The 121,218-nt window shown below is 41.7% G+C and overlaps 1 protein-coding gene across 1 annotated transcript; it reads left to right on the top strand.

The window, feature by feature from the left end:
- Nucleotides 1-21,029: 21,029 nt before the first annotated feature.
- Nucleotides 21,030-119,262, top strand: LOC142493649 (CD109 antigen-like). Its single transcript, XM_075598013.1, has 33 exons — nt 21,030-21,238; nt 25,667-25,827; nt 29,955-29,983; nt 30,405-30,632; nt 31,434-31,559; nt 32,386-32,425; nt 33,553-33,640; nt 34,806-34,896; nt 46,002-46,143; nt 59,987-60,096; nt 61,231-61,485; nt 66,662-66,757; nt 66,887-66,949; nt 70,520-70,699; nt 71,917-72,069; nt 73,492-73,521; nt 84,926-84,986; nt 87,510-87,609; nt 87,766-87,883; nt 88,504-88,617; nt 91,707-91,928; nt 96,439-96,589; nt 96,987-97,163; nt 99,412-99,493; nt 101,122-101,353; nt 102,870-103,041; nt 104,758-104,945; nt 105,984-106,139; nt 106,239-106,304; nt 106,577-106,713; nt 107,163-107,307; nt 116,057-116,159; nt 118,661-119,262. Exons 1-33 carry the CDS (start codon nt 21,165-21,167, stop codon nt 118,855-118,857), a joined length of 4,287 nt encoding a protein of 1,428 aa, XP_075454128.1. The 5' UTR covers nt 21,030-21,164; the 3' UTR covers nt 118,858-119,262.
- The last annotated feature ends 1,956 nt before the right edge of the window (nt 119,263-121,218 follow it).

The following is a 121,218-nucleotide window of genomic DNA, read 5'->3' as shown; positions in this document are numbered from 1 at the left end:
AGAAGCAGGAAGAGAATGCTGGGTGAGAGTGCTGGCATCCCCAGTGTTCCACAGACTAACGAGGAAGAGTTTGGGATCCCCAAAGACCCCCTTGTCCTGACAAGAAAATTACTTGTTCAAGAGATTGATTTGGATTGTCGATCTCAGCCACGAGTACACACATGAATAACACCATTACCAGTTGTTATGAGTAAATATAATTTATGGTGTACTTAGCTTCGATATATTTCAGCATTCTATGGCACTCAGGATACCACTCATTTTTTCAACAACAACCAGGGGACTCACATCATCGGTTAAGATGAACTGCTTGGTCAATAGTTGCTATTCTGTGATCAATTTGTACTTGCGCAGTCCTGAGTATACTATCAGCTTTGCCACAGTTGAGAGTCTGGCCCATTTCTGTGCTGTACAAATGTAGCACAAAACACATCCAGGCATTCAGCCAACATACCAGTTAGGAATGTGAGGGAGTCCAGTCTCGCACTTTCGCATAACAAATATTTGTCATCTTAACCCTGTGACTCAAGCTACTGTGAGTCGGGGCCTAGCTGGGGCCTAATGGGGGTCTCTGGCCTAGTGCAGGGGCCTACTGACACCCTGTACCTACACCCTTACCCTCTAATGTCTCTGCTCTGACTGACTAGTGTGGTGCAAGCACGCCAAATGTATCCAGTTCTCGGCAGGGGAATACTGTAGCCCTATTGGCTGTGGAGTGCCATGTGTTTCCCAGCCCCTGGGGCTGCTGGGAGTTGTAGTTCCCCATGTGGAGCTATGTAGTAATGGCAGCTGGGCTCTTCTGTGCATGCGCACAATCTCGCGCATGCGTGATCACACTGTAGATGGCGGCGCCCTGCAACTCGGTCGCCTCCGCCGCTGGCACGCACCTCCCCGCACTCTCCCCATCCTTCTCTGCCAGTCGCAGCTGCAGCGGAAGGTAAGGGAATGAAGGGGGACCCCGGCCACACATATAAGCATACTCCACCTCCTCTTCTATTAGCTCGATCCTTCCAAAAAGGGAATGACACTCTAAATGACTGCCCAGTCATGAGTTTCATCCCGCCATGTTTCAGTAATGCCAATGATATCATACGGCTCCCTTCAGCTATTAATTCAAGCTCCCCCATTTTATCTGTCAGGCTTCTTCCCGAGAACACACAGTCACTGCTCAACCCATGCGCAATAGTTCCATTCCCCACCACACATGTGCAGACAGATGCCCAACTTCCCACAAGCGTAGACATGCGCTAATGCACCCAGCGATTCACCAATGCACACACATACCCCTCTTTGTACCATTTCCCCTGTACAAACTCTGCGCATGCTCAAACGTTAACTAATGTCATTCCCTCCAAAACCATGCCCCTGTTCATGTAACTCCAACACAACTCTCTAGCCACTCTGGACAGAGAGCGATACTCAACGGAGCACATCAGTACCATTGAATTACCCCACCTCCCATTGTGCGTTTATCATAATAGCAACTGCACTGCCAAAACACAATTTACCACCTTTATCCTACCTATATGACCCCAAACACACACAACCTCCTTAACATTTCCTCTTCTAAAACTAATTGCACTGTCATTCTTTCACTCTTCCATATTACACCACAGAGCACACATTAGGTAACATTATAATCAAACTTAAACTCAACCACATCCTGTCCTTGACTATTAACAGAAAGAACAAAAAAATCCTGTTATAAACAAAAACAAAAATTCAATCTAAAACAAAACTAAAAAAAAAAAAATGATGGCTAAAAGAAAGACAGCAAAAATATCGCTCCAAACTTACACAAAATAAAGGGGCAACAAAATCCCACGCACAGTGAAGAAGCATGTCCACTCATTATATTCTTGAAATTAACATTTCATTTAACCCTCAGCACCACTCCATCCATTGCAACTTCAACATCAGGTTCTAGCACTGATACTGTCTTCCAGCACCATTTAGATACGTTACAATACCAAATGTGTCTCTTATTTTAGTTCATAAATCTTTAATTTCATGTGTTAAAAATGATTCTATGTAACTGGCATACCAGTAAAACAGTAAATGTATTACATTTAAACCAGTCTGTAATTAATCCATCAGCATGCCTATGTACATTTTATTTAATTTACAAACCACTGTGAAGTTTCACTTGCATCGCGTGTGCTTGCCACATACCCCTTTTTTTTCAAGTCTGTACTACTATCTTATCTGCTCCTTCCTTTCTGCGCCAATTGGGTTTAGTCTTTAGAAATTTTCTAGTATTATCAGTATTTACTATGGGTGTCTCGCTGCTTGCCAAACTCGCAATTACCCCGATTCTACCCACATAACCCCTTGCTATTTCCCCATATATTCTATTTAGTTCATTATCTGTTTAATTTCCCTTCCCCTCCATTCTAGTTTAAAATCTCCTCCAACCTTTTTAGCATTCTCCCTCCTAGCACAGACGATCCCTCTTCATTGAGGTGCAATCCGTCCCTAGCATAAAGATGGCACCTCTCAGAAAAAGTGTCCCAGTGCTCTAAAAACTCAAAACCCTCCTTCCTACACCACTTTTGCTAGCTATGCATTAACCTCCCTAATCTCCGACTGTCTCCCTGGTGTAGCGCATGGCACTGGTAGCATTTCAGAAAATACTGTCTTGGAGATCCTTGCTTTAAGCTTTTGGTCTAGATCCCTGAAATCATTCTTTAGGACCCTCCATCTTTGTCTAACTTTGTCATTGGTGGCATCATGTACAAAGACCTGGGTCAATCCGATCCCGTCCCAAAAATCTGTCTACCCGATTCGCAATTTGCCGAACCCGAGCACCCGGGAGACAACAAACTGTTCGGTTCATGCGGTCATGGCAACAGATTGCCCTATCTACCATCCTAATAATGGAGTCCCCTAGCACCACAATCTTTCTTGGAATCTGTGCATGCTGAGACTTCTCTGTGCTGGTAGAACTATTCCACTGCCTGCTAGAGGAATCAGTCTCCCCCAGCCTTGCCATTTTTGCCCTGACACTCCCAATATCTTCACTCAATATGGCAAATCTATTGGGATGGGTCAGCTCAGAACTGGCCTGCCTCTTCCTCTTGCCCCTGCTTCAACTTCTAACTGTTACCAGCTACCTACCTGCTCTTCATTCACAGCGCCCCCATCTGCACCACAAGTCCCAGCAAGGGCCTGCTAAGTGAGCATTAAACTCCTTTCAAGATTGTCACTGTCCCTCAATATTGCAAGTTTCCTCTTCAGATCAGCAATCTCTGACTCTAAAGAGACCACCCGCTCACACTTCCCACAGCGGTATGCTCCTTGGAACAGCTGCTCCAAGAGCACATACATGTGGCAAGATGTGCATTAAGTGACATTCTCTATCCTGCTCATTATTGCAACTATGAAGTTATAAATACCAACAATAAACTGTGCTTCAATACCTTGTTTAACCCCTTTCCTTGTCCAAACTCCTTCTGGTTCTAATTGCACACTTAATATACAACCAGCACTTGAAATCAACCAGTCACACAGATTATGACACGCAAGCTTTGTATTCATTATTACTTTTATTTGACATTATTATCACTATATTAGGTGTGCATTTTTTGCACTTTTATCTTATCGCAACATCACTGATTACATTTTTAAACAGATGGTGCCACAGATGGCAGAGCACTGGATCCACACATTACATGCATTATGTCTGACACTGTTTTCTAGTTGGACGAAATAAGATTCAAAATGACACATCATGTTGAGGGACCACAATTGTCTCTGGTAGCTCCATTGAGGGTTTTCTGTGTGATAGCCTTATGCACAGGTAATACTTGTAAAATAAGAATATGGCAACTTCATTTGACATTTTCTTTAACCATTAAACCTATTACGGCATATGACTCTCTTTGACATTTTCTATTGCTCATTATAGATTATCTTTAAACTCTTTAAGTATTCCCATTAGGTCGATCAAGAGCATTAAGATTCTAAGCCTAAGCACTTCTAAGCACTAAGCCTCTACTCCATAACTGTATATTATCTTAAATGGTGTTCGTTCAGCATCACTTTCCTCCAACCTTAGCTTTAATATCTTAATTAAAACTATGTATTACTCACATTATGTTATTGTGCCTGACAGAGAATTTTGATGAATGTTCCCTCAAGTGCAATTGCATCAATGTAGCGTTTAGACTAGAAAAGTCCCATTAAAGGTTATTGGAATTTAGATGCAATAGGGACAAAATGGGACAATGACACAATATAACTGAAAATAAAAAAATATCCCGTTTATGATATTGTCTGTTCTCTGTGAAAGTGAGATTGCACTGATGTTGCCGGAATGGATGTACATAACCATTGTACTTTAAACACAGGCAAGACATAGAAATGCTATTTAGACCAACATTGCCTAATAATTATTTTTAAATGTTCATCTAGTGTTATAGCACTAACCTTCCTCCTCTTCGGACTCTATTGATCCAATGTCCTTATTCCTCCTCCCCAGCCCATAGATGGTATCTGGGTACAGGATACATAAGATAATTCCCAGCACTCAATAAAGGAAAAATGAACAATAACAGAAAACCTGTAATGAATATGCAACTAGATACAGGTAAACCCCGTTATAGCGCGACCCGTAATAACGCAAATCGGTTATAACGCGGTTTTCACGTGGCTCCCGTTTAAAAAAAAAATAATTAAAATTTTTTTTTTGCACACTGCACACACTGCTCACTGCACACATTGTTCACTGCACACACTGCTCACTGCACACACTGCTCACTGCAAACTGCACACACTCTCACTGCACACACTCTCACTGCACACACTGCACAGTGCACACTGCACACACTCTCACTGCACACTGCACACACTCTCACTGCACACACTCTCACTGCACACACTGCACACACTCTCACTGCACACACTCTCACTGCACACACTCTCACTGCACACACTCTCACTGCACACACTGCACACACTCCCTGCACACACTGCTCACACTGCTCACTGCACACACTCTCACTGCACACATTGCTCACAGCACACACTCACTGCACACACTGCTCACTGCACACTGTACACACTCTCACTGCACACACTCTTACTGCACACACTGCACACAGCACACTGCACACACTCCCTGCACACACTGCTCACTGCACACTGCACACACTCACACTGCACACACTCACACTGCACACACTCACACTGCACACACTCACACTGCACACACTCACTGCACACACTGCTCACTGCACACACTCTCACCCACACACATACACACACATTCATATACACCCACACCCACACCCACACCCACACCCATAAACACACACATACACACCCATATACACACACACACCCATATACACACACACACACACACACCAATATACACACACACACACACACACACATACCCACATACACACACCCTATACACACACACAGTTTCTCTCCCAAATATACATACACACACTCTCTCACTCTACACAGACGGTGGGGGGGGGGTCGGAACAGAGGAAAGGCCGCGACCAGCACCACCACCCGCTCCCCCCCTCCTCCCGCGCAGGCAGCGGGAGCGCCGGGGACAGCGGTGGGGAGAAGAAACCCCCCGCTACCACCTCCATGCAGGCAGCGGGAGCACCGGGCACGTGGGGGGGATCAGAGGTAAGCGGCAACCGGAGGGACATCCCTGCTCCCATCTCCTGCCCCGCGGGCTGTCACGCAGTGACAGGGGGAAGCGGGAACCGGAGGGACATCCCCGCTCCCATCTCCTGCCCCGCGGGCTGTCACGCGGTGACAGGGGGAAGCGGGAACCAGAGGGACATCCCCGCTCCCATCTCCTGCCCCGCGGGCTGTCACGCGGTGACAGGGGGAAGCGGGAACCGGAGGGACATCCCTGCTCCCATCTCCTGCCCCACGGGCTGTCACGCGGTGACAGGGGGAAGCGGGGACCGGAGGGACATCCCCGCTCCCATCTCCTGCCCTGCGGGCTGTCACGCGGTGACAGGGGGAAGCGGGAACCGGAGGGACATCCCCGCTCCCATCTCCTGCCTCACGGGCTGTCACGCGGTGACAGGAGGAAGTGGGAACAGGAGGGACATCCCCGCTCACATCTCCTGCCCCGCGGGGTGAAGGGTGCTGCGGGGGGGAGGGTGATGATGCGCCGATGCGGCGGCCATTTTGTTTTTGCGCGACCCCGTTACTAACGCGGTGGTCTCGGGGTGGACCCCGAGGACCGCGTTATAACAGGGTTTACCTGTATTTAATATGATAGACTATAATGCAATAGAACATAGAATGCACAATGTGCGAGTAAACTAGAACTCAAAGTCATAAATGGCACCCAAGGGACATGGTTAAAAAAAATGGAGGAAGTAGATGGGGGAGGAAAAGGTAAGGGAGGGGGAAAAAAGGGAGAAGATGGCGCGGATAAAAACAAGCAAAGGAGGTTAAACGAAAGGTACAAGGGGATGAACCCCTTATTCTAGCCCGTTCACAGTGGTTTAAAAAGACCATAGGTACTTCCCTCTCCCTAAAACCTAGCTTCCAAAAAGACCTTAAAAAACACCTAATACAGGGATAAGCCCCAACAGTGAAAAATCCAAAGCTGTCAGATAAACGCCTAATAAAGGGATAAGCCCCAACAGTGTAAGATACACAGCTGTCAGATGAGAAGCTTAAGCTCAAACAAGCATGTTAGTCAACTAGAAGTAAAGGGACAAAGCAAAAAATGGCTTAATGAAACGAGCTCACGCAATAACTGGAACACTGGACGACTGAAGTCAGCTGACTGTGTAGAGTCATAGGGAATGGGCCAGAAGAAGGGTTTATCCCCGAAACGTTGCCCCCCTCGTTGTACCTTTCATTTAATCTCCTTTGCTTGTTTTTACCCCCCCTTTCCTCCCCGCCCTCCCTTACCTTTTCCTCCCCATCTACTTCCTCCATTTTTTTACCCTTGTCCCTTGGGGGCCATTGTTGACTTTGAGTTCTAGTTTACTCGCACATTGTGCATTCTGTGTTCTATTGCATTATAGTCTATCATATTAAATATCTAGTTGCATATGCATTACAGGTTTTCTGTTATTATTCCTTTTTCCTTTATTGAGTGATGGGAATTATCTTATTTATTATTGTTATTTGGAGGGGTGAGGGTCCTCCACGGTTCCCATTGCACCACTACCTTATCTTAGCATTCTTTGTTTACTTTATTGAGTGCTGTCTGCTCTTTATATTATCTGGGTACAGGATAGTGCTCAGCTTATCCTCCATAGCCGTCACCCCCCACTCCTACTCTAGCTGCATGTCTGCTTGACTGAACCATGTTCTCCTTACACTTTATCTCTGAGAACCTTTTCTTGTACTGTACTTCCACACTTCTTCTTGCCACTCCCAGGCTGGAGACATGGGCACATATTTGTTCCCACAGGTGGCTCTTCTCCGAGATTTTGGTTCTTGCTACCATATGTCCGAACAATCTGTCATAATAATCTACTACATGCTCCATGTGCACCTCATTTTCCTCTACAGTAAATCTTACATTGTACTGTATACCTCTGCTACACTGACAACACTTCAGATGAAGACTGTAGCTCGGAGTGTCTGGCTTTCTAATATCTCCTCCCTGATCCCTGTAACTGCTCCTCATTTTCCAAACCCTTCCCAGGCACCTCTACCTCTGATCTTGCCTGAGCCCTTCCTCACCTCACCTCCTTGCCTAACCTCACTCACCCTCCACTTCTCACTCCATCACACATACTCCTCTATCTACCATAGTCACTCCACTCTCCACCATGCACAATACCACTCCTCTCACACACACTCCTCTCATGCCCACTTGTAATGCCTTTGGAGAGGTATAGAAAAGCCTAAATGCTGCTCTTGGAACCTGCAAAAAGCTACCACCGTGGGGTTCTATGGATGGCAGTTGGCAGCACAAAGGGACAGTTGGAACTTGAATGGGAAGATGGCAGTTGAAGAGTTATATAGAAACAGGACTCAGAGACATGTATACATTTACATGGATGTAAGGAGATGTAAATAAATAGTTCAAAGTGCCAAGTAGTGCTGAGTTTTCCTTCTGCCTCTCCCTGTGAATTGTGGTGAAGGTGTCCTGCCTGTATCTGGTGAAATATAAATAGATTTTTGAAACTGTGGAAGGGGATCCTATACACTTCACTCACACGCGCTGCCAGTCCTCGCCTCCTTCATCTTACTCACTACCGAAACACACACAGACAACACTTAGAAACTCCCCCAAGAAAATACAGTAACAAACAAAATACAAGAAATCTCTCACACTGACAAGGCAATAAAAATATAAAGTAAAATAGAAGACAAGTAGACAACACAATCAGAGCTCGCTAACAATTCACACCAATAAATTATTACCACCAAACTACAAAGCACAGTCTGTCTCTCCCTCTCTCTCAACAGCAGTGATACCTGCTGCGTACATTGGGTGCTTAATATAATGTGGCTAATGTGTGATCTCGCAAAGTTATGCTAAAAACAAAGTACAACTTGCGTGGATTGGCTGTTTAAAAAGTGTGAAATGTCACATTTTAATGGACCCAATGTAATATATGCAATTTGTGTTATAGAATAAGGAAGCATTTTTATTTTTATTCCAAGACTTATTGCCTTTTCAAACCAGGCGGTTTGTCAAGGAAAACATCGGAGCTACTACAATAGGCCTCTATGCATCTTAACAGCCCTGTTTGTCCTTAGTTGGGGAAGGCTGCAGGAAAATCAGAATATTAACCACTATATCATAGACTAGCACGTATTCCCAACTCCAGTCCTAAAGGATAACTGACAGCACAGGTTTTAAGGCCTCTCATTAGCACAGGAGGTGGTCTAAAAATGTTGACTGAACCAACAGTGCTCAAGCAGGGGTATACAGTACTTAAAGCCTGCACTGTCAGTAGTACTTGACGACTGAAGTTGGGGACCTATAAGGTTATATATGTAGCACCTATTCCCTCCTCCTACCGGAGATCTGGCTACTACATGGGTGTACTTTGGTGCTGTGAGCTCACCTGCGATCTTACAGGAGGTCCGAGGGCTCCACAGATGGTGCATGGCAGCAGCAACAGGACAGGCTTTTCCGCCTTAAAGTGAAGCGCCTCCAACCCATGAGGATCCTGGCAGAGGCAGGATGGTCCCCACAGGTAACTTACTTCTCCAAGTAATACACAGCATAATTGGTACAACATCTTTATTCTGCACACCGCTTGGCATCCTCCACAATCCCTGGAGCAGACACCAGAGTCCTCAGGAGTCCCTCCTAAACTCCATGTGACGGTTCAGGGGATTCCTTCCCCTCCATGTGTCCCTGGCGCTCCACTCCCTCCTGCCTCTCTTGTCCCTTCCTTGCCTCCCCGTTCTATTCTCCCTTCCTCCTCCCGAATCCGTCCATCTGCGGCAGCCCCTGACGCTCTCCCGGCGTCTGCGCGCATTCCCCGCAGGACACACGCGTCTTCTCAGTCTCCCGTTTCCCATTACAGTGCTCCCCGCTCACGGTCCCCCTCTGCTCCCGCTCCGGTCCCCTTACCTCCTGCAGACTCTCCTCCTGTTCTACCCTCACCCTCGGCGGGTAACCCCACGGTGCAGCGCTCCGCGCGCCTCTTGACACAGCCTGTGCGCGCGCACTCTAACCTTACAGAGGGTGCGCGCACACGCTCCTCTTGTAGGCTTTCCCAGACTCCTGGCTTCTCCTCTCATGCTGTACAGGCCATCTCCCTCTCTGGCTCACCTGTCTCCTCCTCCTCTCCTGCTCACCTATCCCTGCTGCCTCTCACTTCATCCTCTGCTCCTCCTCTCTCTTCCATTTGTGTTCCCTCCTTTATAACCCCTGTCTGTCCTCTAACTCATTGCTCTGCATAGTTCTTTGTAACCTCTGTGTGTGCAGTCCTATGCTTGGCTCTCCTGTGTTTTTCAGCTTGTTCCTGCTCCTGCTTACCCCTGGATCTCCCTGGCTTGATCTCTGCTTGTACTGAATTACCCTGCTCTCTCCTGCCCTTGAACCCTGCTTACGGACACGACTCTACTGACTTCTGTTATCCCTGGACATCACGATCCTGCTCTCTATTGCCCTAGACTCTGGCACACGGACATCACTAACCGAACTCTATATCCCAAGGCGTTGCAAGTATACTCTAACCATCTTCCTAAAGGCCCGGAAATGCACTACCACACTCCGGGCACGCCCTCACTGCTGTGGGTGCGTGTGTTAACCCTACCCACCTCAGTACTGGGGACTGGCCAGGTCTGCCGGCATACAGGCGTTACAGTCCATTAGCCCCTGGCGGGGCAAAGGGAATCAATCCCACTGCCCTGAGGAAGGGGAGGCACACACAAACAACCAACACACAATATAGTTGAGTGACAGCTTTTATAACTGAGATGGGGGGGGGCTTGTAACTATGATGGTGAAGGGGTAACCAGGTTCTTAATAAAGGTCAGGCCATGTTTTGGTTATCTCTGATCCGAGTATAAGGGTTTGGGAGTGTCAGCTCTTAAATGCATAACCGGTAATTTGCAACAATAAAGAATTGTTGTGTTTTTACCTTTCCAAGGATGCCAGTGAGCAGGGATTGCTAGGGCATGAGTTTCAAGGGGGGGTTGAGGATAAATTATTGTCAGAATGTGCTTAGTTATCGTTTCCACTAAAAATGTACCGGGTATCATGCCTGATTCTCAGATACATGTAGGCACATTGTCCCAGCAATATCTCCCCTTGAAAACGCTTGTGCGACTCACCGCTAGGGTTCCCTGCTTCAGCATAGCCCAGAAAGGTAAATGGGGCAAATGGATGTGAAGTGTCCCTGTAACTATAAGTGGTCCCTAGGTTAAGGGGGATACCCCAGTTAACCCAGAACCTATTGCGGTTCTTGGGTGCTCCAACCATATAAAAGGTTGTGAGGTGACTCAGAGTCCAGTCTAAGTCTAAAAAGAGAGTGTGGAGAATAAAGGCTAGTAGAAATAAAAGTGCAGCTTTTTATTCTATTCCCATACCCAGAGACTTAGGAAAGTATTAAAAGTGTATATTTTTATTAATACTGTAATAGTGCTGTTATGTACTGTTGTGCACTATATTTGAGCTGAGATTTTCTGAACCAATGTTCAGACAGGCTACCAAGTTGGTGCCAGTAAGTCTGCTGGACATCGGAGATGAAAGTCACCAGAGGATGCCTGAGGTGTGAAAGTCATTTGGGTAACAGGGAAAGGCTCAAGTACCCACACCCTGGGATCAATGGCAGTCATCCAGGCTGCTATTTGTCCTACCAGACCTGGAGGAGCCTGACCCATTGGGTGGCATTAGATAGCCACGAAAGGAGGTGGCAATCTTGCGCATGTCCCTTGGCAATCTCCGATTTCTCACAGACCCAGCTTTCCAGACCGGCTTCACTCTTTGCCTGCTGAGAAATTTCCCACGCTCTTATTGGCTTAAGTATTTTATGAATGAACTGCAAAATACTATAAGAAACCCCTGAGCCAATGAATGTTGCGATTTCCGGCAGTGGAAGTGCGGGCGGGCTTTTTAAAAGTGCTCTTGCGCGAATAGCAAGGCACCGGCTTCAGAAAAGTCTGCCCGGAAAATATTTCCACTTTTTTCGGCCAAGTTCTCAGAAAGGAACGTAGCAGTCGCGTTTGGGTTTTCAAGCTGATTTTAGTTCCAGAAAGCTTGGTACTAAGTCCCGGTCAAGAAAAAACAAGTCATCTGCAGAGAAGGGAGCGTTGGCGTGTGGAACTTCACACTGATTTGGGAACCAGAGGATTTTGGGCAAATTCCCGGCCAGGGTAAAACTCTTATTTAGTGTTCCCTGCACCTAGAACAGTCTAGTTTTCGACCCCCAGTAAGTGTGCTTTTCATCTGTAGTTTGTGTTCCATTGTGTGTATGCCCATTTCTGCGAAGAAATTTACAATTTATTCCACTTTCCTGTTTTGTTCAATGAATGATCCTGGTAAAAAGGTGTCAATGCATGGTCTCCTGTGACAGTAACCTGCCCCATAACAGTGCAGGTTCAGGTACTGACAGGCATCACACCATCTGCATGTGACCCAGTCAGTACCCTCAACAGGTATGACACTCCAACTGATGGTTAGGCTTGCCCTTTGATATAGCAACATTGTACCCATCCTGGCTGCAACTGCAGACTAGGCCCTGTGCAGCAGTTTAACCCCAACACAGCTTGTTCCTATCAGGATTTATAGTGTTGAGGCCAGTGGAAAGGCTATAGCCAAGGGCACCTGACTACATATACATATTCTTAACTATCTACATGTAAGTTCTAGACAGACTATAAAAGCATTGAAATAATTGATTCAAGCAGTGCCGCCAACAGAAATCTTGGGGCCCAGGACAAATGAAAGGAGCAGCCCCCCCCCCACGAACCCATAGTGCACATACTGTACCACGAAAAAAAAATTTTTTTAGCGTGCAACTTTTTCTTAACTGTTTTATACTTATTGTAATACAGATAAAAACATTACAATGCAATCTGTTTGTTTTTATATTTTCAACAAAAGACAGGTGACTGCCTGCCTTCGTGGGTGGGTGACTGACTTCCTGGGTGGCTGACTGACTTCCTTGGTGGGTGACTGACTGCCTGGGTGACTGGGTGGGTGACTGAGTGGGTGAGTGACTGAGTGGGTGGGTGACTGAGTGGGTGAGTGACTGAGTGGGTGAGTGACTGAGTGGGTGATTGACTGAGTGGGTGATTGACTGAGTGGGTGGGTGGATGACTGAGTAACTGGGTGGGTGAGTGACTGGGTGAGTGAGTGTGTGAGTGACTGGGAGCATGGGTGACTGAGTGACTGGGTGACTGACTGGGTGGGTGAGTGACATGACTGGGTGGGTGACTGGGTGGGTGACTGAGTTACTGGGTGGGTGGGTGACTGAGTGATTGGGTGACTGATTGGGTGAGTGACTGGGTGGGTGGGAGAGTTGGGTGGGTGACTGCCTTGGTGAGTGAGTGGGTGGGTGGGTGAGTGACTGGTTGGGTGAGTGCCTGGGTGGGTGACTGACCTTGACCGGGTGGGTGCTGCTTCCTGCTTCCTTGCCTGCCAGATGCTTCTCCTCCTGCCCCCAATATCCCCGCGGCTGCTGCACCATTTTAATTTTTTCCCTTTTTTTTAATATAACGGGAGGTCGGGCCTCCTGACTCACGGGGTCAGGACGCCAACCCGGCAGACCCCCCTGTTGGCAGCTCTGGATTCAATGCCATGCTAGAAACATTTTTTTAAAAACATGTATAACTTACACTAGAATGCACCTTTGCATCATTACCCCAGGATAACCTTGAAACTTAAATGTGAAGGAAATATTCATGCACAAAGTCCATGCTGTCAACCACTGATAAAGCAGGAAAGGCTTCCATATGGTTTAAATGGTTGCTGACATTCTATAATGTATTCCTGTCTCCCAGTCTTTACTTGGGCTGCTTCTTTCCTCTCTGAATACTTTCTGTACAACATACAACTGGACCATTCCTTGCTTCTAAGGCAGCATTTAAATCTTAATTCTTTAAGTTGTACTACAAGGTATATTGCAACATTTGTTTTTGCAATAGCTTTTCATGAAGTGAATTACCTGCTTTAATAAGTAAATTGCTTCATTTGCCCTGATGATTCGGTGTGAATGAATTAGGTACTTGTGTGCTGTAATCACAATTGAATGTTCTTTTCAATACTTTGCAGGAGTAGTGCAGGAGTAGTGTCAAATCAGTCAATTACATTTTAGTTGGCACTATGGGTGTGTATGTCACACGATGCCACAAAGTAACAGATTTACACAAATCCTTAGTGAAATTTGTTTTACAGTACAATGAAATACAGCTGCTCCACAAACCAATTCTTTCAAAATCTATGACGTTTTTAAATTCAAGTTTATAAAAAGTCTCCTTTGATGAATATGTTTTAAATAAGACTTTAGAGATTTAGACTTCCAGAGACTGTTTTTCTTTGATAATGCTGAATGATTTAGCAACATACCTGATAAACACAATTAAGTACTATCTAACCATACTATACAATTCCTTTTCTATCATCTTAAAGCAACAATCCCCCTTAACCACCTCATTTTTCTTTCAATAGTGGAACAGGGTGGGGGGTTCCTCACTATTTCCAGCTCCAAAGATACTTATTGGTGAAGTTGCCAGAATTACTTTCTGGTTTTAAATGGCTGTCCAATAAAAAAATTTAACTGATGATCTTGCAGATTCATATTGGCCTGAGATTTGATGGCCATTTTGTTTTCTCAGGAGGGAGATTTAAATTTGGTAACTTCACTGGTAATTTTCTTGGTTAAAGGGGTTTAATATTGTTTTGGGGGTTCAATATGAGCTTGTAGGTGTTCTGTATGTTTTAAAGGGGTTTACCCAGATCTGAAAATAGCACAATCCAGCCCCCGGGCACCCTCCGGTTCCAATCCTATATATAAAAAAAAAAAAACAAGTAGGAAGGATTACTGCTTTAATAAATGTATACTATCTCTAAATAACCCAAAACAAAGGAAAGATAAACCCGCTCTACCTAAATTGACCAAAGGTCAAAGATACAGATCGGTGCATAAGGGCAGGTAAATGAGAAACAAAAGAGAGAAACACCGGGTGGAGCAAAGGCACTACTACCCGGATAAGTCCCTATATGCTGTACTCAATAGCTGTGAAGGGAGGGTACCCTGACTACTGTAGGTAGGAATATATGTAGTCAGAAACAATAAACTGGTACTGTATGTAATGGAAAGTGGAAAACTTAAAACCCAATTTATTAGGTATACACTAAAATAGGTCGGAACCAGACTATTACAGTGTGAGTGCTATAAAATTGCTTAATTAATGATAAGTTATGCTATATCTATCAAAGGAGAATACATAACCGATGATGGTAACCAAATGGTCAGCACTACCGGCAAAGTGTCCTGTAGAAGCACAGGTAAGTGGATGCAGTCAAGTCTAGTAAGCGCTTGCTGGCAAATGCTTCTAATGACGTCACCTAAAAAGCTAACAACGAACCATGTGAATGGAATCTATTATGAACAGTGCCTAATAAACAAATCATAAGGGCTTGCATGTGCAAATTCAAACATACAGTATTGGTGGTGTGACCACCACTACTCTAAAAGTTCCCCGCGTTTCTACGTTAAAGAACACAAACGACAAAGGGGTCAGTAGAATATATGTACATGACCCAATATCTGGCTTACGTAAACGGCCCACAGGTTATGTGGGGCCCAATATTAAAGATGCAGAATGAACACAAACATGGAGTAGAAAGCTCCTTGAGGCTCCGCAAGAAGACCACAGCGGCACAAACACTTTAGGCGCACATGCCATATAAGCATACACCACAGCTAATTATCTCACTATGCATTCGAGCATAGTACTGCTGATGTGAATAAAAACATGAGTGTAAGCACTAACAAGCATGAATGAACTGTTGGCAATAATAACAGAGAACCCTGCATATAACTAGCCCTGGCTGATGTAACTGCACATCGGGAAGGGAGAGCAAGCGAGGGAAGTCCCTACACACCAAAATACTGTATACTGTCCCTGCAGGGTTAAATAGCAGTCTGCTAAGATCTACCATGCAGATCAGCTCCTACATCCTGTCTTTCAAAAACATACCCCTACATCACAAGGGGGGAGAGAAGGGTGGGGAGAGGAAAGAAGACCCTCTGCACTTATCTCAGCTATCCCTATGGGATCGTGATCCGCAATGTCTGTATGCCTGATGTCTGTGTGCATGCTGCTCAGAGCTGCTCCTTCAGTGAAACTATCTGGCCTGACTCAATCAGCAGGCTACCGTGTCGTGGTGTGTGACGTCATGACGCTTGCCCGCTGGTAGTGCCTTTGCTCCACCCGGTGTTTCTCTCTTTTGTTTTTCTATAAATAACCCAAGCAACAAATAAGCTGAAATATACAGTATATGCTGCTATTGTTAGGAGCAGTTCAGGAGCTCATATAGAAATGAGGCAGGACCGCTAGAACATGTGCAAAAATGTAGTGAATAAAGCCACATTTTACAATATTTGCTATGGCAGCCATTTTAAAAGAGTTCTCATATTTTACATCATTATTCCTCCAACATATGAGGCTATTGGAGGGTTTGTGAGTGATATACAGTGATGTACAGTCATAATAATAATAAAAGAAAGTTGTGTGTGCTGAGCACGCGTATTGTAAGTGAAACTTCTTTGTGTTTTGTCACAGAAATTGTATTTGCGATGGTAATGTTTTTAATTTAATATAAGAGTTTTGAGAGCATCATTTATTTTATGTATTTTTGTGTTGAAATTTCCATACTATCACTTGGAGTACATGATATTATTGACTTATGAAAACTAAAGTAAGAAACATACATTTTGGATTGCAAAGTATCGAAATGCTGTTACTCTCAAAAGTCTTTCATTCAATGTAAATCATAAAAATCAAAACACACTTTCAGTGACAGAACGCAAAGAATTTTGACTTAAAACGTGATTATTTTTTTTAAAATAATTATCATAACAGTTACTATTAATATTAATTTATCTACAATTTATGTGTTATATATGCACCTTTCATGTTTTCCACTTCTGCCTTTCTTATTATAAATGGTAAATTTCTAAAATGTTTGCTATTTGCACTTCTATATTTATAATCACTTGGAATTCTTCTGGTAACAGTGGTGTGTGTCCCCCCTTCTGTGGGTGTTTCCCCTTCAGCGCATGCGTGAATTGGGCCGTCCCTTCTGCGCATGCGTGGGTCAGACGGGGCCTTCTGCGCATGCGTGGAGTAAGGCGGCTACTTCTGCACATGTGCGGATTGCGGTGGTTGCTTCTGCACATGCGCAGAGTACCGCTGATGCTTCTGCACATGTGCGGCGTATGGCGGCTGCCTCTGCACGGAGTATTGCATCTGCGTCTGGATATGTGGATTACAGCGGCAGATTCTGCACATGCACAAAGTACAACGGCCGCTTCTGCGCATGCGCGAAGTACGGTGGCTGCTTCTGCACATGCGCGGCCATCTGCAGCCCATGATGTCACTTCCGTCACGGATTTTCGTTACCAGCCAAGAGATTTTTCCCATTAAAACTTTGTAGGTGCCAGCAAAGAAGTTTCACTTCAAAAGTGAAGGCAATTTGAAACAAACAAATAAAAAATACCGGTACCAACCACACAGTCCTTGCTCAAATGAGCTTTCAATCTGTTTTTGGTGCCCGAGGCACAAATGTTACTTTCCCCAGGTCACAAGAAGCTGACACCAGAAAGTAAATCAGATTCCTCTGATTCAAACTCAGAATCATTATGTACAGTCAGTGTTTTTACTCACTGGGCCACTCTTCCCAGTTGAGGGAACTTCCACTGGCAAAATAATAGGGTTTGTGTGCTTTGTTGAGCAGAACATTCAGTTTAATTAATTACAGAGTCCCCATTTGTATTATATGAATGTCAGAAAAAAGAATCCCTTACGACAATTTTGTTTGTGATCTACAAGCATGAGTTCGTGAAAATTATTTGAGGTGTGAGAAGGTTAAATAGTCTTCTTTCTAATATTCCACTCCCAGTTTCCAGTTGAATCATGTTCATTGTGTCTGAACCCTATGTGTTCATGTTTCTATGAATCTTGGTAGTATGAATAACCATAGGGTGGGGAATGTGGATGGTGGGTGTGTACCACAATAATAAATCAAACTAATTACAATTTGCATTCAAATATTTTCTGAGATCCGCCAAAATATAGGAGCAAATACAGTTAGTGCACTGTTGAATTAGTGTTTATACTAGTATCATAATTAGTATCATTTTCATAACACAAATTAGACTTGTTATAAACCAATGCATTTGAAAAAAAAATCCCTAGATTCAAGTATTTGAATATCCCTACAGCTGCTGTTAAAATGTTCCATGATGCCCAAAATGGTAAAATCCAAGGTTTTGTGAGTGGGAAGAACTGGCTCAATTTCATGGGCCTACTAGGTGCTCATTGCATGTCTGCAGCTTGACAGTATTGCATATGATAATGGGATAAATGTTGTAGTGTTGTGAACTTGTCTGTCACGATACTAGCATACAGTAAAAAGGTTACATTGTGTGCACAATACAGCAACCAAGGGCTTAAAAGAACATTATCCCACCCCCGCTGTTTCTCGTTATAGCATCTGCATTAACAGGCCCATAAAATAAGTTTTTTTTTTTTTAAAACAAACTTGTGACATTTATCCCTGTAATCTAGCCCCTGCCTGTTGTAATCAAAATCACATGACGTCAGCGCACGTGAGCTGGTTCAGCCAATGAGGGCGAACCAGCTTTGTAACGCCCCCACCACGCGTCTACACAAAAAGTATTTATAACACATTACATCACTTAAAAATAAATATTATGATATTTGTCTAATAGCGTCCCCATTTATGCGGTATTATTAATCTCTCTCTTCCCGCCACATCAGGACCTCTCTCCCTTCTTCCAGTCTCACACTCCTCTCCCAGTCTCTCCCTCTCTGAGTATTTCTCACTTCCCCTCCAGTGTCTCTCTATCTCTCCCCTCAGTGTCTCTCCCTCCCCCCACTCTCTCTTTCCCTCCCCCCAGTATGTGTCTCTTTCTTTCTCCCTCCCCCTAGTGTCTCTCCCCCTCCCCCAATGTCTCTCTCACTCTCCCTCCAGCCATTGTGTCTCTTCCTCCCACCAGTCTCTCTCAACCCTCCCACCAGTCTCTCTCTCCCTCCCGTGAGTCTTTCTCTCCCTCCTGACAGTGTCTCTCTCATCCCCATGTCTCTTTCACCCCCCCTCCCCATGTCATACTCTCACCTCCCCACACTCACCCTCCTCCCCATGTCACACTGTCACCCCTCCACACTCACCCCCCTCCCCATGTCACACTGTCACACTCACTCTCACCCCCCCTCCCCATGTCACACTCATCCCCCCACACTCTCAACCCCCCCCCCACACTCTCACGCCCCCTCCCCATGTCACACTGTAACACTCTTACCACCCCTCCCCATGCCACACTCACCCTCCACACTCTCAACCCCCCACACTCTCACCCCCTAACTCTCATGCCCCCTCCCCATGTCACACTGTCACACTCTCACCCTCCCTCCCCATGTCACACTCTGACGCTCTCATCACTCTGCATGCAACAAGGAAGAACTGCAGGAGCTGTGTAACACAGCGCCATTTAATGGCTGAAAGAGAAATTGCAGCTACCGAGTGCTTTTCTCTGCTCCTGGCAAAATCACCGCCTGCTGCTTGCGCCCCCCCATAAACAATCTTGGGCCCCCCAGTTTGCGCACCGCTGTGCTAGCCCATTCCAGCAACTAAACTCCAGCCCTGCAGATGCACCCTGAACACAGAATAATCAGGACCTTATGAAGCCCGCTGGAACAGAATGTGGCTCAGCAAGTGACTGCAATGACATGTTGCAATGACTGCAGGCCTATTGGGGCATGCACTTACTTGACTTGTTAACACAGAAACTCAGCTGAAGGAATTACATGCTAACCCTGCTACTCCCCCGATCCAAGACCAAGTTGGGCATATACATAGTCAGATAGGTCATGCAGTTGAGTTTCTGCATTAACAACGTGCTTCCCATCTAGATCTAGTCTTAATCACCCAGTCAGCATGCCGCCTGCCTCCTCCAGAGAAATTCAGCGGTGACATGCACCAGTTGAGAGAATTTTTAAATCAGTGTAAATTCCAATTCCAGATGCAGCCCTCCATCTATTCTACTGATGCTGGTAAAATAGGACTGATCATCTCCTTATTAAAGGAGGAGGCCCTCTTTTGGGTATCCATCTTTTGGAGCAAAATAGTCCTTTGTTAAGGAACCTGCAAGACTTTCTGGAAACGATGAACCTTGTTTCAGCATCACCCTAATCACTCTGCTATGGCTACGGCAATCCTGGTAAACCTCAGTCAGGAGTGGGGGAGGGGGGTTCAGCTGCTGAATATGCTGCGGAATTCCAAAGATGGGTAGCTGACACAACATGGAATGAATCAGCACAAAGGTTCAATTTTTGTAGAGGCCTGTTCAATCAGATAAAAGGAGGAACTGGCTTGAGTTGTTATCCTCAGTATCTAGATAGACCTAAGGAGATTAGAGACAAGGTTTCACCTCAGGTTCAAGTGCAAACTTTCTCAGGATGGGGTCACTAGAAGTCCCTATAAGTTGCACTCATAACATAACATAACATAACATAATATAATATAATATACATAAAGTACCAGTTTAATAACTAGTACCACTAGATTGAAAATATTACGGACCAAATGGGAAATTCCCACACAACCTAAACTATAGCACAACAGAAAAATATACAATTGTATTACACACTAAAATATGACGAAATGCATAAAATGACAACTAAATTACAGAAAACTAAAAAGATCCCCTAGTGGGCGAGACGGAAAATATATGGTGAATATAGGTGGTAGTTAGCTGTAGCTACACATTTCCCAAGGGGGTGGGGGGAAGTGTGTTACACCAGTAATGACAATCACATTTCTCTCTGGATTATTATCCCTCCCAAGTTAGTATTTCCCTGTATACCTTTCCTTTTTAGAAATAGTTCTGACCTTTTCAAGATATTTATTGTATCTGCAATCATAGTCTCCATGGGTAATAAACTCACATTTGAACTTTTGCCCTTACTGCACAGAACACTTTATTTTATACACACACATACATACTGTATAACTATATATTAAATACAGTATATACACTAGATACAACTATGGACTCCCTGTGCCTTACCTAATGCCAGTAATCACAATAAACATCTATACAGCAGGTTAACTATTATTTAAACTTTGTGTGTACTGTAGTTCACTGAAAAATAGAGATCTTTCAAGATCTCCACAAAACATTGAGCCTTTTCATAATAGTGTATCCTCCACTGGGACGGATCAAGATACTGTTCAGGATGTAAGGGTGACTAGTTCTGCCTCAGGCTCCAGGTAGTATTTAAGTAACCGTGACTTGATCACAATAGGGGTTTCCCCCAAATCTTTGTGTAGAATTGTTTACAAGGTGTGTTTCGTCAGTGTCAAATTCTGTAGGGTAGGGCTAACTAACCTGTGAAGATAAATAGGCTGCAATCCAGAGTATCTGATATCTTTGACTGGGTATTGAGACCATACAGTATCAAAGAATCTAAACGTCTTACTCTCTCAGAGGAAAACTAGGATGCACCTGCCATGGCCTCTGCTTCTGAGGCACACTGTTCTGATTCTTTTCTTCTTGCACATTTCTGTTGCTCGGTAAGTGTTTATCAATTTCCAAACCTCATTTGTATGATATTGTTTGAAACCACAGGAAGGTGAAGCCTTCTTACAAGTATTCAGCATTCTCATTTTATTTTATTTAAAGTAATTTCTTCTACTTCGTATAAAAGAAACTGGCAGTCATTCCATACACTGCCAAAAAAAAACCCTACCAAATACAAACAGATATCTCTTTACATGTTATAAAAAGGCTTGTTAGAAGCAACAGCAATAGAATATCACAAATTGCACTTTTAATATTAGTTATTTTTGTATAGCACTGCCATTATATATTATTTAACTTAATTTTGTCTGTTCAATTTTCTACACTCTACATGTAAGTAAGTACCTGAGGCACACAGAGAAAAAGCAACTTTCTCATATAGATAGAATTGATCTTGTACCCTTACTCCAAAGGCCAGTAATGTTCTCCAACTTTTGGGTTAGTTTAGGAAAATAACCTTTGGTTACTATTCTAGTAACAATATGAATTCCAGAAGCCTCAATCACATTTGGTTCTTTGTGTATTTTATAGATGTTTAGTTATCTGAACTGCCATACCTTTTTTAATACATAGTGTACAGTATTGCTTGCACTAGATTTTGCTTTCAATCAGTGTGTCTCATTTTGGTATGGATGCCTGTCCTTTTTATTTGACAAAGCCGTATAAATAAATAGAATAAATAGAATAAGCTTTGGAGTGTTAGTGAAAGTATAGTATTTCTGCTTTGAGGTAGTTCCTATTTTAACAAGTGAAAAAAATAACATGTTTTCACTTTTATTCGATTTGTGATCAGTTGATAAGAGATGCAATCTAATTTATAATCTACGATAAATTGTGCTCTAACAAGAATTTGCTCTCATATTTTTTTTAAATAGAATTGTTGTAAATTGTAATATTCTGCAAAAGATTTGGGCAAAAAATAAACACAGTATATTCTCTTAAACGTGATGTGATTACAGCCACAACATTTCTACTTTTAATTTACCATCCCTTCTTGCTATTAGGTTTTTTCTATAACCTCCAAAGAGAAGTTTCAAAGTTTAATAGAATAAGCCTGTGCATGCTAGCAGTGACAGGTTCCTTTGATCTTCTCAGGAAAAAGCCTACATGTATGATAAATGACATTAAATCCTGCCTCTGTTCACACACAGACAGAAAATATTCCTGTAGTGAAGGAATAACACACACACATTATGTTTGAGCTATGTAAATCACAATCTGTGAATACAGGTACAGTGATATCTAAGTAGTAGCAGAACTACAAGCTCAAGTGAAACAGAGATCCTCACGTGACAAAAAATTATGTGCATACTGTAGCACTTTATTCAGAATCTGTTTAGCTTAGAAAAGTCATTTTAAGAAAGTGGTTATTTTTATTTTTAAACTTTTTTCATAAGGGTGTATTGTTACATGTTTTATGCGATCATTGTGGTTTATGGAGATAAAGGTCCACACGTTTCTAAACATTTTTAAGACACCTTCTAGTGCTGGAAAAAACCTTGCACCTTGAAGTGCTGGTAGGTGCCTTGTAGCAGAAAACTAATTAGAGAATATGGTCCTAAATGTTAGCAACATGGTTGTTACAACTTACCACTGTTCATCCCTCTGTAAGAGTAATAAAAAGATGGTTACTGTTTATACAAGTTAATGTAATGATTAACTGGTGGTTTAAGTAGTTTTCGGTAAGCCCAATTTAATGGATGTCCATGGAATTGGGTGGGTCCAAAGATTCCTGTATGATACTGCATCCAGCAAAAGCATCCAACCACTATATGTACATGTTATATCCCCTTCTCATACTGTATATTTAAAAAGATCTTTGGACACAATTAAAGTTATCTTGAAATAGATTTTAAAAAAAGCTAACATTTGCAAAAAGACGTAATGGAGCTGGTATCTACCCATTTTAGTTTAATTATGCTGAGCACTTCTGTGCTTTTGGTGACAAGAATTTTATTTTGTAATGTAATTTGACAACTTGATTTTTATCGAATTAAGAATATTCAACAATTAAAACATTGTAAAATGTGACAATGGTTTAGCTTGTGTAAAAAAAAGGGCGCTCAATATCTCTAAACCATAATGTTGTTTCTTACACTAATGACTTTAAGTAGTATATATTTCTAAACTCCCTCCTTAGAATAGTTTAGCCATTTCCTGAATGCCGTTTAGTTTTATTATTAGTGACATGTACTGTAGACAAATGTTTAGCTAGGCATAATTAGGAATTTGCTAAGTAAACGCCTTTAGGAAAGTTAATTTTTTAAATTGCCTCCTCTGTAGCATTAAATACTGTAGGTCTTTTAGAATAAAGCAGCAGTTAATCTAATAGAAATATCCAAGCCAAGTAATTGCCTACAGTATGTAAAGTTTGATAGGATACCCTAGAGCCCAGAGTGAATAAGTAGTACAATTGTAATGCATCTGTAGACAACTGTGGTATTGTTTTCTAGGCCCCCGTCCTAGATAGACGTAGGCTGTTTCTTAAAAGGTTTTAGATTTTTTATTTCTGTATTGTATGTTGCAACTGTTAAGTATGAAATATTTTGGGATGGGTTAAATGTGGAAGCATTTAGTGAAGAATAAAGAAGTGTTATGCTAATAGAGGTATTCAAGTCATTGCCCATGACATAGACCAAGGCCCTGTATGTACTGTACACAAATCTAGTTGTTTGTAAAGTAGAGACACTTTCGTAATAAATCAATGGACTCAGCCATACAACTAAAAGAGGAAAGCAAGGTTTGCTGTTATCTTGTGTATTAATTAAACTCAATAATTTAATACGTAGTAACCGTTAAGCACTACAGACCTTATTAACTAAGCAATGCTAAACCATAAGAAACCTATGTCAGAAAACACCTTGCAGCCTATGTAATCTATATATTTTTTAAAGTTGTGCCCCCTAATATCTGCTTTGGAAATACCTACAAAAGGTCTATAGTGAGATAAAAGTAAACATCATAAAAGCTGTTATACCATGTTAGTGAGGTAGCTTTTGATACCTTTTAGCAGACGGACATTAGATGAAATAATAGTATACCGAGCTTTAAAAACTTCATAGGTTTCTTCTTCAATTGAACTTCATAGATGAAATACAGGTAAGTGTACCTATGAGGTTTAAAAAAAAAAAAGAAAAAAAGCTACCTACACTATTATTTCATATACTATATGAAGAATTCTAATTTCCATCTGCTAAAAAGTGTTACAACTAATGTATTGTCTTGTTTATGTCAAATTTGCCAATTTGTTTTCCATATGTTTGACTTAAAACAGATCTGGAAATATGATTAGTTGCCACCATTCTTGGAAATAACTAGTCAATGCCCGACTGACCATATTTTGAGTCAATTAGTAACCAATAAGTTACCAAGTTAGTGTCCTCATCCAGGTTTAAGTTGGCAGTCCGTGTCTGCAAACGGCTTATTTAATAAAACACTGTATTACAACGCTTTGGTATTTGTGTCCAACCTACAGCTACAGTTTCTAGAAAGAAGTCAAGGAGCTCATGTTATTTACCATACTTATTATGTTCTAGATTTTTCTTTCTTTAAAGCACCAAAAACACTAGGAGAATAAAATTAAATGTATGCTTATCTCACTCTTGTAGTATGTTTTCCATCACGTACAATATGTTCATAATTACTTTACTGTCTGGTATTTCTAGTTCTGTCAATATCCTAAAACCAGTTTTTTAACTTCTGAAATCATATATAATCCGTCAATCATATTTAAGATTAAACACCCAATATTCTCCTTTGTTCTTTTCAGTAGTGACTCATATGTGTCTGGGTAGAATATCTGTCCATTCCCTTATAAAACATTCAGAACCCCAATAAGCTCATATTGAACCCCCAAAATAACCACAATATATATATATATATATATATATATATATATATATATATATATACTGTATATATATATATATATATATATATATATATATATATATATATATATATATATATGCGTATAGGTGTCAAAGAGGAGTGCTACTGAACATGGCAATATATATTTAAAACCTGAGACAGAACATGAAACACAGACAGAGCTCAGTGCTACATCCATTAACACAGATACATGGTACATTCCCTTATAAAAACATAGATTTGCATATGTTTAGAGAAAACTGCTTTGCTAGACAATGCATTACTTAACATACCAGCAATTCATGTTTATAGGCATATTTATTTACTTATTTTACATTGTCAAGTTCTTTTTCAATCCAGTAGTGACATTTTTCAGAAAAATTTTAAATATACATTTGCCCTGTAGCTATTTGTGTATACCTTCTTTTTCCTTCAGAAAAAAGGAATAAGGTGAGGTTGAATAAAGCTCTGCTGTTTGGCAGGTACACATGGAAGACACAATGTTAACAATACCAAATGCATAAAATGAACATACGTTTTCCTTTTTACAGCCCGTCATATTACATCACAACACCCAATTATATAATCCCAGGTGTTAATACGACTCTTGCTGTTCACTGGTTTGGTGATAATCACTCTGAAATTATAGTGACTGCAGAAATTTACGAGCAACGCAAACTTTTAGTACATGCGAGCAATGTCTTCCGTAATGGTGAGTATATTTGTGTAATAATTTAGATTTCTTGCAGCTTGTATGATATATATATATACTGTAAATATTACTGTAAATATTACTGTATATTCATTTGCACATGAGCACACAGGTTGCAGACCTGTCTAAGACATGCAAATGAATATACAGTAATATTTACAGTTGCTATATGCTTTATTGTGTTGGTTTTTTGTCACTTTTTTTACCCACCATAACCTTAATAAGTGTGGTGATTACCTACTCTTAATCCCAAACCAGCAAATGCCAGCAACCAACCTCACACTGATGATACCCATCAAGGTTGAAACATGTCTGTGAGTGGGTTTACTGGCTTTGCATCTCCCAAGCCTTTGCTGTGAGCTTGAGATAAAAGGTGCCACTTTGTGCTCATTTGCATGTCATTTCCCAGAATCCCTTGCTGCAGTGGAAGTGCTGTGTGCTGGGCGATAATGGTGAAAGACAGGGTTGCAGACCTGTCTAAGACATGCAAATGAATATACAGTAATATTTACAGTTGGTATATGCTTTACTATGGAGGGTTTATGTCACTTTTTTCACCCACCATAACCTTAATAAATATATATTAAAAAAAAAAAAAAAATATATATATATATATATATATATATATATACCAAAAAAACAGAAAACAATGAAGTAGCGCCTCTAATATATCCTGAACAAAAGCTATTATATTGAAAAACTAATTAACCCTACCATGAATGAGTCTAGTGGGGCGGTGTGATCATGGCTAATACACAATGATAAGAACCTGTAATCTCAAAAGGCATTCAGGTGAAGTGTAAATTAATTAATTAAACACAGTACTATTTAATAAAGATGAAAAAAATAAAAAATATAAAATATGTGAAAATACACTAAATAAAAAATCTTTAAAAAATGAATAAATGAAAAAAGAGTCCTGCTCCAATGTCAATTGCATCCAGGTAATTGCAGCCCGTTTCAAAGGGATCACCAATCCCTGACCAAATCTGTGAAAAAGAAGAAAAAAAAAACCAGGCGCACACCTAGTGCATTAACGTAATAACATATAGTTTATGGAACATAAAGTCAGGGGGCATGGTCTGACTGAGGCCGTCATTTGCCCATGAACTCTGGTACTACTGGATGTGAGATGCTGGTTCCTGTGTCTCCAGCGATTTTGCTACCGGCATACAGACACTCTAGCTGCTGCTTCCCGGAGGGACTCCTTATACTGAACACCAAATAGGAGGGACTCTATTTCCGGCTATCCGGTCACACGAATGAGGGTCAAGGGAGAACGCTGCTGCCTCGAGCCGGACAGAGAGGACCGCGTTGCTGTCACATGAGAGCCAATCTCATACATGCTTTTTATTACAGTACTCTTGTGAGTGGGCATTTGCTTGATTTTATGTTCCATAAACTATATGTTATTACGTTAATGCACTAGGTGTGCGCCTGTTTTTTCTTCTTCTTTTTCATATATATATATATATATGTGTGTGGAAATATAAATATATATTTATATATTAAACAAAAAGGGACAGCGCAGGCTCCATAGTGTAAATAGTTAAGATTTACTAATCACAAGCTAAAATCAGTTCACTCACAGCAATGAGGTACAGTAGGACATGTGCATCGAACAAGAACACCCATCATCCGTGGTTTCTCTGTCGGTAAGGAGCTGTAGTCTCGTAGCTTCTTCTTTGTAGCCATTTGCAATCACTTCATTCCACTCACTTTGGGTGGGGTCAAAATCTTTTAATTAACTAATAGATCAATTTGGACTATACAAGGTGTGGGTATGTATCCTTACCCTCTGATGAAGTCGCCGTTACATTTGCGACAAAACGCGTAAGGGCGCTATTGGCAACACCAAGCATCCAGCACACTGAGCTTTTGTCAAATTGGAGAGGAACTGCTGTGCTACGGAACCAAGGAATTGTGTGCTGTTCAGCCGGGGGGGCTTTGAGTGGACGCACATCACGGAGGTACCCGGCTGTAGGAAGAGACTTAGACGCATGCAGCTACGAGACTACAGCTCCTGACCGACAGAGGAACTACAAATGACGGATGTTCTTGTTCGATGCGCATGTCCTACCTCATTGCTGTCAGTGTACTGATTTTAGCTTGTGATTAATAAAACCTTAACTATTTACACTATTGAACCCATGGCATATATATTTAGTAGCATTAATATTTGGTGATGCATACCTTTTTGTAAAGTTATACCAGTATAAACATTAAGGGTCTGAGTTGCTGATTCATTGCCTGCCAGTATGAGTTAGCCACTCATTCTGGCATTAACTCCCATTCAAATCAATTGGATCTGATGCCAGTTCGCGCGATCTTACCCATACTGGTGCTTGATGAATGTGCCTCCAAATGTTTTTCAATGTTACGTTGCTTCAGATGGTTTAGATGATAATGTGAAACTTGCTTTCTACAGTGTATGTCACTGCCATTACCATAGAGTAATCATCTTGAACTAAGATATGAAGAGGTATGAACAGGGCAGCTTTTTATGCATCATCATACAAAAAAAAACACAAACAGACTTTACTGCCAAATGCACATGTGGTTTAGAAATATTTGTAACTTTTGTTCAAGGCCATTGAATGCTACAGTACATGTCTTTACAAAACAAAACACAAAACAGCGCACAACGCTCATGGTGAAGTAAGAATGAACAATTTATATTAAAAAGTAATTCAAGGTTCTGCGTACATCAGATAAAGGTAAACCTGGCATGTAACTTTAACTATGACAGTTGTTACCACTCAGGTATCAGAACACAGGAGAAGGCTGCAGCGGATCACCCAATGTCAGGAATCTGCAGTCATATCAGCCTGTGCTTTCATCTGCTTGGCTCTTTTAGAAGCGGAGGGTTCCCTTTAGGCTTACATGTAATCCAGGTAGATAAGTCCCAAGCTCCGTTTAGGAGTAGCTGGTAGAGGGACAGTCTCACCGATCAGGGTCAGCTCAACCAGCAATGTGATAGAATACTAAGGGTACTAGTAGATCAATAAAAGTATCATTCCAACCAGTTTCGATGCAACTATAAAGACCACTTCATCAGGGAAACCGCTTCTAAAAGAGCCCAGCAGATGAAAGCACAGCCTGATATGACTGCAGATTCCTGACATTGGGTGATCTGCTGCAGCCTTCTCCTGTGTCCTGATACCTGAGTGGTAACAACTGTCATAGTTACAGTTACATGCCTGTTTTACCTTTATCTGATGTACGCAGAACCTTGAATTACGTTTTAATATAAATTGTTCATTCTTATTTCACCATGAGCGTTGTGCGCTGTTTTGTGTTTTGTTTTGTCTAGATTCGGGGTCTTGGACCACCCTATCACAGCAGCAGACACTCCTTATTGGTAACCTAGTTACTTATACTTACTTGGGTATAAAGTGGTTAATGCACTTTATTTCAATTCACTCTGTTTATTCATTATAGTTGCGCACTTGTACTGTGTTTATCTTTAGTACATGTCTTTGCCTGTTTTTTAAAAGAACTTTAAAGATTTTTTTAGATTATCTGGGAAATTGGAAGTAAGGAGTTGGTGTTATATTTAACCCGAATGACTATAACTCCAATCCTTAGTGGACTGTACACTTTGACACATAAAAATTAGACATTTATCTTGCAATGATTTATGATCTGGTTGCATCTTACCAGCAGAGATGTATATTTGTGAATTTGAAGTTTTATGGATATTGTACCCGTCTAAGGCCATAATCACTAAGCGGTGCGATTCCATAAAGGCAATGTACAGCACCGGAAGGCACATTGTTATGGTACAGTCACGTGAATAGCTGGAACAGCATCACTTAATGTTTATGGACCAAAATGTACCCATGAGTTGGACTGAACATTAATTTTATTTTATGTACAATATTTCTGAAACACCTGCTTGGAGCCATATTTGCCATCCACACAAATAATAACTGAGTATTTCTGGGAAGACAACGCAATATTATTTCATTTAACATGTCTTTACTAACCTTCTAATCCAGTATTATCTTACACTGTACCTACTGTAGATAATACCTTAACATATTCACTAATGTTTTAATATCAAACATCTATGACAAATGAATGCCTCTGTTGTAATGAACTGTTTGTTTGTTTGTTTGTTTCAGACTCTATTGGAATGCTCACTCTTCCAGCCGTAAGTACAATAGTAAGGTAGCTTCATACAGACTCCCAATTTTTCTGAGGTTGTGATTATTGGTAACACTGATCATCATTAGATGGGGAGCTTGTGACCTCTTCAAATCAATGGGAGTTGAAGTCATAACGGTTGCGATAACTCTTACCCATATTTGATGCATGCGTCCCATAGTCCCTCATGAATCCTCTAAAACTTAAATTGTACAATCTAAATCTGTTAATCAGAGGTCATGTGCAATGTGTACCCTAATGGTTTATGGTTTCTGATGTTAAGCAATTAGATAAGAAATATCTAACTTCCTGATAGTTTCATCTAAATATTGTTTTACTATATTCAATACTATACTGCTCCAGTGTGTGGTCTTTTAAAACCTACATGGGTTTTCTTCACTAATCTTCTCTACCTGTTTTGATTACAGCTTCCAATGAACTCTTCGTCAAGTTTGGAATTGGTTGTGAATGGATCAGCTCAAGATGAATTACTTTTCTCCCAACAAATGTTCCTGGGAATGCAAACAAAGAATGTATCTGTGTTCATACAAACAGATAAAGCTGTCTACAAACCTGGACAAACAGTTAAAATCAGAGTCATCTGTGTAAATCGTGATCTGAAACCACATAAAGGACTCATAAACCTTTACATACGAGTATGTGCTAGTAATTTCTCAGAACCATATTCAAATACTAGAAAGTATATTTTCACCTATGTTGTCAGTGCATTGTTCTCCAGCACATGGGAACATACAATGGGCACAAAATTGTGGGGGTATGTTATCGGGTGCTGCAATATTTTAAAATATAATTTCATCCAAATAAAGTGGCCAAACAGATGTCATAAAAGTTCCTTAATATTAACTTTACATATTTGTTTCAAGTCACAATATTTTTATTTCAAAACATTTAATCTGTAAACACTAAGCATAGTTCATATTTCATACTGCATTTATCATTATAGCGCTATCAAATAGGTATCAGCCATCTTTAAAGCTACCGTGCTCTCCATTACAATGAATGTGCTGCAATACAAAGTAATAATTATGACTGTAGAAAAGCAAATTCTTCTAACATTTAATGAACGAAGAGCCATACAATAATACTGCTACTTTCCAGAAAGGATAGTTACCAACTTACTGTTTAACCTCGGGTGGCATTTAACACTATAAAACCACAATAGAGATTCCCACAGTATGTGGAAGGACCCTAATATTGTTCATTTCTTTAGGTCTGAGGACAGCATTCCCCTCAAGCAGCAAATGGTTCAAATACATTGAAAAGGATTAAAAACAACAAACAATGATATGAAGCATTGATAGTACCGTCTGAAAATAAGTTTCATACATCTAAAAAAAAAAATTTTATCTGGCATTTTTTAGCACCTGATTATAATGGCAAATTTACTTTCATTTTTGTTGAGCATTTTATTAATAGTCATTTTATTCTACCTATAGGATCCTCAAAATAATATAATCCAGCAGTGGTTGAGACTGCAAACTGACTTGGGTGTTGTTTCTACTGAGTTGTTGCTGTCTGACATCTCCATGTATGGATTCTGGACTATACAGGCTGATACAGATGTAAGTAGAATATCCTAGTGTCTTCATGGTAAACTAGCAATAATTTTATTGGACATGAAATAATATAATACACAGTATCCTTAAATGAAGTTGAAGATTTATAGAAAGGAATGGTCTAGTTATGTTTTGAAACCCAGGATCAGCTCTTCCGCCCTTAGAATAGTTGCTATACCGTATCTTCCTGTCCCCACCTTCTCTGTTCAATATAGCGAGAAGCAAATAACACACATTTACTGATGTAGTGATTTTCATTTACTTGAAGGGAGTAAGTATATTGATAAATGTGCATCAATTACTTCTCACCACAGGGAATGGGGGCCTGTGACTCAGGCAATGCTAAATAGTAAGCTTAGCAGATGTTGGTACCTAAGCAATACATGTATTGTGCTGCATACAGTGCAGTGCCATTTAAGACACAGTATCAATATTATATGCAATAAGATACCGTAAATATTATTTAGGAAGATTTTTGTAACATTTAAATTATTTTTGTTCTCTGATGCATTTAAACACCATATTTGTAAACACCTCAGAAATGCTCTGATAAATTGATGGATTTTTTTAAAAATGAAAACAAGAATATCCAATTTTTGGATTACAATTCGGTTTTGTATCAATATTTCTTGACTGCCAAAAATGGGGCAAAAAAAGAACCGTATGTATTAACAAAATACATTTCACAGAATGCTGTTCTTTTTTCTATGATAAATCTAGTTTTCTTCATTGAACCATTCAAAAGATGAAATGTGTATTATTTTAGTTGTTTTAATGTTCCCCTCTTGGTTCCTGAGTATACATTATTTCATATAACTATTTTTGTTTTCAGAATTCTCCAGGCATCACATCATTCTCTGTCAATGAATATGGTATGTAACCTTAGTATATTGGTATTTTTTCTTTACCTAGAAGGTAGAAGAAAGTCCCGTCATAAAAACTTGAACAATGTTGAATAACTAGTACTGATGTATGGCAAAGATCAAATGATCAATATAAACACCACCCAAATTATTTTGCTTATTTCACTGAAATATTTGACTGCAGCACTAGTTCCGCAAAACCAAACGTGAATTGTAGTTATGTTACTGTGTGCGACCTCATGTATGTTTTCTGGTGGATTTGCGGCTTTAAAAAATAAAATAACCAACTGAAAATGTTCTGTAGTACTGCTCTTTATACACATTTGAAAGTGTTAAAAAGCACAGACTGCAGAGACCAATGTTTATAATTATTACAGGGTTGCAATTGGCCAGGAGTGCTGAAGCCATGATGCAAGATATCGCACCCGATCTGGTGGTAATTGTCATTCAAGTCAATGACAATTAGCAAGATCGGGCATGATGTCTAGTATTGCGGCTTCATAACTTCGGTAATTGAGATGCATACAGTAGTTATGTTCTGAAAAACATTTTTTTTGTAGTCAGAGTCGAACTATTACAGCACTATTGGCTAATATATTACTCACTGCAGCACTGAGTATTTTACTCCTGATTTACAGTACCTAGTCAGTCTGGGAGAAGGACGACTGACTACCTTTCAGATCATTATCTTACTCTCTCTCTCCTTCTCCCTCCACTTTTAAAGTTGTATTATTTTATTTGATTTAATTAAATGTTATGATTTATTCACATTCATTCCACTTGCACTAGTAATTGTTTACAGCTATTTGGTGGGCATACTATAAGAGATATCTTTGGGTTTCTTCCCATTTTGTTGTATTGTTTTGTATCTATATCTCAATAGTGTAGCACCTTACCAATCATTTAATATTATACCTTAGTCCTGAGCAGTCTCTTCTCTCTAGTGGTCTATTATGTTCAGAATACAGTATATTTATATTGTAGTAGTTAGCGGTGGATTTATGACATGCAACGTGAAAATAATTAAGAATGTGTGCTATTCCAATCCCAGTTTACAAATGCAGATGCCTCATTTTACTATAGTTAGCATCTTTACTTCTACTTCTGTACTTTTACAATGTTGTATTCCTTTTCAGTTTTACCCAAATTTGAGGTCACAGTGAAGGCTCCATCTGTCTACATTGAACCAAAGCATTTAAATCTCACTGGTACAGTCACAGCAAAGTAAGTGATATATTAATACAAATACAATGAGGCGCTTGTAGCACACATAGACGAGTAAGACCAGGATTCACTAGGACATGAAGTGAGTTATTACACACCGATTCAGTGTTTAATGCCATTGAATTGAATGCAGATAAAACTAGAACAGGATGCGATACCCCGCATCGGGACTTATTGAATCCTGGCCTGTGTGGTAAGGTGTTTTTTTTGTTGCTTGGCCTCTTTAATCAGATTGCAAATGTTGTTTAAGGGTAGCTCTAAAATATCTCTAATCCCAATTTTTACTAACACCAAATCTTACAGCGATATTGACTTTCTATTGCTTCATCTGACACCCAGGTATAATAATAATAATAATAATAATAATAATAATAATAATAATAATAATAATAATATAATAAAACATTATTATTAATAATAATAAATATATATTCAAACAAAAAGAAAAAAGCATCCCCAAAAGAGCACTCTGGTATATAAAAATAAGAATAATTATAATCACAATCACTATATACACAGATAAAACAGTCTCTCTGGTCCTACCTATATGTAAACGAATGGGCAACCTCTGTTACAACCTCTGTAAACCTAGGTATATAATAAGTGTGCCACATGAAAGCTAAAGAGGTGAAATTAGCTAGCATGAAGGTAATGAAGGTAAAGGGAGGAGAGAGGCAGCTATAGCCTCAAACCACCCGGACTGGCCGTCACAAACTAGATCATGCATGGAACAAAAAATCTCATAAAACAGCACAAAATACAATCTGCACAAAATAGGAGATATATATAGATATATAGAGAAGCACAAGATACAAATCCCACTTAGCTCGGACTGCATTAAGACAATTTATTATGAGTAAAAGGACATAAAATATAAAATATGTTGCGTATAAATAGAACTAAAGCTTATCTGCTTAAAACTGCAATCCTCTGTGGGTCTGTAGATGATAGCATGTTTCCTATCTCAAGTGCATTGGAGAAGTGCTGGCACAACTGCTTCCTGGAACACTACAGATCCTCGAATAGGACAAACTTACAGTAGATCCAAATAGTTTCCCAACTTGTGGTCACTTTGTCAGATAATAGTGTGTGTATGTATACATACTCAAGAGACAAAAGGCCACAATGCTACATTCACATCGATTTTTTTTGTATTTTATCCTAGGTATACATATGGGAAACCAGTGAAAGGGAATGTAACAATATCTCTGAGGCCATTATATGGTTATGAATATGTTATTAATAAAACATATGCGGTAAGTCTTTTTCTTGTCTTCCACAAATCTTTCTAATTCCCATGGTCGATAGATATAGATATATATATATATATATATATATATATACCATAATACTGAGTTAAGTTATGGTGAGTAAAAAAAGTGACAAAAACCCTCCACAGGAAAGCAAATATGCAAATACAACTGTATGCTCATCTGCATGTCTTAGGCAGGTCTGCCACCCCGCCTTTCCCCATTATCACCCAACATACAGCACTTCCACTGCAGCAAGGGATTCTGGGAAATGACATGCAAATGAGCACACAGTGTCACTTTTTGCCTCAAAAACCATTTTTAACATGGTTCACTATAGGCTTAAGCTTGCTGCATGGTCACAGCTTTGAGCACAGCCAGGGTTAAGGTGCATACCCAGAAAACCACCCACAGACAGCTTTTTTTGTTTTGAAAATTCTTTTATTATGCAGCGAATCTTTACAACAAGATTATAACAGTACATAAATCATTTTCCAAACGAAAAAAAAAAAACGCGACGTTAACAACGGCGCAGTGCATATCTCACACAACTCAATTACATTTTTATTAATGGTTTCCCCAAAAGTAAAAAAACTGTGACGAACACGGCGGTGCAGTGCATTTATACGTATGCACTGCACCACAGACAAGACATATCATACACACATTATCTCTAACTTTATTGCACAGAAAAACTTTTGGGGCGGGGGAGTAAGGGGGCGGGGGGGGTGGGGAGGGCGGTGTTTAGTCCTCCTCCTCAGGGCCGTCAAAGATGGAATAGTCCTTGAGCAGGCTGTGGAGCAGCCTGCGACAGTCCTGTACCGACATCCTCTTCTCCCCCTTGATCAAACGTTCCCTGGCGAATAGTAAAACGTCCTTGAAACAGCACATTAGACGCCAACCGGCTTCGATTGCGTCCTCTGTGTGTGTTCCTGTGAAAAGTCCGTGGAACACCGAGTAGTACGTGACGCACTTCCTCGGTATATAATCATTTAAGTCAGTGTCCAGCGCGCGCAGCAAGGCCTGCGCAAAGGGGCAGTTCCAGAAGAGGTCCCCCGTGTATGGCCTGCCAAGCAATGTCTTTGTGTTTGTTCATTAGTCTTTTCGATGCCACATTCCTCCACACCGTTCCAAAGGTGTTGGGGTGGAGACCTGGGACCGATTCCATGATGTCTTTAGCCCTGATCATTTTGTAGATGACCTTGGGCTTCCACAGGTCTGGTTTTACTCCCTCCAGATTGTTCTGCCTCACAAACTTCTTCACGTCCTTGTAGACCCAGGGCGTGCGCCAGCTGTAAGGGATGGAGCTGTCCCACTTGTCCCACCCCAGTGCTCTCCAGAGCGGCAGGAGTAGGAGGCGGGACATGGAGTAGCCAGAGGAGTCTTTGTCGCAGTCTCTCAGGGTGATCCGCACGCAGTTGCTTACAAAGAAGGCGCGCAGCATAGTGGGGATGTCGGGGATTCCTCTACCCCCCTTGTGCGGCTCTTTGTACATCACCTCGCGCTTTCCCCTCTCAAACTTGGCCCCCAAGACAAAGCGGAACACTGCCATGGAGATCTCCTGGCAGGTTCTGGTCGAAGGCGGGTATGCCTGGGCCACATACTGCAGGACAGGGAGGATCTCGTTCAGCAGTACCAGCTTTTTCCCCTCAATGGTGAGGGGTCTGAGGTGCCACAATCCGATCTTCTGCTTCACCTTGTTCAGCCTCTCGTTCCAGCTCTTCAGGGCAGCGGCCTCGCTCCCCACACCAAACCAGACTCCAAGGATTTGAATGAGGTCTGCTCTGATGGGGAAGGGGAGGGGGTCGGCAGTCAGGTTCCAAAGCCCAAATAGCTTGGTCTCTGACTTCCCGCAGTTGACTTTTGCTCCTGAAGCTTTCCCGAAATCCTCGCACGTCTGGACCAGCGTCCTCACCGACCGGCTATCTGCGCAGAAGATGGTGACGTCATCCATGTAGAGCGAGCACTTCACTTCGCGTCTCTGGGGTCCTGGCACGACGATCCCTCTGATCTCTGCGTCTCGTCTGATGCACTGGGCGAAGAGCTCTATACAACAGACAAAAAGGAGAGGTGAAAGAGGGCAGCCCTGCCTAACCCCTGAGAGGACAGGGAAGGGGTTAGTCTTCCATCTGTTCACGATCGCCACACTGCAAATGTCAAGGTACATCAGGTTAACATAAGAACAGAACATCTCCCCCATCCCATACTCACGCAGCACCCTGCCCATGAAATCATGGGAGACACGGTCAAAGGCCTTCTCCTGATCAAGGGTGACCAGGGCCGCGTGTACACGGCGGTCTTTGATGTAGTGGACTGCGTCTCTGATTAGGGCGAGGCTGTCTGCGATCCTGCGTCCGGGGATGCCGCACGTCTGGTCTGGGTGGATGATCTGGCTGATGACCTTCTTCAGTCTGTTCGCTAGGACTTTTGCTAGGATCTTGTAGTCCGCGTTCAGGAGGGAGATGGGACGCCAGTTCTTGAGGTCGCACCTCTCCCCCTTCCGTTTGTACAAGAGCGTCAGCATTCCTTCCCTCAGCGTTGGGGGCATCCTACCTTCTGCTTCCATTTCCCTGTAAAGCTCGAGCAGGTCCGGGCCGATCAGGTCCCACAGCTTTGTGTATAACTCAGCTGGGATACCATCTCCGCCCGGTGTCCTACCCTTCTTAAAGGATTTGGTTGCAGCGTGGAGCTCCTCCAGCGTTAGGGGGCGTTCATGGCTGCTTTTCTTGCCGGGTCGATGGTGTTTGTAATCCCTGACAGGAATTTGTCAGCCTGGTCTCGGTCTGATGCTTTTGGGGAGTAGAGGTCTTCATAGAAATCTTTCACGACTCCCATGACTTCCTCCTTCCCCTGCTGCACGTTGCCATCTTTGTCTCGCAGCTCCCTCAGGGGCATGTGGGCAGAGTGGAGTTTCTTGAAGAAGAAGGCATTGCATTTCTCCCCCCTCTCAAGGTTCTCCACCTTGGAACGGAAGATGATTCGTCTGGATTCCTCCTCAAAGTGCTTTTGCAGGCTCTCCTTGGTTTCCTCCAGGTCGTCATCCACGTTCCATCCGCAGCGTTTGAGGTCATGCAGGGACTGCAGCTTGCGCTGCAGGCCCTCGAACTCCCCCTTCCTCTCACACGCCAGGCGTCTGCCCTTTGCCTGCAGGAAGCAACGGATCCTTATCTTCGTGAATTCCCACCACTCTGTAGTGCTGGGGAAACAGGCCTTTTATTCTTTCCATGCTGTGTATGCTGTTCTCAGCTCCTCCATGATCTCCTTCCTTTCCAGCAGTGCGCAGTTCAGCTTCCAGGATCCTGGCCCTGGGGGGAAACCTCCTCCCAGGCGCCCCTGGAGATGAATGGCTCTGTGGTCAGAGAAATGTACTGCGACCATGGAGTGCTGTCTGTGCTGTACCTGCTTGGTGGTCAACAGGAAGTCAATCCGAGAACGCACGGAACCATTTGGGTGGCACCAAGAGTAGTTTGCGGCGCCTGCTCCCATAGATCCCACCACGTCCTTCAGGGATGCCTCCCCAATCATCGCCGTGAGTAGCCTGGACGTCACATCTATCTTTGATGATTTGCTGGGGGGCACGCGCCCCCCCACCTCAATCGTGCAGTTGAAATCCCCACCCATCACCACTGCCCTGGAGGTTGAGAGCCAAGGGCGAAGGTGCTGGAAAAGTTCCAAGCGCTCATTTCTCCGGGGGGCGGCGTACACATTGATGAGCCTAATCGGCTCCCCTGCCCACGAACCGTCTACGACCAGTAGTCTGCCGCAGACGAGTTCATGGACAGAATCAACAGTGAAACATCCCCCCCGGATCAAAATGGCTACACCCACGTTCCTGCACCCGTTCCCCCCAGACCAGTAGGAGGGGCCGTGAGACCACTGCCCGCTCAGGTGCCTGTAGGATCGAGAAAAAGGTAAGGCACATTCCTGTAGCATATACACATCACATTTCTGTAAAGAAAGGAATGTTAGTACTCTGGCACGTCTCCTATGCTCCTTACGTTAATGGAGAAAATGTTAAAAGACGCCATTAGTTTGGGGATAAAGGGTTGGACAGACATGCAGTGATACTAATTACCATCCTCGCTGGCGTGGGTGGTCTTGTTGATCTCCTCGCACAGCTGGACTAGCAGATCCATGGTTTGCCCAAGGTTGTCATGGAGGAGGAGGGTCTCTGCTGCCTCTCGCCCCTCTCTTATGAGCTCTTCCACGGTCACCTGTGTCTCGCTAGGTGGCTGTTCTAAAATGGCCGCCTGCTCCTCTGCAATGGCTGCCTCCTGCATCTCTGCTTCCTCCTCCTCCAGGTCGCTTTCAAGGTCACTGTCAGCGTCGCTGGAAGTGGGTGAGTTGCCGATTTGCATTTGGGCTCTCTTCTGCTCCAGCCCCTGGTGCGGGCTATCAGTCTCAGGGGCTCTCCTCTTTATTCCCTGCTTCTCCGTTCCAGTCTGGGCTATGGGGGCGGTATCTGTAGCAAGGGAGGAAGAGGGAGGGGGTGCAACAGCCTCGAGTTGGGTAGAGGTGTTACAGAGGGAGGGGCTGCAGCCTCGTGTAGCGTGGGGGGGGCTGCAGTGGAGGGTTGGGAGGAGGGGGCAAGGGGTGGTGGGTGGGCGGGGAGGGTTGGGGTAGGGGGGAGGGTGGGGGTTGCAGCAGCAGTGGGTGTGGGAGGGAGTGTTGCTGCAGGGGTGAGGGTGGGAAGGGGTGGGGTGGGGGCTGCTACTGAAGGGGCAGCGGGCTCAGAAGCCGCAGCGGGCGCTGCTTGGGTGGCCTCCTTTTCCCTTTGCTCCTTCTGATACTTACCCCCTTGTGCCTTTACGGGTTGGTTTGCAGGGGGCTTCTTGGCTGCCTTCTGGGTTGCTGTCAGGGGCGCGCCCGGTGTTGCGCCTTTCGCCGCGGCCTCTGCGTAGCTCCTGACCCTCAGCTGGCAGTCCCGGAACATGTGGGTTGTCTCTCCGCACAGGTCGCAGGTTTTCTGGCGGGGACAATCCTTTGTTTCGTGTCCGGTGTTCTTGCAGTTTCTGCAGGCTTTCAGGGTGCACTGTTTCCACTGATGCCCCAGGTTCCCGCAATTACCGCAGGTCTGGGGCTGGTCAGGATAAAAGATCCTCCCTGAGCTGCCCGCAAGTGAAAAACTGGGAGGGAGGTGGTGCAGCCGATCTGCCGCTTCTGGATTTGGCCACAAGCGAACTACCATGCTCCACTTTCCCACCCAGTACCCCAACTTGTCCTTGATCCTGCTCGGCTCCTTCACCACGGTGCAAGAGCGCCGCAGAAAGGTAGCAATATCCTTTCCAGGGATATGGGGGTTCCTCACCATCACAGTGATCCTCTTCTCATCCCTCTGGATAGGGCAGTTCACGTCGAACTCTGAGAAGGGGACCTCCTGTTTCAGGGTCTGGAAAGCCTCCCAGTACCTCCTGCAGGCTCCCGCCGTGGCGAAGGTGACGAAAAACAGGCCACCCCTGAGGTCCTGGATGCTCAGGATCTCGTCCGGAGTAAAGCCTGCTTTGCTCACCAGCTCCTTGGCAAAGGTCTCAGCGTCCAATAGAGGGCGATGTCCGTCGACCTCCCTCAGCTGCATCACCACCGTCTGCCTCATCCAGGGTTCCAGGCGGGGGATCCTCCTGTTGCTGCTGCTCCCAGCTCTAGGGTTGGAGCTGGGGCCGCCACTGCTGGTGCTGGCAGTGGGGGTGAGGCCGCTGGGGGTGGCAACATCGCCTGAGCCGTTGGAGCTGGTTGCCGCTGAGCCTCCTCCGTCCGTCTCCTGGCTGCTTGGGACCGTCTCCGGGGGTGCCGTGTGCTTCTCCTTCTTCGTCTTCTTCTTCTCCTTGTGCAGGGTGGTCCCGGCGGGCTCCATGGCGACCTCCATCCTCTTGATCTTAGCCAAAAGGCCACCCACAGACAGCTGTTTCGACCTTAATGGGTCTCATCAGTGTGGGGTTGATTTTAACTGGGTATGCAAAGAGGCTATGGGATAGGCTATACCATAATACTGAGTTAAGTTATGGTGAGTAAAAAAAGTGACAAAAACCCTCCACAGGAAAGCAAATATGCAAATACAACTGTATGCTCATCTGCATGTCTTAGGCAGGTCTGCAACCCCGCCTTTCCCCATTATCACCCAGCATACAGCACTTCCACTGCAGTAAGGGATTCTGGGAAATGCACCTTAACCCTGGCTGTGCTCAAAGCTGTGACCATGCAGCAAGCTTAAGCCTATAGGGAACCATGTTAAAAATGGTTTTTGAGGCAAAAAGTGACACTGTGTGCTCATTTGCATGTCATTTCCCAGAATCCCTTGCTGCAGTGGAAATGCTGTATGCTGGGTGATAATGGGGAAAGGCGGGGTTGCAGACCTGCCTAAGACATGCAGATGAGCATACAGTTGTATTTGTGTATATATATATATATATATATATATATATATATATATATATAGTGTGTATATATGTATATATATATATATATATATATATATATATATATATATATTTATATATATATATATATATATATATATATATATATATATACTTGTAGAGGTATCAGTACCGTGTTAGCCGAGCTTCAATAATCAAAAATTAAATAGATGATACCGTTCTGTGGCTAACGAAATGCTTTTATTTGTGCGAGCTTTCGAGATACACTGATCTCTTCTTCCGGCGATGTTACAATGAATGAAGCAAGCAAAAGCTATACTATAAACAGTGACTATTGGAATGTTATCTGTGCTGGTCCTTCCCCCGGTGTGGATGTGTTTTATGGCTGGAGGTGTCAAAAGGTTCCTGAAAGCAAGTGATGAAAGAGTGTGTATGTGTATCAGTGTGAATTAACATGAATGGAGAGCCCACAGTATATACAGTGCTTTACAAAAGGTGTGTGTGGAGTGGGAGCAGATATAAATGGTGTGGGTGGGTGTGGAAATGTGAGAGTTAGTAGCATAACTAAAAGTGGTTGTGGATACTGTGTGGTCCCTATTGGTGTATAGGGATGGAAAAACATGGAGTATAAGTATGTGTGAGAGACAGCTGTGTGTGCATACATATAGCACAGTATGTACAGACATGGCCTATAGCACTCATGGGAAGAGAGTTCACTTGTGTCAGTAATGACTCATAAAATTTCGATCTCTGTTTAGGCCACTGCTAAGTGTCCCGAACAGTTGCATAAATTTGTATTCATGCAACCGTCTCTCTTTCGGTGTTTTAAGATTACCTTTGAGTATGGCAACCCTCAGATCGTTCATCTTATGGCCAGAGTCAGAGAAATGTTCGCCAACAGGACTGTCTCTTGTTCCGCGTGTGACGCTGTGGCGGTGCAGGTTCATTCTCTTGTTTAGCCCCTGCCCTGTCTCACCTATGTAGTAGCAGCCCCCTGGGCATTTCATGCACATGATGAGGTACTCGACATTGCTGGAGGAACAGGTGAACCTTCCTCTGATTTTGTATTCCCGATTCCTGTGTGGTATTTGTATTGTGTCCGCTGTGTAGAGCATTGCGCAGGTTTTGCATCTTGGGTCCTGGCATGGTTTTGTCCCGCATTCAGTTGTACTGCTGAATACTTTACTCCTCACCATAATATTCTTGAGATTATGGGGTTGTCTGTATGATAATAAGGGTGCTTCAGGGAAGACCTGTTGCAGTCTTGTATCTTCCTGGAGGATGGGTTGTAGTTTCCTGGCGATCTTGCGTAGGGCTCCTAGGTGTGGGTTATATGTGACCACCAAAGGTACCCTGTCGCTTGTCTCCTTCTGTTTGTATTCAAGGAGATAAATTCTTGGTACTGACACAAGAGAACTCTCTTCCCATGAGTGCTATAGGCCATGTCTGTACATACTGTGCTATATGTATGCACACACAGCTGTCTCTCACACATACTTATACTCCATGTTTTTCCATCCCTATACACCAATAGGGACCACATAGTATCCACACACACTTTTAGTTATGCTACTAACTCTCACATTTCCACACCCACCCACACCATTTATATCCGCTCCCACTCCACACACACCTTTTGTAAAGCACTGTATATACTGTGGGCTCTCCATTCATGTTAATTCACACTGATACACATACACACTCTTTCATCACTTGCTTTCAGGAACCTTTTGACACCTCCAGCCATAAAACACATCCACACCGGGGGAAGGACCAGCACAGATAACATTCCAATAGACACTGTTTATAGTATAGCTTTTGCTTGCTTCATTCATTGTAACATAGCCGGAAGAAGAGATCAGTGTATCTCGAAAGCTCGCACAAATAAAAGCATTTCGTTAGCCACAGAACGGTATCATCTATTTATTTTTTGATTATATATATATATATATATATATATATATATATATATATATATATATATATATATATATACATGTATATATATATATATATATATATATATATATATAAATATAAATATAAATATAAATATAGAGACATGTACAGGGTAACCAGCGAAATTTCCCTGGTTACCCTGTACATGTTTCTATATGGGACGAGCATCTGCCTTCATTTGAGAAACCGTGAGTGCAAACTATTTTTTCATTGACTAGAAATATAGATATATATATACAGCTAAACCCCGTTATAACGCGCCTCGTTATACCGCGATTCGGTTATAACGCGGTTTTCCCGTGGCTCCCGTTTTTTTTTAAAAAAAAAAAAAAAAAAAAAAAAAAAATTTTTTAAAAAAAATTTTTTTACATTTTTTTTTTTGCACACTGCACACACTCACTGCACACACACTGCTCATTGCTCACACTGCCACACTGCACACACACTGCACACTGCACACACACTGCTCATTGCTCACACTGACACACTGCACACACTCACTGCACACACACTGCTCATTGCTCACTGCCACACTGCACACACACTGCACACTGCACACACACTGCTCATTGCTCACACTGACACACTGCACACACACTGACCACACTCACGCACACTCACACACACTTACGCACACTCACGCACACTTACGCACACTTACAGACACTCACACACACTCACACACACACACACACACACACACACTTACACACACTTAGACACTCACACACACTCACACACACTTACACACACTTACACACACTTAGACACTCACAGACACACACTCACACACACTCACACACACTTACACACTCAGACACTCACACACACTCACACACACTTAGACACTCACAGACACTCACAGACACTCACAGACACTCACACACACTCACACACACTCACACACACTCACACACACTTACACACTCACAGACACTCACAGACACTCACACACACTCACACACACTTACACACACTTACACACACACTCAGACACTTACCCACACTCACACACCCATATACACACACACACTTTCTCTCCCATATATACATACACACACACTCTCTCACTCTACACAGACGGGCCGCGACCAGCACCACCACCCGCTCCCCCCCCTCCTCCCGCGCAGGCAGCGGGAGCACCGGGGACAGCGGTGGGGAGAAGAAACCCCCCGCTACAACCTCCATGCAGGCAGCATGGTTCTGAGGTAAGCGGCGACCTGAGGGGACATCCCCACTCCCATCTCCTGCCCCGCGGCCTGTCCCGAGGTGACAGGGGGAAGCGGGGACAGGAGAGACATCCCCGCTCCCATCTCCTGCCCCGCGGCCTGTCCCGAGGTGACAGGGGGAAGCGGGGACAGGAGGGACATCCCCGCTCCCATCTCCTGCCCCGCGGCCTGTCCCGAGGTGACAGGGGGAAGCGGGGACAGGAGGGACATCCCCGCTCCCATCTCCTGCCCCGCGGCCTGTCCCGAGGTGACAGGGGGAAGCGGGGACAGGAGGGACATCCCCGCTCCCATCTCCTGCCCCGCGGCCTGTCCCGAGGTGACAGGGGGAAGCGGGGACAGGAGGGACATCCCCGCTCCCATCTCCTGCCCCGCGGCCTGTCCCGAGGTGACAGGGGGAAGCGGGGACAGGAGGGACATCCCCGCTCCCATCTCCTGCCCCGCGGCCTGTTCCGAGGTGACAGGGGGAAGCGGGGACAGGAGAGACATCCCCGCTCCCATCTCCTGCCCCGCGGCCTGTCCCGCGGTGACAGGGGGAAGCGGGGAGCGGAGGGACATGCCCGCTCCCATCTCCTGTCCCGCGGGATGAATATGCGCTAAAGCGCGGCGGCCATTTTTTTTTCTCGCGACCCCGTTAGTAACGCGGTGGTCTCGGGGTGGACCCCGAGACCCGCGTTATAACGGGGTTTAGCTGTATATAGAGAGAGAGAGACATATACACATATACAGCTGCAGTGGCCGTTATTCAAACACTTCGCGTGTTGTGTACATCGGAATACTGATGTCATGACGCGGGGTGTCTTCCAACCGTACCGCCTTAAGACGCGAGAGTGGTGAATGCAGAAAATGGCATTTTAGCGTTCTGGTTTTTAAACACCTTAAATTGACACAGTACCACAGTAGCACAGTACTGTACACATTGCAATTCATTAATTTCATTGCACCCAAAAACAGAATCCATGAAATTCAAACAAAGCAATCGCGATAAGCGCGGGTGCCTGGGGCGATTATCCGCGTTCATGCTGCATGGAGTACAGCAGGGCACACAAAATCAGCGCTGTGATTTGTTTGAATAACGGCCGTTGCAGCTGTACACACAAACAACAGTTAGCACTCCAGTAGTGGGGTATATGTAGATGCTTATCCCATAGGAATATAATAGAAAACAAATTTCCAAAGGGAAAAAGAGACAGCTCCCTAGTAATCTAAAATATGTTATATTCACATATACAAAGCACACAAACAAACCCAACGTTTCGGTCCTCAGAGATGGACCTTCCTCGGGGTCACCCTTCTGACGAAGGTCCCTCTGAGGACCGAAACATTGGGTTTGTTTGTGTGCTTTGTATATGTGAATATATCATATTTTGGACTAAGATAGATAGATAGAATATCATTAAATATACATGTACAATAGGCACACCTACATCAAATACTGGCACATAACAATAATCAAGACTAATACAAACCAATGGTGTGGAGAAAAGGATACAGCAAAACTGTATAAGAAAAATAGTGTATTAATTTGCATGTTTTTTGTTTTCGATTACAGATTTCAGGATCAGTAAACTTCAGTTTTAAATATGCAGAAATATTAGAGCTGTTGAAATCGCAGATTTGGAATTTCCAAGAAGGTTCACCAATATATAGCATCCCAATAAACATAACAGTCTCAGTGACAGAAGAACTAACAGGTAAATAAAGCAAAGAATTTCATTATATCAAAATGATATAATCAACATTTTTTATTGCATATATGGTTATGCAGTACACTTTGGAAATACACTTCATCAGGTGTTTGTTAACCCCAATGTTTCCTTGCTTTCTCTCCATGTACATTAACCTTCAATTTGGTTCAATATTACTGTAGTAGTGACTGAGAGGAGTTATTCTTAGGACTTTGAACTAGTAAAATAGTTCCCCCTCTCCCCACCTCTCTTCCACCCCCTACCCCCAGGCATCTAGAATGTCACACATTCTACAGTATTTTCATCTACTTCTTACTATATTACATTTAGTTGCATCCTAAACAAATCCATTTGCCCTTTTTAGTTTTTCAAAACTAATAGATATAGTTCCCACTTACTGCACAAGACACCTGTCTTCAGACGGTAAGGTGCTAAAGTTACCTTTTCATAATACAAGAAGACACTTATAGTTTACCATCAAACAATCAAAAGCTCACCCAATATTAAACATCACGTCTTCACTGGCTTGGGTGGCTATATACAATGTCCTACTGTAGTTGTATAGGTTGGATCCAATGTTGTGAAGAAGGGCCACATCGTGTTTCATGACAACAGGAATGGACGATTGTGCCCTTCTTCACAACATAGTGCTTTGTGGTTTGTCTGCACATACCTCTGTATGAGGTTGTGAGCATTGGATCCATCCATTGCCTACACAACTACGATATTGTATATAGCGACCCAAACCAGTGAAGAATTGACTTTCAACATTTGCAAGCATTTGATTTTTTGACAGTGCAATATAATAATGTATGCAAAGAAATGCTTTACTTCCATCTCTAGTAAGTCTGACCAATTGTGAGGGAGAGGCCTGTAGACGAGGTCAGAGAAGAGTTCACACATGCATTTTTGGGGTAAACCAAATGTTCAGTTTTATTTCTCCACAAAATAACAAATAAAACATTGGGGCTACTGTCCCTTTAAGGTAAAACAAAAATCGTAAAACAAACACCTACTCCTTTCAGGAGACTAACTAAACCTTACTGTGGCCCTTTCTAACGACAGCTGGCCAACTAAACAGGTTACCAGCTCCAAAACATATAAACAATATTAGCAAGACAGGGAAAAATATTGCAAGTCTTAGGCCTCGTTCAGGGTGCCAGCTGCAGGAGTTGGAGGGAGGGAGGGAGGGCGGCAGTTTGCTGGGCGATTAGTATTTATCCCCAGCAGACTGTTTTAGGAATTGAGGAGGGGGTGGGGAGGGGGCGGGGCTACACATGGCAGCTTAGGGATCTAAGTGGCAGTCATAAAATCATTCTCAAGAATGATTTCATTGGCTGCCTAGGTCCCAGAGGTGCTAATGAACATCATGGAAGACCTATGAATTTTGAATGAGGACATTATTAAACTTTGTTTTACCAGGACTAATTTTGGTTCAGTATAGAACCTATGTCTACTTAAGGTTTATATAATTATTGATAATATGTAGTGATATACAGTATTTGCAATCCCTTTTCCTACCCATTAATCTTTTTACATATGTATTTATATATATATTTGTGCTTCTGTTTTCCCCATTGAGTGCAACTTTTATTACCCTTGATAATTTTGTCTTTTTTTTGCATGCAATTATTTTAGTAAATCTCAACAGAAATAGTATTTTCACTCTACTTAACATCACTTTGTAAACAATTTCTGACTCCAAATTGCTAAGACAACAATACATTACATATACAATACAATACATAAGAAATCATGAAAGCCTTTAATAGCATATCATTTCCTTTAAATGGACTTAATGAATAGACCTGACAAAATGAATAATGCTACCTAATAGAAGGAGTACATTCTTATGTTTGGTAATATTTTGAAAAATATGTTCAGCATCTGAAAGCCCAGTCCTTACCAGTAAAACTGTAATATCAAATGACAAACACTCATTCAAAAGTATATGTTGCAATCTTGCGTATTGGCTTATTGTAACATTAAGGCTGGTATGTAGTCACAGGACCAAAGAATAGGCCCGGGACTAGAGTTTCAACCTCCCTCCCCCATTTCAGCAGCTTTGCAAGCCCCCACCTTTCATACTCCTCACGAGCCCCCTCCTCTATCCCCCCCTTTCACACCTCCTCAGGAGCCCCCTCCTCTACCCCCCTCTCACACCTCCGCACTCCCCCCTTCCTCTCTGCATATATTTCTCTTCCCCCCTCTGTCTCTCACTCATCATCCCTCTCTTCTTCACTCACTCCCCCCCTCTCACTCCCCCACCTCCCTCTTCCACCCCCTCTCTTCTCTCACACTCTCACCCCCTCCGCTATCATTGAATTACCCCCCTCCCTTAATCCCCCCTCCCCACACACACACACACGTCCCCACACACAATACATCACACTCACACAAAATACAATACCTCCGCCAAAATACAATACACCCCAAAATACAATACAGCCACCACCAAAATACAACAATCCTGACCCCCAAAATACAATATACCCTCCACACAAAAAATACAATACCCCCCCCACAAAATACAATACCTCCCCCCAACACAACAAATGCAATACCCCCTGTAAAAGGCAGGTGCAGACGTACACACAGGGAGACAATTTTGGGGAAATTATAGCATGGATTTATTTAGCCTGTCCCTTTAAACACTGTACAGCATACAAAACAAAATAAATGTAGCCCCTTTTCCCCATAAGTAAGGAACCACAAGTACTACTGTTACCTGTTTGGCTACCAGAAGGCCTGAGCCTCCGCAACTGTGTGCCTGGGGTGGTCTCTTGCTAGCATAAGTGCAACGCTTCAACCTGGGATAAGCCCCTCGCAGGAACCCAAATAGTAATGACATATACACAGGTATATAATAACGCTTTACTGAACCACAACATACGACCTGTACCCCACAGTATATCACACACCACCCCAATACACCAAGTGAGTGTCCCCAAAGTACATAGGGTGCTTGGCACCAATACAAATTATGTCCTTTTCCCCCAATGTCAGGGTCCACCCAAAAGTGTGTGGAATAGCGCTATCCTGTGAATTGTTGGTGCACTTGTTGAGGTACCTGCCCAGGGCTCCAGCACCCGGGTACTGCTGAATAACAACTGGGGATCCGCTCATCCAGCGATATCATCGTCTGCGACGGCGTCCGCCTCTGCATTGGATGAACTCCCACTGGAGGCTCTCGCCTTTAAGAGTCTCTGATAATACAGTGGTGGTCTGGTCCCAGACTACAGGCCGCAATTCACAGCGTGTTGTTCTGCTGCTGATGTCTACCACTGACAAGCTACTGGGGAATTGTCCCTATCTAAGGGCCTTTCCCTGTAGCAGCCACAATCTATATGTGTGGGGCCTATCTGGGATTTAAGGGGCAATCTGGGCCTAGTCTGGGAGTCACTGACACCCAGACCCTACCTTCCCCTTCTGTATCCTGGCTCCGACTGCCTCTTCACGCTACATCACGCCAAACTGCCTCTCTCCCCTCACTGTGGATCTGCCTGCCCTATTGGCTACCACTGCCCATGTGATCGGTCCACCCCTGAGCACTCTCGGTAATGTAGTTCCCCTGCAGAGCAATAAAGAAGATGGCCACCACTATTAGGCTCCCTTGCGCATGCACATCTCCCTCCAAATGGCTGCCGGACCTGAGAACATTCTGCGCATGTGCAAGCTGTGTCCCACGCATACACGAGACCAAACATGGCGGCGCCCACCAAGGGAGAAGCTCCAACTGCCACCGCAGCCGCTACGCCCCCTTCCCAACCCGGCACGGAGGTAAGGGGGCTCAGCTAAATTAACAAAGCACCAAACACCTATGCCTAGTAAGGGCTAACTCACTCCCCAGTCTGCAAGACTGGGAGGAAAAGCCCCTTACAGCCCAGCACCCCAAGGTCTCAAGAGGTACCTTAAAGCAGGTGGCCCTTCAGGTCAATGGTGCCCAGGTATCTTGGTGTGTGCTCAAGACTCTCTCCTTACATCAGCAGAGTTGGGTGCTAAGGAGTCCTCGTTCTCCATTGTCAGCACAGTTGTGTGCTAAGGAGTTTCTCTTTTCCTGGGCCAGCACAATGCGTATGTGCTAATGTATATCTTGGGCTATCCCCAGTAGAGGTTTTTTAAACTGGTCTGATTAACCGCCGCACAAACAAAATACAATACCCCCCACACAAAAAACAATACTCCGTCCCCCGGCTGCTGCCGGACTTCTCTCCCATGCTGGGCCTCCCTCTCTGTGAGACCAGGCCTCTCTCCCACCGGTTCGTGCTGGAAGCTGGGCCGCCAGGAAGTCCTGCCCAGTTTCCGTCGTGCACCGACTGAAGAGCGTCCCGACCTAGCAGCGAAGGAGTCCCGGCAGGGGAGAGAGGCCCACCCTGGCAGAGAGAGGCCTGTAGCAGCTGGGGAGAGCCGAGACCGAGAAGCCGGCAACCAGAGGCCTGTCAGCTGGTTGCAGAAGTTGGGCCTGGCCGGGCCCAACTTCCAGCGTGAGCAGCCAGGCACCCCACAGCTGCCGGGCCCGGGACACGTGTCCCGGCTCTCCCCCCTGTCGGCAGCACTGTGTAGTCATGATGCCCTGCACCAAGCTCTGAAAATGGCAGCTTTGCATTTTGTGTATGTATCACTTAGGCAGCTTTTTATCAAAGACTCTCAGCTGTGGAACTGGTGAAAAAAATGTTGGGAAAACACAACCGGATAACAACAACTTTACAGCGGTAAGAGTTTGATAAAAAGCCTTCAGAGATTAAGCTAGATTTCCTAAATACCCCTTTAGGGGTCCATTCTCTTACTGTCTCAGCTGTAAAACTGGAGCAATAATAGAACCAAAAGCAGTACTAGATTTACTAAAGAAAAGTAATCCAATTGAAAGCAATGGTATTTTTTTTATTTTATAAATCTGGTGCAGTTGTTTTGCTCAGAGTTTGCCCAAGTTTTGCAGCTGGGAGTGTTGGATCAATATAACCCTTAATGTTATTGTATCAAATGATATTTCCCTGCTTGTAGCAGTGTCAGGATGGTAGTACTGCAAGGTTCCAAAAAGGTTCTGAACACTACAATATATTAAAGCTCTGAACACTACAATATATTATACTGTATATTATACCATATACAGGCATACCCCGGTTTAAGTACACTCACTTTAAATACACTCGCGAGTAAGTACATCTCGCTCAATAGGCAAACGGCAGCTCACGCATGAGCCTGTCTGCACGTCCTGAACAGCAATACCGGCTCCCTACCTGTACCGAAGCTGTGCACAAGCGGGGAGACTATGGAGCCTGTTACAAATGCGTTATTTACCTCAGTTATGCACTTATATGATGTTTGCAGTACAGTACATGCATGGATAAGTGGAATAAAGGTAGTGCTTCACTTAAAGTACATTTTCGCTTTACATACATGCTCCGGTCCCATTGCGTACGTTAATGCGGGGTATGCCTGTAAAGATCAAAATCTCTGAAAAGCTATTTTGATCGAGATTTCTGAAACAGAAAATTACTGACGAATTTCACTATAAAATACTTCAACAGGGTATCCCAGCCCAACATGGAGAAAATGATTAACTACTCTGTTTTTCCTATTTCTATCTGCTTTAAGTATGTATTAACAAGTGTGACAAACGGCTTACTCCGGGGCTCCGCCGTCTGTCCGGGACTGTTAGAACACGGTCTTTTAGGGTAGGTTAAATGATGAGACGTCACGTACTGTTCCTTTAAACAGGCTATGCCTGGTTTATTCAGTCCCAGGCACTGAGACTGCCACAGTTTAAACAGAAAACAAAGCCAAACAAAAAGCTGCTCGTCTGAGCGATAACTTAAACTTAGATGTCCCTGACTCAGAGTTGGAAGTGGCTTGTCCACTTCCACCAACAAAATAAGTACCTTTGCAGTCTTTAGACAAACTAACAGAATGAATGAAGCGATTTGGGAAAGAGGCTTTCTCACCCCTCTGCAGTTCAGCAGCCTTCCAGGCTCTTGGGCGGGGCCCAGAGGAAACAGGAAACAGGTCTTATATACCTGAACTCTAATCAGCATGACAGGTGACAGAAAACAGGCAGCAGACAAACTGTGGAATGGAGTGCCTGTACCACGAGGCTGCCCTGTTCAGCTTAGACAGGACAGAAACTGTTCAGTATCCTGGGAGCCCTGTATATGGAGTTTATTACCAACCCCTGGTTTCTGTCACATATCCTCCCCCCCAGCTCAGACCTCGAGGGGTGAGCGACCATGGATATTAGGGAGTGCATCCTTGACAACCCGTCGGCATTGCCATGTTTGTGCCCCGACCTGTGTTCCACAGAAAATTTAAAGGGCTGTAGGCTTAGGAACCACCTGGTCACCCTAGCGTTCTTCTCCCTATTTTGACACATCCAGGTAAGGGGTGCATGATCTGTGACCAATCGGAACTTTCTCCCCAACAGATAATACTTGAGTGTCTCTACAGCCCACTTTATTGCGAGACACTCTTTCTCGACTATGGAGTAATTTTTCTCCTGGGGATTTAGTTTCCTACTTAAATAAAGGATGGGGTGCTCCTCCCCTTGAGACTCCTGGGAGAGTACCGCCCCCAGCCCTACCTCAGATGCGTCGGTTTGGACTACGAACTCTTTGGAGAAGTCAGGTGTGACCAACACTGGTTGGGCACAGAGAGCTTCTTTCAGGCTTCTAAAGGCCTGTTCGGCTTCGGGGGACCACTTTACCATTAGAGGTCCTCTTGCTTTTGTGAGGTCGGTTAGTGGGGTTGCCTTAGTTGCAAAATTGGGAATAAACCTCCTATAGTAGCCAATTAACCCCAAAAAGGTCCTTACTTGTTTTTTTGTGACTGGCCTTGGCCAATTTTGTATCGCCTCTACTTTGAGTGTTTGTGGTTTGAGTAACCCTCTACCAATAGAATACCCCAGATACTTGGCCTCCTCCAGACCAATAGTGCATTTAGCGGGGTTAGCAGTTAGTCCAGCAGACCGAACTGCGTCGAGCACAGCTTGGACCTTTGGAAGGTGGGACTGCCAATCTTCACTATGGATTACCACATCATCCAGGTAGGCGGCAGCGTACCGAACATGTGGTTTTAAAATTTTATCCATCATTCTTTGGAATGTGGCGGGAGCTCCATGTAAGCCAAAAGGCAGCACCTTATATTGAAAGAGGCCGTCTGGGGTTGAGAAGGCTGTTTTTTCTTTTGCCCTTTCTGTGAGGGGAACCTGCCAGTACCCTTTTGTTAGGTCTAGGGTTGTGAGATATCGGGCTTTGCCCAGTCTCTCTACAAGTTCATCCACCCTGGGCATAGGATAAGTATCAAATTTTGACACCGCGTTTAGTTTCCGGTAGTCATTACAAAACCTTGTTGTACCGTCTGGCTTTGGGACTAAAACTATAGGGCTGTTCCACCCACTTTGGGATTCCTCAATTACGCCTAGTTTTAGCATTTTTTTAACCTCTAAACTTATAGCCTCTCTCTTGGCCTCTGGGATTCGGTACGGTTTAAGGTTAACTCGGACCCCCGGTTCAGAGACTATGTCATGTTTAATTACGTTAGTTTTACCTGGCTGTGTAGAGAAGATTTCTTTGTTCCTTCTCACTAAACTCTGGACCTCTCGTTTCTGATGCACGGACAGTGTTTCAGCTATGCTAACCTCTGGGTCAGTTTCTTGATTCTCTGACGGACCTGGGGGTACTAGGGTTAACAAGACCTCTCTATCTTTCCAGGGCTTGAGTAGGTTTATATGGTAAATTTGCTCAGGTTTCCTCCTACCTGGCTGCCTTACCCTATAATTTACTTCTCCCACTCTTTCCAAGACCTCATATGGCCCATGCCATTTAGCAAGGAATTTACTCTCCACGGTGGGAACCAGAACTAGTACCCTATCACCTGGAAAAAAAATTCTGACCCTAGCACCCTTATTATACGTATTCCTTTGTGCTTCTTGAGCTTTCTCCATGTGTTCCCTCACTATGGGTAGGACTGCAGCAATGCGGTCCTGCATTTGGGCAACATGCTCTATTACACTTCTGTAAGGGGTAACCTCGTGTTCCCAAGTTTCTTTGGCTATATCCAGTAAGCCCCTTGGATGTCGGCCATACAATAGTTCAAACGGGGAGAAGCCTGTGGATGACTGGGGAACTTCCCTAATGGCAAATAACAGGTATGGTAACAAACAGTCCCAGTTTTTCCCATCCTTATCGACCACCCGGCGTAACATGCTCTTTAAGGTTTTATTGAACCTTTCCACTAAACCATCTGTTTGTGGATGATAGACTGAGGTTCTGAGATGCTTGATTTTTAGGAGTTTACATAGCTCTTTTGTTACTTGGGACATAAATGGTGTTCCCTGGTCAGATAAGATCTCTTTAGGAATTCCGACCCGGGAAAACAGAAGTACTAACTCTTTTGCTATGTTTTTAGCAGAGGTGCTACGTAGGGGAACTGCCTCCGGATATCGGGTAGCATAATCTAATATTACCAATATATGCTGATGTCCCCTAGCAGACTTTATTAGGGGTCCTACTAGATCCATAGCAATCCGGTCAAATGGTACCTCTATTATGGGAAGGGGTACCAATGGGCTGCGGTATGCTTTGAACGGGGCGGTGATCTGACATTCTGGGCATGAGGAACAATAGTTTGTAATTTCTGCCAGAACCCCAGGCCAATAAAAGCTTCGGAGAACCTTTTCTTTTGTCTTTTCCACCCCTAGGTGTCCCCCCAATGGATGACTATGTGCGAGGTGTAATACTACGTTACGGAATGTCCGTGGTACCAACAATTGTTTAGTTGTAACTGATTTTCTTTTATCAACCCGATATACTAGGTCGTTCTCTACCTCGAAGTAGGGGTAAGCAAGTGACCTATCTGGTTGGCCATGAGTACTATTCTGGTCCCGTATATTTCCCCTTGCTACCGCTAATGTGGGGTCCTCCCACTGGGCCTTCTTAAAACTCCCAGGACTGACCTCTAGGTCAGCGAGGGTCTTATCCTGTACTGGGGTGGTAAGTGCCTGATCAACATCTTGATTTGGGGTATTCCCTACCAAAGTAGTGATGGGGAAGGGAATTTCACAGCACTCCTCCTTTTCCCCCTTCTTATTTGGGCCCTCGTCAACCTCCATTTCTGAAAAAGGGAAAGGATTTGTTTCTTCTAACACTTCGTTATGGTCTGCTATTGAACTCTGGGCGCTATTCTGAGCTGGGGACCACATTTTTAGAAAATGGGGAAAGTCGGTCCCTATTAACACATCATGTGCCAGTTTGGGTACAACACCCACCTTGAAATCTAAAGAACCAAATTCTGTTTCAAAAAAAACATCAACAGTGGAATATTCATGATTATCCCCATGTATACAACAAATTGCCACTCTTTGTGAACTGTTTACCTGTTTCTTCTTAATGGGCAATAGGTATTCGGACACCAGTGTGACCATACTCCCAGAGTCAAGAAGTGCCCGAACCCTCTTACCATTAACCTTTACAAATGCCCACAGATGGTTATTCAAGGGGTCCTCTGGGCTAGGGCCCATACATTGGGACAACAGCGAATAAGGTTCCACGCTGTTGCATTGCATGGGCTCCTCATTTAGTGGGCAGATTTTTGCTGTGTGGCCCCTCTCATGACAATTTACACATTTAGGTACATAGTCTGTGTCCCACTTAGAGCCTTTTCCCGGCTCCCCATGTTGGCTATTGCCCTTAGTGTGCGAACCACTGTTGCTGGTGCTGCGTGAAGGTGGTCGCCGCTCTTCAGCTCCCCTTAACCCCGGTACCCTTTTACCGTCTCTGGAAGAGTCCTGGAACCTCGGGTAGTGGGGTTGCTCCACGACTGTGGGTTGCGGGTGCTCTCCTGCTGCATTGTACCTTTCTACGAGGGCCACAAGCTCATCCGCATTGTGGGGGTCACTCCGACTGACCCAATGGCGTAAGGCAGAGGGAAGTTTCCTCAAGAACTGGTCCATGACCAACCGTTCCACGATGTGGCTTGCTGAGTTGATCTCGGGTTGTAGCCACTTCCGGGCGAGGTGGATGAGGTCATACATCTGGCTTCGGGTGGCTTTATCCATCGTGAAGGACCATGCGTGAAACCTTTGGGCGCGAACAGCCGTGGTTACGCCGAGGCGGGCGAGGATCTCGAACTTCAATTTGGCATAGACGTTAGCTTCGGCTGGCTCTAGATCAAAGTAAGCCTTCTGGGGTTCGCCGCTTAGGAAGGGTGCGATTAGACCAGCCCACTCAGCTTCTGGCCATCCCTCTCTCTGTGCCGTGCGTTCAAACGTGAGAAGATAGGCTTCCACATCATCCGAGGGTCCCATCTTCTGAAGGTAGTGGCTTGCCCTGGTCATTTTCGGAACTGGGGCTGCCGCTGCCAGTGGAAGGTTACTGATAGTCTCCCTCAGGATCTCGAGTTCCTGCTGTAAGCCCTGAGCGAACCGCTGTTGCTCCTCTTTCAGCAAGCGGTTTGTCTCTTGCTGGTTTGCATTCGCCTGTTGCAGGGCTTCATTCGCGTCTCTCTGGACAGCGACATTGCGTACCAGCGCACTCACCACGTCTTCCATCTTGTTTGGAGAGAGAGAAAAAAAAAACCTTTTTTTTTTTTTTTTTTTCTTTAAAGTTCTTTAACCCCCAGACCTTTTAGTGTTCTGCCCGCATTCTCCACCATATGTGACAAACGGCTTACTCCGGGGCTCCGCCGTCTGTCCGGGACTGTTAGAACACGGTCTTTTAGGGTAGGTTAAATGATGAGACGTCACGTACTGTTCCTTTAAACAGGCTATGCCTGGTTTATTCAGTCCCAGGCACTGAGACTGCCACAGTTTAAACAGAAAACAAAGCCAAACAAAAAGCTGCTCGTCTGAGCGATAACTTAAACTTAGATGTCCCTGACTCAGAGTTGGAAGTGGCTTGTCCACTTCCACCAACAAAATAAGTACCTTTGCAGTCTTTAGACAAACTAACAGAATGAATGAAGCGATTTGGGAAAGAGGCTTTCTCACCCCTCTGCAGTTCAGCAGCCTTCCAGGCTCTTGGGCGGGGCCCAGAGGAAACAGGAAACAGGTCTTATATACCTGAACTCTAATCAGCATGACAGGTGACAGAAAACAGGCAGCAGACAAACTGTGGAATGGAGTGCCTGTACCACGAGGCTGCCCTGTTCAGCTTAGACAGGACAGAAACTGTTCAGTATCCTGGGAGCCCTGTATATGGAGTTTATTACCAACCCCTGGTTTCTGTCACACAAGATATATTAAAATAAATTAAGCCCATCTGCAATTGATCTTTATTTAACATCTACTTGGACAACACTCTGTTTAGAATAACCATTTGTTTTAATGTCCCTTAAGTGTGCTAATTAAGTTGCCTGGTCTGATATAAATTCAATCAGGTGACATTTTAGAGCTATATAACCACACGCATAGCAGCCCCTGTTCAAGTAGCACATTTTAAGTAGCAAGCAAAGTGGGGTTTAAAAGGGAGTTAAAAAGGAGTGAGCAAGCGGACATCAGATACTGGTCCTGATTCCTGAAATTGATCTACTGTATGCTGGAAAGGATGATATTATCTATCCCAGACTGCACATCTCAGCACTAAACTATTACTGTGATGCCACCTTTACTATTTATATTTGCTATGGCCTCACTTCTTTTCAAATTATGGACTTCTTTCTACCAGCCTCATTATGTCTCTAACTCTATTCATATATCACCATCTCCACTTCCTTCACGACTTCTCAGTTCACATGAACTCCTTTCTTACCTGCGTCCTCTGACACTACACAGCTATATCCCCTTCACTAAAACACACCCCTATAAATCCACCTCAAACCTCCTCTTTCTTTCCATGCTCACTCTCGCAAACTTCCTTCACTACAAAGTTATGCTGTCCTGTTTCAACTCTGCCCTCTCTCAGGCTAAACAAAACTAATTTTCTTCACTAATCAACGTGCACAAGTCTAACCCATGCCAATGCTTCTCTGTCTTTGACTCTCTACTTAGACCACCCTCAGCTGCCTCTTCTTCTTCCGCCATCTCACCTCAAGACTTTGCTGACTATTTTAAGGAAAAGGTGGAATCCATATGTTATAACATCCCCTCTGTTTCCTCCTCCCATCCAACCCCATTTCCTAACTCTCCTCTTGCCTTCCTTGACTCTTTTTCCGCTGTCTCGGAGGAGAATGTGTCACTGCTGATCTCCTCTTCTCCCTCTACCACCTGCCCTCTTGACCCCATTTCATCCCATCTCCTAAAACCTCTTGCTCCTACTATAATCCCTATGCTCACACCGACCTTTAACTCCTCCCTCTACTCTGGTACCTTTCCCTCCTCCAAACATGTAACAGTTATACCATTACTCAAAAACAGCAAGCTTGACCATACCTGTCTTTCTAACTATTGACCTGTCTCCCTCCTGCCTTTTGCCTCTAAACTCCTTGAACGTCTTGTATTCTCTCGTTTGCTCCATTTTCTCAACACCTATTCTCTCCCAGACCCTCTACAATCTGGCTTCCGCACTGCTTACTCCACAGAAACAGCCCTCACTAAAATAACTAATGACCTGCATTCTGCCAAAGACAGAGGTCCTTCCTCTCCCATCGTACTTTCAGTGTCTCTTTTGCTAACACCTCCTCCTCCATTGATCTCTCTTTTGGGTTACCCCAGGGCTCTGCCCTGGGACTTCTTCTCTTTTCTCTGTACACACTTTCTCTAAGTGACCTAATCACATCTCTTGGGTTTAAATATCACCTCTATGCTGACGACACACAAATTTACTGAGTGCCAAAGTTTCTGAATGTCTCTCTGCGATATCATCCTGGATGGCCTTCCGTCGACTCAAACCTAACATGGCAAAAACAGAACTCCTCATACTTCCTCCCAAACTTTGCCCTACTACCTCCTTCCACATTACTGTTGGAAGTACTATCATTCACCCAGTAGTCCAAGTACGCTGCCTAGGGGTCACACACGACTCCTCTCTCACATTCTCCCTTGACATTCAAAACATATCTAAAACCTGTCGCTTTTTCCTCCACAATATTACAAAGATACTCCCTTTCCTCTGTTACTCAACTGCTAAAACTTTGACTCAGGCCCTCATTCTCTCCCATCTTGATTACTGTAGCATCTGCTGTCCGGCCTCCTGCCTCTCACCTGTCTCCCCTACAATCTATCCTTAACAATGCTGCCAGAATCACTCTACTATTTCCTAAATCTGTCTCAGCGTCTCCCCTGCTTTAATCACTCCTGGCTCCTGGCTTCCCATCCAATCCCGCATCTCGAACATCTCGCACAAAATTCTCCTTCTCACTTTTAAAGCTTTACACGCTTCTGCCCCTTGTTACATCTCAGCTCTAATTTCTCGATATGTACCATCCAGACTCTTGTGTTCTGCTCAAGGATCTCTTCTCTCTACCCCCTTTGTATCTAAAGCCCTCTCCCGCCTTAAACCTTTCTCCATGACTGCCCCTCACCTCTGGAATGCCCTTCCCCTCAAGACTCGACTAGCACCCTCTCTATCCACCTTTAAAACCCACCTTAAGACACACTTTATAAAGAAGCATATGAGTAGCACTGTTGCTAATACTTTACACATGATACATCAAGCTTGGCCCCCTGCAGATGCACTTACCAGAATTCCCTACTACCGTCTCTGTACATTCTCCCCACCAATTAGATTGCAAGCTCTTCAGAGCAAGGACTCCTCTTCCACAATGTTACATTTATGTCTGAAGCACTTATTCCAATCATCTGTTATTTGTATTATTTGTTATTTATATGATTGTCATAAAGACATACATACATACATACATACTGTAAATACATAAATACATATAAGTGTATTAACAATCTTTGGGTTACATATCTTTATAGGTATCGTAATTAACGCTTCCACAGACACCACAGTAACAACCACTGAATATAGACTAATCTTTTTGGATCAGCCACAGACTTTTTCACCTGGTATTAATCTCACAGCAAAGGTATGTACAGTAAAGAGAAGTTAACAATATGTTGAACAAAAGCATACCATCTTATCAGTGGTTAAACAGAAGGCTTTTATTTAGGATTTGGAACAAAATTGCCATAGATTACATAATGTTCATCTTGTGAATCTTTGCGTCCATGTGTCAAGGTCTTCGTTCCACATTTGCGCAGCATCAACTTGCAATTTAGAAGTGGCTACAGGAGGAGTTACACGATGTCCAAATTATAATGAGATGAATCAAATTCTGCATCTCTCTGTATTATTGTTTATCTTGTATTTGCATCAAAAATTCTGCGAAAATGTAAAGTGGCATAAAGTTATCTGGCAAACAATTTGGATCACCTGTTGGAATCTCTTTCTAAAAATGTGATGCTCAAAGTTATGTTGAGTACAAAAGTGACAAAAACTATCCTCACTACAGCATACAAAAAAAGATGAAAAAAATACTTATGTGGACATATTCAAGTCTCAAACAGGTCCACAAACTTGTTTTTCCCCATAGCTACTCAGCAAACAATGCTTCCACTGCAGCCAGGGATTCTGGGTAAGGAAATGCAAATGAGCACCAGCAGTTTTTCACTTTTTGCTTCAAATCCATTTTAACATGGATTTGTAAAAGCTTATGCCTGCAGTTTACACAGTTTTTTTTTAGCCTAGCCTTGGTTACAGAAGTGCATGGCCAAAAAAGTGACACACTGTGAGTGCTTACTGGCTGCAATGGAAGCATTGTGATCTGAGTGACTATTGGGAAAAGAATGTTTGTGGAGCTGAATGAACTTTTGAGTGTTGTTTTATCTTTGCTGTTAGATTTGACACAAACACAAGCAAGAAATAGAGCAATGCATTGAAATAAACTTCTATTTACCTCTCCATGACATTGATAAATCGTCCCCTTAAAGTGAAATACATTTTAAATATGTTTTTTTTTTATCCCAATGCATTTTTCAAAAATATAAATCATTGAATATATTTTATAGGAAAAGACCTGTTAAAAACAAAAATGATAATCAAGAATCATGTGTCGGTTTCTTTTGTAAACTGTGTTATTCTGTTTGAGTACAGGTGCCTGTACATGAAAGCAGTGAAAAGGATTTAATGTCAGAAACAATTTTATTTTCCACTGTTACAGATACAGATACTTAGAGTTGATAATGAAGCTTTAATAAAGGAGGAAAGAAATAAAAATATTTCTGTTAAAATAACTCAATCAACTCAAGTAAACGTGTGGCATCCAGAAATGTTTATAATGGAAGACAGTGTCAATCTGACTACATCAACCTACAGCCCTGACAACATAGATGACAGAAAATACACCATCCAAGAATCTGGTATTGTCAACATTGAGATTCCAGTGTTGCAATCCACTCAAAGGATACAAATTGAGGTAGGTACAGTATAAGAATTAAATACGTGGTTAAATATGAGGCAATCCTATAAAGATTATTATCCTGCTAATTTTATCCTGTATGCTCTGTATATGAGAGATAAAGTCACAATAGTAGGACATTCAGTGACATGCTTTAAAAGTGTTTTACAAACGAAAATCATCTGTTTGTATGAAATTAAATGTTAACTAAGACATTATCAATTATTATTGTGACCGTTTTATATGTCAACTGGCAATGTGCTATCTTTTTAAAGATCTGTTTGGAAGAAACATGCCTTTAACTTGAGCACCTACCGCACTGATATGGTAAATAATAAGGTTCTTTGCTACAAGTCTTTTTTTTTTTTATCTTGGCTGTCACTAATCCTTTAATTTACTCTACTTTCATATTATATTTCAGTGGACATAACAATACAAAACAGGCTAGAAAGGTGTAATCGGGCGCTCTTATACAGCTGGATGAATGGAGAATTTTCAAATCAAATGCCCACAATTTGTAGAAAATAAAGAAATTATATTACACACTGCGCTCAACCTAATGCTAGAAAAAGTGATAGTGAGTGACACCACACCTCTGTGATTGACTAATCAATAAACTGTGATATAATCCCAACCCAACCCATTGGGACAATGGGACGGCAGCCTTGGAAATACGAAAACATGTCTATCCAATGACTTGCTATACAATATAGAACAATATAGGTGAAAACCGGGCGCAATAATCACAAAAAAACACAAATCCAATTAGAATATACCAGTCCTCCTTTGACCACGGGGGAAAGATAGTTCAAATCTCACTGTCACTTCTTTTCTGTGAGGTTTTCTTATACTTCATGCTTGCAGGTATCTGGAAGAATAGAATACAGAAAACCATTGCACAATATCTTCTGAGCATTAGAATTTTTCTCCCCCAGCTGCTAGCTACTTACAGCAATTATGCAGAAAGCAGGTACTGATTGGTATCTTTAATCCTCCAGTGAAGTCACTACAGCTGGCGCTGGATCTCTCCACACGGCGTTGTTTCCGTATCTCTCCTTCAACGCTCAGTACCAATTCACCCAGAGGATAAGGAGAATAGACAGTGCAAAATACCAGTTGTACAATTTATTAAAAACAAACGCAATAAAACACCACACGGTTTTACACTCACATTTGCAAAGAGATGACCATGTAATTTACAACGTGCCGTCCGCTGCCTGTGTACAAAGAAGTTGCACGCACCAGCAGCTGGGGTTGGATCCCCTCCTCCCTCCTCGCGGCCGCGACTCAGCTTGGCTCCTCCCCCTGATGGTGCACTTCTGTGACGCTAGCTTCCTTCCACAGACTGGGATCCGTTCACCAATAAGCTCTACCCTACGCATTTCATAACTCTTGCGTTACTTCGTCAGGGGTGTGGAGATTAGATGTGACACTTCCTATTTGTAGCCTGCAGTGTTAGCTGATTGGCTGTCTAGTTGAAAAGATTTACATGCTCGTATGGCAGTGAACCTGCTTTGCTAGGCGACGCAATAGCGTCCTTTCCCCTCTGCAAAGCACGCCCCCCAGGCTCTCAGACCTTAACCTGTCTATACACAAGAAGATGTTAACCCCTTGCATGTTAGTTTACCGACAGCCCATACTGCTCATGTGAGATGGCAATTGATAATGAATGCATGTATCTAGCCATGCCTCATAGCCACTGTAGATGCATATGAATACTTATTAGGTATTAGTACCAAAGATACACCTTGTAAGATCTATTATGTTACTATACCAATCATATACCCTAGTACATATACAACCACATGAGTACATGAGGACAATACCAATACAGAAAATAACAATAATAAACATGATGTTAATCACACTCAGAATAAGACTACAATTAAATAGTACTAATAAAGAAACCTGCAAGCATGAAGTATTAAGAAAACCTCACAGAAAAGAAGTGACAGTGAGATTTGAACTATCTTGGACTTCCATTCTTTATCCTTCCCCCATGGTCAAAGGAGAACTGGTATATTCTAATTGGATTAGTTTTTTTTGTGATTATTGAGCCCGGTTTTCACCTATATTGCCCACAATTTGTAGATTGAACGAAGTGCAAAAAAGATTAAAAAAAGATGCAAATAAGTCCAAAAACAAGAATAGTGCACATGGATTAAATGTGAACAAATAGTGAATATATAAATATGAAACACTACCAAGTAGTGACAAATGTTTGTGATAATAATTGTAAAGCAGTTACAACCCCTCTGTAGACCGTTCACTAAGTCTAAGCAATCCTTGATGTCTTCCAAGCGAGGGGAGCGCAGGATGTTCACAGCATAGAGGAATATGAAAAAAAATGAGAACATACAATAGTGCGACCAATATGGTGATAAAATATATACATAGTGAAGGTGGATCAATGTCACTCACATATTATCCTTAGTGATATAACGTATCAGAGACTTTCTCTCTCTGAATGAAGCAAATGGTGGCACGACCTCAATGTGTGTCCCACAGGGATGGTGCGGTAGTCTTCTTGTTTCTTTCTATAAAGGATGAAAGAGACTATCGTGGTGTGTATATCTTAAAGGATTGTATTGTGCACCATCCACCTTTCTCTATTCAGAGAGAGAAAGAGTCTCTGATACGTTATATCACTAAGGATAATATGTGAGTGAAATTGATCCACCTTCACTATGTATATATTTTATCACCATATTGGTCGCACGATTGTATGTTCTCATTTTTTCTAAATTCATCTATGTTGTGAATAACCTGTCCTCCCTCGCTTGGAGTTAACAATACAAAACCCGTAAATACCAAACACTTCTGGAAGGTGATTAAAAACCCCTAAAGACGGAAGGTATTTTAATTTAACAACGAGCTAGTTTACCTTTGTGTGTGGAAATGAATTCAATATTGCCTTTATTTCTTGCTGTAACTAGGTGATGGGTGAATTACAAATTTGGTTTGCATGTTTTTTTCAAACCTGTTTGAAAATTCAAGAAACAAAGAAATACCTATATATCTCTTATAAAACGGGTCATTTAGTTAACCCTTTGGCCAAAGCGTATAAGCCTGCGAGCCACTATGAAGGCATGAAAGCGGCTCGCAGGCTTATACGCTTTGGCCAAAGGGTTAACAAAATTACCCTTTTTTCAAGAGATATATAGGTATTTCACTGTGTATTTTTGTAACATTGGACTTTCTTGTTTTAAATAATTAGCCACGCCCAGTAGCACTCCTTTTGACACTTATATACATATATATATATATATTGTGGTATTGCGGGGGGGGGGGGCGGGTTCTGAGAGCTTGCTGGGTATCTGTGTGTGTGTGTTTGAAAATTCATAAAAAATTCAATTGAAATTTTAAACCAAAAAGTTCTGATGAAATTATTCAATTTCACCAGAGAAGCTTTTTTTTTTTTTAAATGTAGTAAGCCTTTATTATTATTTTTTGTAGCAGCAAACACACAAATAATGGTGGTACTTCTTATGTCACTATAGAATTTGTTTAGAATTTTTGCTGTGTTTGTAACTTTTTCAAAGTTGCAAAAAAAAAAAAAAAAAACATGACTAAAAGTTTTTTTTTTTCAAACCAACGATTTTGCAAAAGGCTCAGCACCTATGATTGTATGTCCACCATTTAGGAACTACTAATGATATGAGCCGCTACAAAGTATTCCAACATTTGTTTCAGTAACTACTAGAAGGTATTGGATATTGGGAGGGCAGTTAATTTATACATAGTCCTACGCAGAACAATATCCAAAAATAAAAATTCCTTCATTGCACGTTGACAGCCTATTGTAAATTTGAGTTCTTCTATTGCCTTTTATTTTAGTATAACTTAATAAAAGTCACTTTTTCATTTTCTCATGCTACACATCTCCTGTGACTACAAATACCACCATTATTTGATTACTATATTTACTTATCCCAGTTGGCACGATCATGAACTATTAGGCTGTGGCCAGGATGGGAGAGTGCTCGCTGCCGCTCAAGCACCATGATGTCAGGCGCTGGGCATTTCCTGGCCTGCCAGTTGCGCGCTCGAGGGGGCGTTTTGGGGGGGCGCGGCCATTACGTCCGGAGCTGGTTCGCCCTCATTGGGCGAGCCGCTCACGTGACGCATCAGCGAGCAGCCAAATCAAATGTGGTTGTCTCGCCAAGCAGGTAAGCGCCGTGTATGTGCGGGCGCTCGTCTCGCTGGCCACACACATTGCGGCAAAGTGTTTCATCGCGACCAGCGTGAGCGCTCGCTCAGCGCCACACTGGACGAGACCTTAGTCTACTAGGTAGAGTGAGTGGACCTTGCTAAAAAAATGTACACAAAAATTATCCAACTTTTCAGGAAGGTGATGAAGGTGCATTTTACAACAAAACATTTTTGTGCTATTGAGCAATTAAAACGTTTGAAAACTTCAGATGTTTTTGTGGTGTACTGGATTTATATATGTTTTAGTTGAAAAAAACAAAAAACAATGTAATACTCATTTCTAATAGTTGGTAGATTTGTTGCATGTTGTGGTAACTTGTAAAGGAACAGTAAGATCATTCTTAATAAGTAGATTTGTTTCAGATTGAACACATTTCGTCATCTGTCATACTATACTGTACATACAAAATTCCAGAAGGAAGTCACAGTTACTATATTTTTTACATTTATTCAACGAGGAACATTTGTCCCCATTGATAAATCTTGGCTTTTTTTTCAACAATAAAAACATTGTTACTCTTTTATTTTACATTGTACTGTATGTAATAAAGAAACAAAGTATGATACAATGAGGAATCTATAACAATCAAGTAAAATGAATAGCAATACTAACAATGTAGGAATTCTATATATATGTTGAAAGAAAGATGAATAAAATAGAGAAAGTATAAACAAATACAAACTTAATTTTGTAAACATTTATTATTTTTAAATAAAAATGAACTGAGGTAAAAAAAAGTACAAATATGAATAACTATGTTTTGACTAATTCTTTCTAGTAAAGCCACTGCTAATAATATGCAACATGTGTACTCTTCAGAAAGATATTTTTATTTGGAGAGTATAGAATAGAATATAGAATATTCATAATTATGGCTCAAAACATATTAAATAATATCAAAATGTATTACGTCTAACAATATGAATACATTATTTAATGTCTGAATAAACAACTATTGACTCAGAATAATTTTGTTTGCAGGCTCAGTATCAGAACACCAGCGAGACTTGGTTAGTGTCCAGACCTTACTGGATAAATACCTATGCACAGATACGAACACCAAGTACACTGATGAAGGTAATGCTCAAAAGTACGTTTTTTTCCCTTCATGTTATGACATTTTTAAGGATGACTGCTCCTTATGAGAATATAAAAGGTGGTAAGATGTTTTATGACTTTATTTTTAAAATATTGTTTTCCTTTTAGGTTGGAACATCATTTGAGGTGCAGGTTGATACCTACCCAAAAGTTGAAGAGTTATACTATGTGGTATGTAGCATTTTACATGTTGAATTGGCATTTGCCATATTGGAGCATTCCAGTGTTTAGATAAAAACAATACCAACTAAGTAAATTGTTTTAAAAAATAGAAAATGTTGAATGAATTTACCATACATTACTTGTACGATACATCAAATATGTGTAGGAGATTGGGCTGCTGTGTTTAGTACAGATGCAGCGGCCATTATTTTAACAAATCACGCGGTGTATACCTCTGAATACCCATGTCATGGCGCGGGATTGCTTCCAACTCTACCGCATAAGACACGAGTGCATAAAATGGCATTTTAGTGTTCTGGTTTTTAAACACCTGAAATTGACACAGTATCACCGTAGCACAGTACTGTACACATTACAATTAATTCATTTCATTGCATTTAATTGCACACAATCAATGGAATTCAAACAAAGCAACCGCGATAAACACGTGTGCCTGGGGCGATGGGCCACTTTCATGGAGTACAGCAGTGCACACGAAAACAGTGCTGTGATTTGTTAAAATAATGGCCACTGCATCTGTAGGCATTGTGTCCCATATTTACAAAATTGTGTTTAACCTTAATTTACCTTATGACCATTCATTTAAAGTAGCAAATTGATGCATTAGCAGCCTTTCCCAAAGAGGGGCCTTAATATTTTTAGTAATTGCCATTTATTACTTTCAATTTCTTTTGATAAATTTTTTGTCTAGTAGACAAGTCTTAAATCACAAATGTAAAGGAACTTTATTGAAAATATTTTTTTCAATAAAAACATATTTGCATTCAAAACCGAAACTGAAAGCATTGTTGGCTTCTGATATTAATTTCTCGGTTCCTCCTTGTTTCACGATATATAATATGATGACCAGGGCCTACTCATTCCTGTGCAGTTTTTTCAGCCAACAAAACGGCATACAGTGTACAAGTCAGTTATTGCTTTGGAATAATGTGGGGTGATGTTTGACATGTAATCATGTGTATTAGATGTATGGGAGTATGTGTCTATTTTGTGGTCTTGTGGATTGAAAACTTACATAATAAGATTGCTACTGTATATAGATTCAGTCAAGAATTTATTAAACTTTTGGAAACTAGCAATAAAGTATATTTATTGGAAGATAATTTGGCTTTCAATGAGATAGAGAGAAATCTCATCATACTGAATACGCCCCAATTATTGTCTTCCATAGCAGGAGAGTTAATTTATTCATAGTTGTACTACGTAGGTAAAATAAAAAACAACAGATAGATAATTAATAAATAATTAGTGGTACATTTTGATGTTATAAACTCAACTTAGTTGTACCCAAAATGCTAGACATCAGCTGCTGTCTGCTAAATGCAAAGTTACCTTCCTTTGTGATAATTGAACCTGCTACTTACTGTACTGCAAGTCTGTTCTTTACTGTGGCTTCATGTAACTGTTACTCTTTCTTTCCAATGTTTGTGTTTGTATTATGTGGAGGTGGAGTTATTATGTGTGTGTGGGGGTATTACGTGTGTGTGGGGGAGGGAGGTAATACGTGTGTGTGGTGTTAGGGTGGATGTAATATGTGTGTGGTTAAGGGGATAATATGTGTATGCAGAGGGAGGTATTACGTGTGTATTATGTGGAGGTGGGGTTATTATGTGTGTGGGGGAAGGGGTATTATGTGTGTGGAGCGAGGGAGGTTTTATGTGTGTTGGGGGGGGGGGTGATAATATGTGTGTGGAGGTGGGGTTATTATTTGTGTGTGTGTGTCGGGGTAATATGTGTGTGTTATGTGGAGGTGGGTTTAATATGTGTGGTGGGAGGGGGGTATTATGTGTGTGGGAGTGGGCTTTATTATGTGTGTGAGGGGAGGGTGGGTAATGTGTGTTTGGGGGAGGGAGGTATTATGTGTGGGGGAAGATGGGTATTATGTGTGTGGATGGGAAGAGAGGTATTATGTGTGTGAGTGGGAAGAGAGGTATTATGTTTGTGAGTGGGAAGAGGGGTATTATGTGTGTGAGTGGGAAGAGAGGTATTATGTTTGTGAGTGGGAAGAGGGGTATTATGTATGTGAGTTGGAAGAGAGGTATTATGTGTGTGAGTGGGAAGAGGGGTATTATGTATGTGAGTTGGAAGAGAGGTATTATGTGTGTGAGTGGGAAGAGGGGTATTATGTGTGTGAGTTGGAAGAGAGGTATTATGTGTGTGAGTGGGAAGAGGGGTATTATGTGTGTGAGTGCGAAGAGGGGTATTATGTGTGTGAGTGGGAAGAGAGGTATTATGTGTGTGAGTGGGAAGAGGGGTATTATGTGTGTGAGTGGGAAGAGAGGTATTATGTGTGTGAGTGGGAAGAGAGGTATTATGTGTGTGAATGGGAAGAGGGGTATTATGTGTGTGAGTGCGAAGAGGGGTATTATGTGTGTGAGTGGGAAGAGAGGTATTATGTGTGTGAGTTGGAAGAGAGGTATTATGTGTGTGAATGGGAAGAGGGGTATTATGTGTGTGAGTGCGAAGAGGGGTATTATGTATGTGAGTTGGAAGAGAGGTATTATGTGTGTGAGTGGGAAGAGGGGTATTATGTGTGTGAGTGCGAAGAGGGGTATTATGTGTGTGAGTGGGAAGAGAGGTATTATGTGTGTGAGTGGGAAGAGGGGTATTATGTGTGTGAATGGGAAGACGGGTATTATGTATGTGAGTTGGAAGAGAGGTATTATGTGTGTGAGTGGGAAGAGGGGTATTATGTGTGTGAGTGGGAAGAGAGGTATTATGTGTGTGAGTGGGAAGAGAGGTATTATGTGTGTGAGTGGGAAGAGAGGTATTATGTGTGTGAGTGGGAAGAGAGGTATTATGTGTGTGAGTGGGAAGAGAGGTATTATGTTTGTGAGTTGGAAGAGAGGTATTATGTGTGTGAGTGGGAAGAGGGGTATTATGTGTGTGAGTTGGAAGAGAGGTATTATGTGTGTGAGTGGGAAGAGGGGTATTATGTGTGTGAGTGCGAAGAGGGGTATTATGTGTGTGAGTGGGAAGAGAGGTATTATGTGTGTGAGTGGGAAGAGGGGTATTATGTGTGTGAGTGGGAAGAGGGGTATTATGTGTGTGAGTGGGAAGAGAGGTATTATGTGTGTGAGTGGGAAGAGGGGTATTATGTGTGTGAATGGGAAGAGGGTATTATGTGTTTGGGTGGAGGGTTATGTTTATGGGGGAAAGAGAGGTGGGTGCATGAAGAAGAGAAGGGGCAGAGGTCAGGGCATGAGAGAGAGAGGTGGGAGCGTGAGGGAGAGAGGTGGGGCCATGAGGGAGAGAGAGATCAGGGTGTGAGAGAGAGAGGTGGGAGAGAAGTGGGGCGTCTGGGAGAGAGAGGTGGACTGAAACAATTTACCAGAGACTCTCAAGGCCACCTCTAAATTCTTTCATAATGTAACCATGTAGTGTTATCATATTGTAACTCTGTGCACAGGACATACTTGAAAACAAGAGGTAACTCTCAATGTAATACTACTCCCTGGTAAAACATTTGATAAATGAATAAAGATTATTACTTTCCATATAATTTTCAGACATGTACATTTTGCCAAATGATCAAAAGTTATAATCTTTTATTTGCAGGTTATGGCCAAAGGAGTTATAGTAGCTGCAGGAAAGAAAAGTAGCACGTCATTCACCCTCACACCCGAGGCCTCCTGGGCTCCCTCTGCTTCTCTCATTGTTTATTTCCTTAACATTAATGACAGTAACATTGTACAAACCTCCACGAGGCTTTACATCAAAGGCATGTTTAGAAACAAGGTAACTATAACAGCATTACATTGTCTTTTAGCAACGTTTGGGAAATAAATGCATCCTACTGTAATTATAAGAGAAAAACGTGCGGATGTCACTCAATGTAGTGCACAAATTACTAAATATATTATATGTTCATAGATTAGGAAATCAAACAAATATGTGTGCATATATACATACTGTATATATTTGTATAAGCTTTATTTCCACTATCTTTGATAAACACACATTTTATTTAAATCTAAATTACATTGCTTAGAATATACCCTATTTCTATTATACTTAATTTTATTCAGCCTACACAAGGAATAGCAAGTAAGTAGGCAAAACTTATACTAATCCATGTTTTATAGTGCACAACTTGCTATTTAGATGTAGCTGCCTTTGGCTAAATACAAATAGCTCACTTCACGGTTATCTGTTTCTAGCATATAATACTTTGTAGGGTATAAGATGTGTATTTAGTTCATTCAAACAGTATAATTTATAAAGCTTAAATGTTACTTTTGTTATTAAACTCTCATACATACTAAATATAAATAGTTTCCATTTGTATTTAACCCTATAATTATTGTTTCAACATAATTTTATGTCTACTAAATAATTATGTATTAGAACACGTTATTTTGTTTACAGTAATTTTACTTACAGACGCGTTAATAATAAAGGCCTCTCCCAGAAACTTTATAAAGTGGATGGTCTTTTCACATACAGTACCTAAACAATAATGCCTCATTGGAAGCAACCTGAAAAACAAAAATGGGTTCATTCTCTGAATAGTGAATACTGGGGGATACCTAACCAACGCAATAACATAAGCACAATGAAAACTACACTAATACAATGCATTTTGTATGTATGTCTAATGTTGGCATTGTGAATAGTGTAGAAATGTAATCAGTTAAATCGAGTAACCATTCACAATACACTTTTGTGTATCTAGATTAAAGTATGAATTTATGAAATCTGTAAGGTATTATTAAGAATTGTATTATTATTGTCACTGTATTGTTACTTAGTGCCCACATGATCCTTTACAATGTAAGCAGAAATAACATTATAGAAGTATGTGTTAGTTAATTACTTAGATATGATGAACTCTGTAGCTGGCGATATGTAAATACAAATATACATACATTAGTGTATCCAGCAATTAAAAACATATACATTTATAGGTGGTGCCCTATACCCTTACATTTTTTCTTCTGTACTGTATTCTGTAGGTTTCTTTATCATGGAGTAAGAACAAAGCACAGCCAGCAGAAAACGTGTCTTTGACTGTTAGTGTAGGAGAATCTCGTTGTCTGGTGGGATTGCGTGTTATTGATAAAAGCGCCAAATTACTTGGAGATGGAAACGAAATAACTGCAAGTAGAGTAAGTATCTCTGTTCTCTTTTAGACTAAAAGAATACATTTATGCTTCGTATTGGGAGAGCAGTAAAAAAACTTGGGGTTGCTTCTTCCATTTACAGTAATCATGCACTAATATCCAATAACCTGCTCACTTTAAAATACATTTCTACATTATTGCGTTTCTGCACACTTTCCTTTAATAGTTTTACAGAAGAAACAATCTCTTTCAAAACTGAATAATAATTGTTCTAATGTATTTGCAGAACAACAACATATTTGTCAGTATGTTATTGTAGGTGATACAAGATAGTGACTTACAGATGTAGAAGACGTTATTACACCTGTTAATTGGAGTTAACGCACAAAGCAACATGTGGAATAACATGCATGTTATCCCCTTAACTATTGTTTTCAATAGCACTACTGTTAAATAATGCACCAACGTTAAAACATCACATTGCATTAACAGCTGCAACAATGTCTGGTACATCTGTATAGGATGAGATTTATTAACAGGTGGCCCAAATTAGACTAGGTCTTCCTAGGTCATGGGATCCTGCATCTAACATCTATTTCAATATATGATGGGATTTATTAAGTGGCATCTTCTGGCACACCTGCCTTAATTCGGTGAAATGGAAGACCTGCATTAACACCATAGAATGAATGGAAATCAATAGAAATGTTTGCCTAATAATGTATATGCAAATCATTACAGATGTTTATGATATTTTAACGGTTACGGCAAATTTAAATAAATATGATGATACAAATGATCCTTTTTTATTGTATATTGTGTGTGATACAATAATCCAATAAAAGTACACATTTTTTGATAATTTATTTAAATGAACATTAACACATTCAAATATCATATAAATCATCACAGATGGAATACACAGTATACAGGCATACATTTAAATTTCCATTGGCTTGCAGTAATTCTATGCAGCTTTATGTCAATCTATTTCCATACTGTAAGACACCTGCTTCTACTTCAAGCAGATGCATATGCTATTTAAATGCATTTTTACAAGATGTGGTACAATTTCCATAAGTTGCCTTGGTACATTTAAAGACGACTTCTTCCCATACCGCTTTTCTTGTGAAATCCCTGCTCAATGATTGTATCCCCTTTGGGACAAGGGTTCAGTGAGTGCAACATTTTATATACAACAGTGGTTACTTTGTCAGTGCTACATAAGAAAATGTATTATTGATAGTATTACGTATATTATAATATATTCATATATACACAGTATATATTTAAAGAATACTACATTTACCAGAAAAAATTTTTTGTCCTCATAGGAGATCACATTAAAATTTCATTTGTAATAAAATTTAGAAAAAAACATCTGTTTTCCTGCAAGAGCTGCACAGTGCAAATGTAAAAATGTGCTGCATTTATAATTATTAATAAAATGTAACTTTTTTCTTCCAGGTAGAAGAGGAATTTAAGACTTTCAGTGAGGTATGGTTTGCACATGCACATTTTAAAGGCTAGTCATTAGGCTATTTTTTATAATGAAAAAAAAACCCAGCTTAAAATATCTTTGAAAATTGTATTTTGGTTCCTATAAAGAAACCGCTTCCAATCTATTTTGTTTTCGCTGGAAAACAGCTTCTACTTCATCGGTAGCGCTTCCGCTCAGACAAACCGAGCAGTAGCTCAACAAATACCCAAACTCGCATTTCTTGACAAATTGAGCTATTCAGGTAGCTCCGATATGCACATTATGGGGGCAAATCGCATATTCTGATCTTGCCAACTGAAGGATGGCGAGAAGGGATCCGTGATGTGCATCGGATTGGAAAAAATGTATTCTTACTGCATAGGATTGAAGAGATACAAAGAAACTGAATGAGCACTGCTACCATAATAAATGCAACACATACATAATTAACCTATATAATATAGGTGGTACTCCTTGGAGTCAATAACTACACTGTAAACAAGAGAGAAAAAGTTGTAGGTCCCATAGAGCAGGGCCTGCTAGGACTCCAAAAATGGGGCACACAAGTATGAGTACAAAATTGTAAATTGTATTAACCAAATAGCCAATTGAAGACCAACAGTCTATAATAAAACACTAAAAACATAGTGAACCGTCTTCCGAATGCTAAAGTGATACCTAAGTACATAGACAGCAAACAATTATTAGTAGAAACTCCTATGTATAATTCATATGTAGATAAACACTATGGGGCTTATGCAGAGAGGTACTGCTTAAATTCGCCACAGGATTGGAATTTATTGTTGTGGTATGCAGGGAACTCCGGTAGCGCGGTGTGCAGGAAATGGCTAATTAGGCGAGTTTCACTTGCCGTGAAACTCGCCATTCTGAGCCGCGCGGTATTAGCCCACAATACAGCCAACTTTAGTTGGTGGGCAAAATTTCAACTAAACGCACCATTTAGTAGCTCCGATTGGCGCGTTCATGCGCATCGGAGCTACTGGAATCCTGCGTGTTTTCGCATTGGCGAGATCACGCTTCTCGCAACACGTTTGCCAAATTTAAATTGTCCCGCCAAGTTCTCGCCACTATCTGTTTGAAAGCGGACAGTTTTGGCGCAAACCTGCCTAATTATACCTTACCGTACCTCTCTGCATAAGCCCATATATATATATATATATATATATATATATATATATATGTGTGTGTGTGTGTCTAAATGTAGTGGAATAGAAGCGCATAGGAGAAAAGCATAATAAAAATAGCTAATCTTGAATAACAATTATCACTAAAAAGAAGTTAAGATCAGTAAAACACTCCACTCAATAGGAGTGTCTGAAAGTGCTTCTGTAGATGAAATCCTATGGCAGGGAGGGTCTGTAGTCCTGACATCCCTCCATGTCACTTGATACCGATTCTGGTCAGAGTCTGATGACTTCACTGCCTCTGTGTCTCTGTGCTTGCGTGTATGCAAGAGGACAGCACAGCTGACCCACTCTCCCTGCATCTCTTCACACTCTACATGTTTTGCAACACTGTAGCTGCTTCATCAGGACTCTTTTGCTTCTATTCCACTACATTTAGGCTAGGTCCCCGCTGCTGCCAGTGGCGCATATATGTGCGCGCGCACCTCTCACCAGCCCCTTACCTCCTCCCTAGCTGTCCCCAGTGGCGCCTCGCTCCCCGGCTCACAGCGCACTGTATTGTATTGTATTGTATGTCTTTATATAGCGCCATTAATGTACATAGTGCTTCACATTAGTAATACATGAGGTAATCAAATAAATAACAGATAATATAAATAACAGATCATGGGAATAAGTGCTTTAGACATAAAAGTAACATTAAGGATGAGGAGTCCCTGCCCCGTGGAGCTTACAGTCTAATTACTGTGATGCGTCAGCCAGCAGGGGCTACAACAGGATTGTGTTCCCATGCAGCGACGCTTCACGTGGGGTAGCAGGGAGCCAATCAGAAAGACTGATGGATGGAGAGACAGACACTGGGTGAGGTGAGAGTGGCAAAAGGGGTAGAGAGAGAGAGACTGACAGGATGGAGAATGGCACAGAGAGAGGGGATGGTGGGAGGTGGGAGGTGGGGGGTGGGGGGAAAGCAAAATCCAGACCTCAACCTGATTGAAATGCTGTGGCAGGTCCTTAAGAGATCTGTGTATAAACAAACGTTGTAAATAAGAGTGGGCCAAAATTCCTCAACAACGATGTGAGAGACTGATAAAGTCTTACAGAAAACGATTACTTCAAGTTATTGCTGCTAAAGGTTGTTCTACAAGCTATTGAATCATAAGGTATACAGCTCAACCCCGTTATAGTGCGGTCCTCGGGGGCCACCCGATCTGACTGCGCAAGAACCGGGGTCGCGCTAATTTTAAAAAAATGGCCACCGCGCGCCCGATCGGGAGGAGGGAGGGAAGAGGTGGCCGGAAGCCCTACACGTCCCCCAACAGTCACCAGGCCTGCCAACAGCGGCCCTCCGAGTCCAGCCGCAGTCTGCTCCTTCCCCCCCCCCCCCCCACAGGCATCCACACCGTCTCTCCCCCCCACCACCGGCATACACCCCCCTCCCCCCAACCGGCATTACCATCCCCCTCCACTGGCATCCACCTTCCCCCCCCCCCAAGGTCCCCACACCTACCGGCCCATAATCAGTTTTGGGCCGAGCCCACGCGGCCCTCCGAGTCCCAGCCTGCTCCCCACTCACCCCACCTAATGGCATCCCCACCACCCCCCTACCGACACCCCCCTCCTCCTCCTCCCGATACCAGCTCCGCTCCGATCTCAGCAGCCGACACCAAAGGTAGGGAGGGAGAGTGTGTGTGGTGTGCAGTGTGCAGTGCAGTGTGGTGTGCAGTGTGCTGTGAGTGCAGTGTGCTGTGAGTGCAGTGTGCTGTGAGTGCAGTGTGCTGTGAGTGCAGTTTGCTGTGTGCTGTGAGTGCAGTGTGCTGTGAGTGCAGTGTGCAGTGAGTGCAGTGTGCTATGAGTGCAGTGTGCTGTGACTGTGTGCAGTGTGCTGTGACTGTGTGCAGTGTGCAGTGTGTGTGCAGTGAGTGTGCAGTGAGTGTGAAGTGAGTGTGTGCAGTGTGTGCAGTGTGCTGTGAGTGTATGCAGTGTATGCAGTGTGCGGTGAGTGTGTGCAGTGTGTGCTGGTGCTGTGAGTGTGTGTAGTGGGCTGTGAGTGTGTGTAGTGGGCTGTGAGTGTGTGCAGTGTACAGTGTGCAAAAAAATTAAATTTTCTTTTTTTAAAAATGTAAAAAAAAATATTTTTGTATTTTTTAAATTCGGGGTCCATGCTCAAACCACGTTATATGCGGATCCGCGTTATAGCGGATCACGCTATAACGGGGTTGAGCTGTACTTAGTTTTTCACACATGACTTTTTATTTTGGCTTTATTTTTGTTAAATAAAACATGACACGGTGTAATATGTCATGTCTTGTTCATCTGAGGTTGTATTTACCTAATTTTAAGACCTGCTAAGGAACAGATGATTATTATTATGTCCTGATATCTAAAACCATAAAATTCAAAGAGGGTGTACTTTCTTTTTCACACAACTATATATAACATATATATTGTGCCAGAAACCAGGGGAGGGTAATAAATTCCATATATAGGGCTCCCAGAATACTGGACAGCTTGTATACTGTTTAGGCTAGAAAGTGCAGCCTCAGAATATGCACTCCATCCTACAGTTTGACTGTTGCTGAAACTTAGGGATGAGGGATCCAGACCAGAGTTGTCTGCTGCCTGATTTCTGTCACCTGTCTTGCTAGATAGAAATCAGGTATTTAAGGCTGATTTCCTGGTTCCTCTTCCCTCTCCCAAGAGACTGGAGACAGGAGAGGAAAAGCCTCTCCCCAAACAGGTTAACTCATTCTGTTCCTTTTCTCAAATTGTAAAGATTCTTATTTTTGTTTGTTGGAAGCGGGCAAGCCGCTCCAACCCCAGTCAGGGTGAACCTCGGTTAAGTTATTGCTCAGATGAGCAGGGTTTTGTTTTGCTTGTGTTCTCTTTTGTATTCACTGTGGCAGTCTCAGTGCCTGGGACTGAATAAACCAGGCAGTAGCCTGTTTAAAGGAACAGCACGTTACGCCTCGTCATTTAACCTACCCTAAAAGACCTTGTTCTTGCAGTCCAGGACAGACGGCGGAGCCCCGAAGGAAGCCGTTTGTCACATATGGTGGAGAATGTGGGCAGAACATTAAAAGGTCTGCGGGTAAAAGAACTTTAAACAAAAAAAAAAAAAATTTTTTTTCCCAAACAAGATGGAAGACGTGATGAGTGCGTTGGTACGCAATGTCGCTGCCCAGAAAGTTACGAATGCAGCCCTGCAAGAGGCGAATGCAGCCCAGCAACAGGCGAATGCATCCCAGCAACAGACGAATGCAATCCAGCAAGAGACAAACCGCTTGCTGAGAGAGGAGCAACAACGGTTCGCCCAGGCCATACAGCAGAAACTCGAGGTCCTGAGAGAGGCTATCACTAAGGCTCCACTGACAGAGGCAGCCCCAGTCCAGAAAATGACCAGGGCAAGCCAATACCTTCAGAAGATGGGGCCCTCGGATGATGTTGAAACCTATCTTCTCACTTTTGAACGCACGGCACAGAGAGAGGGTTGGCCAGAAGCTGAGTGGGCCAGTCTAATTGCACCCTTCTTAAGCGGCGAACCCCAGAAAGCTTATTTTGATCTAGAGCCAGCCGAAGCTAACGTCTATGCAAAGTTGAAGTTCGAGGTCCTCGCCCATCTCGGCGTAACCACTGCTGTTCACGCCCAAAGGTTCCACGCATGGTCCTTCACGTTGGATAAAGCCACCCGATCCCAGATGTATGACCTCATCCACCTCGTCCGGAAGTGGCAACAACCCGAGATCAACTCAGCAAGCCACATCGTGGAACGGTTGGTCATGGACCAGTTCTTGAGGAAACTTCCCTCTGTCCTACGCCGTTGGGTCAGTCAGAGTGACCCCCGCAATGCAGACAAGCTGGTGGCCCTCGTAGAAAGGTACAATGCAGCAGAAGAGCACCCGCAACCCACAGTCATGGAGCATCCCCACTACCCAAGGTTCCAGGACTCTTCCAGAGACGGTAAAAGGGTACCAGGGTTAAGGGAGGCTGAAGAGCGGTGACCTTCACACAGCAACAGCAAAAGTGGCTCGCATACTAAGGGCAACAGCCAACAGGGAGAGCTGAAAAAGGGCTCTAAGTGGGACACAGACTATTTACCTAAATGTGTAAATTGTTATGAGAGGGGCCACACTGCGAAAGTTTGCCCACTAAATACTGAACCAATGCAATGCAACAGCGTTGAACCTTATTCGTTGTGGTCTCAATGTATGGGCCCTAGCCCAGAGGCCCCCTTGAATAACCATCTCTGGGCATTTGTAAAGGTAAATGGTAAGAGGGTTCGGGCACTACTTGACTCTGGGAGTATGTTACACTAGTGTCCGAATACCTGTTGCCTATTGGGAAAAAACAAGTAAACAGTTCACAAAGAGTGGCAATTTGTTGTATACATGGGGATAATCACGAATATTCCACGGTTGATGTTCTTATTGAAACAGAGTTTGGTTCTTTAGATTTCAAAGTGGGTATAGTACCCAAACTGGCACATGATGTGCTAATAGGGACCGACTTTCCCCATTTCGTAAAAATGTGGTCCTCCTCTCAGAATAGCGCCCAGAGTTCAATAACGGACCATAAAGAAGTAACAGAAGAAACAAATCCTTTCCCTTTTTCAGAAATTAAGGTTGACGAGGGCCCAAATAAAAAGGGGAAAGAGGAAGAGTGCTGTAAAATTCCCTTTTCTATGGCCACATTGGTAGGGAATACCCCAAATCAAGATGTTGAACAGGCGCTAACCACCCCAGAACAGGGTAAGACCTTCGCTGACCTAAAGGTCAGTCCTGGGAGTTTTAAGAAGGCCCAGTGGGAAGACCCCACATTAGCAGAAGCAAGGGGGAATATACGGGACCAGAATAGAACTTCTGACCAACCAGATTGGTCACTTGCCTACCCCTACTTCGAGGTAGAAAATGACCTAGTATATCGGGTTGATAGGAAGAAATCCATTATAACTAAACAATTGTTGGTGCCACGGACATTCCGTAATGTAGTATTACACCTCGCACATAGTCACCCATTGGGGGGACACCTAGGGGTGGAAAAGACAAAAGAAAAGATTCTCCGAAGCTTCTATTGGCCTGGGGTTTTGGCAGAAATGACAAATTATTGCTCCTCATGTCCAGAATGTCAGATCACCGCCCGTTCAAAGCGTATCGTAGCCCATTGGTACCCCTTCCCATAATAGATGTACCATTTGACCGGATTGCTATGGATCTAGTAGGACCCCTAATAAAGTCTGCTAGGGGACATCAGCATATATTGGAAATATTGGATTATGCCACCCGATATCCGGAGGCAATTCCCCTACGTAGCACCTCTGCTAAAAACATAGCAAAAGAGTTAATAGTCCTGTTTACCCGGCTCGGAATTCCTAAAGAGATCTTAACTGACCAGGGAACACCATTTATGTCCCAAGTAACAAAAGAGTTATGTAAACTCCTAAAAATCAAGCATCTCAGAACCTCAGTCTATCATCCACAAACAGATGGTTTAGTGGAACGATTCAATAAAACCTTAAAAAGCATGTTACACTGGGCGGTCGATACGGATGGGAAAAACTGGGATTGTTTGTTACCATACCTGTTATTTGCCATTAGGGAGGTTCCCCAATCATCCACAGGCTTCTCCCCATTTGAACTATTGTATGGCCGACACCCAAGGGGCTTACTGGATATTGCCAAAGAGACTTGGGAACACGAGGTTACACCATACAGAAGTGTAATAGAACATGTTGCCCAGATGCAGGACCGCATAGCTGCGGTCCTACCTATAGTGAGGGAACATATGGAAAAAATCAAGCGGCACAGAGGAATACATATAATAAGGGTGCTAGGGCCAGAATTTTTTATCCAGGCGATAGGGTGCTAGTTCTGGTTCCCACCGTAGAGAGTAAATTCCTTGCTAAGTGGCATGGACCATATGAGGTCTTGGAAAGAGTGGGAGAAGTAAATTACAAGGTGAGATAGCCAGGTAGGAGGAAACCTGAACAAATGTACCATGTAAACCTACTTAAGCCCTGGAAAGATAGAGAGGTCTTATTAACCCTAGTACCCCCAGGTCCGTCAGAGAATCGAGAAACTGACCCAGAGGTTAGCATAGCTGAAACCCTGTCCATTCATCAGAAATGAGAGGTCCAGAACCTAGTGAGAAGAAACAAAGAAGTCTTCTCTACAAAGCCAGGTAGAACTAGGGTAATTGAACATGACCTAGTCTCTGAACCGGGGTCCGAGTTAACCTTAAACGTACCGAATCCCAGAGGCCAAAAGAGAGGCTATAAATTTAGAGGTTAAAAAAAATGCTAAAACTAGGTGTAATTGAGTAATCCCAAAGTGGGTGGAACAGCCCTATAGTTTTCGTCTCAAAACCAAACGATACAAGAAGGTTTTGCAATGACTACCGTAAACTAAACGCTGTGTCAACATTTGATACTTATCCTATGCCCAGGGTTGATGAACTGGTAGAGAGACTGGGCAAAGCCCGATATCTCACGACCCTAGACCTAACAAAAGGGTACTGGCAGGTTCCCCTCACAGAAAGCGAAAAAAGAAAAGACAGCCTTCTCAACCCCAGACGGCCTCTTTCAGTATAGGCTGCCGCCTTTTGGCTTACATGGAGCTCCTGCCACATTCCAAAGAATGATGGATAAAATTTTAAAGCCACATGCTCGATATGCTGCCGCCTACCTGGATGATGTGGTAATCCATAGTGAAGATTGGCAATCCCACCTTCCAAAGGTCCAAGCTTTGCTTGACGCAGTTCGGTCTGCTGGACTAACTGCTAACCCCGCTAAATGCACTATTGGTCTGGAGGAGGCCAAGTATCTGGGATATTCTATTGGCAGAGGTTTACTCAAACCCCAAACACTCAAAGTAGAGGCGATACAAAATTGGCCAAGGCCAGTTACAAAAAAACATGTAAGGACCTTTTTGGGATTATTTGGCTACTAGAGAAGGTTTATTCCCAATTTTGCAACTAAGGCAACCCCTCTAACCAACCTCACAAAAGCAAGAGGGCCGCTAATGGTAAAGTGGTCCCCCGAAACCGAACAGGCCTTTAGAAGCCTGAAAGAAGCTCTCTGTGCCCAATCAGTTTTGGTCACACCTGACTTCTCTAAAGAGTTTTTAGTCCAAACCGACGCATCTGAGGTAGGGCTGGGGGCTGTACTCTCCCAGGAGTCTCAAGGTGAGGAGCACCCCATCCTTTATTTAAGTAGGAAACTAAATCCCCAGGAGAAAAATGACTCCATAGTCGAGAAGGGCTTGCAATAAAGTGGGCTGTAGAGACGCTCAAATACTATCTGTTGGGGAGAAAATTCCGCTTGGTCACAGATCATGCACCCCTCACCTGGATGTGTCAAAACAGAGAGAAGAATGCTAGAGTGACCAGGTGGTTCCTAAGCCTACAACCCTTTACATTTTCTGTGGAGCACAGGTCAGGTCACAATCATGGCAATGCTGATGGGTTGTCAAGGATGCACTCCCTAATATCCATGGTCGCTCATCCCTCGATGTCTGAGCTGGTGGGGAGGATATGTGACAGAAACCAGGGGATGGTAATAAATTCCATATATAGGGCTCCCAGAATACTGGACAGCTTCTATCCTGTTTAGACTAGAATGTGCAGCCTCTGAATATGCACTCCATCCCACAGTTTGACAGTTGCTGGAACTGAGGGATGAGGAATCCAGACAAGAGTTGTCTGCTGCCTGATTTCTGTCACCTGTCCTGCTAGATTGAAATCAGATATTTAAGGCTGATTTCTTGGTTCCTCTTCCCTCTCCCAAAGAGACTGGAGGCAGAAGTGCTGCTGGAAGCAGAGAGGGGAAAAGCCTCTCTCCCCAAACAGGTTAACTCATTCTGTTCCTTTTTTCAAATTGTAAAGATTCTTATTTTTGTTTGTTGGAAGCGGGCAAGCCGCTCCAACCCCAGTCAGGGTGAACCTCAGTTAAGTTATTGCTCAGATGAGCAGGGTTTTGTTTTGCTTGTGCTTTCTTTAGTATTCACTGTTAAAATAAAATGTAGCCTGTTTAAATGACACTTCGTCATTTAACCTACCCTAAAAGACTGTGTTCTAGCAGTCCTGGACAGACGGCGGAGCCCCGGAGGAAGCCGTTTATCACAATATATATATTATATATATATAGTTGTGTGAAAAAGCTGAAGTAGTTGTGTGTGAGGATGTATTCTATCAGTTTGGCAATTACATCAGCGCTGTATTTCTGATCCAGGGATATTTTATATATTTTATATAATATATATATATATATAGTTGTGTGAAAAAGAAAGTATATATATATATATACACATATATATATATATATATATATATATATATATATATATATATATATATATATATATATATATATATATATATATATATATACATATCCCTGGATCAGAAATACAGCGCTGATGTAATTACCAAACTGATAGAATGCATCCTCACACACAACTACTTCAGCTTCAACAAGGAAATGTACCTACAATTAATTGGTACCAAGATGACACCGCAATATGCCAATCCTTTCATGGCAAATCTTGAACAAAGATTCCTAACTACATGCCCCTACAAACCCTACAAATACTACAGATACATTGATGACCTGTTGATAATATGGACAGAGGGTGAAGGAAACCTAGAACAATTCCACGAGTCCCTGAACTCATTCCATCCATCAATTAAACTCAAAATGGATTATTCGGCAAACCTAGTAAACTTTCTAGATACAACAGTAACACTGAAAGATAGCAAACTACACACATCTGTATACAAGAAACCAACAGACAGATGCAGTTACCTCCACAGCTCCAGCTTCCATCCCACTCATACCAGACCGGGTGTCATGCACGGCCGGGCTATAGGATGCCACCACATGTGATCTGGCACTGAAGACGGAAACGGGCGTCTTGCGGCCCTGGACGAATCGTTCGTACAGAGGGGATGCAAACCAACGCCCATTGCCAAGGCTATTGCATCTGCACTAGAAGCTCCACGAGAGCACCTGCTACAGTGCAGATGGAGGGAGCCTACCACACGCGTGCCACTGGTGGCCACATGCAGCCCTGCCCTAGAGGGTATACGAAAAGTGATCAGGGATCTGCGGCCCATGCTGGCAGAGGATGCGACATTGGAAGATGTCCCAGACCTCCCATTTTTGCATTCCGGTGGCCACCAAGCTTCAAGCAGAGATTGGTCGGCAGAGAACTTCACGGTGAGCTTTAAGACACTGATGGTGCCACAGGGCCGTGCATCAACGGGCGCCGCAGGCTCTGCGGGTATGTATGCCGGGATCCCACGGCCGATCACAACCATGGAACACTCGGTGTTGAGGGATCATACAGCTGCACATCCAGGAAAATGGTGTATGTGATTCAGTGCAACCGTTGTGACCAGGTTTGCTGCATTTGGGAGGCCAGCCAGAAACTGCAGGATGGAATGAGGGTGCACACACACTCCATACTCCATCGCGAGGAGGGAGGATGGTGCTCGTCTGTGGGACATCATTTCTCACAGCCAGATCATTCCATAAATGATTTGGAAGTCGGAATTCTCGTGGAGTGTTTGGGTGCACCCAGGAATGGAAAACATTTGAACTCGGGGTGATGGGACTCTTTGACACAAAGGCCAGGGGACTTGATGCGGACGTGGGTTTTCTCACACCCTATCAGAGTTGTTTGTGATTGTCCAGCTTGCTTCTATTCTTATCCACACTTTCTCTCCCCCCCCAACAACATCCCTTTCCCTCCACGCCTTTCCTTGTCACCCTCCCCTGACTTCAAACACTTTTTTAGCCATAGATTCCTGTATATCAGTATTGCGGACCTGAAGAAGAGAGGAGAACTCTAGAAAGCTTGTCCTATGACATAAATTGTTAGTCCAATAAAAAAGGTATCACCTAATACTGAAGAACTAATTTATTCTGCACTATCGCAACTGGACTAACACGGCTATTTTCTGCTTTATATATATAGATATAAAAAGTTATCTTGGTGGCCGTGCCTCAGACTCTAAAAGGGATAATTTATCAATTAAATCATATAATACACATTTAATCAGTAGATATCAAAATCATTGCTTCCTGTAAGAGAAACTGCTACACGTGTATTTTTTGTTAAGTTGAGATATCACTGTGGTTTAACAGCATGAAAATAAATTAATATAAGTAATAAAACAATTGGCAACATCATCTAACATTTGTTATTTATGATTAATTGATTAATACAAATATATGCTCTTTTTGCGGGAAAACCAAATCACATTTTCACCTTTTTATCATTAGGATGGTGGTTATACCAGTCTGACTGATGCCATCTCAGAAATGCCTATAAGACCTGTGATGGGTGAGTTTTAAATGAATTGTTTTACTATAATGAATCAGTAGTGTGCAAGCTTTCAGGATCATAAAGGTCCCTTCTTCAGGCCCATTTTGATTTTTCTCTAAAAGCCTTGTTCTCAAGAACTCCACTGTACACACCTACAACACCCAGTATGCCCAGAGATTTTGTACGAGGACCTCAAAAAGGCTATGGAAGCACCTTATTGGAATTTTTTTAGAACACCAAAAAATACAAGGAGAGGTTCACGTCTTAATAACACACTGCTAGGAAGAGATGCAGAATAAACAAAAGAAAGGCTACAACACTACTGAAAACTGAAAGCACTCATGATCAATACCAAAAAGAAAAATGTCCACAGATTAGGGAGTTGATTCTATGTGTGTCATAGTGGCCATTCGGACTATTTTACGGGGAATTGGGAATTTTGTCTGAAGACCGATCCTATCGGCTGCTTTGGCACATGTACAATCAGTCCCTAAAAATCCAACTTTGTAAAATTTGCAACGCTAGAGCATAACTCCCCAACACACACAGAACAAACCGAACTGTATGGTGAACCTCTCCATGCTCAAACCAAAGAAAGAGGAACTCTGTGTACTTTCCAAAGGACTGGCATTCTCTACAAAAAAATTGCTAACTCCCTCCCCCACAAAGGCCATAGACAGAATAGAACTATGTCGTGACATGGAGAAATTCGTCAGAATGCCTTAATAGATTCTACCCTGACAGAAAGAATAATTAATCCACCAACACCATGTAACAAGGACATATCATAGCAAATAGAAAATCTAACTGGACTCCTCCACCAGGAATTAACCCTAAACCTTCAGACAGATTAGCGTCCACTATTCTATAAAAACAGAAGGAACAAATACAGTAATTTAACAACCCAGGAAAGGAAAGGCATACAGTCACTAAGAAACAACAGAGATTATAATCACACCAGCGGACAAGAAAGTTGCTGTTATAATGAACACAGAAAATAATTTGTCCGAAGAAGGGACTTTTGTGATCTTAATAGTTTGTAGTCTTTTTAACCAAGAATTAGCTATTAAAAGGTATCCAGTCTATCTTACTGTATTTTTCTTTGTATTTTCTATGGGCTATCAGTACCATCCTTTATTTGTATAACAAGTAGGGTTTCTGATGAGTGAATATAAATCCCAGAATATCAGCAATAGTTTTTATCAACACTGGAAATGCATGAGGCCTACATATGAATTTAAACCAGAATACACAATACAATGTGCTCTGCTCCTCCAATTGGTAAGGAAACTTTTGAGTGTTAGATACCTCATAGGCTGCAATACCTTTTAATGGACCAAAATCAATCATACAAGGTTTTCTTCTAAATAAGATTTAAAACGTTTATCCACACATATGAAGAACAATATCATCAGGGCTCACTGTAATAAATGGGAATGGGACTGCAAAAACTGCACTTGAAACATCTCTGGCACTCCCACTCAAAGTATTTACTATGGCTCTTTAATTGAATCTGTCTATCTCTCTCTCTATCTATATATTTCTATCTAATTCATTGTTCATTTCTTCAGTACTACTAGTACTACAGTAGTTAATACTATTTTGTAGTGATGTACCGAATACCAGGTAATTACCGTTACCCGGCTTACGCAGGACTTTTTTTGGTACCCGAAAATTACCCAGACCCGGCACCAGGGGGCTGGAACCGTTCGCCAAGTAATTTCCCTTGTGCTCCCTCTTTCCAGCAGCCCGCGGTGGAGGGTGAGGAAGACCACTGCAGAGGGTGAGGAGGACCACGGCAACATAGTTGTTACAGAGGCAGACATCCTGGCGGTGGTTGAGCTGGTGGGAGCAGCGGAACATATGACAGCTGATGCCGGTGGGAGCCGGGGAACATGTGACCGGAGCAGGAGCGTTACTATTGGGCAGCCGGTGAGGAGCTGGTTTTACTATAGTAATGTTCCTGCTCCGGTCACATGTTCCCCGGCTCCCATCGGCATCGGCTGTCATGTGTTCCGCTGATCCCACCGGCTCAACAAGGACATCCTCTGCTACCATCGCCACCACCAGGATGTCTGCTGAGGCTCCCACAATGTCACTGTGGTCCTCTTCACCCTCCACAGCGGTCTTACTCACCCTTCGCCGCCGGCTGCAGGTAAGCCAAAGCTACCCAGCCGTGTACCTGGTACCAGGCTCGCAAATTCCTGATATCCGGTACCCCGGTCCCTGGCAATCCTCAGGACCCGGTACAACACTACTATTTTGGGTAGCATAAATGTTAAATAGCATTTTCATTAATAGTTAAAAATATTATATATATTTCTTTGCTATATGTAGTTTACAGTTTAGTGATTTTAGGTCTACATTTGAAAAGATAAAAGTATTAAACTAACCTTAAATTTTAATCAGTGGTATAGAAGTTATTACCTGGGAAAATGTTTTCATTCTTTTAGAACTCATGTTCACAAGTGCGGCAATAAAGTAAAACATATTAGTCAGTGATTTGTTACTAGTTGTAATTTGAAAATTTGCATTTTTCAGAATTTGGATTGACAGCCACTGCAGACCAGTCACCAGAATCACCACCGCGTGTCAGGACATTGTTTCCAGAGACCTGGATTTGGCTGGAAGCCAATATTAGGTATGGTAAAAAAAAACCACTGAGTTACTGGTAGAATAAATAAAGAAATTGGTCCATATTTCCTTAGCAGTGGTACTACGTAAGGCACGCTCCGGCACAGGTAATAATATCTTCTCTTCTGCATTTTCAGTTACATTTTTTATTTTTATTTTGCAGCTCAGGCATCAATACTAATTTGCAAGTTACTGTGCCGGACTCAATTACTTCTTGGGTGGCCAGTGCTTTTGTTATTTCCGAGGGACTTGGACTGGGAGTGACAAATGAGCCTGTTGAGGTAATGTGTAATTTTATTATTTTGCACTTTAAGCACCAAAACCACAAAGGGTCATTTTTATGTTCAAAGGTTTTGAGATGCGCTTACTAACTTTTAAATGATGTAAGTATGGGCAGTCATGATTACTTCTATCAAGCGAAGCAGACATAATTGACATTATATTAATAATATATATACTGTACATACAGATGTGACAGTTGTATGTGCTGGAATGTTTGTTTATCCACATGAAACAACATCAGTGCTGGAAGTACATAAGAATACATTGCTTATTGCTCTGCAATGTATGATTTGTCTTTACAGTTACAGGCAATAAACTAAATGTGGTTAAACTGTGCATGATATATTTGCCTATTAGTCCATAGTTGATATTTTTGGGCCACTTAATCAAAACAAATTATTTTGCTGCTCGACAGAAATTATACTTGTAATCTTTGCATCCTATTGCCAGCTGCTTCTAATTGGCTAATCAATTAATTTTACTGTTCTAAATATTAGATTATATTCTCTCTGCCAGTAAAAATGTGCATACCATTGCATATCCTGTTGATATGAAAACACATTATTTATTTACAGGTTTTGGATTGCCTAACGTGTTATTCTTATGTGTTATTTTCCAGCTAGAAGCATTCCAATCTTTTTTTATTTCACTGAATCTCCCATACTCGGTAACTAGAGGAGAACAATTTATTCTTGAAGTTATCCTGTTCAACTACTTAACAGAAAACTTGGAGGTACAGTACTCCGCATTTATTTTTTGGCTTCTACTGTATACTGTAACTAAGTATTTGTACATTATCTCATGGGATTAAATGTATCCTGTATGAACAAAATGACTTTTTCTAATGCTATCACTGTTTTGGTCTTCCATATCTCATGGTGGAAAAAATCCGGTTAATGAGGAATCTCCCCTCCCCTTGAATGACTTCGTCTTAGGGTCAGATTCAATACAGTTCAAAGAAAATCCAAAGGTGAATTGTATCACACACACAGCTTTGCTGTATTCAATTCTGAAATAGCCATAGCAAAGAGGCAGTGAATACAGGGTAAATTGGCTGTGAAGAGGGGCGAGGAAGCATTCTCAAATATTCAAATCGATATGTAAATGAAAGAGAAATATCGCCAAATTAACTAGGCACACTGTATTGAAATCACCAAAGATGATTATCATTTGGCCAATTGAGATTTATCTCAAATTTATTTCACCTGCCTTAGGCCCAGATTCACTAATAGCTGCTAAACTTTATCACATCTTAATTCCCATTTATTAATATGGACGTTAATCCATGCAAAATCTTACCACCTTTTAGCGAATCTGGGCCTTATTGTAGCGAATTAACCTGTGAGGCTTCCTAACTTAGGGTTTTCTACCTTTAAAAAAGGTAGCAGAATGTAGCAGAACCCCAGGCACCACATCCTATATACCGCACATAAAAATGTTTTTGCAATAATAATTTTTACATATTTTTTCAATATTCAGTACAACAGGTACAGTGTGTGTGTGTGTGTGTGTGTGTGTGTGTGTGTATATAATATATATATATATATATATATATATATATATATATATATATATATATATTTGACAGCAGGCACCCAAGGACTAAAGCAAAATTAAAATAGCAGGCACATATATCCTGCCACGACATATCAACACTAGCTGCAGCCGGAAAAACTGTACTGTGTCTTAACTTATATGATGTCAACGCTGAAGAGCTGTAGTTGGCGCCAGTACCACTACTCTTCAAGCTACACTTCAAGTTGCAAAACATCGCAGTCCAACCCTTTTAGGGAATTTAAATAATGCAAGGTGTGTGGAATACGCTATTCCGCTTTGACATCAGATAAACGAAGACAGTTTATTTTTAAACATATGTTTGTTTACTGTGACACTGTGGTTTGGTATTACCCTGGTATTTTCCCTTGTGCACTGCCCTGGGGAAGGTTCTCTGCGCAGGACAAAAATGTTGGTATTCCTGTTGGACTTAATTATACTTTTTTGTTCAATTCATTACTGTGTGCTGTATCAACATTTCTCCATTCCTTGGCTTGGGTAATGTACAGTATGAGAGAAAAAAATCCTCAGCAGAGGCAGGCATGGTGCACAGTAAAGGGTAGATAGTTAAAGTCTGTGAGGTTCCCAAGTGACCCAATATACCAGCACAGCACAAGAGATAATCACATAAAAGTGGTTTATTGGGTCAAAATGCACACATATGCCTGACGTTTCAGTCCTTGGGGGACCTACATCATATATATATATATATAAAACAAAAAGAAAACAGCGCGGCTCCCATAGCGTAAAATTGTAATTTAATATTAAAAATGTCGGGCAAATGAATCACGGACACTTACAATGCAAGTAAAATAAAGACATGAATATAAAGTCGTTCGTAGTCACCACCACCATTATATATAATATTTATTAACCTTTTTGGGCAAGGAAAAGAAAAAAATCGAAAATGGACCCCATTTCCAACATTTTCTTAGGAATCCCCCCACTCGTTCACTCACTCAGAAACATCTGGAACTAGCACAAAAACACAGTCACCTGAAAGAACAATAAAAAAAAAACACCTTCTCTCCCCTCCCCATAATAAACCCTCCAATTCCTGTGTGTTCCCCACTACCTCTGTGCTTAATGAAAATGGCCCCAGCATTACAAGCCCACTGATATTTATTATTATTTAAAAAAAAAAAAACTTTACTCTCACAATATATTTATCACTCTTTAGGGTGTGTAGGACTTTTGAATCTGGCCCATCGTAGGTATTGAACTGTAGTGGAAATCCTGTCACCAAACCAAATTGTAGTTGATTCTTTGCATACTGTATGCAAGTGAATAGCAAGTTACATGCTAACTTGTTATACATAGCTTACTGTATTACAAGTTAGTTCTAATGATCCAAATTAGCACGTTATTATATAAATATTCCTGCTAGTATGTGAAATAAGACAGGTTTACTAATTAAGACTTAAATAATGCAAATAGGTCCATCTTTACAGAGCAGCACGATTCCACAAAACACCTTCCTGAGCTGGAAGACACTTTATGGCCCATTCAAGTTAATGACACTCCTTAGCAAATATGACACTTAGGGGGTTAGCCATTGGGAGTTGCTGTGTGTTAGACTTCATTGGGGAATTTTGTCTTAAAATGGTTGCATCACCCGCTTTGGTGTATATAGAATCAACCTCTTAGAGCCTCATGCAGAGAGCATAGAATTTTCAAATTGGCGAATTTCATAAAAAGTAGCTTTTTTGGAGAGTTTTATTCTCCATATGCAGAAAAGTGCGAATTCTGCTATGTTTAACATGGATGCGTGTGGCGAGTTTGAATGGGAAAGATGCGCGCTTCAGAAATGTGTAAAAAAAAAATCGCGGCTTTTTTTTCCCCTTTGCTATAGGCGGCGAGCGCCATTTTATTGCCAACTTTTCCTGGCGCGGCAAAAATGAGAAAATCAGCCGCTACATGCCGTTCGTACCTCTCTGCATTCGGAGAGTTTTAAAAATGGCGAGATGGAGGTTCTCGCCAGCCGCGAGGCGAGTTTTAGCAATAGAAAAAACAAAATGGCGTGTTTTTCGTAACTCGCCATTTTCTGCCGGTTTCTGCGCGAAATTGTACAAAAAATGGCGAATTTTGAAATAACGATGCTCTCTGCATGAGGCCCTTAATCTATTTCAGCAAACATCTTTGTTTTTGTGCACAACTACAGTATATATTTACATGCTCAGGTCATCCACTGAATATTTGGTATCTAAATGTTTTTCAGGTAATATATGCTTTCTCTTTAATTTAACATAGTTTATTAATATTTTGCAGGTCATGGTAACATTGGAACCAAGTGACTCATTTGAAATAATAGCTGTAGCAAATAATAGTGTCAATACTGTAGCAGGCCAACAGAAGGTGTCTGTTCCAAGTCAAGATGGAAAAACTGCTCTCTTTCCAATAAAACCAAAGCAGCTGGGTGAAATTCCAATCACAGTGAAAGCAACTTCACCAGCAGCTTCTGATGCTATAAGCCAAACAATATTAGTAAAGGTAAGTTGTTTTGATGGCTGTCCAAGCGCAAATATCTGGATATGTTTTGTTTTTGTTTTTTTACACTTTGTCATATTATATATTTTGGAGATTGAAATAGGTTTGGGGAAACTGTGGGAAACATGTATGGTAGATGCTATGTATTGTATTGTATTGTATTGTATGTCTTTATTTATATAGCGCTATTAATGTACATAGCGCTTCACTGTAGTAATACATGTGGTAATCAAATAAATAACAGATAATATAAATAACAGATCATGGGAATAAGTGCTTTAGACATTAAAGTAACATTTCGGAAGAGGAGTCCCTGCCCCGAGGAGCTTACAGTCTAGTTGGTAGGTAGGTAGAACGTAGAGAGACAGTAGGAGGGAGTTCTGGTAAGTGCGTCTGCAGGGGGCCAAGCTTATGTATCATGTGTTCAGAATATCCACAGTGCTATTCATATGCTTCTTTAAGCAAGTGTGTCTTAAGGTGGGTCATAAAGGTGGATAGAGAGGGTGCTAGTCGGCTACTGAGGGGAAGGGCATTCCAGAGGTGTGGGGCAGTCAGTGAAAAAGGTTTAAGGCGGGAGAGGGCTTTAGATACAAAAGGGGTAGAAAGAACACATCCTTGAGAAGAACGCAAGAGTCTGGATGGATCTTAAGGATTTTCTGTAATTAATGTTAAGTGTATATTGAGGATTTGTTGTCACTTTCAACAAGTACAGGCATACCCCGCTTTAAGTACACTCACTTTAAGTACACTCGCGAGTAAGTACATATCGCCCAATAGGCAAACGGCAGCTCACGCATGCGCCTGTCAGCACGTCCTGAACAGCAATACCGGCTCCCTACCTGTACCGAAGCTGTGCGCAAGCGGGGAGACTATAGAGCCTGTTACACATGCGTTATTTACATCAGTTATGCACATATATGATGATTGCCGTACAGTACATGCAACGATAAGTGGAAAAAAGGTAGTGCTTCACTTTAAGTACATTTTCGCTTTACATACATGCTCCGGTCCCATTGCGTACGTTAATGCGGGGTATGCCTGCATAAATGTATAATTTCTAGATATAATATATATTATATATTAAAAAACTAGATTTTTTAAGGGGGGCATGAAGGACCGCAGGAGCAAAGCAAGGTGGTGAAAGGGGAGGACAACGGCAAGAGAAGAGGACGGAGGATCACCAGAGCGGAGCAAGAGTTGGAGCGAAGCAGGGCAGCAGAAGAGGATGGCTGGGGAGGAGCGGTCCGACCCAGAAGTCTTCACTGACTTTGGTGTCTGCTGCTGCTACAGCACGCTCCTCCCAAGCCGTCTTCCTCCTCTGCTGCCCTGTTTCGGTCCCATCATCCAACTCCTCTGCCGCGGTCCTCCTCTCCCGCGTTTCTCATCCTCCGAAGCCAGAGAGGCATTGTTGAAGGGGTGAGAGGAAGAGGAGGTGACAGGATGAGAAGGAAAGGGTGAGAGGAGGAGATTAGGTGAGAGAGGAGGAGAGGGATGAGAGGAGGAGGGGATGAAAGGAGGAGGAGAAGAGAGGTGAGAGATGAGGAGGAGAGGGGTGATAGAAGAGAAGATGGGATGAGAGAGGTGGAGATGGGATGAGAGAGGAGGGGGGAGCAGGAGGAGGGGGGAGAGGTGAGAGAGGAGGAGGGGTGAGCGGAGGAAAAGAGGAAAGAAATAGGAGAAGAGGGGAGGGGATGAGAGCAGAGAAGTAGATGGAATGAGAGAGGAGGAAAGGAGGAGGAGAGGGTGAAAGAGGAGGATGAGGGTGGCAAGAGAGAGAGGGTGGCAAGAGAGAGAGGGTGGGGAGGGTGGTGAGAGCATGAGGAGGGAGGATGAGAGAGAGGATGAGGATGAGGAGGGAGAGCGAGAGAGGATGATGAGGGAGGGTGTGAAAGAAGATGAGGAGGGGTTTAGAGAGAGAAAGGAGGGAGGATGAGAGCGTATGAGGAGGGAGGGCGAGAGAGAGAGAATAAGGAGGGTGGGTTAGAGAGAAATAAAAAGTTTGTGTGTGTTGAGCACGCGTATTTTAAATGAAACTTCTTTGTCTTTTGTCCCTGTTTTGTCACAGAAATTGTATTTGTAGTGGTGCTGTATTTTTTATTAAAAATCAAAACACAATTTCTGTGACAAAACACAAAAAAGTTTCATTTAAAACGTGCGTGCTCTGCACACACACCCTGTTTTAGCTATTTGCTCTTCTATATTTATACTAATTGTGATTTCCTTGTGACTGTGTGTGTGAATGTATGACACTGTGAATGTGTGTGGGTGTGATTCTGTATGTGTGTGTGTGATTCTGTGACTGTGTGTGTGATTATGTGTGTGCACGTGCGCCTGTGTGTGTGATTGCAACTGTTTGTGTGTGTGCGCGTGACTGTGTGTATGTGTACGCGTGACTGCGTGTGTGTGTGTGTGCGCGTGACTGCGTGTGTGTGTGTGCGCGTGACTGCGTGTGTGTGTGTGTGTGTGTGTGTGCATGTGACTGTGTGTGTGTGTGTATGACTGTGTGTGTGTGCATGACTGTGTGTGTGTGCATGACTGTCTTTGTGCGTGTGACTGTGGGTGTGTGCACGTGACTGCATGTATGTGTGTGTGTGACTGTGTATGTGTATGTGTGACTGTATGGATGACTCTGTGGGTGACTGACTGACCTGGGTAGGTGACTGACTGACTGCGTCACTGACTGGGTGGGTGGGTTACTGACTCACTGAGTGACTGACTGGGTGTGTGGGTGGGTGACTGTCTAGGTGTGTGGGTCTGGGTGACTGACAGGGTGGGTGGGTGGGTGACTGACTGGGTGTGTGGGTGGGTGACTGGGTGTGTGGGTGACTCTGTATATAGGGGGCCCACCTGTGCAGCAGAGAGATTGGAAGGGGTCCAGGTGGCTGATTCTGGGGTCCTGCACATACGCGCAGTGCTGGACGCATGATCACCGTGCTGGCTGTGCAATGGCCATGCCTATGCACGTGCACTGCAACGGCCATGCCTGCACACGCACACGGCAACAGCCACACCTGCGCATGCGCACGGCAATGGCCGCAACCTGCTCACGCTCATGGCGATGGCCGTGCCTGCTTTATTGAGACTACTGGGTTCTGCACATGCGAGCCGCGGCTCACAACCTGTTCTTCTGCGCATGCATATGATGCAGGCTGGAATTGTGTTTTTTTGCGCATGCGCGAGTGGCACACGCGACAGGCGCAAGACCATTAGGAGCGTGACATCACCTGCATTTCGGTTTTGCGTTACAAGGTAAGGATTTTTTCTAATGAAGACACTGTAGGTGCCAGCAAAGAAGTTTCACTTAAAAAATGCAGTCAGTATTATCTTATACTATTACACTGATTTATATATTTTAAAAAAATATAACATTTGTCATAGTTTACCGTTTTATAAATGTTGAAATGTGCAAGTATTTTTACATATTCACAGTTACATTTATATTGTATACCGATTAATAAAGTTTTTTTTTCCATGTGATTTGGATTACATCAGGGGGGGGACGACTAATATCACGGATAAAGTGGGACTCAATGTAAAAAATCCTGCCCTAGAGAAATGTGTCTTTTTTTGTAGTCCACATGTCCCTCTCTATCTGTTCTGTGCAGTAGATTGTGAAGTAGAGGGACCCTAAACACAATATATTGTACATGATTTTCTAATATAATGGTATACATTGATGCTACATAGTTATTGAAGAGGAATGAGGCCGCCCAGTTTAACATTTTAAGTGTGCTCTGGATCTTGGCAGCCACCCTTATAAAATGTTAATCACATAAGTAAAAGAAGTAAAAACATTCCATAATTAAAGAATCCTTATATACAGTATGTTAACAAACTTACATTCTGTAGTTTGGAATAGCAGACATATAATGTAATGTAGATCAACAAGGTTTCCCCGCATTATAGATTCTGGAGCATTGGTGCAAATTTCTTCTAGTGCTTCTCAAAGTTGCTACTCTACAGAAAATAAGTCTGCTATTCCATTCTAGGTACTGTAAGGCTTTTTTTTTTAGTGCATGGTGTAAAGATGAGGCTTTTTTTAATATGGAGTGCTGAATACTTTCTTTCTGACTTCACTAAATCTGATCTCTTCCTATGTCCATAAATCCTCTTGCTAAAATAAAAAGTATTACTATGATTGACATCTTTAAGATATATTAAAGAATAACATTTATTCTTATTATTGCTTTGCAAATATAGATCTGTACATCATGAGCCATTTATCTTCCTGTCTTACCAGTTTATCCAAGTGCTTCTGTAGAGAAACTGTATTCTGTTCTGATATTGCTTTACTTCGTTTTGTGTCACCAGCAAAGATGGAGACCTTGTCCTTTATGCCCATCATTAAGTCATTAACAAACACGTGAAAGAACAGTGGCCCTATTGTTGATTCTTAAAATACTCTGCTTATAGCTCTAATTCAATCTGAATAAGTCACATGCAATTGAACAAAAAAATACAATATATGTGTCTGCTAATGTAACTGCATTCCGTGTTTTTCTTTTTCTTAAAGGCTGAAGGAGTCAAGCACTTTTATTCACAAACTGTACTTTTAGAGGCAACTGGTACTGGAAGTGCACCTCAAACAGTGTCCAAGAGTTTATCATTCACTTTCCCTGGTGACGTGGTGAACGGCAGTGAACAAGCATTTGTCACTGTTATTGGTAAGAAATGTCCATTGTCATTTCCTCATTGAGAATTATTCCATTCTATACAGGTGTCCTTTTGTAAGTTAATCAAAACCCCTGAAACATTGAAAATATATCAATTAAACCTAGAGAATGTTTCATATGAAACTTGCCATAAATCCTATGCCCAGGACATACTTGAAAACGAGAGGTAACTCTCAATGTATTACTTCCTGGTAAAATATTTTATAAATAAAATAAATAAATAAATAAATAAATGATATTAGCAAGAGTTTTGAGTTAATTTTAATACAATGTTTGTTTAACAGATTTTTAAAATAATGAGTATTTGTTTCAGTGAAAAATTACAAACAGAAGGTAATGTGCAAAGATTAATATTTTGCTTAATTAATACAATATTTGTTTTCATCAGGGGATCTTCTTGGACCTTCAATTGATGGTCTTGCATCTCTGATACAGATGCCATATGGTTGTGGAGAACAAAACATGATTAACTTTGCTCCCAACATCTATGTGCTACAATATTTAATAGAAACTAAACAGATAAAGGAAGAAATTAGGACTAAAGCCACCGGTTACATGGAACAAGGTAAGTGTCCACTTAAATAACACAGTATATTGAAGAAAATTACCGATAACACCTTCAGGAAATCAATAGACTACAGTATATTCTCAATATGACGTCCAACATGGTTCAGAAGTTCTCCTGTGGCCTTGAATAGAAACTGGCAACATTAAAAATATATATATTTTACTAAAAAAGTGCCACCCTGGGACTTAAGACCATCTTCTTTATCAAAATATGCAAGCAAATGTAATGTGTAGATTAGATTACCTCTTCAAACAAAATATGTCAGGCTTAATGGAAGACCCAAATCTCACACTTATAAGATACATCTTGTGTGAGAACAGAACAAATTGGAGGGAAAAGGTATGTCCAATATCTTAGGGACACTTCTTTTAACCTTTGAGTACTATTGCACTTATTATTGATGCACTGTAGGGACTAGCTAGTGTTATACCAGACAGTTTAGAACCCAGATAGAGTGCCTATAAATACCGGCTGTTGATAAATATACTCACGTTTACGTGGCTTCAGTATTTAACTACTGCAATTAGAGCTATAATGGATCCTGCTTTTACTATTAATTATAGGCTAAAGTTGTTAAATTCCGGGCATTATCAAAATCCCTGCTCTCTGATTGGTTCAAATTCCGGGCATTATCCAATCAGTAATGGCCCGGAATTTTTGGCACCCTGCCATGTTTTTCAACCAATCAGCTTTCAGTTTTCATTCAAAAAGAGTGAGATCAGCACTCAGACGGAGAGGTGATTGGACAGGACGCAGCAGCAAGGCACTGACTCCTCCCCCACCCTGCCTGTGTGTCTGTTGTTTGTTTTGTTGGTGTAAAGGGGGCCAGCAGAGTGTTTTATTGGTGTGTGTCTTCTGTTGGTGTGTTTTGTGGTTGTAGAGGGGGCAGCAGAGTCTGTTTTGTTGGTGTGTGTCTGGTGTGTGTTTTGTGGGTGTAGAGGGGGGGGGCTGCAGTGTGTGTGTCTTCAGTGTGTGTTTTGTGGGTGGAAGAGGGGTGCAGATTGTTTTGTTGGGGTGTGTATCTGCAGTGTGTGGGTTTACAGGGGGCTGCAGTGGGTGTAGAGGGGGGCTGCAGTGGGTGTAGAGGAGGGCTGCTGGTGTGTGTTTTGTGGATGCAGAGTGGTGTGCATATAAGTGATTTTCTTTTGATGGACATATCTTTGCTCTCCAATTTGTTCTGACATTTATCTAACCACACATTGCACCCACGTTGCTTACATTATTGTCTTACACTCCTTATATTTTCGGTAACAAGTTGATCGAGTTTATCTTTTGTTTTTTTTGCCTTGTGTGACAACACCACCTGAAATACTTCACATTTTTAAACTTCATGTATGGCTTGTTGAACACAAATTGAGCTTTCACACAGATGTCCCATAGCACAATTATGTTTCATTCTGACACTATTATTTATTTCATTCCCAGAGTTTCAGCTCTTAAATACTGCCTGAAATATACATTTCTAAATAAAAACAAAACAAGGGAATCAATGACAGTGACCATGGAACATGTATGGTTGACCAATTACTTTATAATTTAACATGACTATCAGTTCACATGACTGTTTTGCATATAACTACTGTAGCTGCCATTAGCACACGTAGTTGCTATTTAGAAAGATCTCCTGTTATGTCAGTGTATAAAAATCGAGAGAGATCCTCCTCCCTTTTTATAGATGCGTTTTGCACTAGAGAATACCGTTTTTTCTAAGATTTCATTCCTCTTCTTCTGAACATGCCAAAACACTCAGAGCTGCAAGAATAAGCCCCAATATATCAAAGTATCTTTTCTGCTGAACTGATGGTTTTAACATTTTAATCAAGATATTATGGTTCTACCAGTGCCAGTTTAGTACAGAATATTTGATAGATAACCCCAATAAAGGGAAGTGGCTAGTAGTACTTTTGTCTATTTGGTGACTAATCTGGAATTAATTCAGGGAAAATAACACCATTTCTGTTTAAGTAAACACACTATTACCGTATTTTCACTGGTTTAACACAACACAGTGAGTCCTGCCCTTATTCTGACTTTACTTTAAATGTGCTTTTGTTTTTTGCTGAACGTATCATTTCAGTTGTTGTACACATACTGTATATATAAAAAAAATTACGTACTTCTGAATTTTTTGTATAATTGTCATACTGTACATATATTTACATTATAAAAAAGTAGCAATGCTTTAAAATGTTATTTTTTAAATGATCAAGTCTTTGATGTGTTTTTTTTTATTTTTTAAATGTAGGTTATCAAAGAGAATTAACCTACAAGAGAGATGATGGTTCATTTAGTGCTTTTGGAAACTGGGATCCTTCTGGAAGTACTTGGTAAGCTTTTCATGTACATTTTAAAATTAAAACAGCATTTTATATTTAAGAAGATTTCGAAAACTGTTGCAGAAATTACACATTTCTGCCATCAATTTGCAAGTTCCCCAACATACTCAGTCAGCTCAGTGAGAGTGTGAATCACAATCAAATCACCAAGCATTAAATTGAAGCCTTTTTAATATACTTTTCATATTCAAATTAGCATATCTAGGTATACCAGGTGTGTTAACAGTTATGTCTCCAGATATTGTATAGAGGAGTGTTTTGTGAGGTATATAAATCAATGGGTAATCTACTTAAATCTCCTCTTAATCTCTCTCACTCTCCCCCTCCTCTATCACCCTGTCCCACCCTATCCCACCCCTATACATCATCTCCCCTCAGGCTATGGAAGAGTGTTAGCACATTAAATGAATAACAATGCACATTGACTTTATACTTGGTGAATCGCTTGCAAGCTCTGACTGACTATCAATTTTTTTGCCAACTAAAAAGGACATTTTACATGGGTTGTGAATTCATGCATACATTTTGCACATCTCTAACTGTAACCATGTAAAGTAATAACTAATTGAGATGGAAGGATTTTATCCTGATGCATTATTAAGTAGAACTACAGATGTAGCAGGTGTTCTTACCCCAGGTTATTCTGAAAAATGCAAGAAAAAACATGGTTATTCAATATCAGGTGCATTAGGGGGTAATGCATGTTTTAAATGGTGCTCACTGCAAATCACGTGTTAATAACTTGGTAGCGTTAATGCATCAACGAGATTAAAACTGCATGCTACTGTACATCTGTATAAATGAATAACAAAGCTAAATACAAGCAAAATATATTTTTTCGGAGAAAAAGGTTTAAAAGCATACATTCTGGGTATAATTGTATTCATGATTATACATTGCGGTATGTTCACTGGAATATTAATTTATAACTTACTGTAACTCACATTCCACTCGTCTGAGTTGAGTCTGTATCATACTATGTAATCTATCATGCAGATGTTGAATTTCTGATGAACATCTTTCTGTGAGCAGTCTCGTGTCCAAATTATCTAGCTTCATAATACGCAGACTGTCAGTATGCACTGAAATATTAATGTTTTGTCAGTTTACAGTATTTTTATGATTAATTTCTGTTATCTACTGGTTTATCCTTTTAGTCTAAAAGTAAATGCATTTTATAGCCCTATTGTTTTTGTATAACTATGTATGTCAAATAAGGAGTTACGCTTAAGAAGACGGGGTGGTAATTCACTGAAAATATACCAGATATATATACTACAACTACTAATATATATATTTTCTTTCACTGCTCTGACAGTGTTAACATAGTCATTTTACTGGCACAAAGCACCTGCCTCAAAGATTGTAACCTTTAGTTCCCACACTTACGATAGTTCCCACCACACACAAAGATAAATAGACTTGTGTGTGGTCATAAGGCCACAAAGTGACACAGATTGAAATAGAGCTCACCTTCTAAAGCCAAGATCTCTAAAGCCAATAGCCTCTATGCCACTTCCCCTCTCAGTAAATGGTAGATCAGGTTTATGGTATTGTGTATTTTTTTGCATCTTTATTGTTTATTTTATGTAATAAATGTACTTTTTCTTCATCTCTAGGCTCTCAGCGTTTGTGCTTAGATGTTTCCTTCAGGCTCGGCCATTTATTTTTATAAGTCCAAACGTTTTGCAAGAAACAATTCACTGGCTGGTACAGCACCAGGATACAAACACTGGCGTATTCTCTGAGCCCGGGCGTGTAATTCATTCTGAACTCCAGGGTGGGCTGAACGGCCCTATCACCCTGACTGCTTATATACTGACTTCAATCCTAGAAGATGAACATTTTAGGGTAAGTAAAACATGTAAAGAGACTTTTACAGTCAATAATCTACTGTACAGACAAAATCAGGTCAATAACAAAGTAAAATAAAACCATATCACCTTTCAGAGTAATTTCATGTTTCTTATACCCTCTCCTGGTTAAGCTTCCAATATTAGAATCAGATGTATCTGTCTCCATTATGAAATACCACAAATACAGTATGTCTAACCTTGTTTTAGTTATGGGTTACACACACACACACAAACACACACACACACACACACACACACACGCTAAAATAGCCGTGTTATATATATAGTGATGCCCACACCACGTTGCAGTCTCTTTTAGTCCTAATTTAAGGCAGGAAACACTGTTTCTCTCTATATGGGGTTTATTTACATGGCTTAAATCATACACCAACCGGCCCACCGGCCCTTTTTGTCAAAACAAAACATAAAAAGAACACCTATTCCCTTTAGGCAAAATAACTCAACTTTGCTTCAGCCCTTTTTAATGACAGCTGGCCAACTTTACTGGTTCCCAGCTTAAAACATGTTGTACCATATGCAGCGCACATGAATAGTCTTAAGCACATCAATATAGTGTCTCTCTTATCTGTTAGTCCATTGGAGAAGACGCCCCCGCTTCAGCACGGCCTTGCGCCCAGCACTCGGCCTCATGTGAGCTCAGAGAAACTCTCCTCTGCAAGTCAAATGGCAAGGACAGGATATCCCTGCTTCAGCATGGTCTCTCGTCCTTCCTTCTCCTTCCTGGGATTAATGACCCAGGCAGTCCCCGCGACCACCGTCCAGCGGGTCTAAGGAACTGTGCTAGCCTTCTTTAGCAAAGGAGCGCTTCCTCTGTTCCCTTCTCTGGGACAGCAATCTCTCACTCTCCGTGTCACTCAGAACCTTCCTGTGTCTTTTAAAACACATCCTCATTCAAAACTCCATGAGCAATCAGGATTTTAGCCTTCTCAATTAGGCAGCAGCTGCTGCTGGCTACTCTAGGGGATCAACTCTCAGAGCTGAAAAGGTCCCTTACTGCACTGATCCACCACCTAGAGGACAGTGATGGTATCACAGTGATGCTATGTATATATATATATATATATTTTTTTTTTTTACATATATATATATATATATATATATATATATATATATATATATATATATATATAAATGGAGATTCCTTACCAGGCAGACCAGGAGTCCAAGACCACGCAGCAAGAACCGAGACAGCACTCAGATAGATATCAAATATAGATGTATTGAAAAAAGGCACATACAACCGACGTTTCGGTCCTGAAACAGGACCTTTCTCACACACACACACACACACACACACACACACACACACACACACACACACACACACACACACACACACACACACACACACACACACACACACACACACACACACACACACACACACACACACACACACACACACAGTCATCCCACAGGATAATGCCATGTTATCTGCATTTACCCACATTTTACTTATATGTTACTGTACTTTTTGCACTTTGTTTTAGAATATGTATGCATCCAGGGTTGTTAAAGCTGCACAATATCTTGAGGGTAGGTTTGATGAAGGAATTGCCAGTAACTACACCCTGTCAGTTGTGGTGTATGCCCTATCTCTGGCCAATAGCACCAAAGCAAACTCAGCCCTTACCCAGCTGAATTCAAGAGCAGACAGTATTGGTAAGTACATAGAAATTGTGTATCAATCATGACACCTTAATGAGTGTTAATAGATAATAGTTAATATAGTGTTTTAGTCCATAATGCAACACAGCACTGATCCAAGCAACTAACCATTAATTAAAGACACATACGTTTGTGGCTGTGCTGCTCATCTGTAAAAAATGTTGTATACTACAGTATGCTTTGTGACTTAGTGCCCTGGACAAGATGGATGACTCTGGATTTTGATATCTTATATTCAATCTTCATAATGTAACCCTCCCTGCCCAGCTCCTAGGGAGTTTACATCAGTGTCTCTATTATTGGCTAATCAGAAAGCTTTACTTTATTCAGAATGCTTGATCCGTACGGCTGGGCGATGATGTACATTAGCTAAGATGAAAATGATGGGCGCCAATTACTTTTGTAGTACAAATAACTGCCCCCTTTCTACCAGGGATCTGCCCCCTTTTGGCATGCCTGCCTCCCTCCTCTTCTGTGAACCATTGGATTCACCTTGGCCATATCTCTGAACCCTATCTTGAAAGGGCACTGTCCCTATCTAGATCATTATAAACAGGGACTGGTAAATCCTATACACTAAGGAACATACTTCTTAACTATATACAGTACACAGAGGCTCCTCTCCTCTTATCCCCCAGGAACCTAACCTCTAGAATCCTTTTCCTTTTCCTATATACTTCTTGTGATGTTATTGTTCCCCAGGCAACACAGGACAGGGCTCAGCATCTGCTGACTCACCCCCAATCCTGTGTAATTGGAAAGCATTACTCGCTATGTAGGTCCGCACCATTAACCCCATTAAGGCCATGGTGATCACATAGTGGTGGTTACAATAACAAGGATAAATAGATGTTCTTTAACTTGAGCTGGAATTAAATTGGTGCCATTAATGTTAATATTATTGTCATTTTGTGGTGGTAAAAAAACACAATAAGTATTTTTGTATGGATGATGCAGATATGTTTAGGCCCACCTCCATAAAATAGTGCTAAGCTGTAGCATGCCTTTATTCCCAGCACTGAAAATAAATGTTTATCCAGTGGGTAATTATACAAATTCTTGGTTCCAATAATTATGGTGACATAATTGCCGGTGAGGTTTCTTGCCTCTCGTGAGGCAGTTTGCAATACCAAACTTCAGTTACGGTAGTACAGGCATTTACAGGTTAACAATGGAAAAAAGACTTGGGCTATATATTTTCTGTTCTGATGCATCTATTAAGAAACTTGTTTCATATAGTAATTCCTAGCTACTAATTGAACCTACTACAATTAAGCAGTGATAGGATTAGGATGCTGAGAGCTGTGTATAACAACAAAAAGAATGTATAAATAAAAGCCTGGGTGTACACACCATATTCTTATCTTAACCTTGGTCAGACTTCGTCTTGTACCCAAAATGTACTACAAACAATTATTTCTAACAGTCTTACAAACTAACATTACAGAATAGAGCGTGGAGAAACAAAATGGATACAAACAGACAACATGGATTCCAAATCAATTGAATTCCATTTACAAGCGCCCTTTTTGGGGGGGGATCTGGGCCTTAGTGAGCTGAGGCGTTCTTTTTGCAGTACCGCAGTCCAGTTCATGGGCCCCCCTGAAAACCAAACTAAAAGAAAATAGATGAGTTGTATGTACTGATATTAACCGTTGAAAATGTGACTCACTGGCATATATTCCTATTCACCTATCTCCATTTCATTAGGGGGAGCAAAGTATTGGTCTTCGCCCTCTGAAACACAAAACTACTGGCAGCCACAATCAAGAGATATTGAGACCGCATCTTATGCACTGCTTTCCCACTACAAACAAAACATGATCCCTCAAGGAATTCCTATCATGAAATGGCTCAGCCAACAGAGGAACCATCTTGGGGGATATTCATCAACTCAGGTTACAAACCTTTCCACTAACTTTACCCTCTTATTAGTAACTACAGGACTTACTCACTTGTGTAGGGTTTTGATTTCGTAAACAGAGGAGTCCATAGTATTTGATCCAGTTCTTAAAATATAGTGGGTGTAATAAATAAAAACTGGCAGTGGGTTTTACTTTTGAGAAATTACAATGTTTAATATTAAAGAAATAAAATAATAAATCTGTACTTTTTAATTATGTTGTATTTTCATACTCTTCTAATTGTGGTAATTTTTTCAAGGGAAAAAGTTATGGCCCTTTTTTTTAAGATAAGGTACTTATTTTTTTATTTGAAAGATCAACAAAAACATCATATAGAAATTAGGACATTGTTAGGAATGGTACTATAATACAGCTCAACCCCCTTATAACGCTGTGCTTGGGGTCCAAAGAATCACATCGCGCTATAAGCGGATCGCGTTAGAAATAATGTACAATTTAAGATACTGCTGCGGCCAAGTTTATTCGAGCATTTGCCCGTTCTTGGCCGCAGCAGTAGCCTGGCGCGCGCCCGAGAGTGACGGGCGCGCGCCGAAGCAGCGGAAGAGCGCCCTCCGATCGGAGCGCTCTCCCTACCGCTGCCGGGTCCGCCGGGTCCCCCGGAACCCCCTGCCGCCGTCCCGCGATCGTGCGTGCGTGCAGGGGGCGCACGCTCCCGAAGACGCGTGACCGCGCGTCTATGACGCGCGGCACGCCGAGGGGCGGCCACTAGCAAGCCGGGAAATCTCCCGGCTTGCGGATCTGGCCGCAGTGCGATAAACTGTGTCGCCACTGTACCAATAATGGTGTTGTAAAGTATTCATAAATACGAAAATTGGGAGCTACGCTTGCATCGCGCTATAAACGGATTCGCGTTGTAATGGATCGCGTTATAACGGGGTTGAACTTTACTAACGGTGTAGATATATCATATATTTTTTTTAAATTCAAAGCAAAATTCTTTATTGTTGTTTATACAGTATATAAATACATTTTGTCCTTCAAAAGCCCTGATGTATTCTTTGCTTTCCACAGGATACCATAATGGCTCTGCAGGCTTTATCCCAGTTTGCCGCAGTTGCTTCTACTGCTGACACTGCTTTAACAGTGAAAGTTACTGGGCCAGGTTCATTTGCACCAAAAACCTTTCAGATCAACCCTGAAAATCTTTTGGTGCTACAAAGTCAGCAGGTAAAAATCTCAAGTTGTATTGATGCTGTTCAGAATTACTAAAAAAAAAAAAAAAAACAATGAATCACAGTATAATTGTTGTCTATTTTTGAATTTTAGATTAAAGTTTCCCAGCCTCTCTCAATCAATGTTTCTGCAGTAGGAAGAGGATTAGCTATTTTCCAGGTGCGTTCTAAATACATTCTAAATAGTATATGCCAAAAATATAAAGCCTTAACTGTTTTCTGCACATCCTTTTTCCCATGAACACTTACAGTATCCTCTCTGGATTTGGTTTAACAAATCCTTTAATAACCTTCCATGTCTTCATTTCCATACAAATTCTGAAGAAAGTGTGAGAATGGCAGTGGCACTATATCTCACATTTCAGCTCTGTGTTGCAGTAATTGATAGAAATCACAGTATTTGCACTGACATTTATCCATTTCATACTACAGCTTAATATCATGTATAACCAAAAAGCATCCTCCAGGCGTAAAAGAAATGTACTGATCCCGGAAGCATTTCAATTAGATGTCACAGTAAAAGAAGACAAAAACAACATTGAAAGACTGTCTGTAAAAGTATGCACAAGGTAAAACATATCTTCATGCTGCCAATACCTTTTCTTATACACTTCAGCATCCTGCTGTCTTTCCATATACAGTATACTGTAGGAGTCCTTATTATAGCGGTTGACATTATAGTGTCATTAATCCTGTATTCTATATTTGTTTTTTTGTTGCAATGAGTTCTGGGATTTTATTGAGCAAACTGCGAGTATTTGTGCACACAGACTTAAGACTTTTATTTTACTTTTCGTAACACCTCCTATTTCTCACATACCCCTATTTTGCTTCTATTATTGATCCTTTTTCTATGTTGGCTGTATTTTGTTACAGTAGAAAATTTTCATAGCATAAACATTTGCCCATTTGATTTATACTGACTTATTTAATCTCTCTCAGCTACAGTAGTTTAAATATTTACGGATGAAGTATCTAAACTGCTTATTTACTGTGCATGATGTTTTTCTTTTAATAGCCACCCGGGAGGTCAGAGTGGCATGGTTCTGTTAGACGTTGGATTTCTTAGTGGATTCACACTGGACCCAGAGGGAATTCCCATAAGTGGGTTACTTAAAATGGTGGAAAAAAAAGATGACAAAGTATACCTTTACTTTGATTCGGTAAGTTTTACGTTTCTTGAAATAACAAAAAAAGAAACAGTATAACAATTTTGAAATAACAAGCATTTTGTCATTTCTAAATAAGGGAAATCTGGGATTTATTTTGGGACGTTTTCAAATGTATATCAGTGAGCATTAATGAGGGAAGAAAAAGGATGTTGTTTAGTAATTGAAATAATAGTGTTAGAGCAACAGAGAAGGGATTTCTAATGAAGGAATGCCGAATAACTTTAGCCCAGCTTAGGCGTGAGAGGGATGAAACAGTCTGAGTAGAGGGAATATGATTTTGAGATGAGAAATGGTTTTAATGTACACGATTTGCCAATGAGGAGAGTCAAGGCTACAGAAAATTCAGAGTAGTGATCAGTGCGAAGCAGAGTACAGTTTACAGAAATAATACAGGTCAGTGGAGGGAAAGATGTCAAATGGAGAACAATTAGCATGAAGGTTCCTTTGCAAATGGTGTTCACTCTTCAATTAGTCAATATTTTGACCTAGTTTCTTTTATGTTTCAAGGGTTATGAGGTATCAAAACAATTTTGGACTAGATGGTATTTTCACTTTGCATCTATTAGAATCAATGAATAAAGCCATTTTGCTGCCGCATGGCATATACCTTCCTGGTTAATACACTGCCTTTAACATAAGGAAGTGTTCTTTACATTTTAAACCAGACTCAAAAGAAGATATGGTGTGTAAAAAGGGACCTAAACCTTCCACTGTTCTGTGGACAGCAAATAAACATACAGAACCACTTCCACTGCAGCCATGAATTTTGGATAATGACATGCAAATGAGCACTCGGTATGTCACTTTTTGCTTCTTGTCCATTTTAACATGGACCCCTATAAGCTTTTGCCTGCTGTATTACACCACTTTTTCGGCACAGCCTGGGTTAAAGAAGTGCACAGCCAGTTAATCTACTCAAATAGTTGTTTTGACTGTAACGTTGTTTCCCCCACCCAATGGGAGGCTCTGCCGTTACAGCGTGTTTGGTGCATGCTTCCTGTTGGTAAGCAGGAGGGCTGAGTCGTCCTGCGATGGTTGTGGGAACACAACAGGACAGGTTTCTGGGGTACATACCCCACATGGTTCTCTAGCAGTGCAGCGACTACTTCTGCCGCAGGCTCCAGGTGTATGGAGGCGATCTCCTACGATAGAAATACTCCCTCTCCTTCCCCAGTAAGATCACACACTGGGCAGGAAGCAACAGGAACGGTTTTATTGGGTCAGTACTCCCAAGCATATACTGAATTTGGGTGGCAATGCCCCTTAAGTACAACCAGGAGGAGGGCACCAGGTCTGATCCAGGATTGGATATACTCAGGCCTAGTTCCAACTCCTGCCCCTATCACTCAATTGTACTGCAGGGAGTGGGGAAAACCCATGATTATTACAGGCAGGCTTGCTCTTATCATGGCTTACTGCTAGTGAGGGCAGACTGGTACCAAGAAACCAGTCATGGCTACATTACCTTTTGGGTCTTATCAGTATGAGCTTGGTTACTGGCTTTGCAATGTGAAGCTGGTAGTGGCTAAATTGTATGCTAAAAGATCATGGAGAATGGTGAGTATTGTCATTACGCATAATCCATGACTGCAGTGCAAGCATTGTACGGTAAGAAATAATGGTGAAAGGCAGGTTTGCGGAGGAGTCTGAGATGTGATTATGCTCACAAGTGATATTATTTACTTTACATTTTAAACAGATACTAGCAAAAAATTGTATGGTGCAATAAGACTACAGAGCCAAGGTACTAAGATCACGTTTAAATTGATTTGGAGTGCTTAAAAGTAGTACAAGTCTTCATAAAATGTGCGTTGTGTGCATGGAGGTTTTTTTACATATGCTGCATAATTCATATTTATAACTAGTGTTGGTAAATATAAATGTAATACCTATTCCCCCCCCCCCCCAAGGGAGATTTGCATGCTACGTTGTGGTGCTAACCTGCAGGCTCACAGAAGGCTGTCTTTACCTGTGTGTGTCCATACCATTAAAGCTAATGCATTCAACTGTGGATCTGACGTAATTTGGCTGTTTGCTGTTGCACCGGATCTTTCCTCTTCATTTCCTCACAGAAGGCCTGGGCCTCCGTTGATTGGGAGCTTGGGGGTGCGGAGTGCAGCGCCTCCACCAATGGAGATCCCAGCGTAGGCGGGATGACTCCTCACAGGAACATACAGCAATAACTACAACACAGCAATGATAAACAATACTATTTACCGGCAGGTCCCTCCTGATACATATACAGCAGTACACTAATAACAACAGCACACAATCTAGTGTCCAGAGAATATCCTATTCCCCCACAGGATATCCTCCCCCTCTAGTCCTGTGTGAGTTCCAGCATGGCCACCGCACCTCTGCCTAAGAGTCCGAGGAGTTGCATCAGCTCCCCCTAGATGTGCGGAGTACTACCCTGCTACATCAATTATCAATGTAATATTATACTGTGAAAATAGTACATTATGTTAACCTACAGTATATAACGATATAACAGATCTATGCTGCACACCATAAAAAATAAAATGTATACAATTACTAGTGCTCCTGGTTCAGGGAATAACTGTCTACAATCCATAGTCAGCAGAAGAAGGTGAATCGGGGCACTACGGATTTTCCAAAACGAATTTATTGAGCCAAATTTACAACGTTTCGGCTGATGCAACGGCCTTTATCAAGTGTAACTGACAAGGCCAGTTACACTTGAAAATGGCTGTTGCATCGGCCAAAACGTCGAAAATTTGGCTCAATAAATTAGTTTTGGAAAATCCGTAGTGCCCCGGTTCACCTTCTTCTGCTCAAGCTCTATAACAAAACATCTATGCTACATCAAATACATTTTCGTCTGACACATAATAACTTAAACCTGAGCTTACATTATAATCAGACATTTTAGGATTTACTTGGAGAATTTTGATGCACTTTCTTCTTTTTTTGGTGTGCAGAATATATATCATTAACATTTTTGCACACAGCACAATCCATTTATAAGCGCCATAACACCCCCAAAAATCTAATTTTTGACGCTGTTGGCACAGATTCAGAAATGTCAGGTTCATACATAGTCACACACAAGCACAATTTAAAATTAGATTTGTGCGCCAAAAAAGTCTGTCTGTGACGCTTAGTACATAGACCTGACATTTTCTCTGTGTAGACACATTGCCCCCAATGTGTTGCATTCCTGTGTAACAGTAGATTACTTTTACCATTAACCAGTTCTCTAATCTTCAAAATTACCAATTGCAATAATATGGAGAAAAAAATCATAATTCACAATATAACAATATACTACTAGTAATTTCAAGTCCTTAGTCACCAACAGAGGAATTCCTTTTCCATTAATATTTTACTGTTCCTCCTAAATTATATCCATTATTCCACCTCCACCCAATGGAATAGCAACAAAGAAAAAACTAGTCACATTCAGTATTTATTTACCTAGATCTTTAATCAACAATAGGCAGAAGTAAACAGCTCAGTAATTGCTTAGCATCTGCATTATTTTGTAAGCAGTCAAATTAGAGTATATTAAACAAGTAATACATACATAAAATGCATATGTAACTTTTGGAGTTCACACATTTTGAAAATCTTACCTCGAATTTACAAGAACAAAATTATTTTGTGGGAAACGTTTATGATGCAGCACAGAAGGGTATCACTACTTGTAAAATAAGTAGTGATATGTTGTGACATTCTACGTTATCACCCCCATTGTATCCAATGGAAGCTCTGTCATATTCTGCGTTGTTAGTAAGATAAAGCTGGCTACATTCATAGTTTTCACTAATAGTGAATCAAATCCTTTGTACAAACAGGAAGGCCCCGCTTCTTGGAGTCCCGCTTTTCGGCACCCTGCTTTTTGGCGATCCGCCGCTACAGAGAAGGGGGCCACCATGTCTGCGCATGCGCAGAACAGGCCGGAGTTGCGCATGCGCAGAGCGGACCATGCCGTGGTAGCCCATGTGCAGAGTGGGGGGCCGTGCCGAGTTTTTGCATGCGCAGAATGGCGAATTGACGTTCTGCGCATGCGCACATAGCGAAAATAGCCAGTTCCGCTTTACGGCGATTATCGCTTTACAGCAGGCCCTCAAAACGGAACCCGCCGTATTAGTGGGGCACTGGTGTATACATTTTGGAATGCTGTACTTGTAACCGTTTTTGTTTTTCTTTGACTACTTTGACTACATCAATTGACTGCTACTGTATGACTGTTCACTTTTGAAATTAATACTAAATATACCTTCCAAATTCTGTCACAATCAGAAAAAATTCAAACTTTAATGTGGTATCATGATCTCAAAGGGCAAAAAAATCTGGAAAATTTGGTGATCATTAACATTTGAAGAGGCAAAGAAAACATCCAATGATGAAAAATAGCAGTGCACTGCAGGAATGGGCCGAGGCACAAAAAGGTTAAAACAACTATTTATTAATTAAGTGGCATACGGACATAACAAATGGGCAAAAGAATCTCGTTTTTCGTGCTGGTGCACTTTGTCAAAGAGTAAATCATCCTGTTCCTCTCATCTGTTAATTAGCTCACCACAAGGGGAGGGTGCGCTGTACACACCTGCCAGCATCAACAACGGCAGAAGCAAAACCTGGTTCCGCAGTGTCAAGCGACCCCTCCATGTGGGCGGACAACATAACTAGAATATGACAAAAGTAAATAATGTAATTTAAAAAAGAAATTATCCACATACATGGGAAAATAAAACTGAAGAAAAAAAAATTGTACAAACCAATTGGAATAAAGAAAAAAATGAGACAATAATGTCAATATAGATACATAAAATACAGGATGAAAACAATGGCCCGTAGGAATATTTGTCTAATAATAAACCTGAATATAATACAAAACAAAAGGGATTGAAGCATATAGAGTAGGCCTGCACAACTCCAGTCCTCAAGGGCTGCAAACAGGCCAGGTTTTCAGGATATCCCTACTTCAGCACAGCTGGCTCAATTAGTGGCTCAGTATGACTGGTGGCTCAGTATGACTCAGTATGGCTCAGTATGACTGAGCCACTAATTGAGCCAGCTGTGCTGAAGTAGGGATATCCTGAAACCCTGGCTTGTTTGCGGCCCTCGAGGACTGGAGTTGTGCAGGCCTGATATAGAGGATACATTCTCAATAGACAATTTAAAAAGAGAAGTTACAATATATCATATACAGTATGGCAAGTAAAGGTAATTAAATTGTTACATTGTGTGTATAACTATGATTGAAAGGGATGTCATAAATGACACTCACAATTTAAATTGTATCAACCTTCAATAGCCATATTGGATATTGTATGGACACACGCACGACTGGGTATCAAGTCATCATACAGTGTCTAATAACATTATCTCTGCATGACATTATCTTGTGAAAGTGCGTAAAATAATATCAATAAATCAAAGGGGTTCAAAATAATTAGGTGAGTTTTACTGCATACGTGTGTACACAAGGAAAGAGATCAAGCAAGTTTTCTCTGACAAAATGAAAACTGACAGTACATTTTATCACAGTCCTTGTGCGCAGTATGCCCTTAGGGGGGCTGGCTTAGAAAATGGAAAAATACAGAAATTATACAAATAATGCAAAAAAAAAAAAACCTTATCCAAGCTAGCTAACCTTTACTCTATATATTTCTGCTTATATCTGGGTCTTGTGGATTCCTGACTAAGGAGTAAACACTTCGCAGCTGCTAGATAAGGGAAGTGGTGCCTTTCTCAGTATTCCCACAAACTGTGAGAATCACTTTGAAACAACTTTCTCTGAGAGCCCGAGAATTATTGGGGGTTGGTCTTTTGCCAGGAGCGATGCACTGCACATTCTCCCTGCACGCAACTTACATACATACAAGCAAACAGACAAAATGATGGTGATGATAGCTCACTTTCATATAGCTTGAGCCACACCCCTCATATCCAATCTTCACAATCCATACCATAAACACTATAAAAGTGTAACAAACATAATATGGAGAATTCAAATGAATTTCGAGAACAACAAAACAAGGCAAACATAAACGCAGTAGCAGCCAATACATAAACATTAGTTCCTAGCACTCAATGCTATATAATATTTCACATTAAATGTCAACAGCACATATGAGCATTATCCAGGGATTCATTATTATAGCACAACGTACGTCATACAGAAGCCCTGGACAAATAAACAGTATGGAAATATTTCTGACAACACATAGCATACAAAACACAGCATAAAGAACATACTGTTGGTAATAGTGGTGTTGGCAGTAAGAATTGTCCGGTTACAAAAGGAACTAAATCAAAAAATGTTTCCACTCCCAGTCAGTGTTCATACCTCATGGGTGGAGAGATCCTAGCATGTATATCCAAAACATTTCTCTGCAATTTAATGTTGCTTCATGGTTGCTTCCTCTAATTGGACCTGGAATAAACTCTAGTGCACTGAATAAAAAAGTGTCAAGAGAGCCCTGGGGGCACCCAGCAAAATGTCTGTAGACAGGATATTTAACATCAGAATTTTTAATAGATCTGAGCTGCTCAGCAATCCTTACTCGTAAGGGTCTGATTGTCCTCCCAACATACAGTACTGCCGCATAATATTTAATAAATATATAACCAAATTTGAGTTACAATACATGTCATTTGTGTTTTAATTCTATATCTGTTTCCTGTGTAATGACATCGAATTTTGGCCAAAGGAGTTGCATACCTACACATGTTGCAGTTACCACATTATTTGAAACCTGTCGATTGTAATGGACTAGTAATATGTTGAACAAGTGATTTGAACAAGCTTGAAGATAGATGATTTCCAATTGTTTTTGCCTTCTTATAGACAAATGTAGGAGCCGATTTTGTATAATTTTTTTAATCAATGTCCATCTGTAAAACAGCCCAATGTTTTTCAATATTTGATCTTATTGAATTTGCTTGTTTGCTGTAATAAATAAACCATGTAATGTAATAAACCATGGTGTAGAATCATCTGTATATTTCTCAGAATTTTTTCTCACCTTTTTTATTTTGTATAGATGATAATAAATCAAATCTATTTGTCTCCAACGCACTCTGAAAAGCTTGTTCGACATTGTCTTTCTTGTACCATCTGGACATAAATCTTAATTTTCAATCTTCAGCTTGCAAAAGAAAAGTCTCTCTATCTGAACAATTGCGACAAAGTCTTAAGAATTGTCCTTTGGGGATCCCTTTTAACAGTGGTTTTGGATGTCCACTGTTGGCTCTGAGGAAGGAGTTGCGGGCATTGTGTTTACGATAAATATCGATCTGTATGTGCAATGCATGTCCACATACAGAAGAGGATACAATAAATTCATATGATGTTTGTGATATGAGTTAGTGAACTTAATGTTGAAATTATTGTGATCCAGACTGTCTATAAAAAGTAACAAGGTCTCGGTATCACCCTGCCAAATGAAAATCAAATCATCAATATAACGACGGTAAAAAATAATATGATCCCGATATTTATTACTATCACCAAAAATATAAATTGATTCCCAGTAGCCCATGAATAAGTTTGCATAAGAAGGTGCAAAAGATGTGCCCATTGCTGTGCCTCATGTTTGAAGAAAGAATTGTGTATCAAATAGAAAGTAATTGTGTTCTAAAAGAATGGAGTCTAATAAACAAAGTGCTCTGTGCAGTGCATAAATTGGATAACTGTAAAAAGTGATTAATAGCTAAAATACCTTAAGAGTGATCTATAATTGTATATAACGATGTGAAATCTAGTGTCACCCAAATGTAATTCTTAACCCATGTGATATCTTTAGTGGCTATTAGAAGATCCGTGGTGTCTTTTAAGTATGAAGGTAGTGATTGTACTTAGGGCTGAAGAAAGAAGTAGACGTACCTGGATAAACCATCTCCCAAAGATCCAATACACGAGATGATAGGTCTGCCTGGAGGGCAAACAAGAGATACTGTAGTGCCGACGGTTATTCTAACACAAACCAGTGGCAATCGCCAAAAAGACCCAGGTACATGCTGGGTACATGCTGGGTTGTGTTTAAGGCAAGTTTAAGGCATTTCTGCATTGACTAATGGCCCATCAGATTAACAGTGGGGGTCCCTGGCAGTCCCATTCAAACTGAATGGGACTGCCAGGGACCCCTGCGGTGTTAATCCGATGGGTCATTAGTCAATGCAGAAATGCCTTAAACTTGCCTAAAACAAGCCAGGTTACACCCAGCATGTACCCAGCATGTAACCGGGCTAGTTTAAGGCAAGCCTTAGAATACTCGTTGTGTCGTCTGTATGTGGATCTTTGGGAGATTGTGAGTACCCCATTTACTTAATCAATCTTATCTCCAATACCGACCTCACTGTCGGGCAGGGGGTCACCAGTCTGTTTATTGAGATAGGATTTTACTGCCTGTCTACAACTGTCAGGTTTGCTAATTCTCTCATAGGACTTTAACCCATCAGGGGTACTCACTCTACCAATTATAGCCGCTGTTTGTGTATGTGATAATATTCTCCTGATTCATCTATCAAGAAGTGCTGAATTATCAATAGCACAGATTGTGCCTCTGCATTGGCTCTGCAACACTGCCCTTTCAGGATACTCATGTTTCACCTGTCTAGTATTAACATTTGAAGGACTAAAGGAGATAAGGCAGAGTGATTCATTTTATAGCATACAGTATGATGCGAGTCATATTTGAGTAATGCACAACTTTTTGAAAGTGTAATGTGTTTCAGGTGTAATCATGTGTTTTTTCTTACTTTTTAGATGGATGCAACAGAGGTTTGTGTAACTATTCCTATGGTTCGTAATGCAAAAGTAGCAGGTTCTCAAGATGCAGTGATCACCATTTCTGATTACTATAACCCAAGTAAGTGCTGAGCAAAAGTTTACCTTGAGTTTAGGCAGGAATATGAAAGAGATACCGGCACCCTATAACGAGGCTTGTATCTCAGGAAGCAGGGGGTCCCCGGACCTCAAATCAACGCGGTTCTGCTCCGGCGACCCCCTGCTCACCTACACTAGTCATAAAATGTATATTAAAAAACATTAATATCAGGCGGGATTTGCACAGGGAGAGGCGGCTCTCTCGGGGCAGCTCTCTACAGCTGAAAGAAATCGCTAGGTAAAGCCTTTTCAGAGAGGCGATCTTCACACCACCGGCTACTTACCCGATTTGGGTGTGTCACAGGTAATCGAGGCTTTCTGAACACCATCATAGCAACGTTGCAAAAAAAAAAAAAAAGGCGATTTAAATGGCCTGGCAATTTTTTTATGAACACTTATAGCATAGGCCCCATAGGTTTGAGATAAGACCCAATTTATTTATTTATAAAATGTTTTACCAGGAAGTAATACATTGAGAGTTACCTCTCATTTTCAAGTTTGTCCTGGGCATAGAGTTAAGATGACAAATAATACATGGTTACAAATACATAGCTACATTACTAAACAGGGTATACATTACAGTATTACAAGTACATTACAGTATTACAAGTACATTACAGTATTACATTACAAGACATTGCATGCACAGTTAGAGATAATATATATTATAGGCGTATGTAACAGTTACAGCCCAGATTAAAATGTGAGATAGCCTTAGTTTTGAAAGAATTTAGAATGGTGGTGGCTGTGAGAGTCTGCGGTAGAATGTTCCAGTTTTGGGGTGCACGGTAAGAGGAGGAGCGGCCAGATACTTTGCTGAACCTTAGGACCATGAACAGTCTTTTGGAGTCAGATCTCGGATGATAAGTGCTGCATGTGGTAGGGGTCAGGAGCTTGTTCAGATAGACAGGTAGCTTGCCCAGAAAATATTTGAAGGCAAGACAAGAGTAATGAACTTTGCGCCTAGACTCAAGTAATGACCAATCTAGTTATTTGACAATTTTGCAGTGATGTGTTTTGTAGTTGCATCGGAGAACAAAACGGCATATTGAATTGTAGAGGGTATCAAGTTTGTCTTTTCAGTGTTCTTGCAGAAATATAATACTGTAGGTTAGTTAACCAGTGTTAAGGAGATAGATATTTCTAATATTTTGGACTTTGTCCTTTCTTCTCCTCTCTATAATAATAGCAAGATAGAGCACTGCCTCCCTTATAAATACACCACTGGTAACATTCTACTTATGGCAGGACATAACTCAGTGGCTCCAAACTCCAGTCCTCAAGAACCTGCAACGGGTCATGTTTTAAGAATGTCCATGCTTCAGCACAGGGAGGAGTACAGTCAAAATGACTGAGCCACTGACTTGGTCACCTATGCTGAATCAGGAAATATCCTTAAAACCTGTGGGGTCCTTGAGGACTGGAGTTGGGCATCGCTGAACTATACATCTCACCAGCTGGTGAAATAAAATGGTGACTGTTACTTCCTATTTCACAATATATTGAACAGCATGTAAATACTTTGCAATAGTTACTCATTTGCATTGTATTTTTGTATATCACATTTAAAGATCACATTAAATTCCTAGTTTGTAGTCGGGGGTACATTTTAATGAATACTTTTTGGGTGATATTGCCATTTACTCACACAGTTCTCACAATTTACCAGTTTTGCAATACTACAGAAATCATACTGTATGTGATGTGAAATGATTAGACATGGACCAAACCAATCCACAAGTTTTGGAATTTGCTAGACATTTGCTACTGGTTACAAAATATCTTCGTTAGATACTGTAGGTACCCTGATCCCGACTTTTGGTAATATTTTGCAAACACAGTTGACCAATAGTGGTGAATATATTTTCAAACTATCAAATGTTCTGAATGTTTGCAATAAATTGAGACAGTACTCATTTCTTGAAGTGAACTGGGACAGGTTTGCTAATCATTATTCACGATGATGTACACAATCCTTATTGCTTTTTAGATTAAAGAGAACCACAAATATAAAAGTGTAATAGAAAAATTGACATGATATCTGCATTTAAAGGAAAGAACATTTAATGCATGTGTAAGAAATATTTTTGTTCAATTATCTGATAAATGAAAGATAATGCAATTAAGATCAATATTTATATCCTTTTAAATGTGATCAGACAACATAATCATTTAGATGTTATCTTTTTCTAATTAACTTAATATTTTATCACTAAGCTTTTAAAGGGAGTTTGTTGCCAGCTAATTATGGGACAATTTTGGAAATTTAGAAGTATAATTTGGATTTCTTCACTCTCTATAAAAATCATGGACTTTAACAGGAGTATTTTGGATTTGCAGGATCTGCAGCCGTTGTTTATTATATTTGCTGTATTTCTGCCTAGCAACAGCTTGTGATTTACTTGGTGTCAGTTATTATTGATCTTTAATAATAAAAAAAAAAAAATGTTTCCACATTTTAATGTAAATCTTACTTTGTTTCAGGAAACACAGCAACAAGAACATATAATTCAATGACAATGAGAACTATCTCCTCTTGTGATTTCTGTGGAGTGAACTGTACTCTGTGTAAATCCAATGTCCCTGCAAAAGACCAAACCATTACTACTCTTACTAGTGCTAGCTCACCCAAAGTCGTGATGATTTGGTTCTGCGTACTGTTCATTTATTATCTTTTGTAGCACTGATCTATTTTTGTAAAAAAAAAAAAAAAAAAAAACCTAAAAAAAAAAGAAATTAATCACACAGTATTTTGCTGTATGGAAAACATCATTACTGTAATTGCTAGCATTAAGTAAAAACAACTTTAACAGGTAGCCCAATGAGAGGGATATGACCTCTGTATATTTATTACCATTAAAAAGCATTGTTATACATATCTATCAATATATTACAAAGAGCTTAAAAATAAAGCAACGTTATTGTGTGATTCGCAAGCAATTTTCACTCCATCATGTGGAGAGACTGCATTTGGCTTCTGCAGCTGATTGTTTCACCTGATTCTTCCTTCTATTACTTTAAGATGGTATATTAAGTGAATCGTAATGCATATCTTATATAATTAAACCACATCTTAAAGGTCTAAAGTTTTTGTGTCCAGATTATTCAACCCCCATCACTCCCCGAAAATATTTTACATGTTCCCTTCACTGTGATATAGTGTGACATAATATTTCTGTGTCCTTTCATAAGGTAATTGATATGAGCTGAGGGGTTCATTTGATATTTATTATTATGATATTTGGAGTTAGGCTTAAAAGCATATTTTATAATGCTGAATGCTTTCAGATTCTTGTAACTCTTGGGGTGGAACATTAGTGTACCTGTTGTTAAAATAGGTATCAATTTGATGTGGCCTACACACCACTGTATAAAAACATTTCCTGATCCAATCAAGCAAAAGCTAGTATTAGCTCATATTGGTAAATTACCACATGACCGGAATTTACACAACATTAGGGAGAAAACATGGCCTGTTAATAATCATACTGACTATGAGTGTGAAGACCAATGCCAACTTGTTGTGCCCCTTGACAAATAACTTATGGGTGTTAATTAAATAACATACAGGCATACCCCGCATTAACGTACGCAATGGGACCGGAGCATGTATGTAAAGCGAAAATGTACTTAAAGTGAAGCACTACCTTTTCCCCACTTATCGATGCATGTACTGTACTGCAATCATCATATATGGGCATAACTGATGTAAATAACGCATGTGTAACAGGCTCTATACTGTCCCTGCTTGCGCACAGCTTTGGTACAGGTAGGGAGCCGATATTGCTGTTCAGGACATACTGACAGGCGCATGCGTGAGCTGCCGTTTGCCTATTGAGCAAGATGTACTTACTCGCGAGTGTACTTAAAGTGAGTGTCCTTAAACCGGGGTATGCCTGTACTGACAATCAGAAACGGATACACGGAAACTCCAATTGTAGTAATTGGGAGGATTGGTGTAGTAGTGCACAATCAGCACTATCATACTTTAATGAATAATTGCCTATATATCATTGACACAGGCACAATAAAAGTATATATTTCAAGCTCTTCGGTGCAGTGCTATATTGTGCCTGCAGAATTCTGTGCGCACCAGAGTTCAGTGTAGTATTGGAAGATAAAGTGACTTGTCTATGGAGTTGACACTGGGATTTGAATCCCACTGGATTCCATTATTAACTTTATCTTAACTCTCAGTATTAATATTGCTTTTCTGCTCCTCATAAAAAATGACTCTAATAAACTATTATGATTATGTGCTGCCATGGAAAAAAAATTAACAAAATAATCTGAGATTCTATTTATTTATTATTGTAGTTAGTACATGTACTTCATGTTTTTATCCTCTGATTGTCGAGGAAGCTAAAAGGCACCCGTCAAAATTGCATAAATTCAATCATGTATATGTATTAATGATGTACCGAGTACCCGGAATTAGCCGGTACCCGGCTTACTCGGCGCCTTTCCCAGTTACCTGGACATTACCCGGACCCAGCAACTGAGAAGTGGGCCCGGTGCCAGGTAATACCCGGCACCGAGTAATGTCAGTGTAGCTGAAAATACATCACATCATTTATCTGCAGCCAGCGACAGAAGGTGAGGAAGCCCGTGAGGAAGACCGCAGCGGCATCTAGGAAGAGCAGCAGGTCCTGTGGCACTGGCAGCATCAGAAGTGTGTATTCAGCTGGCGTGGGAGCAGCAGGAATCTATTACACAGAATATACAGTAGCAGTGTGAGTCGGGGAATCCTGCTCCGGACACGTGGTTCCCCGACTCATACTGCTATCTGCTGTGTAATGGATTCCTGCTGCTCCCACACTGGCTTAATACATACTTCTGATGCTGTCACCTCCACAGGACCTCTGCTGGTCTTCCAAAATGTTGCCGCGGCCTTCCTCCACCCTGCAGGTAAGTTCTATTCAGGTAACCGGGTACCCGGTTGGGTAGAACAATTAATTTTGCCCGGTTACCCGTTACCCGTTTAAAAAAAAAAAAGTACTACCCGATACAACACTAATATGTATTACTGATACTGGATATGA

Source organism: Ascaphus truei, chromosome 4, assembly GCF_040206685.1.
Source record: "Ascaphus truei isolate aAscTru1 chromosome 4, aAscTru1.hap1, whole genome shotgun sequence".
Classification (NCBI taxonomy): Eukaryota; Metazoa; Chordata; class Amphibia; order Anura; family Ascaphidae; genus Ascaphus; species Ascaphus truei.
Note: the sequence above shows the minus strand (reverse complement) of the source record. Positions and strands in the feature narration are given on the sequence as shown.

Coding starts and splice junctions, on each gene's coding strand:
- LOC142493649 (XM_075598013.1), top strand. CDS start 21,165: ATGCACCTGCCATGGCCTCTGCTTCTGAGGCACACTGTTCTGATTCTT. Junction 103,042..104,757: donor TTCAAGAGCAGACAGTATTG/GTAAGTACATAG, acceptor CCATTTCATTAG/GGGGAGCAAAGTATTGGTCT. Junction 106,305..106,576: donor GAGGATTAGCTATTTTCCAG/GTGCGTTCTAAA, acceptor TTCATACTACAG/CTTAATATCATGTATAACCA.